General features: G+C 49.7%; 4 protein-coding genes across 7 annotated transcripts in view; 2 read left to right on the forward strand and 2 right to left on the reverse strand.

The window, feature by feature from the left end:
* Nucleotides 1-2,028: 2,028 nt before the first annotated feature.
* LOC140716274 (putative transcription factor ovo-like protein 3) lies at nucleotides 2,029-39,740 on the forward strand. The gene is made up of 4 exons (XM_073028884.1): nucleotides 2,029-2,127; nucleotides 5,067-5,209; nucleotides 31,987-32,170; nucleotides 39,451-39,740. Exons 1-4 carry the CDS (start codon nucleotides 2,034-2,036, stop codon nucleotides 39,738-39,740), a joined length of 711 nt encoding a protein of 236 aa, XP_072884985.1. The 5' UTR covers nucleotides 2,029-2,033.
* An 11,906-nt stretch (nucleotides 39,741-51,646) lies between these two features.
* On the reverse strand, nucleotides 51,647-73,195 carry polr2i (RNA polymerase II subunit I). Its single transcript, XM_073029363.1, has 6 exons — nucleotides 73,083-73,195; nucleotides 72,860-72,914; nucleotides 70,380-70,453; nucleotides 61,999-62,073; nucleotides 58,454-58,505; nucleotides 51,647-51,905 (listed from the first exon to the last, which is right to left on the reverse strand). Exons 1-6 carry the CDS (start codon nucleotides 73,154-73,156, stop codon nucleotides 51,843-51,845), a joined length of 393 nt encoding a protein of 130 aa, XP_072885464.1. The 5' UTR covers nucleotides 73,157-73,195; the 3' UTR covers nucleotides 51,647-51,842.
* A 10,698-nt stretch (nucleotides 73,196-83,893) lies between these two features.
* Nucleotides 83,894-115,151, forward strand: LOC140716548 (sphingolipid delta(4)-desaturase/C4-monooxygenase DES2-like). Of its 2 annotated transcripts, XM_073029365.1 has the most exons (4): nucleotides 83,954-84,086; nucleotides 109,648-109,752; nucleotides 112,748-113,490; nucleotides 114,941-115,151. In XM_073029365.1, exons 3-4 carry the CDS (start codon nucleotides 112,774-112,776, stop codon nucleotides 115,082-115,084), a joined length of 861 nt encoding a protein of 286 aa, XP_072885466.1. In that variant the 5' UTR covers nucleotides 83,954-84,086; nucleotides 109,648-109,752; nucleotides 112,748-112,773; the 3' UTR covers nucleotides 115,085-115,151. The 2 variants fall into 2 exon arrangements, with proteins under 2 accessions (XP_072885465.1, XP_072885466.1); XM_073029364.1 differs by lacking the exon at nucleotides 109,648-109,752 and having other exon boundaries at nucleotides 83,894-84,086.
* A 4,322-nt stretch (nucleotides 115,152-119,473) lies between these two features.
* The window catches only part of vaspb (vasodilator stimulated phosphoprotein b), a 120,038-nt gene continuing 96,611 nt past the window's right edge, over nucleotides 119,474-142,900 (reverse strand). For 2 of the 3 annotated variants that reach the window (XM_073029367.1, XM_073029368.1), the window contains exons 7-14: nucleotides 140,113-140,252; nucleotides 136,395-136,443; nucleotides 134,555-134,600; nucleotides 132,313-132,358; nucleotides 131,925-131,987; nucleotides 126,397-126,463; nucleotides 124,117-124,174; nucleotides 119,474-120,979 (exon numbers count right to left, since the gene is read on the reverse strand). In XM_073029367.1, the coding sequence (XP_072885468.1) occupies nucleotides 120,945-120,979; nucleotides 124,117-124,174; nucleotides 126,397-126,463; nucleotides 131,925-131,987; nucleotides 132,313-132,358; nucleotides 134,555-134,600; nucleotides 136,395-136,443; nucleotides 140,113-140,252 (504 nt within the window). In that variant the 3' untranslated portion in view covers nucleotides 119,474-120,944. The remainder of the gene's footprint in view (nucleotides 120,980-124,116; nucleotides 124,175-126,396; nucleotides 126,464-131,924; nucleotides 131,988-132,312; nucleotides 132,359-134,554; nucleotides 134,601-136,394; nucleotides 136,444-140,112; nucleotides 140,253-142,900) is intronic. The other variant, XM_073029369.1, reaches the window with a different exon arrangement.

Here is a 142,900-nt window from a genome sequence, read left to right on the forward strand (position 1 = left end):
CAGCAGATTCCAGCACGAGCCTTGCGTTTGCCAGCTACATTCATGCTGTACAAGTATCCACTCATCGAATCAACGGGGTGACAATCGTACAAGGAACTTCAACCTTCCCTGACAATTACCTCCACCTTTGGGTCCAGTGCTCAGCGCCATCTGTCTGCATGTGACTGCTCTCCCTCTCCCTCTCTGCTCCCGGAGGAAGGTCCCTGTGTTTGACCGGTCTCTCCCCCTCTCTGTTCCCGGAGACAGGTGTCCACTCATGACCGGTCTTCACTCTCCCTCTCACTCGCTGCTCCCGGAGGAAGGTCCCTGTGTTTGACCGGTCTCTCCCTCTCCCTCTCTGCTCCCGGAGGAAGGTGCCCGCTCGTGACCGGTCTTGTTCTCCCTCTCCCTCTCTGCTCCCGGAGGAAGGTCCCTGTGTTTGACCGGTCTCTCCCTCTCCCTCACCTCCCGGAGGAAGGTGCCCGCTCGTGACCGGTCTCACTCTCCCTCTCCCTCTCTGCTCCCGGAGGAAGGTCCCTGTGTTTGACCGGTCTCTCCCTCTCCCTCACCTCCCGGAGGAAGGTGCCCACTCGTGACCGGTCTCGTTCTCCCTCTCATTCGCTGCTCCCGGAGGAAGGTCCCTGTGTTTGATCGGTCTCTCCCTCTCACTCGCTGCTCCCAGAGGAAGGTGCCCGTTCGTGACCGGTCTCGTTCTCCCTCTCCCTCTCTGCTCCCGGAGGAAGGTCCCTGTGTTTGACCGGTCTCTCCCTCTCCCTCACCTCCCGGAGGAAGGTGCCCACTCGTGACTGGTCTCGTTCTCCCTCTCACTCGCTGCTCCCGGAGGAAGGTCCCTGTGTTTGACCGGTCTCTCCCTCTCCCTCACCTCCCGGAGGAAGGTGCCCACTCGTGACCGGTCTCGTTCTCCCTCTCACTCGCTGCTCCCGGAGGAAGGTCCCTGTGTTTGATCGGTCTCTCCCTCTCCCTCACCTCCCGGAGGAAGGTGCCCACTCATGACCGGTCTCGTTCTCCCTCTCACTCGCTGCTCCCAGAGGACGGTCCCTGTGTTTGATCGGTCTCTCCCTCTCCCTCACCTCCCGGAGGAAGGTGCCCACTCGTGACCGGTCTCGTTCTCCCTCTCACTCGCTGCTCCCAGAGGAAGGTCCCTGTGTTTGACCGGTCTCTCCCTCTCCCTCACCTCCCGGAGGAAGGTGCCCACTCGTGACCGGTCTCGTTCTCCCTCTCACTCGCTGCTCCCAGAGGACGGTCCCTGTGTCCCTCTTTCTCCGTTTCACTTGACGCTGCTGGAGTCTTGGGTCTTGGGCAAGGTTTCATCGATACGGTTTGTGGATTGGAGTCATCCATGTGTTTCTGGTACCTCTTTTAATTGCTATTGAGGGGCTCTGTGGCCTGCAGTGAGAGAACAACTCAGTGTTAAATTGAACTGAACTGAACTAAACTTTCCTAGATTATTTTGGTGACTCTGCGGTTTGATGTTTTATATTCGGGGTTTTCTGCTCATTTTATGCCGTTTGTTTTTTTTCCCTGTTGCAAGCTTGATGTCTTACTTAGAACGAGGTCCATGGTGTTTCTTTGTTTTGTGTCTGTCTGTGGAGAGATGAATCTCGGGGTTGATTACTGCGTGCATACTTTGATAATAAACGTACTTTGAATCTTTGAATCTTTAAATATAACCGTAATTTGTATGTCTATAGCAACTTTGGGATTTACATAAAGAGGATGGAGAAATTGCAATTGATCTCATTTGCAAAATCTCACACAATGTGCACATATACAAAAGAAAAGCTTTTGAAACTGTCTGAGCAAATTTAAATACATTCCATTCAAACATCTTTTTCTATCCACATTAACTGCGTTGGTTTCATTACGTAAATGAGCCCGCAGTTGGACTTAAATACAACTAACTCTGGAAGACAGTTTGAGAAAGGGCAGCTGTTTGGTGGGTGGACAGTGGGTGTTTGGGGTTTTCAGTTCCCCTGCTGTGATCTCGGCTGCAGCTTTTAACCTTGGAGTCGGCTGCCTCCCTTTTCAGAGCCATGCCCCGATCGTTTCTCATCAAAAAACGTGCGTGTGGTATTCGCAGCTGGGGTCACGTGTCAGATGACCAGCGAGGGGATTTCTACGTTCCAGGTAGGCTCTCTCTACAGTGCAATCCCAAACCTCCCCTGGTGCAGGGAGAGAGGGAGAGACAGAGAGGAACAAGTAGAGAGATTAAGGAGAAAGTGTGTGTGTGTGTGTGAGGGAGAGAGAGCTATTCTGAACACTATTTGCTTGCTTTAATTGTTTGCCCATCTTGTTTTTCCCTCTCTCTGCTCATTCGTCTCCTCTAATGGGTTCTTTTGGGTTTCTTTGTTTTGTGACTGCCTGTAGGGAGACAGATTTCAAGGTTGCACAAGGTATACGTGCCTTGATAATAAATGTACCTCTAACTTTGAACCTCGAGAGAGAGAACGGGAAAGAGGGAGTGAGAAAGAAAGGGAGGGGAAAGGGGAGAGAGAAGGAAAAGGGAGAGTGGGTGAAGAGGGGAGAGGAGACAGAGAGAGGGGGAAAGAGGGAGAGAGAAGGAAAGGGGGAGAGGAGAAAAAAGGGTGAAGAGGGGAGAGGAGAAAGGGGGGAAGGAAACAGAGGGGAAGGGAGAGAGAAGGAAAGAGAGATAATGGGAGAAGGAGAGAGAAAAAGAGAGAGAGATGGGGAGAAGTGAGAGAGAAGGAAAGAGAAAGAGAAAGATGGAGAGGGGAAAGAGGGAGAGGGGAGGGAAAAGAGAGAAACTGAGAGAGAAAAGTGGGAGAGAGAAGGAAAGAGAGGAAGATGGCGAGGGGAAAGAGGGAGAGGGGGGGAGAGGCTAAAGTGGGAGAGAGAAGTAAAAAGAGAGAAAGGTGGAAGAGAGAACAAGAGAGAGGGAGAGGCAGGAACGTTGAATAAGCAAGAATAATGGTAGAGGGGTTCACAAATGTTTTTATGCCATTAACTAAGGGGTCTGTGGACACCAGGTTCGGAACCCCTGATGGAGATACAGTAGGGTAAATGAAGTGAGACAGGGGAAGAAGCCCAGGAACGGGAGAGTGAGAGTGAAACAAGGAAAGGCGAGGATATAGAAAACTGAGGAAAGGAGCAATAAAAAGTGACAAGAGGGAGAGAAGGAGAGGAGAGGCTGATGTGCAGAGGTAGAAACGGAGAGTGCTGTGGAAATGGAGGGGTTATGTTCAGATTTATTTATGGTTTATTGTATATAATTTTATTTTTGAATAAAGTATATTTTGATTAATTTTAAAAAATCATTTAGTGAGTTATGTAGCGTGGCTTTTGAGCCACACTTCCCAGCAATCCCCCAGTTTAACCCTAGCCCAATCACGGGACAATTTACAATGAACAATTAACCTATCAACCGGCACGTCTTTGGTCTGTGGGAGGAAACCAGAGCACCCAGAGGAAACCCACGTGGTCACCATCCAGAGACAGAGAAGCAGTTTCAGCGACAGGTTACTATCGATGCAATGCTCCTCAGACAGGATGAAGAGGTCAATACTCCCCAATGCCATTAGGCTTTACAATTCAACCGCCAGGACTTAAGAACTTTTTAAAAGCTATTATTAATGCTTTTTGAGATAGTGATTTAGATGCATATCATATTTTTTTACTGAGTTAAGTATTGTATGTAATTAGTTTTACTACAACAAGTGTATGGGACATTGGAAAAAAGTTGAATTTCCCCATGGGGATGAATAAAGTATCTATCTATCTATCTATCTATCAGGGAGAACGTACACACTCCTTACAGGCAGCGGTGGGAATTGAACCTGGGTCGCTGGAACTGTAAAGCGTTGTACTTACCACTATGCTATGAGCTGTTAAACCGAAGGCTCTGTAACCCTGTTTGCTGAAACGGAAGGGTGCCGGGGCGAGTGCCAAATAACAGTCAGCTCTCACCAGAGTCACGCACTAACACTCTCTCCTCGACCTCCCTCAGGGGATCTCACAGCCGCTGCATTGCAGACGCGACAAGTCATTGCACAAAGCTTTAGAGCAGGCACAGAGGAAATTCACCAGGATTCCTGTGGAGTTAGATTGAGCGACCTAGGGCTTTTCTCTTTGGAGCAAAGGAAGATGAGAGGTGACTTGATAGAGGTGTACAAGATGATAAGAGGCAATGAAAGAGTGGACAGCCAGAGATATTTCCCAGAAAATGGCTAACAGGAGATGGCATAATTTAAAGGTGAATGGAGAGGGGGGGGATATCAGAGGCAGATACTTTTTACGTGGAGATTGGTGGGTGTGTTGGACGCCTGCTCAGGTTGGTGGTAGAGACAGATACATTAGCAATATTTCAGAGACAGGCACGCGGATGAAAGAAAAGTGGATGGCTATGGGGGAGGGAAGGGTTAGGTTGAAGGTTAAACAGACAGCACAACATTGTGGGCTGAAGGGCCTGTGCTGTGATGGAATGTTCTGTGTTGTAAAACTGATCACCCTCCTCTCCCTCATGATGGAACACAGACTTCAGGCAGTATGCAATCAGAACGAGGAGCACCTCCTTGAAACCTACCAAATGCCGAAAGTCCTCGATAGAGTGGATGTGGAGAGGATGTTTCCTACAGGGGGGGCAGACTAAGACCAGAGGACACAGCCTCAGAGTAGAGCAGTGTCCTTTTAGAACAGAGGTGAGGAGGACTTTCTTTAAACAGGGAGTGGTGAATCTGTGGAATTCATTGACACAGGCAGCTGTGGAGGCCAAGTCATTAGATGTATTTAAGGCAGAGACTGATAGCATGAAGGGATACGGGGAGAAGGCAGGAGATCGGGGCTGAGAGGGAAAAAGGATCAACCATGATGAAATGGCGGAGCAGACTCAGTGGGCTAAATGGCCTAATTCTGCTCCTATCTCTTATGGTCTTATATCAAAACCTACAAAAAACTTGTGGTCAATTTCAGCAGAGACCATATAACAAAACCAATACATACCTTAGCTATTACACAATGGTCAGAGGTACCTGCTACTGCTCCGAACACAAGAGCAACCTTTATCTACGTACCCAAGACGTTCAGTAAGTAGATGTTATTTCTTTCCACAGAATACTCATACGGACAAGCAATGCAACCTTCGTCTGAACAAAACGCAGCAACCAACCCAGAAGTGAGGTCACATGACCTGCACGCAAAGTTACTTGAGGGAGAACCTCATTTGGAAGGACAGTCTCTGAGTGGCAAAGCCAAGGTACATCTCTAACTGAGCTCCCTTTCTTTTATCCGAGAGGAATCTGGGAATGCAGATCCATAATCCCGTGAAAGTGGCGTCACGGGCAGATCAGGTCATAAGGAAACCTATTGGCACATTGGCCTTCATAAGTCAAAGTATTGAGTACAGGAGTTGGGATGTTATGTTGAAGTTGTATAAACGTTGGTGAGGCCTAATTGTGCACAGTTTTGGTCACCTACCTGGATTGGGAAGCATGCCTTAAGAGAATAGGTTGAGTGAACTCGGCCTTTTCTCCTTGGAGCGACGGACGATGAGAGGTGACCTGACAGAGTGTATAAGATGATGAGAGGCATCGATCGTGTGGATAGTCAAAGGCTTTTTCCCAGGGCTGAAATGGTTGCCACAAGTGAACACAGGTTTAAGGTGTTGGGGAGTAGGTACAGAGGAGATGTCAAGGGTAAGTTTTTTACTCAGAGAGTGGTGAGTGCGTGGAATGGGCTGCCGGCAACGGTGGTGGAGGCGGATACAATAGGGTCTTTTAAGAGACTTTTGGATAGGTACATGGAGCTTAGAAAAATAGAGGGCTAGAGGTAAGCCTAGTAATTTCTAAGGTAGGGACATGTTCGGCACAACTTTGAGGGCCGAAGGGCCTGTATTGTGCTGTAGGTTTTCTATGTTTCTATGTTACCCAAAATTTACAAGGATGTTCCTGGGACTTGAGAACTTGAGTTATAGGGGCCGGTTGATTAGGTTAGGACTTTAATTCCTGGGGCGTAGGAGAATGAGAAAAGATTTGATAGGGGTATACAAAATTAAGAGGGGTTTAAACAGGGTAAATACAAGTAGGCTTTTCCCACTGAGGCTGGGTGAGACTAGAACTGGAGGTCATGGGTCAACTGAATCAGAATCAAGTTTAATGTCACCGGCATAAGTCATGAAATTTGTTGTTTTGCAGCTGCAATACAATATAATGCATAATAATAAATACGTAAATAATGGCAAAAGTATAAAATATTTGAAAAAAGATATAGAGCTTTCCCAGCGTATATGACGCATAAATTCTTCTTGGGCTTCCAGCTGGGTACAGGTTGACTTTAACTGATGCTTCGATGACAATATCCGCCATCTCCAGTTATAATCCACACCCGTATCCAGCTGAAACCCGAGAAGAACTTATGGATTATATATATTGCTTTTAAAGTTAAATTAAATAGATAAAAAGAGAAAAAAATGTAGAGAGGTAGTGTTCATGGGTTCAATGTGCATTCAGAAATCTGATAGCAGAGGGGAAGAAGCTGTTCCTGAATCGTTGAGTGTGTGTCTTCGGGCTCCTGTACCTCCTCCCTGATAGTAACAATGAGAAGAGGGCATGTCCTGGGTGTTGGGGGTCCTTAATGATGGACGTCACCTTCCTGAGGCATTGCTCCTTGAAGACGTCCTGGATACGACAGAGGCCAGGGCCCATGATGGAGCTGACTGAGTTTACAAATCCCTGCAGCTTATTTCGATCCTGTGCAGTGCCGCTCCCCCCCCCCCCCATACCAAATGGTAATGCAGCCAGTTGGAATTCTCTCCTTAAATATTTCAAGGGATCGTGAGACGGAACATCGTATCTCTGAGGGTGGTGAGAGTATGGAACGGGCTGCCTGCAGAAGTGATGGATGTGGGTTTGATTTCAACATTTAAGGGAAATTTGGGTAGGTACACGGATGGGAGGGGTTTAAAGGTTCAAAGAATGTACATAGAATACAACTCTGGTATTCATCTTCTCCAGTTAGCCATGAAATACGAAAAAGGCCACGTAGGTCATTGAAAGAAAAGATGCCTACTCCCCCCCCCCCACATGATAAAGAAAAAGAAACAAAGCTTGCAAATCACAAACCCCCAGCCCTCCCTCGCACAAAAACTAACCGATTTCCCACAATGGCAGCTAGAACATCAAACCCCTAAACCATGACCCTCTGCCTCGCAAAACAGAACAGCGACAATAACATCGAACGCTCAACCCCCTCTCTCTCACATGCAAAAGCTAACAGACTCCCCACACGGAAAAACCACCAACACCAGACCCCAAATGGGGACGGAGACGTAACGTAAAGATTTTTACTCCTCATGCATGTGGAGGGTGTAAGAAATAAAATCAGTTCAATTCATTCAATTCAAATCCCCAACCCCGCCCCCCCCCCCCCACACCTGTGCAAAAACTAACATATCGCTCACCTGGAAAATGGCAAAAAGGACATGAAACCCCCCCCCCCCAAGCCCCCAATCAGCAACAAGAAAGAAAACACAGAGGACTGAAGGAGACCAACATGAACTACAGTCCACAACAATAATCACATCGGTCTCGGAATTTCAAAATCATCTTACATTAGCATGGAGGAGATCAGTCCAGGTGCAGGTTGATGGGACTAGCTCAGCACAGACTAGATGGGATGAATGGCCTGTTTCTGTGGTGTAGTGCTCTAAGACCCGATGACAGGTTTGAGTAACTGACTGTAACTGTGATGTAAAGTCAATTAGCTTTTGAGTAAATTTAATAAAGAATGTTTCAGCAGGGTGAGAGGGGTCAAGCAAGTTTTTCACTGTGACACTTACTTCTATTGACTGTAGTCGTATAGACAAGTGGAGAACTGGATGCAAATTCCATTTCAGGGTTTAAGAGAAGTTTGGATAGGTACATGGATGGGAGGGGTATGCAGGGCTGTGGCCCCGGTGCAGGTTAATAGTTTAAATGGTTCAGCACAGACCAGATGGGCCGAATGGCCTGTTTCTACACTGTCGTTTTCTATGGCTCTAGTACACGTACACACCGGTGCAATAAAAAACTTATTTACAGCAGCTGGTAAGCAGCATTCTCAAGACAAGCAACAAATCATACACACTTTTACAAGAAAGAACATGATTAGAACAAGAAATGTCCTATTTAGTGTAAATTGATCAAGGTTCCAGGTTCGTTTATCGTCAAAGTATGTATGCAGTAGACAATTCTGAGATTCAAGGTCATGACGTTGCCAGTGATAAGGGTTGGTACGAGAATCGAATGGTTGAATTGAAATCGTTGTTCTTGAACCTGGAGGGTGTGGGTCTTCAGGATCTCGGCCTGAAGCATCGACTGTTTATTCCCCTTCATCGACGCTGCCTGACCTGCTGAGTTCCTCCAGCAGTTTGTGTGAGAAGCTCTGGACTTCTAGCATCTGCAGAATCTCTCGTTGTTTCTGAACTACCTGCCCGATGGCCAGCATGGTGGGGATCGTTGGTGATGGGCGTTGCTTTCGTGGAGCAATGCCTCCTGATGGTGGGGAGGGAGGCGAGTCCACGACCCCCTACAGCTTCTCACGCTCCTGCGCATTCCAATGCCGTAACAGACCGCAATGCAACCGGTCAGGATACTTTCATCGGGAAAGGGCGGCACAGCCCGACACCAGTGACCCGGGTTCAATTCCTGCCGCTGCCTGTGAGGAGTTTGTACGTGACCGCGTGGGTTTCCTCCCACGGTCCAGCTGGTAGGTTAGTTTGACATTGTAAATTGTCCTGTGATTAGGCTAGAGTTAAATTGCACGACTGCTGGGTGGCGTGGCTCGAAAGGTCAGCAGGGCCGATTCAGGGTCAGAATCAGGTTTATTATCACCCGCAGGTGTTGTGAAATTTGTTAACTTAGCAGCAGCAGTTCAATGCAATACATAATACAGAAGGGAAAAAAATTAAATAAGTAAATCAACTACAATACACATACATTTGTATATTGAATATGTATATTGTAGTTGATTTACTTAAACGTCAGATTAAAAGTCATGCAAAAACAAGTGAGGTAGTGTTCAATGGTTCAATGTCCATTTAGGAATTGGATGGCAGAGGAGAAGCTGTTCCTGAATCGCTGAGTGTGTGTCTTCAGGCTTCTGTACCTCCTTCCCGATGGTAACAGTGAGAAAAGGGCATGCCCTGGGTGATGGGGGTCCTTAATAATGGACGCTGCCTCTCTGAGACACTGTTCGCTGACGATGTCCTGGGTACTTTGCAGGCTAGTACCCGAGATGGAGCTGACTAAATTTACAACCCTCTGCAGCTTCTTTCGCTCCTGTGCTGTAGCATCCCCCCATCCCTGTACCAAACAGTGATGCAGCCTGTCAGAATGCTCTCCACGGTACAACTATAGAAGTTTTTGAGTGTATTTGTTGACATGCCAAATCTCTTCAAACTCCTAATGAAGTATAGCTGCTCTCTTGCCTTCTTTATAACTGCATCGATATGTTGGGACCATAAGGTTAGGTCCTTAGAGATCTTGACACCCAGGAACTTGAAACTGCTCACTCTCTCCACTTCTGACCCCACTATGAGGACTGGTATGTGTTCCTTCGTCTTACCCTTCCTGAAGCCCACAATCAACTCTTTTGTCTTACTGACGTTGAGTGCCAGGTTGTTGCTGTGACACCACTCCACTAGTTGGCATATCTCACTCCTGTACACCCTCTCGTCTCCATCTGTGATTCTACCAACAATGGTTGTATTGTCAGCAAATTTGTAGATGGTATTTGAGCTGTGCCTAGCCACACAGTCATGGGTATAGAGAGAGTAGAGCAGTGGGCTAAGCACACACCCCTGAGGTGTGCCAGTGTTGATCATCAGCGAGGAGAAGGTATTATCACCAATCCAATTGCAGAGGGAGGTTCAATAAATAAATGAAATAAAAGATCTGTAGAAGCTTGTTAGTGTTCGGCGGCACGCATAAACTTATAAATGTCCAAAGTAAGCAAAGACTCTAGCTTGCCTTCTTTGTGATTGCATCTGTATGCTGGAGACACGACAGGTCAACCAATGCATTAAAGGTGCTGACATGGGCCAGTGGATCATGATTCAGGGCACTGCCCGTAGATGAGAGCCAGTGAAGGGTACTGACATGGGCCAGTGGGTCATGATTCAGGGCACTGCCCGTAGATGAGAGCCAGTGAAGGGTACTGACATGGGGCAATGGGTCATGATTCAGGGCACTGCCCGTAGATGAGAGCCAGTGAAGGGTACTGACATGGGCCAGTGGATCATGATTCAGGGCACTGCCCGTAGATGAGAGCCAGTGAAGGGTACTGACATGGGCCAGTGGGTCATGATTCAGGGCACTGCCCGTAGATGAGAGCCAGTGAAGGGTACTGACATGGGGCAATGGGTCATGATTCAGGGCACTGCCCGTAGATGAGAGCCAGTGAAGGGTACTGACATGGGCCAGTGGGTCATGTATCAGGGCACTGCCCGTAGATGAGAGCCAGTGAAGAGTACTGACATGGGCCAGTGGGTCATGATTCAGGGCACTGCCCGTAGATGAGAGCCAGTGAAGAGTACTGACATGGGCCAGTGGGTCATGATTCAGGGCACTGCCCTTAGATGAGAGTCAGTGAAGGGTACTGACATGGGCCAGTGGGTTGTGTATCAGGGCACTGCCCGTAGATGAGAGCCAGTGAAGGGTACTGACATGGGCCAGTGGGTCGTGTATCAGGGCACTGCCCGTAGATGAGAGCCAGTGAAGGGTACTGACATGGGCCAGTGGGTCGTGTATCAGGGCACTGCCCTTAGATGAGAGCCAGTGAAGGGTACTGACATGGGCCAGTGGGTCATGATTCAGGGCACTGCCCATAGATGAGAGCCAGTGAAGGGTACTGACATGGGCCAGTGGGTCTTGATTCAGAGCTCTGCCCGTAGATGAGAGCCAGTGAAGGGTACAGACATGGGGCAATGGGTCATGATTCAGGGCACTGCCCGTAGATGAGAGCCAGTGAAGGATACAGACATGGGCCAGTGGGTTGTGTATCAGGGCACTGCCCGTAGATGAGAGCCAGTGAAGGGTACTGACATGGGCCAGTGGGTTGTGTATCAGGGCAATGCCCGTAGATGAGAGCCAGTGAAGGGTACTGACATGGGTCAGTGGGTCGTGTATCAGGGCACTGCCCGTAGATGAGAGCCAGTGAAGGGTACTGACAAGGGCCAGTGGGTCGTGATTCAGGGCACTGCCTGTAGATGAGAGCCAGTGAAGGGTACTGACATGGGTCAGTGGGTCATGATTCAGGGCACTGCCCGTAGATGAGAGCCAGTGAAGGGTACTGACATGGGCCAGTGGGTCATGATTCAGGGCACTGCCCGTAGATGAGAGCCAGTGAAGTGTACTAACATGGGTCAGTGGGTCGTGTATCAGGGCACTGCCCGTAGATGAGAGCCAGTGAAGGGTACTGACATGGGCCAGTGGATCATGATTCAGGGCACTGCCCGTAGATGAGAGCCAGTGAAGGGTACTGACATGGGTCAGTGGGTCATGATTCAGGGCACTGCCCGTAGATGAGAGCCAGTGAAGGGTACTGACATGGGCCAGTGGGTCATGATTCAGGGCACTGCCCGTAGATGAGAGCCAGTGAAGGGTACTGACATGGGTCAGTGGGTTGTGTATCAGGGCACTGCCCGTAGATGAGAGCCAGTGAAGGGTACTGACATGGGCCAGTGGGTCATGTATCAGGGCACTGCCCGTAGATGAGAGCCAGTGAAGGGTACTGACATGGGCCAGTGGGTCATGATTCAGGGCACTGCCCGTAGATGAGAGCCAGTGAAGGGTACTGACATGGGCCAGTGGGTCATGATTCAGGGCACTGCCCTTAGATGAGAGTCAGTGAAGGGTACTGACATGGGCCAGTGGGTTGTGTATCAGGGCACTGCCCGTAGATGAGAGCCAGTGAAGGGTACTGACATGGGTCAGTGGGTTGTGTATCAGGGCACTGCCCGTAGATGAGAGCCAGTGAAGGGTACTGACATGGGCCAGTGGGTCATGTATCAGGGCACTGCCCGTAGATGAGAGCCAGTGAAGGGTACTGACATGGGCCAGTGGGTCATGATTCAGGGCACTGCCCGTAGATGAGAGCCAGTGAAGGGTACTGACATGGGCCAGTGGGTCATGATTCAGGGCACTGCCCGTAGATGAGAGCCAGTGAAGAGTACTGACATGGGCCAGTGGGTCATGTATCAGGGCACTGCCCGTAGATGACAGCCAGTGAAGGGTACTGACATGGGCCAGTGGGTCATGATTCAGGGCACTGCCCGTAGATGAGAGCCAGTGAAGGGTACTGACATGGGCCAGTGGGTTGTGTATCAGGGCACTGCCCGTAGATGAGAGCCAGTGAAGGGTACTGACATGGGCCAGTGGGTCATGATTCAGGGCACTGCCCGTAGATGAGAGCCAGTGAAGGGTACAGACATGGGCCAGTGGGTTGTGTATCAGGGCACTGCCCGTAGATGAGAGCCAGTGAAGGGTACTGACATGGGCCAGTGGGTTGTGTATCAGGGCACTGCCCGTAGATGAGAGCCAGTGAAGGGTACTGACATGGGCCAGTGGGTTGTGTATCAGGGCACTGCCCGTAGATGAGAGCCAGTGAAGGGTACTGACATGGGTCAGTGGGTCGTGTATCAGGGCACTGCCCGTAGATGAGAGCCAGTGAAGGGTACTGACATGGGCCAGTGGGTCATGATTCAGGGCACTGCCCGTAGATGAGAGCCAGTGAAGGGTACTGACATGGGCCAGTGGGTCATGATTCAGGGCACTGCCCGTAGATGAGAGCCAGTGAAGGGTACTGACATGGGGCAATGGGTCATGATTCAGGGCACTGCCCGTAGATGAGAGCCAGTGAAGGGTACTGACATGGGCCAGTGGATCATGATTCAGGGCACTGCCCGTAGATGAGAGCCAGTGAAGGGTACTGACATGGGCCAGTGGGTCATGATTCAGGGCACTGCCCGTAGATGAGAGCCAGTGAAGGGTACTGACATGGGGCAATGGGTCATGATTCAGGGCACTGCCCGTAGATGAGAGCCAGTGAAGGGTACTGACATGGGCCAGTGGGTCATGTATCAGGGCACTGCCCGTAGATGAGAGCCAGTGAAGAGTACTGACATGGGCCAGTGGGTCATGATTCAGGGCACTGCCCGTAGATGAGAGCCAGTGAAGAGTACTGACATGGGCCAGTGGGTCATGATTCAGGGCACTGCCCTTAGATGAGAGTCAGTGAAGGGTACTGACATGGGCCAGTGGGTTGTGTATCAGGGCACTGCCCGTAGATGAGAGCCAGTGAAGGGTACTGACATGGGCCAGTGGGTCGTGTATCAGGGCACTGCCCGTAGATGAGAGCCAGTGAAGGGTACTGACATGGGCCAGTGGGTCGTGTATCAGGGCACTGCCCTTAGATGAGAGCCAGTGAAGGGTACTGACATGGGCCAGTGGGTCATGATTCAGGGCACTGCCCATAGATGAGAGCCAGTGAAGGGTACTGACATGGGCCAGTGGGTCTTGATTCAGAGCTCTGCCCGTAGATGAGAGCCAGTGAAGGGTACAGACATGGGGCAAAGGGTCATGATTCAGGGCACTGCCCGTAGATGAGAGCCAGTGAAGGATACAGACATGGGCCAGTGGGTTGTGTATCAGGGCACTGCCCGTAGATGAGAGCCAGTGAAGGGTACTGACATGGGCCAGTGGGTTGTGTATCAGGGCAATGCCCGTAGATGAGAGCCAGTGAAGGGTACTGACATGGGCCAGTGGGTCGTGTATCAGGGCACTGCCCGTAGATGAGAGCCAGTGAAGGGTACTGACAAGGGCCAGTGGGTCGTGATTCAGGGCACTGCCTGTAGATGAGAGCCAGTGAAGGGTACTGACATGGGTCAGTGGGTCATGATTCAGGGCACTGCCCGTAGATGAGAGCCAGTGAAGGGTACTGACATGGGCCAGTGGGTCATGATTCAGGGCACTGCCCGTAGATGAGAGCCAGTGAAGTGTACTAACATGGGTCAGTGGGTCGTGTATCAGGGCACTGCCCGTAGATGAGAGCCAGTGAAGGGTACTGACATGGGCCAGTGGATCATGATTCAGGGCACTGCCCGTAGATGAGAGCCAGTGAAGGGTACTGACATGGGTCAGTGGGTCATGATTCAGGGCACTGCCCGTAGATGAGAGCCAGTGAAGGGTACTGACATGGGCCAGTGGGTCATGATTCAGGGCACTGCCCGTAGATGAGAGCCAGTGAAGGGTACTGACATGGGTCAGTGGGTTGTGTATCAGGGCACTGCCCGTAGATGAGAGCCAGTGAAGGGTACTGACATGGGCCAGTGGGTCATGTATCAGGGCACTGCCCGTAGATGAGAGCCAGTGAAGGGTACTGACATGGGCCAGTGGGTCATGATTCAGGGCACTGCCCGTAGATGAGAGCCAGTGAAGGGTACTGACATGGGCCAGTGGGTCATGATTCAGGGCACTGCCCTTAGATGAGAGTCAGTGAAGGGTACTGACATGGGCCAGTGGGTTGTGTATCAGGGCACTGCCCGTAGATGAGAGCCAGTGAAGGGTACTGACATGGGTCAGTGGGTTGTGTATCAGGGCACTGCCCGTAGATGAGAGCCAGTGAAGGGTACTGACATGGGCCAGTGGGTCATGTATCAGGGCACTGCCCGTAGATGAGAGCCAGTGAAGGGTACTGACATGGGCCAGTGGGTCATGATTCAGGGCACTGCCCGTAGATGAGAGCCAGTGAAGGGTACTGACATGGGCCAGTGGGTCATGATTCAGGGCACTGCCCGTAGATGAGAGCCAGTGAAGAGTACTGACATGGGCCAGTGGGTCATGTATCAGGGCACTGCCCGTAGATGACAGCCAGTGAAGGGTACTGACATGGGCCAGTGGGTCATGATTCAGGGCACTGCCCGTAGATGAGAGCCAGTGAAGGGTACTGACATGGGCCAGTGGGTTGTGTATCAGGGCACTGCCCGTAGATGAGAGCCAGTGAAGGGTACTGACATGGGCCAGTGGGTCATGATTCAGGGCACTGCCCGTAGATGAGAGCCAGTGAAGGGTACAGACATGGGCCAGTGGGTTGTGTATCAGGGCACTGCCCGTAGATGAGAGCCAGTGAAGGGTACTGACATGGGCCAGTGGGTTGTGTATCAGGGCACTGCCCGTAGATGAGAGCCAGTGAAGGGTACTGACATGGGCCAGTGGGTTGTGTATCAGGGCACTGCCCGTAGATGAGAGCCAGTGAAGGGTACTGACATGGGTCAGTGGGTCGTGTATCAGGGCACTGCCCGTAGATGAGAGCCAGTGAAGGGTACTGACATGGGCCAGTGGGTCATGATTCAGGGCACTGCCCGTAGATGAGAGCCAGTGAAGGGTACTGACATGGGCCAGTGGGTCATGATTCAGGGCACTGCCCGTAGATGAGAGCCAGTGAAGGGTACTGACATTGGCCAGTGGGTTGTGTATCAGGGCACTGCCCGTAGATGAGAGCCAGTGAAGGGTACTGACATGGGCCAGTGGGTCATGATTCAGGGCACTGCCCGTAGATGAGAGCCAGTGAAGGGTACTGACATTGGCCAGTGGGTCGTGTATCAGGGCACTGCCCGTAGATGAGAGCCAGTGAAGGGTACTGACATGGGCCAGTGGGTCATGATTCAGGGCACTGCCCGTAGATGAGAGCCAGTGAAGGGTACTGACATGGGCCAGTGGGTCATGATTCAGGGCACTGCCCATAGATGAGAGCCAGTGAAGGGTACTAACATGGGTCAGTGGGTCGTGTATCAGGGCACTGCCCGTAGATGAGAGCCAGTGATGGGTACTAACATGGGTCAGTGGGTCGTGTATCAGGGCACTGCCCGTAGATGACAGCCAGTGAAGGGTACTGACATGGGCCAGTGGGTCATGATTCAGGGCACTGCCCGTAGATGAGAGCCAGTGAAGGGTACTGACATGGGCCAGTGGGTCATGTATCAGGGCACTGCCCGTAGATGAGAGCCAGTGAAGGGTACTGACATGGGCCAGTGGATCATGATTCAGGGCACTGCCCGTAGATGAGAGCCAGTGAAGGGTACTGACATGGGCCAGTGGGTCATGATTCAGGGCACTGCCCGTAGATGAGAGCCAGTGAAGGGTACTGACATGGGGCAATGGGTCATGATTCAGGGCACTGCCCGTAGATGAGAGCCAGTGAAGGGTACTGACATGGGCCAGTGGGTCATGTATCAGGGCACTGCCCGTAGATGAGAGCCAGTGAAGAGTACTGACATGGGCCAGTGGGTCATGATTCAGGGCACTGCCCGTAGATGAGAGCCAGTGAAGAGTACTGACATGGGCCAGTGGGTCATGATTCAGGGCACTGCCCTTAGATGAGAGTCAGTGAAGGGTACTGACATGGGCCAGTGGGTTGTGTATCAGGGCACTGCCCGTAGATGAGAGCCAGTGAAGGGTACTGACATGGGCCAGTGGGTCGTGTATCAGGGCACTGCCCGTCGATGAGAGCCAGTGAAGGGTACTGACATGGGCCAGTGGGTCGTGTATCAGGGCACTGCCCTTAGATGAGAGCCAGTGAAGGGTACTGACATGGGCCAGTGGGTCATGATTCAGGGCACTGCCCATAGATGAGAGCCAGTGAAGGGTACTGACATGGGCCAGTGGGTCTTGATTCAGAGCTCTGCCCGTAGATGAGAGCCAGTGAAGGGTACAGACATGGGGCAATGGGTCATGATTCAGGGCACTGCCCGTAGATGAGAGCCAGTGAAGGATACAGACATGGGCCAGTGGGTTGTGTATCAGGGCACTGCCCGTAGATGAGAGCCAGTGAAGGGTACTGACATGGGCCAGTGGGTTGTGTATCAGGGCAATGCCCGTAGATGAGAGCCAGTGAAGGGTACTGACATGGGTCAGTGGGTCGTGTATCAGGGCACTGCCCGTAGATGAGAGCCAGTGAAGGGTACTGACAAGGGCCAGTGGGTCGTGATTCAGGGCACTGCCTGTAGATGAGAGCCAGTGAAGGGTACTGACATGGGTCAGTGGGTCATGATTCAGGGCACTGCCCGTAGATGAGAGCCAGTGAAGGGTACTGACATGGGCCAGTGGGTCATGATTCAGGGCACTGCCCGTAGATGAGAGCCAGTGAAGTGTACTAACATGGGTCAGTGGGTCGTGTATCAGGGCACTGCCCGTAGATGAGAGCCAGTGAAGGGTACTGACATGGGCCAGTGGGTCATGATTCAGGGCACTGCCCGTAGATGAGAGCCAGTGAAGGGTACTGACATGGGTCAGTGGGTTGTGTATCAGGGCACTGCCCGTAGATGAGAGCCAGTGAAGGGTACTGACATGGGCCAGTGGGTCATGTATCAGGGCACTGCCCGTAGATGAGAGCCAGTGAAGGGTACTGACATGGGCCAGTGGGTCATGATTCAGGGCACTGCCCGTAGATGAGAGCCAGTGAAGGGTACTGACATGGGCCAGTGGGTCATGATTCAGGGCACTGCCCTTAGATGAGAGTCAGTGAAGGGTACTGACATGGGCCAGTGGGTTGTGTATCAGGGCACTGCCCGTAGATGAGAGCCAGTGAAGGGTACTGACATGGGTCAGTGGGTTGTGTATCAGGGCACTGCCCGTAGATGAGAGCCAGTGAAGGGTACTGACATGGGCCAGTGGGTCATGTATCAGGGCACTGCCCGTAGATGAGAGCCAGTGAAGGGTACTGACATGGGCCAGTGGGTCATGATTCAGGGCACTGCCCGTAGATGAGAGCCAGTGAAGGGTACTGACATGGGCCAGTGGGTCATGATTCAGGGCACTGCCCGTAGATGAGAGCCAGTGAAGAGTACTGACATGGGCCAGTGGGTCATGTATCAGGGCACTGCCCGTAGATGACAGCCAGTGAAGGGTACTGACATGGGCCAGTGGGTCATGATTCAGGGCACTGCCCGTAGATGAGAGCCAGTGAAGGGTACTGACATGGGCCAGTGGGTTGTGTATCAGGGCACTGCCCGTAGATGAGAGCCAGTGAAGGGTACTGACATGGGCCAGTGGGTCATGATTCAGGGCACTGCCCGTAGATGAGAGCCAGTGAAGGGTACAGACATGGGCCAGTGGGTTGTGTATCAGGGCACTGCCCGTAGATGAGAGCCAGTGAAGGGTACTGACATGGGCCAGTGGGTTGTGTATCAGGGCACTGCCCGTAGATGAGAGCCAGTGAAGGGTACTGACATGGGCCAGTGGGTTGTGTATCAGGGCACTGCCCGTAGATGAGAGCCAGTGAAGGGTACTGACATGGGTCAGTGGGTCGTGTATCAGGGCACTGCCCGTAGATGAGAGCCAGTGAAGGGTACTGACATGGGCCAGTGGGTCATGATTCAGGGCACTGCCCGTAGATGAGAGCCAGTGAAGGGTACTGACATGGGCCAGTGGGTCATGATTCAGGGCACTGCCCGTAGATGAGAGCCAGTGAAGGGTACTGACATTGGCCAGTGGGTTGTGTATCAGGGCACTGCCCGTAGATGAGAGCCAGTGAAGGGTACTGACATGGGCCAGTGGGTCATGATTCAGGGCACTGCCCGTAGATGAGAGCCAGTGAAGGGTACTGACATTGGCCAGTGGGTCGTGTATCAGGGCACTGCCCGTAGATGAGAGCCAGTGAAGGGTACTGACATGGGCCAGTGGGTCATGATTCAGGGCACTGCCCGTAGATGAGAGCCAGTGAAGGGTACTGACATGGGCCAGTGGGTCATGATTCAGGGCACTGCCCATAGATGAGAGCCAGTGAAGGGTACTAACATGGGTCAGTGGGTCGTGTATCAGGGCACTGCCCGTAGATGAGAGCCAGTGATGGGTACTAACATGGGTCAGTGGGTCGTGTATCAGGGCACTGCCCGTAGATGACAGCCAGTGAAGGGTACTGACATGGGCCAGTGGGTCATGATTCAGGGCACTGCCCGTAGATGAGAGCCAGTGAAGGGTACTGACATGGGCCAGTGGGTCATGTATCAGGGCACTGCCCGTAGATGAGAGCCAGTGAAGGGTACTGACATGGGCCAGTGGATCATGATTCAGGGCACTGCCCGTAGATGAGAGCCAGTGAAGGGTACTGACATGGGCCAGTGGGTCATGATTCAGGGCACTGCCCGTAGATGAGAGCCAGTGAAGGGTACTGACATGGGGCAATGGGTCATGATTCAGGGCACTGCCCGTAGATGAGAGCCAGTGAAGGGTACTGACATGGGCCAGTGGGTCATGTATCAGGGCACTGCCCGTAGATGAGAGCCAGTGAAGAGTACTGACATGGGCCAGTGGGTCATGATTCAGGGCACTGCCCGTAGATGAGAGCCAGTGAAGAGTACTGACATGGGCCAGTGGGTCATGATTCAGGGCACTGCCCTTAGATGAGAGTCAGTGAAGGGTACTGACATGGGCCAGTGGGTTGTGTATCAGGGCACTGCCCGTAGATGAGAGCCAGTGAAGGGTACTGACATGGGCCAGTGGGTCGTGTATCAGGGCACTGCCCGTCGATGAGAGCCAGTGAAGGGTACTGACATGGGCCAGTGGGTCGTGTATCAGGGCACTGCCCTTAGATGAGAGCCAGTGAAGGGTACTGACATGGGCCAGTGGGTCATGATTCAGGGCACTGCCCATAGATGAGAGCCAGTGAAGGGTACTGACATGGGCCAGTGGGTCTTGATTCAGAGCTCTGCCCGTAGATGAGAGCCAGTGAAGGGTACAGACATGGGGCAATGGGTCATGATTCAGGGCACTGCCCGTAGATGAGAGCCAGTGAAGGGTACAGACATGGGCCAGTGGGTTGTGTATCAGGGCACTGCCCGTAGATGAGAGCCAGTGAAGGGTACTGACATGGGCCAGTGGGTTGTGTATCAGGGCACTGCCCGTAGATGAGAGCCAGTGAAGGGTACTGACATGGGCCAGTGGGTTGTGTATCAGGGCACTGCCCGTAGATGAGAGCCAGTGAAGGGTACTGACATGGGTCAGTGGGTCGTGTATCAGGGCACTGCCCGTAGATGAGAGCCAGTGAAGGGTACTGACATGGGCCAGTGGGTCATGATTCAGGGCACTGCCCGTAGATGAGAGCCAGTGAAGGGTACTGACATGGGCCAGTGGGTCATGATTCAGGGCACTGCCCGTAGATGAGAGCCAGTGAAGGGTACTGACATTGGCCAGTGGGTTGTGTATCAGGGCACTGCCCGTAGATGAGAGCCAGTGAAGGGTACTGACATGGGCCAGTGGGTCATGATTCAGGGCACTGCCCGTAGATGAGAGCCAGTGAAGGGTACTGACATTGGCCAGTGGGTCGTGTATCAGGGCACTGCCCGTAGATGAGAGCCAGTGAAGGGTACTGACATGGGCCAGTGGGTCATGATTCAGGGCACTGCCCGTAGATGAGAGCCAGTGAAGGGTACTGACATGGGCCAGTGGGTCATGATTCAGGGCACTGCCCATAGATGAGAGCCAGTGAAGGGTACTAACATGGGTCAGTGGGTCGTGTATCAGGGCACTGCCCGTAGATGAGAGCCAGTGATGGGTACTAACATGGGTCAGTGGGTCGTGTATCAGGGCACTGCCCGTAGATGACAGCCAGTGAAGGGTACTGACATGGGCCAGTGGGTCATGATTCAGGGCACTGCCCGTAGATGAGAGCCAGTGAAGGGTACTGACATGGGCCAGTGGGTCATGTATCAGGGCACTGCCCGTAGATGAGAGCCAGTGAAGGGTACTGACATGGGCCAGTGGATCATGATTCAGGGCACTGCCCGTAGATGAGAGCCAGTGAAGGGTACTGACATGGGCCAGTGGGTCATGATTCAGGGCACTGCCCGTAGATGAGAGCCAGTGAAGGGTACTGACATGGGGCAATGGGTCATGATTCAGGGCACTGCCCGTAGATGAGAGCCAGTGAAGGGTACTGACATGGGCCAGTGGGTCATGTATCAGGGCACTGCCCGTAGATGAGAGCCAGTGAAGAGTACTGACATGGGCCAGTGGGTCATGATTCAGGGCACTGCCCGTAGATGAGAGCCAGTGAAGAGTACTGACATGGGCCAGTGGGTCATGATTCAGGGCACTGCCCTTAGATGAGAGTCAGTGAAGGGTACTGACATGGGCCAGTGGGTTGTGTATCAGGGCACTGCCCGTAGATGAGAGCCAGTGAAGGGTACTGACATGGGCCAGTGGGTCGTGTATCAGGGCACTGCCCGTCGATGAGAGCCAGTGAAGGGTACTGACATGGGCCAGTGGGTCGTGTATCAGGGCACTGCCCTTAGATGAGAGCCAGTGAAGGGTACTGACATGGGCCAGTGGGTCATGATTCTGGGCACTGCCCATAGATGAGAGCCAGTGAAGGGTACTGACATGGGCCAGTGGGTCTTGATTCAGAGCTCTGCCCGTAGATGAGAGCCAGTGAAGGGTACAGACATGGGGCAATGGGTCATGATTCAGGGCACTGCCCGTAGATGAGAGCCAGTGAAGGATACAGACATGGGCCAGTGGGTTGTGTATCAGGGCACTGCCCGTAGATGAGAGCCAGTGAAGGGTACTGACATGGGCCAGTGGGTTGTGTATCAGGGCAATGCCCGTAGATGAGAGCCAGTGAAGGGTACTGACATGGGTCAGTGGGTCGTGTATCAGGGCACTGCCCGTAGATGAGAGCCAGTGAAGGGTACTGACAAGGGCCAGTGGGTCGTGATTCAGGGCACTGCCTGTAGATGAGAGCCAGTGAAGGGTACTGACATGGGTCAGTGGGTCATGATTCAGGGCACTGCCCGTAGATGAGAGCCAGTGAAGGGTACTGACATGGGCCAGTGGGTCATGATTCAGGGCACTGCCCGTAGATGAGAGCCAGTGAAGTGTACTAACATGGGTCAGTGGGTCGTGTATCAGGGCACTGCCCGTAGATGAGAGCCAGTGAAGGGTACTGACATGGGCCAGTGGATCATGATTCAGGGCACTGCCCGTAGATGAGAGCCAGTGAAGGGTACTGACATGGGTCAGTGGGTCATGATTCAGGGCACTGCCCGTAGATGAGAGCCAGTGAAGGGTACTGACATGGGCCAGTGGGTCATGATTCAGGGCACTGCCCGTAGATGAGAGCCAGTGAAGGGTACTGACATGGGTCAGTGGGTAGTGTATCAGGGCACTGCCCGTAGATGAGAGCCAGTGAAGGGTACTGACATGGGCCAGTGGGTCATGTATCAGGGCACTGCCCGTAGATGAGAGCCAGTGAAGGGTACTGACATGGGCCAGTGGGTCATGATTCAGGGCACTGCCAGTAGATGAGAGCCAGTGAAGGGTACTGACATGGGCCAGTGGGTCATGATTCAGGGCACTGCCCTTAGATGAGAGTCAGTGAAGGGTACTGACATGGGCCAGTGGGTTGTGTATCAGGGCACTGCCCGTAGATGAGAGCCAGTGAAGGGTACTGACAGGGGTCAGTGGGTTGTGTATCAGGGCACTGCCCGTAGATGAGAGCCAGTGAAGGGTACTGACATGGGCCAGTGGGTCATGTATCAGGGCACTGCCCGTAGATGAGAGCCAGTGAAGGGTACTGACATGGGCCAGTGGGTCATGATTCAGGGCACTGCCCGTAGATGAGAGCCAGTGAAGGGTACTGACATGGGCCAGTGGGTCATGATTCAGGGCACTGCCCGTAGATGAGAGCCAGTGAAGAGTACTGACATGGGCCAGTGGGTCATGTATCAGGGCACTGCCCGTAGATGACAGCCAGTGAAGGGTACTGACATGGGCCAGTGGGTCATGATTCAGGGCACTGCCCTTAGATGAGAGTCAGTGAAGGGTACTGACATGGGCCAGTGGGTTGTGTATCAGGGCACTGCCCGTAGATGAGAGCCAGTGAAGGGTACTGACATGGGCCAGTGGGTCATGATTCAGGGCACTGCCCGTAGATGAGAGCCAGTGAAGGGTACAGACATGGGCCAGTGGGTTGAGTATCAGGGCACTGCCCGTAGATGAGAGCCAGTGAAGGGTACTGACATGGGCCAGTGGGTTGTGTATCAGGGCACTGCCCGTAGATGAGAGCCAGTGAAGGGTACTGACATGGGCCAGTGGGTTGTGTATCAGGGCACTGCCCGTAGATGAGAGCCAGTGAAGGGTACTGACATGGGCCAGTGGGTCATGATTCAGGGCACTGCCCGTAGATGAGAGCCAGTGAAGGGTACTGACATGGGCCAGTGGGTCATGATTCAGGGCACTGCCCGTAGATGAGAGCCAGTGAAGGGTACTGACATTGGCCAGTGGGTTGTGTATCAGGGCACTGCCCGTAGATGAGAGCCAGTGAAGGGTACTGACATGGGCCAGTGGGTCATGATTCAGGGCACTGCCCGTAGATGAGAGCCAGTGAAGGGTACTGACATTGGCCAGTGGGTCGTGTATCAGGGCACTGCCCGTAGATGAGAGCCAGTGAAGGGTACTGACATGGGCCAGTGGGTCATGATTCAGGGCACTGCCCGTAGATGAGAGCCAGTGAAGGGTACTGACATGGGCCAGTGGGTCATGATTCAGGGCACTGCCCATAGATGAGAGCCAGTGAAGGGTACTAACATGGGTCAGTGGGTCGTGTATCAGGGCACTGCCCGTAGATGAGAGCCAGTGATGGGTACTAACATGGGTCAGTGGGTCGTGTATCAGGGCACTGCCCGTAGATGACAGCCAGTGAAGGGTACTGACATGGGCCAGTGGGTCATGATTCAGGGCACTGCCCGTAGATGAGAGCCAGTGAAGGGTACTGACATGGGCCAGTGGGTCATGTATCAGGGCACTGCCCGTAGATGAGAGCCAGTGAAGGGTACTGACACGGGCCAATGGGTTGTGATTCAGGGCAGTGCCCATAGATGAGAGCCAGTGAAGGGTACTGACATTGGCCAGTGGGTCGTGTATCAGGGCACTGCCCGTAGATGAGAGCCAGTGAAGGGTACTGACATGGGCCAGTGGGTCGTGATTCAGGGCACTGCCCGTAGATGAGAGCCAGTGAAGGGTACTGACATTGGCCAGTGGGTCGTGTATCAGGGCACTGCCCGTAGATGAGAGCCAGTGAAGGGTACTGACATGGGCCAGTGGGTCGTGATTCAGGGCACTGCCCGTAGATGAGAGCCAGTGAAGGGTACTGACATGGGCCAGTGGGTTGTGTATCAGGGCACTGCCCATAGATGAGAGCCAGTGAAGGGTACTGACATGGGTCAGTGGGTCATGTATCAGGGCACTGCCCGTAGATGAGAGCCAGTGAAGGGTACTGACATGGGTCAGTGGGTCTTGATTCAGGGCTCTGCCCGTAGATGAGAGCCAGTGAAGGGTACTGACAAGGGTCAGTGGGTCATGATTCAGGGCACTGCCCGTAGATGAGAGCCAGTGAAGGGTACTGACATGGGCCAGTGGGTTGTGTATCAGGGCACTGCCCGTAGATGAGAGCCAGTGAAGGGTACTGACATGGGCCAGTGGGTCATGATTCAGGGCACTGCCCGTAGATGAGAGCCAGTGAAGGGTACTGACATGGGCCAGTGGGTCATGATTCAGGGCACTGCCCGTAGATGAGAGCCAGTGAAGGGTACTGACATTGGCCAGTGGGTTGTGTATCAGGGCACTGCCCGTAGATGAGAGCCAGTGAAGGGTACTGACATGGGCCAGTGGGTCATGATTCAGGGCACTGCCCGTAGATGAGAGCCAGTGAAGGGTACTGACATTGGCCAGTGGGTCGTGTATCAGGGCACTGCCCGTAGATGAGAGCCAGTGAAGGGTACTGACATGGGCCAGTGGGTCATGATTCAGGGCACTGCCCGTAGATGAGAGCCAGTGAAGGGTACTGACATGGGCCAGTGGGTCATGATTCAGGGCACTGCCCATAGATGAGAGCCAGTGAAGGGTACTAACATGGGTCAGTGGGTCGTGTATCAGGGCACTGCCCGTAGATGAGAGCCAGTGATGGGTACTAACATGGGTCAGTGGGTCGTGTATCAGGGCACTGCCCGTAGATGACAGCCAGTGAAGGGTACTGACATGGGCCAGTGGGTCATGATTCAGGGCACTGCCCGTAGATGAGAGCCAGTGAAGGGTACTGACATGGGCCAGTGGGTCATGTATCAGGGCACTGCCCGTAGATGAGAGCCAGTGAAGGGTACTGACACGGGCCAATGGGTTGTGATTCAGGGCAGTGCCCATAGATGAGAGCCAGTGAAGGGTACTGACATTGGCCAGTGGGTCGTGTATCAGGGCACTGCCCGTAGATGAGAGCCAGTGAAGGGTACTGACATGGGCCAGTGGGTCGTGATTCAGGGCACTGCCCGTAGATGAGAGCCAGTGAAGGGTACTGACATTGGCCAGTGGGTCGTGTATCAGGGCACTGCCCGTAGATGAGAGCCAGTGAAGGGTACTGACATGGGCCAGTGGGTCGTGATTCAGGGCACTGCCCGTAGATGAGAGCCAGTGAAGGGTACTGACATGGGCCAGTGGGTTGTGTATCAGGGCACTGCCCATAGATGAGAGCCAGTGAAGGGTACTGACATGGGTCAGTGGGTCATGTATCAGGGCACTGCCCGTAGATGAGAGCCAGTGAAGGGTACTGACATGGGTCAGTGGGTCTTGATTCAGGGCTCTGCCCGTAGATGAGAGCCAGTGAAGGGTACTGACAAGGGTCAGTGGGTCATGATTCAGGGCACTGCCCGTAGATGAGAGCCAGTGAAGGGTACTGACATGGGCCAGTGGGTCATGATTCAGGGCACTGCCCGGAGATGAGAGCCAGTGAAGGGTACTGACAAGGGTCAGTGGGTCATGATTCAGGGCACTGCCCATAGATGAGAGCCAGTGAAGGGTACTGACATGGGCCAGTGGGTTGTGTATCAGGGCACTGCCCGTAGATGAGAGCCAGTGAAGGGTACTGACATTGGCCAGTGGGTCGTGTATCAGGGCACTGCCCGTAGATGAGAGCCAGTGAAGGGTACTGACATGGGTCAGTGGGTCATGATTCAGGGCACTGCCCGTAGATGACAGCCAGTGAGGGGTACTGACATGGGCCAGTGGGTCATGATTCAGGGCACTGCCCATAGATGAGAGCCAGTGAAGGGTACTGACATTGGCCAGTGGGTCGTGTATCAGGGCACTGCCCGTAGATGAGAGCCAGTGAAGGGTACTGACATGGGTCAGTGGGTCATGATTCAGGGCACTGCCCGTAGATGAGAGCCAGTGAAGGGTACTGACATGGGCCAGTGGGTTGTGATTCAGGGCACTGCCCGTAGATGAGAGCCAGTGAAGGGTACTGACATGGGTCAGTGGGTCATGATTCAGGGCACTGCCCGTAGATGACAGCCAGTGAGGGGTACTGACATGGGCCAGTGGGTCATGATTCAGGGCACTGCCCATAGATGAGATCCAGTGAAGGGTACTGACATTGGCCAGTGGGTCGTGTATCAGGGCACTGCCCGTAGATGAGAGCCAGTGAAGGGTACTGACATGGGTCAGTGGGTCATGATTCAGGGCACTGCCCGTAGATGAGAGCCAGTGAAGGGTACTGACATGGGCCAGTGGGTTGTGATTCAGGGCACTGCCCGTAGATGAGAGCCAGTGAAGGGTACTGACATGGGTCAGTGGGTCATGATTCAGGGCAGTGCCCGTAGATGAGAGCCAGTGAAGGGTACTGACATGGGCCAGTGGGTCGTGTATCAGGGCACTGCCCGTAGATGAGAGCCAGTGAAGGGTACTGACATGGGTCAGTGGGTCATGATTCAGGGCACTGCCCGTAGATGAGAGCCAGTGAAGGGTACTGACATTGGCCAGTGGGTCTTGTATCAGGGCACTGCCCGTAGATGAGAGCCAGTGAAGGGTACTGACATTGGCCAGTGGGTCGTGTATCAGGGCACTGCCCGTAGATGAGAGCCAGTGAAGGGTACTGACATGGGTCAGTGGGTCATGATTCAGGGCACTGCCCGTAGATGAGAGCCAGTGAAGGGTACTGACATGGGCCAGTGGGTTGTGATTCAGGGCACTGCCCGTAGATGAGAGCCAGTGAAGGGTACTGACATGGGTCAGTGGGTCATGATTCAGGGCAGTGCCCGTAGATGAGAGCCAGTGAAGGGTACTGACATGGGCCAGTGGGTCGTGTATCAGGGCACTGCCCGTAGATGAGAGCCAGTGAAGGGTACTGACATGGGCCAGTGGGTCGTGATTCAGGGCACTGCCCGTAGATGAGAGCCAGTGAAGGGTACTGACATGGGCCAGTGGGTTGTGTATCAGGGCACTGCCCATAGATGAGAGCCAGTGAAGGGTACTGACATGGGTCAGTGGGTCATGTATCAGGGCACTGCCCGTAGATGAGAGCCAGTGAAGGGTACTGACATGGGTCAGTGGGTCTTGATTCAGGGCTCTGCCCGTAGATGAGAGCCAGTGAAGGGTACTGACAAGGGTCAGTGGGTCATGATTCAGGGCACTGCCCGTAGATGAGAGCCAGTGAAGGGTACTGACATGGGCCAGTGGGTCATGATTCAGGGCACTGCCCGGAGATGAGAGCCAGTGAAGGGTACTGACAAGGGTCAGTGGGTCATGATTCAGGGCACTGCCCATAGATGAGAGCCAGTGAAGGGTACTGACATGGGCCAGTGGGTTGTGTATCAGGGCACTGCCCGTAGATGAGAGCCAGTGAAGGGTACTGACATTGGCCAGTGGGTCGTGTATCAGGGCACTGCACGTAGATGAGAGCCAGTGAAGGGTACTGACATGGGTCAGTGGGTCATGATTCAGGGCACTGCCCGTAGATGACAGCCAGTGAGGGGTACTGACATGGGCCAGTGGGTCATGATTCAGGGCACTGCCCATAGATGAGAGCCAGTGAAGGGTACTGACATTGGCCAGTGGGTCGTGTATCAGGGCACTGCCCGTAGATGAGAGCCAGTGAAGGGTACTGACATGGGTCAGTGGGTCATGATTCAGGGCACTGCCCGTAGATGAGAGCCAGTGAAGGGTACTGACATGGGCCAGTGGGTTGTGATTCAGGGCACTGCCCGTAGATGAGAGCCAGTGAAGGGTACTGACATGGGTCAGTGGGTCATGATTCAGGGCACTGCCCGTAGATGACAGCCAGTGAGGGGTACTGACATGGGCCAGTGGGTCATGATTCAGGGCACTGCCCATAGATGAGAGCCAGTGAAGGGTACTGACATTGGCCAGTGGGTCGTGTATCAGGGCACTGCCCGTAGATGAGAGCCAGTGAAGGGTACTGACATGGGTCAGTGGGTCATGATTCAGGGCACTGCCCGTAGATGAGAGCCAGTGAAGGGTACTGACATGGGCCAGTGGGTTGTGATTCAGGGCACTGCCCGTAGATGAGAGCCAGTGAAGGGTACTGACATGGGTCAGTGGGTCATGATTCAGGGCAGTGCCCGTAGATGAGAGCCAGTGAAGGGTACTGACATGGGCCAGTGGGTCGTGTATCAGGGCACTGCCCGTAGATGAGAGCCAGTGAAGGGTACTGACATGGGTCAGTGGGTCATGATTCAGGGCACTGCCCGTAGATGAGAGCCAGTGAAGGGTACTGACATTGGCCAGTGGGTCTTGTATCAGGGCACTGCCCGTAGATGAGAGCCAGTGAAGGGTACTGACATTGGCCAGTGGGTCGTGTATCAGGGCACTGCCCGTAGATGAGAGCCAGTGAAGGGTACTGACATGGGTCAGTGGGTCATGATTCAGGGCACTGCCCGTAGATGAGAGCCAGTGAAGGGTACTGACATGGGCCAGTGGGTTGTGATTCAGGGCACTGCCCGTAGATGAGAGCCAGTGAAGGGTACTGACATGGGTCAGTGGGTCATGATTCAGGGCAGTGCCCGTAGATGAGAGCCAGTGAAGGGTACTGACATGGGCCAGTGGGTCGTGTATCAGGGCACTGCCCGTAGATGAGAGCCAGTGAAGGGTACTGACATGGGTCAGTGGGTCATGATTCAGGGCACTGCCCGTAGATGAGAGCCAGTGAAGGGTACTGACATTGGCCAGTGGGTCTTGTATCAGGGCACTGCCCGTAGATGAGAGCCAGTGAAGGGTACTGACATTGGCCAGTGGGTCGTGTATCAGGGCACTGCCCGTAGATGAGAGCCAGTGAAGAGTACTGACATTGGCCAGTGGGTCGTGTATCAGGGCACTGCCCGTAGATGAGAGCCAGTGAAGGGTACTGACATGGGCCAATGGGTCATGATTCAGGGCACTGCCCGTAGATGAGAGCCAGTGAAGGGTACTGACATGGGCCAATGGGTCATGATTCAGGGCACTGCCCGTAGATGAGAGCCAGTGAAGGGTACTGACATGGGCCAGTGGGTCATGATTCAGGGCACTGCCCGTAGATGAGAGCCAGTGAAGGGTACTGACATGGGCCAGTGGGTCGTGTATCAGGGCACTGCCCGTAGATGAGAGCCAGTGAAGGGTACTGACATGGGCCAGTGGGTCATGATTCAGGGCACTGCCCGTAGATGAGAGCCAGTGAAGGGTACTGACATGGGCCAGTGGGTCATGATTCAGGGCACTGCCCGTAGATGAGAGCCAGTGAAGGGTACTGACATGGGCCAGTGGGTTGTGTATCAGGGCACTGCCCGTAGATGAGAGCCAGTGAAGGGAGGGGCAACAGCAGCGATTGAGATGGTGACAAGCAGAATGCAAAGCTGAATCCGAATCACTTTATTGCGAATATGTGAAGCAGACCAGAATTGATTGTGGTTCAGTGCCAAGCGTAGAACACAGGGCAATACCAGAAATGACAACACCATTTACAGGACAACAGCCAAGAGCAATCGACAATTAGTAGAACGGTCCCACGCGCAAACGTCAATGATCAAACTTAAATAAAAGTGAACATGTGAACAAACTCAACATTTATCAAAAGTCACAGTGGCACTGACTGAGGTTTTTAATATTCTGAAAGACCAGATCATTTTTTAAAATTTAAAATTGAGATACTGTGCAGAACAGCCGTTCCTGTCCTTCGAGCTGTGCCACATCTGAACCTCACCTCCACCTCCAACACTCCTGTACCAAACCCTTCCTCCCCACCCACAGTTCCCCTTGCACCATGCCCTAGGGCAGGGGTTCCCAAGCTGGGATCCGCAGGCCCCTCTGTTAATGGTAGGCATAAGGAAAAGTTGGGAACCCCTACTCTGGTCCCTTGGCACACCATCCCCTCCCTTCCCCACACCAGGCCCTTCTCCCCTGTAATCAAACATCAAGAAAAACCACAGGTGTTGGATATCCTAACTGGAATCTATGGTTTGAGATGATGAAACAACTGAAAATGTTCTCTGTTTCTCTCTTCCCCCACAGCCGCTGCCTGGCCTGACAAGTTTTTTCAATTCTCCCTTCTCCTTTCACCACAGGAGAGGTTAAGGTGAACAGCTTAGGGGAAGCTGATTAGAAACAGAGAGAGAAATGGGTTATAGTAATGTCAGGCCAGGTGATGTATAATCTACCCCAGGAGCTCCCAACCTGGGGACCATGAATCCATCAGTTAATGGTGGGGGTCCATGGCATGAAAAAGTTTGGGAACTCCTGATCAGATCCCATACAATGGCTAAATTTAAAACACAGGAGGTTCTGTTTGAAATCCGGAGCAGCGAACACAATTGCTGGGGCTGCTCAGCAGGTCAGGCAGCATCCATGTAGGGGAATGAACAGTCGGTGTTTCAGGCCGAGGCCCTTCGTCAGGACTGGAAAGGAAGAGGGCAAATTTCAAGAGCCCCCGATCTTCATTTCCTTTCCATTTCCCCAAATAGCATTGGTTATCAAAAGCTCATCTGTCTCACTGTGACCGTGTGGGTTTTACCTCAGAGGCTGTGATTTAACGATGACAATCAACCTCACCTTAACTTGAACTGGTGGTTGGTAAAAGTTATTGGATTAGTCTCGTACTGCAGAGTAAAGACAGATACAAGAACAGAAGCCTCCGTTAACCTCGTCCACCTCACCTCCTCGGCAGATTGAGACAGGTAGATCAGAACACAACACAGAACAGTACGGCACAGTTACAGGCCCTTCAGCCCACGATGTCGTGCTGACCCTTTAACCTACTCCAAGAGCAGTCTAATACAGCCCTCCAACACAGCTTCCATTTTCCCTTCATCCATCTCAGGGTCTCCTGAGCGTTCCTAATCTGTCAGCTTCTACCACCACTGCCCTCAGCAACACGTTCCACACACCCACCACTCTCAGCGTAAAAAAAACACTCACCTCTGACGTTCCTCTAATCATCTGAAAATCATCTTCTTTGTGCAACTCTTGCTTCGCCTAGCGGCCTAACGTAGGGGGTGATAACCTCCGGCCCGGCCAAACTTGAGAAATCTCGTTTGGGTGATGCTGCGCGATGTGTCCCCCGTTACAAATCGGTACCCTGAAATAACAAACAGTACACAATATGCAATTAAACGATTAAGCTTTAAAACTCTTAGTAGAGAAACGAAATAAAAGAAAAAAGGGGTCCAATCTTATTAAACAGTCAAACAGTGCAAAGTTGGAGCCCACTGATAAGCCGATCGGTTACCATCAACCTCCTCCGATCGTCGCTGTCCTTTGGACCCTCGCTCCAAGTCCACCCCATCCAGCGGTCTACCAAATCTCTCCATTCGCGTTTTCTCTCCTCATCTCTCTCTCTCTCTGGCAAAAGCCCCCAAAATTAACTCCTTCCAGATTCACAAGATAGGGCAACAAAATCCTGATTGGCTAACATGCATCCCACAGTCCTGTTATCTCCAGCCATAACCCAAACTGTGCTGCTACGGAGAAACCATTACCTCAGCAGTGAAACTTTACAGAGAAGCCATTACAGCGCGTTACATTCGCATTAGTAATTTCTGCACTGGGAAAAAGTTTCTGGCTGTCCACTTGAACTATCCCTTTTGTCATCTTGTTACCTCTGTCAAGTCACCTCTCGTTCTCCTGCCCTGAAAGAGGAAAGTCCTGAATGTTCTCGTGCTCCCCCTGATGACTAAATTCTTTTTTTAAGATGAAACCAGCCGGCGGCCAGGGCCACTTTGTCTGTTTCTGCTGCTGGAAGGTCTTTTCGTTGCAACGCATGCTGACCCGCCACCTGAAATCCCACAGCGCGGTGAAGAGGCACGTCTGTCGGTTCTGCGGGAAAGGATTCAACGACACGTTTGATCTGAAGAGGCACCTGAGGACGCACACAGGTGAGGCCTTACCCTGTGCTGAAGCTAGAGTTAGAACATAGAACACAGAAACCTACAGCACATCGCAGGCCCTTCGGCCCACAATGTTGTGCCGACCATGTAACCTACTCTAGAAACTGCCTAGAATTTCCCTAGCGCATAGCCCTCTATTTTTCTAAGCTCCATCTACCTAAGAGGCTCTTAAAGGACCCTGTTGTATCCGCCTCCAGCACCCTCACTGTGCATTCCACACACCCACCACTCTCTGTGTGGGAAAACTTACCTCTGACATCCCTTTTGTACCTACTTCCAAGCAGCTTCCAACTATGCCCCTTCACTTAACCATTTCAACCCTGGGAAAAAGCCTCTGGCTATCCACACAATCAATGCCCCTCATCATCTTATACACCTCATCCTCCGTCGCTCCAAGGAGAAAAGGCCGAGTTCACTCAATGCGGACAACATCCCTGTAAATCTCCCCTGCACTCACTGCATAGTATCCACATCCTACCTGTAGTGAGGCGACCAGGACCGAGCACAGCACTCACAGTTCATTCAGTGACGGGCAGCCTTGCCGCAACAAGCGGCCGTTGACCATTCCAGAGTCTCCTGAAGGTTGTGAACACGAGGAAGTCTACAGATGCTGGAAATCCAAAGCAACACACACAAAATGCTGGGGAGCTCGGCAGGCCGAGCCGCATCTATGGAGGGGAATGAAGAGTCGGTGTTTCTGGCCAAGACGCCAGAATAAAAAGGTGTTGGGGAGGGGGGGTGGGGAGGAGGCCGGCTGGAAGGTGACAGGTGAAGTCAGGTGGGTGGGAAAGGTCAAAGGCTGGAGAGGAAGGAATCCTTTCTTTTTCCATCTTTTTATTATCATTATTAATAACAACACAATAAAATTGATACATAGATAATGAGATTACACGCATACATATTTCAACTAACTATAAAAGATTACGAGAGCAATGATTACAGTATAAATGAGTATTCCCACATCATAAATGATACAATATACAAATAGACAAGGCAAACCTAAGTGTATCATAATATAAAATAAAAAAAGAAAAAGAAAAAAAAGAAAAAATCATTATGCAAAAAACTAATCTAAAAATCTAATAACTAATATAAGAGAAAAAAACAAAAAAAGAGAAAAAGAAAAAAGAAAAAGAAAAAAAAGAAAAAAAGGGGGCTGTTTATAATATCTCACAAAAATACAAAATCATCAGTGTTGTCAACTCCGATCCTCTTGACATATTTGCAATCAAAACTGGAAAATCAAATAGGCCTGGAACAAGGTCCTATTTCATCATATGAAAATATTGAATAAATGGTCTCCATATCTTTTCAAATTTAGTAGAAGTGTCAAATACACCACTTCTAATTTTTTCTAAATTTAAACATAACATAGTTTGAGAAAGCCAATGAAATACAGTAGGAGGATTAATTTCCTTCCAATTCAACAAAATAGATCTTCTAGCCATTAGTGTAAGAAATGCAGTCATTCGACAAGCGGAAGAAGATAAATGAAGTGAGTCCATCATTGGTAAACCAAAAATTGCGGTAATAGGATGGGGTTGTAAATCAATGTTCAATACCGCAGAGATAATATCAAAAATATCTTTCCAATATTTTTTCAAAAGCAGACACGACCAGAACATATGAGTTAGAGACGCTATTTCAGATTGACATCTATCACAAATAGGATTTATATAGGAATAAAAATGAGCCAATTTATCCTTGGACATATGAGCCCTGTGTACAACCTTAAACTGTATTAATGAATGTTTAGCACATATAGATGATGTATTAACTAATTGAAGAATTTTATCCCAATTCTCAATAGGAATAATAATGTTGAGCTCTCTTTCCCAATCATTTTTTGTCTTATAAAGGGGCTCTGAACGTATCTTCATAATTATATTATAAAGTTTTGATATAAGCCCTTTCTGAAAGGGGTTTAATTCAAACAAATTCTCCAAAATGCCTGAAGACACAAAGTTTGGAAAAGTAGGAAGTACAGTATTTAAAAAATTCCTAATCTGTAAATATCTAAAAAAATGAAATCTAGGCAAATTATATTTATTAGATAACTGCTCAAAAGACATAAAACAATTATCCAAAAATAAGTCAGAAAATCGTAGTATTCCTTTAGTCTTCCAAGCCAAAAAAGCTTGGTCTGTAATTGAAGGGTGGAAAAAACAATTGGATAGAATAGGAATATTTAAAACAAACTGAGTCAACCCAAAAAATTTCCGAAATTGAAACCATATACGTAAAGTATGTTTAACTATCAGGTTGTCAATTTGTTTCAGCAATTTAGAAAGAGCAAAAGGGAGAGAAGTCCCCAAAATAGAACCCAGTGCAAAACCTGGTACCGATTTAATTTCCAGGCTCACCCAATGAGGGCTAAAAGATCCATCCCAATCTTTCAACCAACATATCAAATATCTGATATTAACTGCCCAATAATAAAATCTAAAATTAGGCAATGCTAATCCACCTTCCTTCTTTGCCTTCTGTAAGTATATTTTACCTAACCTAGGATTTTTATTCTGCCAAATATATGAGGAAATTTTTGAATCAACATTAGTAAAAAAGGATTTTGGAATAAAAATTGGTAGCGCTTGAAAAATATATAAGAACTTAGGTAAAATAACCATCTTAATAGTGTTAATTCGACCTATCAGAGATAAAGATAATGGTGTCCACTTAGTAAACAAGCATTTAATCTGATCAATTAAGGGTACAAAATTAACCTTAAATAAGTCTTTGTGGTTTTTTGTGATTTTAATCCCTAAGTAAATAAAAGGATCATTAACTAATTTAAAAGGTAAGTTTCCATAAATTGGGACCTGTCTATTTAAAGGAAACAACTCACTCTTATTAAGATTTAACTTATACCCAGAAAAATCACTAAATTGAGCCAACAATGATAAAACTACAGGAATAGATTTCTCAGGATTGGAAATAAATAATAATAAATCATCTGCTTACAAAGATAACTTATGAATATCTGTCCCACGATTAATACCAAGAATATTCTGTGATTCTCTGATGGCAATTGCCAAAGGTTCTAAAGCAATATCAAATAATAATGGACTAAGAGGACAGCCTTGTCTAGTGCCCCGAAATAAACGAAAAAAGGGATATCTTTGATTATTAGTAAACGCCGAGGCTACTGGGGAATGATAAATCAGTTTAATCCAGGAAATGAATGTCGGGCTAAAATTAAACTTCTCCAACACATTAAATAAGTATGGGGAAGGAATCCGGTAAGAGAGGGGAGTGGACCATGGGAAAAAGCTAAGAGGAGGGACCCGGGGGAAGCAATAGGCAGGTGAGGAGAGGTAAGGGACCAGAGAGAGAAACAGAAGAAGGGAGGGTGATGGAAATTCTTTTTACTGGAAGGGGAAATCGATGTTCATGCCATCAGGTTGGAATATAAGGTGATGCTCCTCCACCCTGAGAGTGGCCTCATCTTGGCACAAGAGGAGACCGTGGACTGACATGTCGGAATGGAAATTAAAATGTTTGACCACCGGGAAGTTGATGACGGATATGGGAATGTGGAGCAATAAAGAAACCAGGTCGAGGATTCCCAATGGTCCTGGCTGCCTGAGCTGCTGACTTCCTCCAGCAGCTTGTGTGTGTTGTGATAGATCTGATGCAGGGTCATGAATCAAAACACCCACCAACCCCAGTATCTGTACTCGGGGTAATGGTTAGCGTAAAGCTTTCTGGCACCAACGATCACTAACTGGGGTTCAATTCCCACCTCTGTCTGTAAAGAGCTTGTACAATCTCCCCGTGGATGTGTGGGTTTCCTCCGGGTACTCTGGTTTCCTCTCACATTCCAAAAATACGGGTTTGGGTTTGCGAGCTGTGGCGATGCCTCCTTGACACCAGAAGTGTGGGAACACTTGTGGGCTGCCCCCAGCACACCCTCGGACTATGCTGGTCACTGACACAAACGACCCATCTCAATGTTCCAATGCACACGTGACAATTAAAGCTAATCTTTCTCTCCTTGTTGAACTGTTGAGTTCCTTCAGCAACTTGTGGGAGGGAAGCATTAGACTGATTTTGGAATGCAGTCCTGGGCAGAAGTCTTATGCACGGATATGCAGCATAGCTCGGGTGCCTAAGGTACTTGCACGCTACTATATTTGTCAGCGTGGAGCGGACAGCGAGTGTGTAAATCTGGCGGGAGCAAAGGATGTTGGGAATGGCGAGGGTGGAGCGCCGAGGGAGGGGTGTGGGACAGGTGGCAGAGAAGGAGTGCTGGGGGTGGAGTTGGTGCAGGAGCAGACACAACCAGCCCCGAGACACCAGGCAAGGTAAATTCATTCCAAACAATCAGTTTATTGATCATTACAGAATGTCTCTCTGGTGCTCCCCTCTCCCTTCCCCTTTTCCCAACCGTGATTCCCCTCTCCCTGCCCCCTTCCCACTCTCAGTCCACCATAGAGACCCAGATCAGAATCAGGTTTATCATCACTCACATCTGTCATGAAATTTGTTTTTTTTTTTTGTGGCAGCAGTACAGTGCAAAACATAAAATTACTACAGTACTGTGCAAACGTCCCAGGCACCCTGGCTATAGATATGTACCTAAGACTTTTGCACAGGACTGTAAGTTAGAGTCGGCACAACACGATGGGCCGAAGGGCCTGTACTGTGCTGTAATGTTCTGTGACCTGTGCAACCTGAAGTGGATTCAAAGGATTTCCTGGAATTCTTTGGAACAGGAGTTTATCCGCTCAGCAACTAGGACCCCGGCCGTTACCTGCCAGTAGCCACCATTACTGTTGAGGGAATATTATTGTACAAACTGTTACTGGTTCTCCAGGATTAGAAGAGTCTGCACATGGCAGAACGTTGTGAAATTCTTTATAAAAAATACTCCTATATTCATAGAACATGAAACGTTAGTTCAAAGTAAGTTCATTATCAGAGTACACATATAAATATCATGAACATGAGATGAAGAGTCCTTGAGAGTGATTCCATAGGTTGTGGGAAAAGTTCAGTGATGGGACGGGTGAAGTTACCCCCTCTGGTTTAAGAGCCTGATGAGGGGTAATAACTGTTCCTGAACCTGGTGGTGTGATTCCTGAGGCTCCTGTACTTTCTTCCTGATGGCAGCAGTGTGAAGAGAGCCTGGCCTGGGTGGCGGGGGTCCCTGATGATGGATGCTGCTTTCCCTGCGACAGCGTTTTATGTAGATGTGCCCAATGGTGGGGAGGTATTGTGACGGACTGGGCCGTATCCACTAACTTTTGTAGGATTTTCTATTCAAGAGCATTGGTATTTCCACACCAGGCTGTCAACATACTCTCCACCACACAGAAGCTTGTCACAGTATTAGATGTCATGCCAAATCTTTGCAAACGTCCATGGAAGTAGAGGTGCTGCTGTGGTTTCTTCATAATGGCACTTACGGGCTGGGCCCAGGACAGAATCTGGACAACATAGCACCGGCCCTTCGGCCCATAATGTTGTGCTCGCCTTTTAACCGACTCCAAGATCAATACAACCCTCCCTCCCAAATACCACTCTGTTGTTCACGAGCCCCCCTAAGAGTCTCTGGTGTAATACATCTGTCTCTGTCACCACCCCTGGCAGCTTGTTCCCTTCACCCAGCACTCGCTGGAAACACCTGCCTCTGACATCCCCCACCATACTTTCCCCCAATCACATTAAAATTATGCAACCTAGCCATTTCTGCGCTGGGAAAATGTCTCTGGCTGCCCACTTATCATCTTGTACACCTCTACCAAGCCACCCCTCATCCTCATTCACTCCTACCACACTCAACCTATCATGATATGCTCTCTAATCCAGGCAGCACCCTGGTAAATCTCCTCTGCACCCTCTCTAAAACATCAGCGTGGGACTTATGCCCCTTGTGTTGACCATTTCAGCCCTGGGGAAAAGGCCTGCTGTACCTCTGCTTCTTGTTGTGCATTCATGCTTTGATTGGTCAGGGCATGACAGGTTACGGGGGGGGGGGGGGGGGGAAGGCAGGAGTTTGGGACTGAGAGAGAACCTGGATCAGCGAATTTGCTGATGATACAAAGATTGGAGGTGTAGTGGACAGTGAGGAAGGTTTTCAAAGCTTGCAGAAGGATCTGGACCAGCTGGAAAAATGGGCTGATAAATGGCAGATGGAGTTTAATGCGGACAAGTATGAGGTATTGCACTTTGGAAGGACAAACCAAGGTAGAACATACAAGGTAAATGGTAGGACACTGAGGAGTGCAGTAGAACTGAGGGATCTAGGAATACAGATACAAAATTCCCTAAAAGTGGCGTCACAGGTAGATAGGGTAGTAAAGAGAGCTTTTGGTACATTGGCCTTTATAAATTGAAGTATTGAACATAAGAGTTGGAATGTTATGGTGAGGTTGTACAAGGCATTGGTGAGGCCGAATTTGGAGTATTGTGTGCAGTTTTGGTCACCAAATTACAGGAAGGATATTAATAAGGCTGAAAGAGTGCAGAGAAGGTTTACAAGGATGTTGCCGGGACTTGAGAAACTGAGTTACAGAGAAAGGTTGAATAGGTTAGGACTTTATTTCCTGGAGTGTAGAAGAATGAGGGGAGATTTGATAGAGGTATATAAAATTATGATGGGTATAGATAGAGTGAATGCAAGCAGGCTTTTTCCACTGAGGCTAGGGGAGAAAAAAACCAGAGGACATGGGTTAAGGGTGAAGGGGGAAAAGTTTAAAGGGAACATTGGGGGGGGGCTTCTTCACACAGAGAGTGGTGGGAGTGTGGAATGAGCTGCCAGATGAAGTGGTAAATGTGGGCTCACTTTTAACATTTAAGAAGAACTTGGACAGGTACATGGATGAGAGGTGTATGGAGGGATATGGGCCGGGTGCAGGTCAGTGGGACTAGGCAGAAAAATGGTTCAGCACAGCCAAGAAGGGCCGAAGGGCCTGTTTCTGTGCTGTAATGTTCTATGGTTCTATGGATCGGCCATGATGAAATGGTGGAGCAGATTCAATGAGCCAAACAGCCTAATTCCACGCCTGTATCTTATGGTCTCAACATCTTCCACACATCTAACAAGTTACCTCTCATCTTCCTTTGCTCCAAGGAGAAAAGCCCCAGCTGACTCAACCTTTCCTCGTAGGACATGCCCTCTAATCTAGGCAGCATGCTGGTAGATCTCCTCTGCACTCTGCCTGAAGCTCGCTATAACGAGGAGACCAAAATGCTTTCTATTTTTGTGTCGCACTTTTGCAGTTGGACTCAGAAGGTCCTCAACGCCCCACCGTTTGCTCCAACAGGTATCCGGCCGTACAAGTGTGACCGATGTGAGAAGGCTTTCACGCAGCGCTGCTCGCTGGAGTCACACCTGAAGAAGATTCACAACGTGCACCAGAGCTACGCCTACCGGGAACGCCGCTCCAAGATATTTGTATGCGAGGAGTGCGGCTTCACGGCGGCCCAGGGCGACACCTACTTCCTCCACCTCAGGGACTATCACCCCATGAATCCCGCGTTGTGCAGGTTCCTACGGAAACGCACGCCAGCCCAGAACAGAATTGGAATGCTGCTCTTCCCACACTACTTGTGAAAATTCACAGTCAAAGTGAAATTTATTATCAAAGTAAACTTTGTTATCAAACTACGCTGAGATTCATTTTCTTGCGGACTTTAATAGGAAAAATAAAGAAATATAATATTATTTATGAAAAACTATACATAAACAAAGACTGACAAACAGCCAATATCAGAGTTGTAGAACACTACAGCACAAAAACAGGCCCTTCAGCCCATCAAAACCCAATGACCTGTACCTGGACCATATTCCACCCCACCCATCCATGTACCTATCAAAATTTCTCTTACAATTTTAAACCAAACCCACATCCACCACTCCACTGGCAGTTCATTCCACACTGGCATCACCCTCTGAGTGAAGGCACTAGAGGCTTTTAAGAGGCGTTTTGACGGGCACACGAATATGAGGAAGATGGAGGGATATTGACATTGTTTTGGTGGAAGGGATTATTTTTTGGGGGCTTTTTCGATTTACCTTTTTAGCTGGTTTGGCACAACATTTTGGGCCGAATGGCCTCTTCTTGTGCTGTACTGTTCTATGTTCTAAGTTCCCCCTCAGGTTCCCCTTAAATATTTCACCTTTCACCCTTAACCCACGACCTCTAGTTGTGCTCTCACGTAACCTCAGTGGAAAAAGCCTTCTTGCATTTACCCTGTCTGTACCCCTCATGATTTTGTATGAAATCTCTTGTCATTCTCCTACACTCCAGGGAATAAAGTCAATCTTTCCCTATAACTGGGCTCCTCAAGTCCCAGCAACATCCTTGTACATTTTTTCTTTCAATCTTACTGATATTTTTACTCTAGGTAGGTGGCCAGAACTGCATGGAATGCTCCAAATTTTGGCCACACACATTTCCCTACACAACTTCAATAATTAAATCCATTAGACGATAAGACATAGGAGCAGAATGAGGCCATTCAGCCCATCAATTCTTCTCTGCCATTCCATCATGGCTGATTTATTATCCCGTTCAACACCATTCTTCCGCCTTCTATTTGTAAGCTTCCACGCCCTGACTAATCGACAACCTATCAACCTCTGCTTTAAATATATCCAATAGCCTGACCTCCGCCATCTGTGACAATGAATTCCACAGTTCCATTACCCTCTGCCTAAAGAAATTCTTCTCCATCTCTGTTTTAAATGGACATCCCTCTATTCTGAGGCCGTGCCCTCTGGTCGTAGACTCCCCCACTATAGGAAACATCCTCTCCACATCCACTCTATCTGTGTCCTCTGGTCCTAGACTCCCCCACTATAGGAAACATCCTCTCCACATCCACTCTATCTGTGCCCTCTGGTCCCAGACTCCCCCACTATAGGAAACATCCTCTCCACATCCACTCTATCTGTGTCTGGTCCTAGACTCCCCCACTATAGGAAACATTCTCTCCACATCCACTCTCTCTGTGTCCTCTGGTCCTAGTCTCCCCCACTATAGGAAACATTCTCTCCACATCCACTCTATCTGTGTCCTCTGGTCCTAGACTCCCCCACTATAGGAAACATCCTCTCCACATCCACTCTATCTGTGTCCTCTGGTCCTAGACTCCCCACTATAGGAAACATCCTCTCCACATCCACTCTATCTGTGTCTGGTCCTAGACTCCCCCACTATAGGAAACATCCTCTCCACATCCACTCTATCTGTGTCCTCTGGTCCTAGACTCCCCCACTATAGGAAACACCCTCTGCACGTCCACTCTATCTGTGTCCTCTGGTCCTAGACTCCCCCACTATAGGAAACACCCTCTACACGTCCACTCTATCTGTGTCCTCTGGTCCCAGACTCCCCCACTATAGGAAACATCCTCTCCACATCCACTCTATCTGTGTCTGGTCCTAGACTCCCCCACTATAGGAAACATCCTCTCCACATCCACTCTATCTGTGTCCTCTGGTCCGAGTCTCCCCCACAATAGGAAACATCCTCTCCACATCCACTCTATCTGTGTCCTCTGGTCCTAGACTCCCCCACTATAGGAAACATCCTCTCCACATCCACTCTATCTGTGTCCTCTGGTCCTAGACTCCCCCACTATAGGAAACATCCTCTCCATATCCACTCTGTCTGTGTCTGGTCCTAGACTCCCCCACTATGTAATTAGTTTTGCTACAACAAGTGTATGGGACATTGGAAAAAATGTTGAATTTCCCCATGGGGATGAATAAAGTATCTATCTATCTATCTATAGGAAACATCCTCTCCATATCCACTCTATCTGTGTCCTCTGGTCCGAGTCTCCCCCACAATAGGAAACATCCTCTCCACATCCACTCTATCTGTGTCCTCTGGTCCTGGACTCCCCCACTATAGGAAACATCCTCTCCACATCCACTCTATCTGTGTCCTCTGGTCCTAGACTCTCCCACTATAGGAAACATCCTCTCCACATCCACTCTATCTGTGTCCTCTGGTCCTAGACTCTCCCACTATAGGAAACATCCTCTCCACATCCACTCTATCTGTGTCCTCTGGTCCTAGACTCTCCCACTATAGGAAACATCCTCTCCACATCCACTCTATCTGTGTCCTCTGGTCCTAGACTCTCCCACTATAGGAAACATCCTCTCCACATCCACTCTATCTGTGTCCTCTGGTCCTAGACTCTCCCACTATAGGAAACATCCTCTCCACATCCACTCTATCTAGGCCTTTCAATATTCAATATATTTCATATATTTCCCCCCCCCCCCTTAATTCTGAACTCCACTGAGTACAGGCCCGGAGCCATAATACATTAACCCTTTCATTCCCAGAATCATTCTTATGAACCTCCTCCGGACCCTCTCCAAAGCCCTATTTTAAGTAAATTTTATTATCAAAGAACCATATACGACCCTGAGATTCATTTTTGTGGGAGTATTCAATAAACCTATTTAATAACCGTAACAAAATCAATGAAATCCCATCCAACTAGGGCGGTTGACCAGCGTGCAGAAGACAACAACTGTGCAAATACAAAAAGAAGAAATCAAAATAATAAATAAATAAACAACATATATCGGGAGCACGTGATGAAGAGTCCATAAGAGTGAGCCTATTGGTTGTGGGAACATTTCAACGACGGGGCAAATGAAGTTGAGTGAAGTTAAGAGGGTGTTTCCGTACCAGGCTGTGATGCAGCCAGTCAATATACTCTCCACTACACATCTATAGAAGTTAGTCAAAGTTTTAGATGTCCTGCTGAATCTCTGCAAACTCCTAAGGAAGTAGAGGCACTGTTGTACTTTCTTCACATTTGCACTTGTGTGCTGAGCCCCGGACAGATCCTTCAGAAAAATGGAGAGAAAGCAGGTACAGGGTTCTGAGTTGGATGATCAGCCATGATCATACTGAATGGCGGTGCAGGCTTGAAGGGCCGAATGGCCTACTCCTACACCTATTTTCTATGTTTCTATATCCAGAGCAACATACACAGAGTGGTGGAGGAACTCAGCAGGTCAGGCATAAACACACAACAGACCAATAAACACTCAACGTTTTGGGCCGAGACCCTTCATCAGGACTGGAGAGGAAGTGAGAAGAAGCCAGAATGAGAGGGTAGGGAGAGAGGAAGCAGGCAGCTGATAGTTGAACACACGCAAAATGGTGGAGGAGCTCAGCAGGTCAAGCAGCATCAGTAGAGGGTTATTCTCCAGTACTTTGTGTGAATTACCCTGGATGTCCAGCATTTGCAGAATCTCTTGTGTTTAAATGATAAAGGCAATAGTGGGCAGGTGAGGGGGAAGTGGGGCACGGGGTGGGGGGGAATGAAGTGAGAAGCTGGGAGGTGATTGGTGGAAGAGATAAAGGGCTGAAGAAGAAGGAATCTGATTGGAGAGGAGAGTGGACCATGGGAGAAAGGGAGGGGGGCATCAGGGGAGGTGATGGGCAGGTGAGGATTAAAAGGGGAGCCCGAATGGGGAATGGAAAAGGAAAGAAGTGTTGGGGGGTAGGGAATAAAATTACTGGAGGTTATAGAAATCTGGTTCATGCCACCAGGTTGGAGGCTACCCAGATGGGATACAAGGTGCTTGCTCCTCCAACAGATAGTTTTACAGTGTCAGAAGTGAACTGGCCTGAATTCGGGTCAGACAGACGTGAGGAACATGGCAACAGATGTCAGTGCAGCAAGTTCGTGTTGCCCACTATGGCCTCGATTCAACAGTTTTTGATGACAAGTGACGTAGGTACTGAGTCGGCCATCTGGCCCTTTGAGCCAGCCCCGCCATTCAATAAGATCATGGCTGATCCGGCCTAGCATAGAGGCACAGTTCTTAAAATCAAAATAAATTTTGAATTTTATTCATAATAAAATGAAAGTCAAAGTCAGCATGGTTTCTGTGAAGGGAAATCTTGCCTGATAAATCTGTTCAAGTTCTTCAAGGAAGTAACAAGCAGGGTGGACAAAGGAGAGGCAGTGGATGTCATTTACTTGGATTTTCAGAAGGCATTTGATAAGGTGCCACACATGAGGCTGTTAACAAGATAAAATTCTATGACGTTACAGGATAGACACTGGCATGGACAGAGCAATGGCTGACAGGCAGGAGGCAGCGAGTGGGAATAAAGGGGGCCTTTTCTGGTTGGCTGCCAGTGGCTAGAGGTGTTCCTCAGGGGTTAGTTTTGGGAACGCTACTTTTCACATTGTTTGTCAATGATTTAGATAATGGAATTGATAGCTTTGTGGCAAAGTTTGCGGTTGATACAAAGATCGGTGGAGGGGTAAGTAGTGCTGAGGAAGCAATATGATTGCAGCAGGACTTAGACAAATTGGAAGAACGGTCAAGAAGTGGTAGGTGGAATACAGTGCTGGGAAATGTATGATATGCATTTTGGTAAAGGGTACAATAGTGCAGACTATTATCTAAATGGGGAGAAGGTTCAAACATCAGAGGTGCAGAGGGACTTAGAAACCCTTGTGCAAGACTCCCAGAAGGCCTTCTCTCCCTGGAGCGAAGGAGGATGAGAGGTGACCTGATAGAGGTGTACAAGATGATGAGAGGCATTAATCGTGTGGATAGTCAGAGGCTTTTTCCCAGGGTTGAAATGGCTAACATGAGAGGGCACAGTTTTAAGGTACTTGGGAGTAGGTACAGAGGAGATGTCAGGGGTAAGTTTTTTACATAGAGAGTGGTGAGTGCATGGAATGGGCTGCCAGCAGCGGTGGTGGAGGCGGATACGATAGGGTCTTTTAAGAGACTGTTGGATAAGTACATGGGCTATGGGTAACCCTAGGTAATTTCTATAGTAAGGACATGTTTGGCACAGCTTTGTGGGCCGAAGGGCCTGTATTGTGCTGTAGGCTTTCTGTGTTTCTATGTTAATTCACAGGTTGGTAAAGAAGGCAAATGCAATCATGGTATTTATTTCAAGGGGAATAGAACATAAAGACAAGGAGATAATGCCGAGCTTTTATAAGACACTAGTCAGGCCGCACTTGGAGTATTGTCAATAGTTTTGGGCCCCATATCTCAGAAAGGATGTGTTGTCATTGGAGAGAGTCCAGAGGAGGTTCACAAGGATGATTCTGGGAATGAAGGGGTTAACATATGAGGAGTGTTTGGCAGCTTTGGGCCTGTACTCACTGGAATTTAGAAAAAAAATACGGGCGGGGGATCCCATTCAAACTTACTGAATGTTGAAAGGACTAGATAGGGTGGGTGTGGAGAGCACGTTTCCTCTGGTGCGGGTATCCAGAATGGGAGGGCACAGCCTCAAAATTGAGGGGCGACCTTTTAGAACAGAGGTAAGGAGGATTTTTTTTAGCCAGAGAGTAGTGAATCTGTGGAATGCTCTGCCTCAGACTGCGGTGGAGGCCAGGCCTGTGCGTATACTAAAGGCAGAAGCTGATCATTTCCTGATCGGTCAGGGCATCAAAGGAGAAGGCTGGTGTATGGGGTTGATTGCTATCCAGGATCAGCCATGATGGAATGGTGGAGCATATTCAATGGTCTGAATGGCCTAATTCTGCTCCTATGTCTTATGGTCTTATCTATTTAAAAATAAACCATGCAGCTGCCTTTTGTTCTTACATTAACAGACAATGCACTTATCTATTTTAAAACCAATAGCAACAATTGTCACTCCTGTGGTACATGACTACAATAACTGAGGGGCTTCCTCCCCCAATCCAGCCCCTCCCTGTCCAGTAGAAGAACCCAGCACCGATCTATCCCCATCGAGCCCATGCAATGGCAGGCCTGAGCTTCAGTGTGTCCCTCAGCCTGGAATGGACAGTCAGTAATGTTCCTCTCTGTGGACATCTTGACGTGCTGACAGGACAGACCGACAAGTTTCCGGGCAGACCACAGATGTTTATGTGTGTGCGCGTCCCTGGAAACAGTCCAGAGGCCCTGAAGAAGGGCCTCGGCCCGAACCAACGGCTCCATGGACGTCGCCTGACCTGCTGAGTTCCTCCAACGTTTTGTGTGTGTGTGTGTGTGTGTGGCTTTGAATCTCCAGCATCTGCAGAACCTTCCCGTGTAGATCAGAGCTCTCCGTCACGCAGCTGCTCAGGGTGAACCGTGACACAGGCCCTTCCTTGCATCTTTCTCCACATCCTCTTCCCAAACCTCAATGAGGTCAACGACTGTCTCGTCCAAGTTTCACTACAGTCTGCAATCAAAATGCCACTGGCAAAAGTTTGCTGAATCCATCAACTTTCTGAAAATTCACAAGAGGTCTACAAAATGTATATTTATTGCTTACTTATTATAATTCTTATTATTTATTTTTGTATTTGCATAGTTTGTTGTCTTTTGCACACTGGTTGTCTGCCCTGTTGGTGCAGTCCTTCACTGATTCACTTATGGTTATTTGGGTGACAGGGTGGAGATACGTCTCTACCAAAGGAGGTGAGAGGCACTCCTACCCTCTACTAACCCGTAGGTCACCCTTGGACAAGGTATAGCACCTGCTTAGCCCCCGATCAGGGTCAGGTGAAGCCATGGGGGCAGGTGGTGGATGGTCGTATGAGCAGCCGGTGCAGATCACAAGTCCTGGTTATGCGACCACTGACACCAGGCAGACAATCTCAGAAGAGTATTGATAATGGCTGGGGTCACCCGTCTTGTAAAGACACTGCCCAGAAGAAGGCAATGGCAGACCACTTCTGTAGAAAAATTTGCCAAGAACAATCACGGTCAAAGACCATGTTTGCCCATGTTGTATGACACGGCACACAATGATGATGTCATATGACACGGCACATAATGATGATGATGATGATGTTTATCATTATTGGGATTATTGAGTATGCCTGCAAGAAAATGAATCTCAGGCTGACATACATGTACCGTCATAATAAACAGACTTTGAACTTTGAAAAAGAAACATAAAGGGACAACAGTTTATATTTAAATAACGATTTTTTGAGGAAAAGTGCAGAAGAAAAATGAATAATAAAACTGGTGGAACACCTGGACAGGGCACAAATGAGATGCAAACACAAAGCATGAGGGAGCATGAACTGACATGCAAATCTACCAAAACACATTTGCAATTCACACCCTAACCACTTGTGTTTTGAAGTGTGTGTGTGTGTGTACTTCATGGAAATAAAGTGGTCAGGTTTCACACTCCTCCGCCACGACCAGACACTGGGGCAGAGGTGACTGAGCAGGTCAGGTCCCCCAGTGCCGCCTGGTCACCCGTCAAACAGTAAAGCACCACAGTGTAGGGTTCTTCTGCAACGGGACAGGGTGGGTGAGGAAGCCCCCTCAATTATTGCGGCTGAGTATCACCCCGGGAGGGGGGCATACGAGTGGCAGGAGTCCTTTCCCACTGTGGAGTGCATCAGGGGTGACCTTAGCATTGTCAAAGAGCCCTCCTATCCGTCTAACAATCTTTGACCCCTTACCATCAGGTGGGAGGTACTTCCCGCCTGTCACACCACTGGTGTTTAGGGCAGCAATGAGGGTCCTCCACCTCTGGTGGTGTTCAGGGCTTCCTCCATTGTGTCAGTAGCACCTCTCGGTTTTCACCACTGTCACACAAGTCTCAGGAATACTGTCGCACTCAGATGAAGGATTCTTCATTGCTGTTTCTGTAACAGTTTTGTTTGACCAGTCGGGGTTATTATTAAGGATGTGGCTTCGGGTTCTTGAGAGTTATGACAAGATAGATATAACAAGATCGGTCAAAGACAGCAAGGGTTTCTTAAAGGGAAATCTCGCCTGACTAATCTGTCTGAATTCTCTGAGGAAGTAACAGACAGTATAGAGAGTCAGTGGATGTTGTTTACTTGGATTTTCAGACCGTTGAGAAGATGCCACACAGGAGGCTGCTTAACAAACACCAAGTCCGTGATATTACAGGAAAGATAGTGTACAGACATTCATAAACTGGCTGGCTAGCAAGAGGCAAAGAGTGGGAATAAAAGCCCTGTCCTGGTTGGCTACCAGTGACTAGTGTACCGCTGGGATTGAGATTGTTCCTTTTTATGTTATATGTCAATGATTTGGATGATGGAATTGATGGCTTTGTTGCCAAGTTTGCGGACGATATGAAGATAGGTGGAGGGGCAGGTAGTGCTGAAGCAGGGAGGCTGCAAAAGGAACTAAGACAGATCAGAAAAGAAAGCCGATGCACTTTGATAGAAGGAATAAAGGCATAGATTATTTTCAAAACTGGGAGAAAATTCAGAAACCAGAGGTTGAAAGGGATTTGGGAGTCCTCGTGCAGGATTCCCCTAAAGGTTAACTTGCAGGTTGAGTCAGTGGCGAGGGAGGCAAATGTGATGTTGACATTTATTGAGAGAACTAGAATATAAAAGCAAAGATGTAATGCTGAGGTTTTATAAGGCATTGGTCAGATGCTGTTGGAACATTGTGAGCATTCTTGGGCCCCTTATCTAAGGATATGCTGGCACTGGAGAGGGTCCAGAAGAATGAACTTGGGCTTGATTGCTCTTGGCCTGTACTCAGTGGAGTTTAGAAGAATACTGGTGGACCTCATCGAATATTGAAAGGCCTAGACAGAATGTATGTGGAGAGACTGTTTCCTGTAGAGGTGGGGGCTTAGAACCAGAGGACATCCCTTGAGAACAGAGATGAGGAGGATTTTTTTTGGGCAGAGAGAGATGAATCTGTGGAATTCATTGCCAGAAATGATTGTGGAGGCCAAGCCATTGGGTATACTTAAAGTGGAGGTTGATAGGTTCTTGATTAGTAAGGGGGTCAAAGTTTATGGGGAGAAAGTCGGAGAATGGGTTGAGAGGGATAATAAATCAGCCATGATGGAATCATGAAGCAGACTCAATAGTCCCAATGGCCCAATCTGCTCCGGTGTCTTATGGTCTAAATTTTATTTGTCTGGTGGATTGCTACACCAGGGGTAATAGGACTATTGACCTACTGTATGCAAACGTAGAGGAGGCATATAGTGCATCCCCACTGCCTTCATTGGGGAAAGCTGATCACAACCTGGTTTTGTTACAGCCCAGATATAAATCAATTGTGATGAGGCATCCCACTACCACACGCTCTTTTAGGAAGTGGACTCCTGAAGCTGAACAGGCCCTGAGAGACTGCTTCGGTACTACTAACTGGGATGTACTGCAAGGGGGGCTCTGTGGGGGCGTTGAGGAGGTCACTGAATGCACAACGGACTATATTAACTTTTGTGTGGATGCCGTTGTCCCTGTCAGAACTGTTCACTGCTATCCCAATAATAAGCCCTGGATCACTAGTAACATCAAAGGCCTCCTAAACCAGAAGAAGAGGGCCTTTAAAGATGGTGATCGGTTGGAGCTTAAAAGAGTTCAGAAGGAACTCAGAGTACAGATAAGGGGGGCAAAGGAGCAGTATAGGAGGAAGCTAGAACAAAAGCTGCAGAAAAAAAGCATGAAGGAGGTGTGGGATAGGATGAAGATCATCACCGGATGCGGTGCAAAGCGGGGGGCAAACATAAGTGGAGATGTGGAGAAAGCGAACCAGCTGAACAACTTCTTCAACAGGTTCGACAGCACAATCTCATCCTCACCGCAGAAATCCACACCAGGCTTACTTCCCTCACAGGAGACCTTGCCCACGCCCAGGATTACGGCTGCACAGGTGGAAGGTCAACTGAGGAAGATCTGTACCAGCAAGGCGGCTGGACCGGATGGAGTTTCCTCACGATTACTGAGGGCCTGTGCGACTGAGCTGGGAGAACCACTACAGCGCATCTTCAACATGAGCCTGGAGCAGAGAAGAGTACCCAGACAGTGGAAAACATCCTGTATTGTCCCGGTACCGAAGAAACCACAACCAAAGGAGTTGAATGACTTCAGACCTGTTGCCTTGACGTCGCACGTGATGAAGACCATGGAGCGGCTGATAATACAGAATCTGAGGCCACAAACCAGGCACGCCCAGGATCCTCTTCAGTTTGCGTATAAGGAGAAGGTGGGAGTGGAAGATGCTATCACGCATTTGCTGCACAAATCACTCTCTCACCTAGATGGGGTCAGTTGTGCTATGAGGATTACATTCCTTGACTTCTCTAGTGCCTTTAACACCATCCAGCCCAAGATCTTAAGGCACAAACTAACGGAGATGGGAGTAGACTCTCACATGGTGGATTGGATAGTGGACTACTTGACAGATAGACCTCAGTATGTGCGGTTGGGAGACTGTAGGTCTGACACGGTGGTCAGCAGCACAGGAGCGCCGCAGGGAACCGTACTCTCTCCGGTCCTGTTCACCCTGTACACATCAGACTTCCAATATAACTCGGAGTCCTGCCATGTGCAGAAGTTCGCTGATGACACGGCCATAGTGGGGTGTGTCAGGAATGGACAGGAGGAGGAGTATAGGAAACTGATACAGGACTTTGTGATATGGTGCAATTCAAACTACCTGCGTCTCAATATCACCAAGACCAAGGAGATGGTGGTGGACTTTAGGAGATCTACGCCTCATATGGAGCCAGTGATCATTAATGGAGAATGTGTGGAGCAGGTTAAGACCTACAAGTATCTGGGAGTACAGTTAGACGAGAAGCTAGACTGGACTGCCAACACAGATGCCTTGTGCAGGAAGGCACAGAGTCGACTGTACTTCCTTAGAAGGTTGGCGTCATTCAATGTCTGTAGTGAGATGCTGAAGATGTTCTATAGGTCAGTTGTGGAGAGCGCCCTCTTCTTTGTGGTGGCGTGTTGGGGAGGAAGCATTAAGAAGAGGGACGCCTCACGTCTTAATAAGCTGGTAAGGAAGGCGGGCTCTGTCGTGGGCAAAGTACTGGAGAGTTTAACATCGGTAGATGAGCGAAGGGCGCTGAGTAGGCTACGGTCAATTATGGAAAACTCTGAACATCCTCTACATAGCACCATCCAGAGACAGAGAAGCAGTTTCAGCGACAGGTTACTATCGATGCAATGCTCCTCAGACAGGATGAAGAGGTCAATACTCCCCAATGCCATTAGGCTTTACAATTCAACCGCCAGGACTTAAGAACTTTTTAAAAGCTATTATTAATGCTTTTTGAGATAGTGATTTAGATGTATATCATTTTTTTTTACTGAGTTAAGTATTGTATGTAATTAGTTTTGCTACAACAAGTGTATGGGACATTGGAAAAAAAAGTTGAATTTCCCCATGGGGATGAATAAAGTATCTATCTATCTATCTATTCTTCCACCAACTTACTCAATGCAAAGTGTCTTGAATCTCTTTAGGTAACACCAAAGTGACAGAGGAGTTACTGGAATAAGTAGCCAAAACACAAACAGATACAGAGATGGGTAGGGAGAGGGTCCTAAAGGTGGGGGCCAAGGTGCCCATATGGGACACATCCCGTAGCTTTACAGAGAAGGTATTAGAGAAGGATAGAGAATATGGGTGAATCAAATCCAAGACAAAGTGATACAATTAAAATGGGGAGGATGCAGACCAGATCCTAATGGACCTCATCTGCAGTGAAACAAATCTCACAAAGACCCATACACCACTCCAACTTAAAAAAATTTATTGCAAGATTTACAAGATTAGAAAACTAGAAAACATGCTTTCAAAAAGGTAAACATTTTATCACAGCATTTCATTCAGTCATAACTTGCGCAGTCTCTGACGTGAGCTGCTGACAAATCCGGTGGACGCCACAGCTGGTACAGGAACAACAATGCGATACAGGGCACCGCTATGTCCTTACTCAGTCCATCGATGGCCGCAGTGTGGGGCTGTACACACGTAGTACAGTCTCATGGCGTCCTGCAGGGAGGGAAAGGGAGTATTAGGGACATCAAGCTCTCAATCCTTGCCACCAACCAGTCACAGGTACAACTGAACCTACCTGCACATCATTGGGACTGTGAACAGGGACCCGTGAGTGGAGCGTTTGACAGAGAGTACTCAATAAACGTATTCCTCACACACACACAAACATTGCCTTCTCGTTGTCGTAGCGATAGCTGTACATCCTTCATTGTCTTCCCTGGTATATTTTCACATAGCGGGTCCTGGACTGAGCTGCTGGGCTTGGGTTGGCTTTAGGGTGCCTTTTCCACCATACACGGCAGAATATTCCATCACTTCACTAATGGGATGTGTAAATATGTATATGCTGTTTGTATACCGTATTTAATGTAGACACTTCTGATTATTTTGTAATGTAATTGTAACTACATTGTGGGGTGCATCATATTCTGATTTGTGTGTAGTCTTGTGTTAACGCGGTGGTAATTAAAGATGGTACATCCTCGTGCCGAATAAAAAGCTCTTCACCCTCAGTGGGAGAGACAGAGAGATAAGGGCCACTGAGAGTTCGCACTGGGAAAAGAATACTATGGAGCTAATATTGTGTGTTCCGGTAGGTATCTTTCTGTAAATATTGGCAGTTTTCACTAATTTTTTAAAGTTTGATTTTTGACACACCTAATAAAACACCCTTGCACTAAAGTGCTAAGTGACGGCAGGCACTTTTGCTTTGGTCTCAACCCACGTATCTAACACAGCACTTTAACATGGACGTAATGGGGTATATATTATGAACATAATTCACACTCTCAGTCCTTGTCACTACCCAGACACAGGTATCACTTAATTTGCCCAAGGAAGAGGCACTTTCTCAAACGTAACATCACAAGGCTGTACCATCACCCTCAGGTCTGCCTGTGAGGAGTTTGTACGTTCTCCCCGTGACCGCGAAGGTTTCCTCCGGGTGCTCCGGTTTCCTCCCACAGTCTAAAGCTGTACCGGTCAGTAGGTTAATTGGTCATTGTAAATTGTCCTGTGATTAGGCTAGGGTTAAATCTGGGTTGCTGGGAGGTGTGGCTCAAAGGGCCAGAAGGACTTTCTCGTGCTTTATCTCAATAAATAAAATAATAATCTAGTTACAGAATATAGAACAATACACCACAGTACTGGCCCTTTGGCCCATGATATTGTGCAAACCCTTTAATGTACTTCAGGATGAATCTAACCCTTCCCTCCTACACAGTCCATAACCCTCCATTTTTCTTTCATCCATGTGCCTACCTAAGAGTTTTTACCACCACCACCTAGGGTGACAGGGTAGAGATACATCTCTACCAAAGGAAATGCCAGGCACTCCTGCAGGTCACCCTTGGGCAAGGTGTAGCACCTGCTTAGCCCCCGATCAGGGTCACGTGAATCCATGGGAGCAGGTGGTGGATGGTCGTACGAGCAGCCGGTGCAGATCACAAGTCCTGGTTATGTGACCACTGACACCAGGCAGACAATCTCTGAAGAGTATTGATAATGGCTGGGGTCACCAATGAAGGCAATGGCAAACCACGTCATGCTCTCTTCTCGCTGTTCTCCTGGAAGAAGGTAGGGGAGGGTCACCAGATTCAGGAACAGTTAGAACCCCTCAGCCATCAGGCTCTTGAACCAGAGGAGATAACTTCACTCGCCCATCACTGAAATGTTGCCACAACGTATGGACTCACTTTCAAGGACTCTTCATCTCATGTGCCTGATATTTGCTTATAATTGCTTATTATTTCTTATTTTTATTCTCTTTTTCTTTCTGTATTTGCAGCTTGTTGTCTTTTGCACATTGGTCTTTCATTGGTTCTATTGGATTTATTGAGTATGCCCACAGGAAAATGGATTTCGGGGATGCATATGGTAACATATAGGTACTTTGATAATAAATTTATTTCGAACCATCACAAAGGACTCTCTCCATCTAGGATACGCCCTCTTCTCCTTACTACCATTGGAGTCTGAGCATCCACACCCAATGTTTTTGGAACAGCCGCTTCCCCTCCGCCATCAGATTTCAGAATGGTCCATGAACACCAGCATACTATTCCTCTTTTGCAATACAGTGGATTCCAGTTAATCTGGCTATTTGTTAACTGGGGCAGCAGCTGATTTGGGCCAACTCTTAAAGAACAAAAACAAAGTAATAAGATAGCCAGGATTCCTTACGTTTACTTGGGACACTACGCTGCCTAATTGGGACAAGAGACAGTTACCGAAAGCTTCTAACTAGATTTCAGTCGTGTAGCTGTTAAACATGACACATGCTTAAAGCAAGTAGTTTCTAAATAGCAAACATAAGGAAATCTGCAGATGCTGGAAATTCAAGCAACACACACAAAATGCTGGTGGAACGCAGCAGGTCAGGCAGCATCTATAGGGAGAAGCGCTGTCGACGTTTCGGGCCGAGACCCTTCGTCAGGACTGACTGAAAGATAGTAAGAGATTTGAAAGTAGAGGGGGAAGGGGAAATGCGAAATGATAGGAGACCGGAGGGGGAGGGGTGAAGCTGAGAGCCGGAAAGGTGATTGGCAAAAGGGATACAGAGCTGGAGAAGAGAAAGGATCATGGGACAGGAGGCCTAGAAAGAAAGGGAGAGGGGTGCACCAGAGGGAGATGGAGAACAGGCAGAGTCATGGGTAGAGAGAAAAAAAAAAGGAGGGGGAAGAAAAGCACTAAATACATCAGGGATGGGGTAAGAAAGGGAGGAGGGGCATTAACAGAAGTTAGAGAAGTCAATGTTCATGCCATCAGGTTGGAGGCTACCCAGCTGGTATAGAAGGTGTTGTTCCTCCAACCTGAACTATGAAGAATTTGAAAGTAACAACAATCATCTTTAATGTTACCTTTGGTTCCCACCAGCCACTCAGTTCTCACCTGTGGCTCCAGTAGCTGTTTGCTTGCGACAGTGGCCACACCCTGCTATACCGCTGCGAGAGGTGGGCTAAACCAGGTGACAGCAGCTGGCAGCCTCATATCTCAGTGAAACGGGAACATGCCTGTCCTGGCAACGGGAACTTGGCTCCAGTAGAACATAAGAAACAGGAGCAGGAGTCGGCCATCTGGTCCGTCCAGCCTACTCCGCCATTTAATAAGAACATGGCTGATCTGGCCATGGACTCATCTCCACCTACCTGCCTTTTCTTCATAACCCTTAATTCCCCTACTATGCAAAAATCTATCCAAGCTTGTCTTAAATGTATTCATTAAGGTAGTCTCCACTGTTGCATTGGGCAAAGAATTCCACAGATTCACCACTTTCTGGGAAAAGCAGTTCCTCCTCAGAGATTGATAGGTTCTTGATTGGACATGGCATCAAAGGTTACGGGGAGAAACTGGGGTTAAGAAGGATAACAAAACTCCAGAGCAAAAGCTCCCAAGTTTGAACCTAGTCGCGCGCCCTCCCCCACCCACCTCCCGGCATGCTTTCCATCCGTGCCGGGTTGAGTGTCGAGCTAGCCACTCAGCCTCGTAAAAAATACAAGGGTTGAGTCAGGAATGTTCATATTGTGATCCGGTTAATCCGAAAGGAGACCAATCCTGACACCACGTGCCATACAAAAATGGCTAACTGTCTGGTGCGACACGCTATGAAATGACCATTGAAATACTAATCTTATCTTCCATTTTTCCTTCCAAAGTGGATGACCTCACATTTACCAACATTGTACTCCATCTGCCAGACTCTTGCCCACTCATTTTAACTTTCCTTATTGCTCTGCAGACTCTCCCTATCTTCTGCACAATTTGCTTTTTCACTCAATTTGGTGTCATTAGCAAACTTACACAGGGTTCCCTCTTCTGTTAATGTATATCGTGAATAATTACGGGTCCAGCACCGACCCTTGCAGCGCACCGCTCAACCAGAGAAACACCTATGTATCCCAACTCTCTGCTTTCTATTAGTTAACCAATCCCCTATCCATACTAAAACATCACCCCCAATCTGTGCATCCTTATCTTATGGACAAGTCTTTCATGTGGCACCTTATCGAACACCTTCTGGAAATCCAAGTAAATAACGTCCATCTGTTCCCCTCTATCCACTGGGCTCATTATATCCTCAAGGAACTCCAGTGAGTTTGTCAAACAGGACCTGCCTTTGCTGAATCCATGCTGCGGCATTCATTTCTTTCCAGAAGCCTCACTATTTCTTCTTTTAAAGAAGAAGGGTGTGTGATCTACAGTGAGGAAGGTGCTTTTGCAATGCTCTGTAGAGCTCGAAGAGAATGATGAGTCACAGAAGACGTCATGGTCATCCACCACATCCAAGGAAGACCTAGTTTGTACCACTGGACCCGGACTCCTGAGGTCGAGAGAGTGGAATGGACCCAGTGCAGCGGCTTTTCCGCTTTAAAACTTCTCCCGCACAGGCTTCCTGTCAATGTCGGATATGACGGCAACCACCAGGATTATTGGTGGTGCTCTAATTTGGCCTGTATTTAAATACATAATCTGTTACTCAGTTTGCCTTTGTTATACCTTTATTAACTATTCCATGAAACTTCAGCTAATTAAGGCACCAGCTTAACTGGACCAAAATATACTGGTCCTGATATAACCCAATTAACCGTAATCCACTGTATTTATATCATAACATAGCTATTTATGCCTTGCACTGTATTGCTGCCACAAAGCAATTAATTTCATGACCTATGTCACTGATAATAATGCTGTTTGTAACCCTGCAAACTAGGGAACAGCCTGGACCGCATATCTTAGTGACAGGCATCAGTCCTCACCAGTATACCCTTGACGTGAAGCCATGCAGCACAAGAGCACTGGTTGTTCTTTATGTTCTTAAAAAGGTATTAGTTGAATCAATGAGTTTGTAACAAGAGCAAATTTGTAGTTTCACTAACGTATAATTTGTACTTCTCTAACTTTTTATTTTTCACAATATGTGGTGTTACATTCCACCTACTGGTGGAAAAATGTTATGACAGCCCCGTAACAGTTTATCGTCTTTCATTTTTCATTGACTAAGTGTTACACAGGTATAACATTCTTGTCTTCTAACTGGCCCTTGTTTATCTTAGGAATTTACCTGATCTCGGTATAACAGTATCTTTTTCTGCAAAAATCACCATCTTGTCTTTGCCCTCATTTCTTTTCTTTAGTAACCCTGACCCTGCTGCTTTGTTTAAACTTTCAATGAATGATTGCAAAGCAACAAGTCTTCAACTCATTCTTGGACTGCTAAAAGAACCCACGGATTGAGAGTTCATCAGATCCAACTCCACTTTAACTGTTTCACTGGTGTGAGTGCCAGAGGAGGTCTGGGCTTTCAACCAAGCTCTATGCACACAGGTAGTCAGTATTACGTCTTCCTCTCTATACAAAACGCCATTAGAAATATTAGCGTGCATCAGACGATGAGGCATAGAGTGGAGAGACAGCAGCTTTTACCCAGGGTGGGGATGGCTAATACATTGGAAGGAAGTATGGAGGAGATGACAGAGTTCTGTTGACTACCTATTCCTCTCCATTGATGCTGCCTGACCTGCTGAGTTCTGTGTGTTGCTCTGGATTTCCAGCATCTGCAGTCTTACTTGTGTTTAGAGTTAGTAGTTTTTAAACAGAGGGATGGGTGTGTGGAACACACTGTCAGGGGTGGCGGGAGAGGCAGATACACCAGGGACATTTAAGAGACTCTTAGACAGGCACATGGACGAAAGAAAAATGGAGGGCAATGTGGAAGGGATGACCCAAGTCCTTAAGACTAACTTGCTGCCCATGGTTAGGGCAGCAATAAAGGTCCTCCATCTCTTTCTGTCCTTGGTCCCTCAAATGCAGAAGGATTCTTCATTGCTGTCTCCGTAACAGTTCTATTTAACCAGTCAGGGTTGTCGGCCCTGAGCTGAACCCCCGAACCTGGAGGACCAGTGGACATTCTTAGTCTGTCCTCTACCCTTTGACCTGTTTGGCATGGGTGACCCTACCAACAGCCAAAGCATAAACCCTGACTCCAGCCAATATATCACTCTGAATCACTGAGGCACGCAAGCCTCCATGTGGTCCTCTTGGAGGAAGACCATAAGACATTGGAGCAGAATGAGGCCATTCAGCCCATTGAGTCTGCTCTGCCATTCCATCATGGCTGATTTATTATCCCTCCCAACTTCATTCTCTCGCCTTCTCCCCATCTCCCTTCATGCCCTGACCCATCAGGAATCTATCAACCTTTGCCTTAAATATACACAATGGCCTCCACAGCAACGAATTCCACAGCTTCACCACTCTCTGGCTAAAGAAATTCCTTATATTGGCAATAAAGTGCTTCTGATTCTGATTGCAATAATCTGAATGCTTACATTCCATGACCGGCAAAGAGGAGCTTCACCAGTGAAAGAAAATCAGAAACTAAAAGATTGACTTCTATTCACAAAAGGATAAAATTCAGACTTATTCCCAAAGGAAACAGTGGAAATAAATAGTTGTTAGGTTATTAGTTGTATTAAGAATGGTATGTATGTGGTTTGACGATACCACGATAGCTGCATGATTAAGCTGTGTTGGACTTGTCATACCTCAGCCCTTGCGCTGTGTGATTGGAAAAATACTGCTTCCTTATGTCCGCACCTGCAAAAATGAGCAAAACACAGTTTCAGAATTTAATGATTGCACGTGACAGAAAGATTAACAGTATTCATTGTGGAATAAAGGAGGCAAAAAATGTAAACTATAGAACTTCACAGAGGTATAGGAACATCTAGAGAGGTATCAGCAACTGCTGTGCATTTTGCTTCGCGGAAACGTGGCTATCTTGGATGCAGCGCTGCAGTCCAAGGGTTTCACCAGTCACTGGAGTACGCTTTATGATTAACTCACCTTGGTGCACAGTCATGGCGGTTCTGTCTCAGTCCTGCTCATTGAGCAATCAAGTGTCATTCATTTTATTTGCCGAGGGTGTTTTCCGGTAGTGGTGTACATACATTCCTTCTGAGGCACTGGAGGAGCCGAGCACCGTGACCAGCAGTCACGAAACAAATTACTCCAATGCCTTTCTTGTCACTGCGGGAGACAACTACCACCAGCGTACCCCCTGTGGAACCAGAGGCGCCAACAGACTTGACCGCTGTTATAGAAACATCAAGGACACTTACCTGCCATCTCACAGCCACACTTTGGAAAGTCTGATCAACTGGCTGCATTTCTACCCCCAGCGAATAGGCAGAGACTAAAGACCACAGCACCAGAGTTGAGGATCAAAAGTGTATGGTCAAAAGAGGCAGAGGAGTGCTTACAGGACTGCTCTGAGTCGGTGGACTGGACAATATTCAAGGATTCATCTTCCAATCCGAATGAATACGTCACAGTTGTCATGGGTTTCATCAAGACCTGAGCACATACCTTCGAGAACACACCCCAAACAAAAGCAGTGGATCAACTAGGAGATTCGTACTCCATTGAGGGCTAGAGCTGAAGGAAAACCTTGCCTGACAAATCTGTTGGAATTCTTTGAAGAAATAACAAGCAGGATAGGCAAGGGAGAATCGGTTGATGTTGTGTACTTGGATTTTCAGAAGGCCTTTGACAAGGTGCCACACATGAGGCTGCTGAACAAGTTACAAGTATCACAGGAAAGATTCCAGCATGGATCAAGCAGTGGCTGATTGGCAGCAGAACAAGAGTGGGAATAAAGGGAGCCTTTTCTGGTTGGCTGCTAGTGACTAGTGGTGTTAAACAGGGGTCAGTATTGGGACCGATTCTTTCCATGTTAGGTGATGGAATTGAAGCCTTTGTTGTAGAGTTTGCAGACGGTAGGTGGAGGGGCAGGTACTTTTGAAGAAATAGAGAGGCTACAGAAGAACTTAAGACAGATTGTGGGGAGAATGGGCAAAGAAGCAGCAGATAGAATACAGTGTTGGGAAGTGTACGGTCATGCACTTTGGTAGAAGAAATAAAAATGTTGACTGTTTTCTAAATGGAGAGAAAACATAAAAATCTGAGGTGCAAAGGGACTTGGGAGTCCTTGTGCAGGATTCCCTAAAGGGTAATTTACAGGTCAAGTCTGTGGTTAGGAAGGCAAATGCAACATTAGCATTAATTTCAAGAGGACTAGAATATAAAGCAAGAATGTAATGATGAAACTTTATAAAGCATTGGTGAGGCCTCACTTAGAGTATCGTGAGCAATTTTGAGTCCCCTATTTTAGAAAGGGTGGGCTGAAGTGGAGAGGGTTCAAAAGAGGTTCACGAAAATGATTCCAGAATTGAATAGCTTGTCAAATGAAAAGCGTTTGATGGCTCTGGGCCTGTATTCACTAGTATTCAGAAGAATGAGAGGTGACTTCATTGAAACCTATCGAATGGTGAAAGGCCTGGATAGAGTGGATGTGGAGAGGATGTTTCCTATGGCGGGAGAGTCTAAAACCAGAGGATGCAGCCTCAGAATAGAGGGGCGTCCTTTTCGAACGGAGATGAGAAGGAATTTCTTAAGTCAGAGAGTGGTGAATCTGTGGAATTCTTTGCCACAGGCAGCTGGGCAGGCCAGGTCTTTATGTACATTTAAGTCAGAGGTTGATAAGATTCTTGATTGGTCAAGACATGAAGGCAGGAGATTGGGGTTGAGAGGAAAATTAGATCAGCCATGATGAAATGGTGGAGCAGACTCGATGGGCCAAATGGCCTAACTCTGCTCCTATATCTTATGGTCTTATCAATCACATTCAAGACCAGAACTGTACAAGTCCAGATACAACTTATGGCAAAAACAATTGCGGTTGAAGTTAGAGACAGGATCAGATGCACGTCAGCTGCGGCAGGGTTTGCAAACTATTACAACCTGACATGGTGAATGGCTGTGATGCTTCACTCTCAGATGAGCTCAGTGCCTGTTAGGCACACTTTAAAAGGGAGAATACAACCACACTCGTGCAGATCCCTGCAGCATCCGCTGTCCCTGTGATCTGTCTCAGAGGCCAGTGTCAGAACATCTTTCAAGAGGTTGAAGCCTTGCAAGGTGTCAGGCCCCAGTGATGTATCTGGGCAGAGCACTGAAGCCCTGTGCCAACCAGCTGGTGGGAGTGTTCAAGGACATCGTCAATCTCTTACAGTCAGAGGTTCCCAACCGCTTCAAAAGGTGACCCATCATACCAGTGCCCAAGAACAGGGTGAACTGCCGCAATACCATCGCCCAGTGACACTCACATCTACTGTGATGAAGTGTTATGAGATGTTGGTCGTGGCTACAATCAACTTCTGCCTAAGCAAGTACCTGAACCTCCTACAAAATGCCTGTTGCTACAATAGGTCTACAGCAGGTGTAATCTCACTGGCTCTACACTTGGCCATGGATCACCTGGACAACAGCAATCCCTACATCAGGCTGCTGTTCCCTGATTACAGCTCACTGGGCCGCTGTACCTCCGTCTGCAATTGGATCACTGACTTCCTCATTGGGAGACCACAGTCAGTGCAGGAAATGACACCTCTTCTTCATCAACACCAATTCACCTCCAGAAGGCTTGCTTAGCCTGCTGCTCTGCTCTCTCTACAACCATGACCGCGTGGCAAGACACAGCTCAAACGCCATCTATACACTTGCTGGTGGCACAATTGTTGGCAGGATTTCAGGTGGTGACAAGGAAAAAACACGGGTAAGATAGATCAGCCTTGTGATGTCGCAACAGCCTTGCACTCAACTTCAGTAAGACCAAAGAATTGACTGTGAACTTCAGGAAGGGGAAGTTGAGGGAACACACATCAGTCTTCTTTGAGGGTTCAGCAGTGGAAAGTGTGAATAGTTTCAAGTTTATGGGGAGGTCAACATCTCCAAAGATCCGTCTTGGGCCAAACACATTGATGCGATTACAAAGGAATTTGAGGAGAATTGGTATGTCATCAAAGCCACTCACAATTTCTACTGATATATTCTAACTGGTTGCCTCACCAACAGAGGTATTCAAGAGCTGCTTCAATAGGTACATGAAAGTGCTGGAAATAGAAGGATTACATAAAGATTAGCTACATTTGTCACATGGACGTCAAAAGATACAGTGAAACGCTCTCCCACTGTAGACAAAGATAAGACAGGACAGCAAGGCTAGAAGTTGTGGTGAAGTTCTACTTACTTTGGACAAGGATGGTCTTCTGTTCTGGGTAGCGTTGGATCCTGTGCCACGTCTGCTATTATTTGTGTAAGCTCACTGTTTGAGAAAAGAAAACATTCATGAACACAAGGCAAGGGGTTTTGATGAAACAAAAGAATTAATGCTTCTCGATGTGAAGACTGACAAAGTCAGCAAGTCCAGAGGTAGAAAGCTAGCAGGTGAAAAACCCCAGGTGGGTCTTGTCCGGAGACTGTGAGTCTGAGAGTCCAGGCCAGGGAGGGGGGGGGGGGTCCAGAGTCGGGGCTGTGAATCGGTGTGCCCGGGCCAGGGACTGGACGTCAGGATTGAGTCTGAGAGTGTGGCCCAGAGGGGGGGTCCAGAGTCGGGGCTGTGAATCGGTGTGCCCGGGCCAGGGACTGGACGTCAGGATTGAGTCTGAGAGTGTGGCCCAGAGGGGGTCCAGGCCAGGGAGGGGGGGTCCAGAGTCGGGGCTGTGAATCGGTGTGCCCGGGCCAGGGACTGGACGTCAGGATTGAGTCTGAGAGTGTGGCCCAGAGGGGGTCCAGGCCAGGGAGGGGGGGTCCAGAGTCGGGGCTGTGAATCGGTGTGCCCGGGCCAGGGACTGGACGTCAGGATTGAGTCTGAGAGTGTGGCCCAGAGGGGGGGTCCAGAGTCGGGGCTGTGAATCGGTGTGCCCGGGCCAGGGACTGGACGTCAGGATTGAGTCTGAGAGTGTGGCCCAGAGGGGGGGTCCAGAGTCGGGGCTGTGAATCGGTGTGCCCGGGCCAGGGACTGGACGTCAGGATTGAGTCTGAGAGTGTGGCCCAGAGGGGGTCCAGGCCAGGGAGGGGGGGTCCAGAGTCAGGACTGTGAATCGGTGTGCCTGGGGCAGGGACTGGAGGTCAGGAGCCCAACAACTGAGTCTGAGAGTGCGGCCCAGAGGGAGTCCAGGCCAGGGAGTGGGGGTCCAGAGTCAGGGCTGTGAATCGGTGTGCCTGGGGCAGGGACTGGAGGTCAGGAGCCCAACGACTGAGTCTGAGAGTGCGGCCCAGAGGGGGTCCAGGCCAGGGACTGAAGATCAGAGGCCCAATAACTGTGAGTCTAGACTATGGACTGGAGGTCTGTGGCCCAAGATCTGATAATCGCATGTCTGTGAGCTTGGGAGCCTGATGACTGAGACTCTGAGGCAGGGAATGGAAGTGGGAAGCACGATGACTGCGAGTCCAGGGCTAAGGCCTGGAGGTGGCCTAGTCTGGGGGTTGAAGCCTGTCTGTGTTTGTGGGAGGGTGGGAAAGGGATTTGTTGTTGCTTGTGCTGTTCTGCTGGGCATTGTGGGCACATTATGTTGGTGCCAGAACGTGTGGCAATGGTTGTGGACTTGATCCTGACACATGCCAGGTTCTGTTGGTTGTTAATGCAAACACCGCACTTCACTCGATGTTTTGACAGGCGCATGATAAATAAATCTGAACCTGAAACGAGTACTGGCAACAGACATTCGGCATGGCTGATCACAATCAATAATTAACATTAAAAAACAGAATCTACTGAACCCACTGCTATAGCAACCACTACTGTATCACGCTGTTCATAGTGGTGCTGCCACGTTCTCCACTCTTCATTCTGCTTTTCTCTGTTAATCCATTTGCGTCACTTTAGCATTTCTTCCCGTTGTTGAGCACTACAGCACAGAAAGGCGCTTTGGCCCATTTGCTCTGTGCTGAACTGTTACTCTGCTTAGTTCTATCAATCTGCACTGGGACCATAACCCTCTAAACCCCTCCCATCCATGTACCAATGCAAACTTCTCTTAAACTCTGAAACCAAATCCTCATCCACCACTTCGGCTGGCAACTTGTTCCACACTCTCACCACCCTCTGAGTTCCCCTTAAATATTTCACTTTTCACCATTAACCCATGTCCTCTAGTTCTAGTCTCACCCAACCAGAGTGGTGTTATGTACCCCGTAACTGGGTGTCTGACCAGCAGAGCAAGAAGAATCTGTTGAAGTCTGGTGTTACCAAACTAAAGGTGTTTATTAGTAAACTACACAATACAATATCAAAAATGCAAAAATACATATAAAACAAGTTAGCAGTAATAAACCTAAAAGTGTAGGAATAATAATAATCAATAATAAACAAGCTCTATCGATGTCTAGGGGTAAATGAATTGTCATAGGAGAGAGGGAGGGAGAGGGAGAGGGAGAGGGAGAGGGAGAGGGAGAGGGAGAGGGAGAGGGAGAGGGAGAGGGAGAGGGAGAGGGAGAGGGAGAGGGAGAGGGAGAGGGAGAGGGAGAGGGAGAGGGAGAGGGAGAGGGAGAGGAGAGAGAGAGAGAGAGAGAGAGAGAGAGAGAGAGCGAGAGAGAGAGCGAGAGGCAACAGCTACAGCTACAGCAGGCAAACCTTTTGTGGCTTTCTTAATCTGTCGTATCGTTGTGGCCATTCAGTTATGACCCCTCTGGTCTTCAGCTAGACTGTTCTTCTGTGGTGGACTCGTCACTCTGGCATGAGTGGACACACACACAAGTCCCCACCGGCCCTGCTGTAACACTGTGAGCTTTACTGACCGATCTCCTGGTTCGGTCTCCGAAGCCCCCACCTTTCTGTGGGTTCCCAACACTCAGTCAGTGTCCACTGGTGTGTCTGAAGGGTGTCTCTCCAGACCTGTCTTTTATCCCCACTCACGGGGTCTCAGCTATCCATCAACTCTGAATGACCGTGTCCATCAAATCAGGCCACTCCTGCTATCTCCTGAGGAATGTTAACGAGCAAAGTAAATTCCTTTGGTAAATAATCCAGGAAGAGTCAAAATACAGTAAATCAACAGTCTCTCTCCCCCTCTAATCTGTAGCAGATGTTCTTGCCTGGGCTTTATCTCTCTCTCTCATGAGCAGCATAGCAACAGCAATAGTTCGTAGTTCTCGGGGGGGGGGGGGGAATGGTTAACTCTGCACCCCATTGTCCATCAGGTCTGTTCATCACTCATAACAGTGGAAAATTCCTGCTTGTAATTTATCTATACCCCTCATAATTTTGCAAACCTCTATCAAATCTCTCCTCATTCACCTATGCTCCAGGGAATAAAGTCCTAACCTAGTCAACCTTTCCCTACAACTCAAGTCCTGTGAATTTTCTCTGCACTCTTCCAATCCTACTAATATATTTCTGGTATGTAAGTGACTAGAATTGCACACGACACTCCAAATTTGACCACATCAACATTTTAAACAACTTCAGCATAAAATCTCAACTCCTGGCCTCAATACTTTGATTTAGGAAGGTCAGTGTGGCGAGGTGGAGATACGTCTCTACCAACGGAGGTGTAAGACACTCCTTCCCTCCGCTAGCCTGCAGGTCACCCTTGGACAAGGTGTAGCACCAGCTTAGCCCCTGATCAGCCATGGGGGCAGGCGGTACTGCCACAGTAACAGTGAGTTCAGAGTTCAATCCCAGCATCCTTAGTAATGGGTCTAAAACAACTGCAATATATATGAGCAGCCAGTGCAGATCACACGCCCTGGTTACGCGACCACTGACTCCAGGCAGACAATCTCTGAAGGGTATTGATAATGGCTGGGGTGACCCGTCTTGTAAAGACACTGCCCAGAAGAAGGCAATGGGAAGAGCATGATCGCCCACGTCATATGACCTGACTCACAATGAACGAGTGTACTAAAAGCTTTATGTCCTTCGTTTTTGCCCTCAGGCTGCACCATTCTGTTTTGTGCTCATCACTGTAATTATCAGTAAAGTGCCAACTGTTTACTGTGCACATTACACAAGGAATTTCATTCCACCCTGGTGCATATGGCCAGCCACGGTAGCGTAGCAGTTAGCACAGTGCTATTATACCCCGGAGTTCAATTCTGTACGTTCTCCCGAGAACGGGTGGGTTTCCACCTACAGTCCACAATGCACCAGTTAGTAGGTTCCAGAAACAAAAGAGGAGGTTGTTGACTTCAGGAGGGCATGGAGCAACCACTCCCCGCTGAACATCGACTGCTCCTCGATGGAGATCGTTAAGAGCACCAAATTTCTTGGTGTTCACCTGGCAGAGAATCTCACCTGTTCCCTCAACACCAGCTCCATAGCCAAGAAAGCCCATCAGCATCTCTACTTTCTGCGAAGGCTGAGAAAAGTCCATCTCCCACCCCCCATCCTCACCACATTCTACAGAGGATGTATTGAGAGCATCCTGAGCAGCTGCATCACTGCCTGGTCCAGAAATTGCACCATCTCGGATCGCAAGACCCTGCAGCGGATAGTGAGGTCAGCTGAGAAGATCATCGGGGTCTCTCTTCCTGCCATCACGGACATTTACACTACACGCTGCATCCGCAAAGGAAACAGCATCATGAAGGACCCCACGCACCCCTCATACAAACTCTTCTCCCTCCTGCCGTCTGGGAAAAGGCTCTGAAGCATTCGGGCTCTCACAACCAGACAATGTAACACTTTCTTCCCCCAAGCTATCAGACTCCTCAGTACCCAGAGCCTGGACTGACACCTTACTGCCCTTCTGTCCTGTTTATTATTTATTGTAATGTCTGCACTGTTTTTGTGCACTTTATGCAGTCCTGTGTAGGTCTGTAGTCTAGTATAGCTTTCTCTGTATTGTTTTTTTACGTAGTTCAGTCTAGTTTTTGTACTGTGTCATGTAACACCATGGTCCTGAAAAAACGTTGTCTCATTTTCACTATGTACTGTATCAGCAGTCATGGTCGAAATGACAATAAAAGTGACTTGACTTAATGGGTAAATTGTCCTGTGACTAGTTTAGGATTTATTTATTTAGAGATACAGTGTGGAGTTGGCCCTCCTGGCCCTTCGAGCCACACTGCTCAGCAATCCCCGATTTAATCCTAGCCCAATCACAGGACAATTACCTCTGAATAAACACGACAATAAATAAACCTGAAATCCTAAATGTTAACATAGCTCTCTGCTGCCCTCTTGTGACAAACTCAGCACCTTTCCATCCTCAAACTGCATTTCAAGGGGTTTGTCAGAAGCAAAACAGTCAAAATGCTGGAGGAACTCAGCAGGTCAGGCAGCATCTAAGGAAATTCGATGTTTCAGGCCGAGATCCTTCATCAGGACAGGAAAAGAATAGGGAAGACACCAGAATAAAAAGGTGGGAGGACGGGAAGGAGGAGAGTGGAAGGTGATGGGTGAAGCCAGGTGGGTGGGAAAGGTAAAGGGCTGGAGAGGAAGGACTCTGATAGGAGAGGAGAGTGGACCGTGGGAGAAAGGGAGGGAGTAGGGGACTCAGTGGGAGGTGATAGGTAGGTGAGAAGAGGTAAGAGGCCACAGAGGGGAACAGAAGAAGAGGGGAGGGGGAGGGAAAAACAATTTTTTAAACCAGAAGGAACAATCGTTGTTCATACCATCGGGTTGGAAGCTACCCAGATGAAATACAAGTTGTTGCTCAATACAAGGTTCAGGCTTATTATCACAGTCTCTGATAATGTGTTGCTTTGCGACAGCAGTAAAGGGCCAAGACATAAAATTACTGCAGATGTACAGAGGAGAGCATTCTAACTGGCTGCACCACTGGGGGGGAGGGGGGGGGTTACTACACAGGTTTGAAATAAGTTGTAAACTCAGTCAGCTCCATCACGGGCACCAGCCTCCATAGTGTCCAGGACATCGTCAAGGAGTGATGCCTCAAAAAGGCGGCGTCCATCACTAAAGAACCCCGTCACCCAGGACATGCCCTCTTCTCATCGCTACCACCCGGGAGGAGGTACAGGAACCTGAAGGCACAGACTCGACGATTCGGGAACAACTTCTTACCCTCTGCCATCTGATTTTTGAATGGACATCGAACCAGTGAACACTACCTCACTACTTTTTTATTTCTATTTTTGCACTACTTATTTAATTATTTTATATATTCTTATTACTGTACTGTAATTCACAGATTTGTATTACAATGTACTCTTGTCACATAACAACAAAATTCACAACGTATGCCAGTGATATTAAACCTGATTCTGATTACAGAATAAATCAAACAAAAAAAAAGATGCAGTGCAAGTTAGCTAACAGCCTCTGCTGGTGTGGCCAAGTAATTTTTAATATTAGGATATCGCTGCAAATTAATGGAATGCTGGAAATGCACTAATTATTAGGTTACAGCAACAAGCACACACTTGACCACTCCTTTTGCGCTGATGGAGGAAGCAGAAAATCTCCGGATATTTGGACACATACCGTTGTCCGGTGAAACCAGCCATTAATCATGTTGAACTGCAGACAGATAAATGCACAACTTCTGTCCTGATCTTGCACGAGCCAGTAATCAGACCAACCTGACAACCTCCAACATCAGAGATCAGGCAACCAGTACAATTCAGAACGACACTGTGCAGTCTCTCTGAGGGATGCCAACCCTGACAAAATTTATCTTCCATTCGACAGGAGTTCGGGGACACCTTCGCTCACTGCTCCCACTCTGTGAGCTCTGCGGCTCTCCAACTCTTCGAGCAAGGAACTGATCGTGGACTTCAGGAAGGGCAAGTCGAGGGGTCACAAACCAGCCATCATCGAGCAGGGGTGGTGGTTCCTAACCTGGGGGCCACAGACCCCTCAATTAATGGTAGAGGTCCCCGGCATAAAAAGGTTGGGAACCCCTACCACAGAGGGATCAGAAGTGGAAAGGGTGAACAGTTGTCAACATCTCTAAAAATCTATCCTAGGCCCAACACTTTGATGTAATTATAAAGAAGGCACAACAGCAGTTACATTTCAATCGGAGTGCAAGGAGATTTGGTGAGTCAGCAAAGACTCTTGCAAATTTCTACAGATGTACTGTGGATAGCGTTCTAACTGGCTGCACCACTGTCTGGCATGGGGGAAGAGCGCCGCTGCACAGGATGGAAATAAGCTGCAGAGACTCAGACCATTAACCTCCCCAGCATCTCCATGGAGCGATGCCTCAAAAAGCCATCATGAAGGACCCCCCCCCCCCGGTCACTCAGTACACGCTCTCATCTCATTGCCATCAGGGAGGAGGTACAGGAGCCTGAAGACACACACTCAACGACTCAGGAACAGCTTCTTCCCCTCTGCCATCCGATTTCTGAATGAACATTGATCCCATGAATAGTTCCTCGGTATTTCTCCCCTCTCTTTTTCGTGCAACTTATTTTTCGTACACACTTACTGTAAATTATGTATTTTTATGCATCTTCCCCACTGTTCCCATCCACCCTCCACCTTCAGCCACTCTCCCTTGACTCCACGGTCCGACTTCCTCACCTGTGATCCCATCATCACCTTCAGCCAGCCTACATCGCTGTTCCCACACTCCACTCCTCGATTTGCCTATCACCCACCCATCCTCAGCTGGATCCAAACGACTGCTTGCCAGCCTGGCTCCGAAACCTTCCTTCCTCCGTTTTATACCTGCTACCTCCCGCCCATCGTTCAGTCCCAACAAAGGGACTCAATCTGAAATGTCGACTGTCCCCTTCCCTCCATGCATGCTGCCTGACCTGCTGAGTTCCTCCAGCAGGTTGTGTGTTGTCCCAGATTCTAGAATTTGCAGTCTATTGTTTTCCCAAGAAACCATAAGCACTCAACGTTAGCAAGACCAAGATACTGACCGTAGAATTCAGGAGAGGGAAACCAAAGGTCCATGGGCCAGTCCTCAACAGAGGATCGGAGTTTGGAAAGGGTCAGCAACTTTAACTTCCTGGGTGTTACTATTTCAGAGGACCTGTCCTGGGCCCCGCACGTAAATGCAATTGCCAAGAAAGCATGGCAGCACCTCTACTTCCTTTAGGGAACTGTGGAGATTCGGCACGACCTCTACAACCTTGACAAACTCCTATCGATGTGTAGTGGAGAGACTGGCTGCATCACGGCTTGGAATTGGAAAACCAATACCTTTGAACGGAGAATCCGACAAAAGGCAGCAGATTCGGCCCAGTACTTTACTGGTATAACACCCTTCAGCACATCTACACCACTACCCACGTCATGCTGTTTTCTCACTGCTGTCATCAGGTAGAAGGTACAAGAGCCTCAGGACCCACACCACCAGGTTCAAGACCAGTTACCACTCCCTCAACCATCAGGGCCTTGTGTAAACTCACTCGCCCCTCCATTGAGATGTTCCTATAACCAATGATCTCACTTTAAGGACTCTTTATCTCATTATTCATTGCTATTTATATTTGCATTTGCACAGTCTGTTGTCTTTGCCCTCTGGTTGACCTTTCAGCTATGCTGTTTACAGTCACTACTCTATAGATTTCCTGATCATGCCTGCGGGAAAATCAATCTCGGTGGTGACAAGTATGCGCTTCGACAATAAAACTGACTTTGAACTTAAGCCACAACGATGCACAGCTTAAACCCACACACAACAGACAAGCTCCAGCTTTACTTACTCAACTTCGTGCGTGATCTTATTGACGTAGATACAGCTGTTATCAGCCTCCTGCTGGTAGTCACAGTTCCGACACTGTAAATAAAACACAAATCATTTGACATCTCATCCACCCATTTCAATTCCACTGCCCGTTCCCATGCCGACATGCCAGTCCATGGGCTCCTCTACCACCACGATGAAGACACCCTCGGGTTGGAGAAGCAACACCTTGTATCCTGTCTGAGTCGCCTCCAACATGATGGCATGAGCGTCGATTTCTCAAATTTCCAGTAATTGCCCCCCTCTCTCCTCACCATTCTCCATTCCTCATTCCCTGTTTCATCATATCTCCTTACCAGCCATAACCTCCTTCTGATGCTCCTCCCACTTCTCTTTCTTCAATGCTCTTCTAACCTCTCCTATCAGATTCCCCCTTCTCTAGACCTGTATCTCTTTCACTAATTGACTTCACCCCTCCCCCTCTCCTAGTTTCACCTATCACCTACCACCTCGTACATCTTCCTCCCATCTCGTACATCACCTCCCACCTTTTCAACGACTCCTCATCCTTTTTTCCAGTCCTGAAGAGGGGTCTTGGCCTGAAACATCAACTGTATGCTCACTTCCATGGATGCTGCCCTGCTGAGCTCCTCCAGCACTTTGCGGGTGTTGCTCAGATTTTCATCATCTGCAGGTTTTGTGTTTATAAATCATTTGAGTAACATAAAACCCTCAGCTTTTTTGGAGGTGCGGTGCATGGATGGATTGGGAGGAGCACGTGTACCAAACCTCTTCAGCAGGCATCTCCATTTGCACACTAATGGGTGACCCCCTTTCAAGCAGCGGTTGGTGTAGTTGGTCGTTCAATGTTATTACAGAGCCAGCAACCCGGGTTCAATTCCCACCGTGTCTGTAAGGAGGCTGCACATTCTCCCCTTGTGACCGCGTGGGTTTCCTCTGGGCGGTCAATCCAGGGATGTACAGGTTGGTAGATTAATTGATCACATGGGTGTAACTGGGCGATAGATTTGCTGGCGATACAACTATTATTGGCAGAGTCTCAGATGCTGATGAGAGGGTGTAGAGCACCGAGATACACCAGTTAGCTGGGCGGTGTCACAGCAACAACTTGCACTCGACGTCAGTAAAACCGAAGAACTGATTGTGAACTTCAAACGGGTAAGACTCATGGGGGTGGTCAGAAGTGGAGAGAGTGAGCAATTTCAAGTTTCTGGGTGTCAACATCTCTGAGGATCTAACCTGGTCCCATCGTATCGATGCAGCTACAAAGAAGGCAAGAGAGCAACTATAATTCATTAGGAGTTTGAGGAGATTTGGTCTGTCACCTAAACACTTGCAAATTTCTACAGATGTACCGCGGAGAACGTTCTAACTGGCTGCATCACTGCCTGGTATTCAGTGGATGGTGGGGGGGAAGGGGTCTACTGCAGAGTTTCGAAATAAGCTGCAAAGAGTTGAGCATTTAATTAGCTCCATCCTGGGCACTAGCCTCCGTAGTATCCATGACATCTTCAAGAAGCGATGCCTCAAAAAGGTGGCATCCATCATTAAAGACCCCCATCAACCAGGATTTGCCTTGTTCTCAGGGAGGAGGTACAGGAGCCTGAAAGCACAGTGATTCAAAAACAGCTTCTTCCCTTCTGCCATCCAATTTCTGAATGGACATTGAACCCATGAACACTACCTCACTACTTTTCCATATCTATTTTTGCACTACTTATCTAATATATAAAATATAATTCAGTTTTTCTATTATTTCGTATTGCATTAAGTTAACAAATTTCACAAATTTGATATTAAACCAGATTCTGACATGGGCTCATTGGGGCAGTAGGGTTAACATAAGTTCTGAGAAGACAAACTTTGTACTGTGTCTGAAATTTTTAAGGAATGGATTATTAATTGTGCAAGGGTGAATTTCTAGCTAAAAATGCGGTGATGTGGGGCAGGGGGTCACTCGAACATTGCACAAAAGTGCCCATCATACAACTGGCCCAGGCACTTCAATTCATGACACAGACGCGCTTTGCAGAAACACACCCTGTTTACATGTAGTGTGGAATGACTGCGTGGAAGACTAGACTGCTGACTTAAACCCAGTCTAGCACTTGGCAACAGAGTCTGAAGGAAGATGCTGCCGAGAGGATTACCGGGGTCTCAGCAACACCACCAACACCCCCTCACCCAGTGTGACAGTTTATACAAAGACCCAAAGCATCCCACAATATCTTTGACCCACTACCATGAGGAGGGAGGTACTGGACTGCCAGACTGGGTAACAACTTCTTCCCCCAGGCTTCTGCCACCACGGAGGCCTGGTCACTGGGATAGCGAGCTGTTTACTGTTCATCCCGTGGAGAAACGCTGCTCCGGTTGGCTCTCTATATCCAGTCAGATGACAATAAACTTCAACCTGGTCCCATGATATCAGAATGACAGGGAGAGTTCCCTAACCCCGTCGTTCACGCTCGAACTCACCGCGTAAAGCAGGATTCTGTTCTCTTTGTCCTCTTTCGGGTACAACATGTTATTGCTAAAACCAAGAGAAAAAACAAGGTAATCGTTATTGATCAGAAAATGCCCAAATGGTCCCACACCCTCCACGCCATCACTCCGCCCTCTCCTGCACGCACAATCCCCGCTCCCATTCGTTCCTCACCCCTTTCCCCACGCGTTTCCAACCGGCCCCGGCCGCACTCACCACTCCTGACAGAAGCGGATCCCCACAAACCCGGGGCCGCCGTGACCCGCTTCGAAATCCATCGCCGCCGCCATTGCCGCATGCGCAGCCCGGCTCGGTCCCGACAGGCGACGGGTGCCGGACGGCGGCGGCGAACGCAACGCGAACCCGGCCCGGGACCGACTTCAAAACCAACCTGCGGCTCATGGCTGGCAAGTGTCAAAATCCGGGGGCACAAGGAACGTTGAAAGCTCAGAGTAAATCTATCATAAAGTACCTGTATATTCACAGATGCTGCACTCAGATTAATTTCATTTCAGATAAAATCGAAATATAGCAACATTTTTTGAAAAGTTAAACATAAACAAAAGCTAATAAGCCAACACACCAAAGATTGTGCTGGGGGCAGCCCGTAAGAGACGCCAGACACTCCGACACTCTGGTGTCACAGTGAGGGGTGTGGGGTGTGTCGGTGTCACAGTGTGGGGTGTGTCGGTGTAACAGTGAGGGGTGAGGGGTGTGTCAGTGTCACAGTGAGGGGTGTGGGGTGTGTCGGTGATACAGTGAGGGGTGAGGGGTGTGGGGTGTGTCAGTGTCACAGTGAGGGGTGAGGGGTGTGTCAGTGTCACAGTGAGGGGTTTGGGGTGTGTCGGTGTCACAGTGAGGGGGGTGTGGGGGGTGTCGGTGTCACAGTGAGGGGTGTGGGGTGTGTCGGTGTCACAGTGAGGGGGTGTGGGGGGTGTCGGTGTCACAGTGAGGGGGTGTGGGGTGTGTCGGTGTCACAGTGAGGGGTGAGGGGTGTGTCAGTGTCACAGTGAGGGGTGAGGGGTGTGTCGGTGTCACAGTGAGGGGGTGTGGGGGGGTGTCGGTGTCACAGTGAGGGGTGAGGGGTGTGTCAGTGTCACAGTGAGGGGTGAGGGGTGTGTCGGTGTCACAGTGAGGGGGTGTGGGGGGTGTCGGTGTCACAGTGAGGGGTGTGGGGTGTGTCGGTGTCACAGTGAGGGGTGAGGGGTGTGTCGGTGTCACAGTGAGGGGTGTGGGGTGTGTCAGTGTCACAGTGAGGGGTGAGGGGTGTGTCGGTGTCACAGTGAGGGGCGTGGGGTGTGTCAGTGTTACAGTGAGGGGTGTGGGGTGTGTCAGTGTCACAGTGAGGGGTGAGGGGTGTGTCGGTGATACAGTGAGGGGTGTGGGGTGTGTCAGTGTTACAGTGAGGGGTGTGGGGTGTGTCAGTGTCACGGTGAGGGGTGTGGGGTGTGTCGGTGTCACAGTGAGGGGGTGAGGGGTGTGTCGGTGTCACAGTGAGGGGTGAGGGGTGTGTCAGTGTCACAGTGAGGGTGAGGGGTGTGTCGGTGTCACAGTGAGGGGTGAGGGGAGTGTCAGTGTCACAGTGAGGGTGAGGGGTGTGTCGGTGACACAGTGAGGGGAGTGGGATGTGTCAGTGTCACAGTGAGGGGTGTGGGGAGTGTCAGTGTCACAGTGAGGGGCGTGGGGTGTGTCGGTGTCACAGTGAGGGGTGTGGGGTGTGTCGGTGTCACGGTGAGGGGTGAGGGGTGTGTCAGTGTCACAGTGAGGGGTGTGTCGGTGTCACAGTGAGGGGTGTGTTGGTGTCACAGTGACGGGTGTGTCGGTGTTACGGTGATGAGTGAGGGGTGTGTCGGTGTCACAGTGAGGGGTGTGGGGTGTGTCGGTGTCACGGTGAGGGGTGAGGGGTGTGTCGGTGATACAGTGAGGGGTGTGGGGTGTGTCAGTGTTACAGTGAGGGGTGTGGGGTGTGTCAGTGTCACGGTGAGGGGTGTGGGGTGTGTCGGTGTCACAGTGAGGGGGTGAGGGGTGTGTCGGTGTCACAGTGAGGGGTGAGGGGTGTGTCAGTGTCACAGTGAGGGTGAGGGGTGTGTCGGTGACACAGTGAGGGGAGTGGGATGTGTCAGTGTCACAGTGAGGGGTGTGTCGGTGTCACAGTGAGGGGTGTGTTGGTGTCACAGTGACGGGTGTGTCGGTGTTACGGTGATGAGTGAGGGGTGTGTCGGTGTCACAGTGAGGGGTGTGGGGTGTGTCGGTGTCACGGTGAGGGGTGAGGGGTGTGTCTGTGTCACAGTGAGGGGAGTGGGATGTGTCGGTGTCACAGTGAGGGGTGTGGGGTGTGTCACGGTGAGGGGTGAGGGGTGTGTCGGTGTCACAGTGAGGGGTGTGGGGTGTGTCAGTGTCACAGTGAGGGGTGAGGGGTGTGTCGGTGTCACAGTGAGGGGTGTGGGGTGTGTTGGTGTCACAGTGAGGGGTGAGGGGTGTGTCAGTGCCACAGTGAAGGGTGAGGGGTGTGTCAGTGTCACAGTGAGGGGTGTGGGGGTGTGTCGGTGTCACAGTGAGGGGGTGTGGGGGGTGTCAGTGTTACAGTGAGGGGTGTGGGGTGTGTCAGTGTCACAGTGAGGGGTGAGGGGTGTGTCGGTGATACAGTGAGGGGTGTGGGGTGTGTCGGTGTCACAGTGAGGGGTGTGGGGTGTGTCAGTGTCACAGTGAGGGGTGTGGAGTGTGTCGGTGTCACAGTGAGGGGTGTGTCAGTGTCACAGTGAGGGGTGTGGGGTGTGTCGGTGTCACAGTGAGGGGTGTGGGGTGTGTCAGTGTCACAGTGTGGGGTGTGGGGTGTGTCGGTGTCACAGTGAGGGGTGTGAGGTCTGTCGGTGTCACAGTGAGGGGTGAGGGGTGTGTCAGTGTCACAGTGAGGGGTGTGTGGTGAGTCGGTGTCACAGTGAGGGGTGTGGGGTGTGTCGGTGTCACAGTGAGGGGTGTGGGGTGTGTCAGTGATACAGTGAGAGGTGAGGGATGTGTCGGTGTCACAGTGAGGGGTGTGGGGTGTGTCAGTGTCACAGTGAGGGGTGAGGGGTGTGTCGGTGTCACAGTGAGGGGAGTGGGGTGTGTCACTGTCACAGTGAGGGGAGTGGGGTGTGTCAGTGTCACAGTGAGGGGTGTGGGGTGTGTCGGTGTCTCAGTGAGGGGTGAGGGGTGTGTCGGTGTTACAGTGAGGGGTGAGGGGTGTATCAGTGTCACAGTGAGGGGTGTGTCAGTGTCACAGTGTGGGGTGTGTTGGTGTCACAATGAGGGGTGAGGGGTGAGGGGTGTGTCAGTGTCACAGTGAGGGGTGAGGGGTGTGTCGGTGTTACAGTGAGGGGTGAGGGGTGTATCAGTGTCACAGTGAGGGGTGAGGGGTGGGTCAGTGTCACAGTGAGGGGTGTGGGGTGTGTCAGTCACAGTGAGGGGTGTGGGGTGTGTTGGTGTCACAGTGAGGGGAGTGGGGTGTGTCAGTGTCACAGTGAGGGGTGTGGGGTGTGGGGTGTGTTGGTGTCACAGTGAGGGGTGAGGGGTGTGTCGATGTCACAGTGAGGGGTGTGGGGTGTGTCGGTATCACAGTGAGGGGTGTGGGGTGTGTCAGTGTCACAGTGAGGGGAGTGGGATGTGTCGGTGTCACAGTGAGGGGTGAGGGGTGTATCAGTGTCACAGTGAGGGGTGTGGGGTGTGTCGGTGTCACAGTGAGGGGAGTGGGGTGTGTCAGTGTCACAGTGAGGGGTGAGGGGTGTGTTGGTGTCACAGTGAGGGGTGTGGGGTGTGTCGGTGTCACAGTGAGGGGTGTGGTGTGTCAGTGTCACAGTGAGGGGTGAGGGGTGTGTCAGTGTCACAGTGAGGGGTGAGGGGTGTGGGGTGTGTTGGTGTCACAGTGAGGGGAGTGGGGTGTGTCAGTGTCACAGTGAGGGGTGTGGGGTGTGTCAGTCACAGTGAGGGGTGTGTCAGTGTAACTGAGGGGTGTGGGTGTGTCAGTGTCACAGTGAGGGGTGTGGGGGTGTGTCGGTGTCACGGTGAGGGGTGAGGGGTGTGTCGGTGTCACAGTGAGGGGTGTGGGGTGTGTCACAGTGAGGGGTGCGGGGTGTGTCGGTGTCTCAGTGAGGGGTGAGGGGTGTATCAGTGTCACAGTGAGGGGTGTGGGGTGTGTTGGTGTCACAGTGAGGGGTGAGGGGTGGGTCAGTGTCACAGTGAGGGGTGTGGGGTGTGTCGGTGTCACAGTGAGGGGTGTGGGGTGTGTCACAGTGAGGGGTGCGGGGTGTGTCGGTGTCTCAGTGAGGGGTGAGGGGTGTATCAGTGTCACAGTGAGGGGTGTGGGGTGTGTTGGTGTCACAGTGAGGGGTGAGGGGTGGGTCAGTGTCACAGTGAGGGGTGTGGGGCGTGTCAGTGTCACGGTGAAGGGTGAGGGTTTTCAATGTTACAATGTGTGTCGGTGTTACAGTGTGTCAGAACAGATGTATGAAGGCAAATCAATTCCTCTGTTTCCCTCTCCACCAACAGTTTGATCACACTGCTGACTCCCTCCCACAATGCCTCTGTCCTGGTGTGCGCTTGCTTGACCAATCTGCTGAACACCATCAAAAATAAAAACTCCCTTCAATGTCACAGCTTGTGAAAGTTGCCAACAAAATATCCTTTCCTTCCTCTTTGGGACTTTGCTCCTGAACAGCCTCACCCACCGTGGTTCACTTTTGAAAGCTCTCTGCTCCCCAGACCTGCTGGACTGGCCCGATTCACCACAAGCTGGAGCCTGCTGTGTGCGACTCAGCTGACGTACAACAGGAGCACTTTCCTTTCAATAGCTGATTACTGAAAGGTATGGGACTCTGGGGAGAGGGTAATTAGTTGGGTGTGACAGCGAGTGTGTGATAATGCTTCAAGGAATAGCAACAATCGGAGACAGGAGCTGCATATCTGTTGTCATTCCAGAAGAGATGGTGGTTGTATGTTACTCCCATTCTCCCAGCACATTTCACCTGCTCCTGATGGTCGGGTTGATGCAGTATATTATTTCATGAAAATCTGCTGGAAAATGCTGGGATGTTTCAGGTAATCAGGCTCCTGAACCAGTGTGGATAACTTCACTCACCCCAACACTGAACTGATTCAACACATCAGGCTCCTGAACCAGTGTGGATAACTTCACTCACCCCAACTCTGAACTGATTCCACACATCAGGCTCCGGAACCAGTGTGGATAACTTCACTCACCCCAACACTGAACTGATTCAACACATCAGGCTCCTGAACCAGTGTGGATAACTTCACTCACCCCAACACTGAACTGATTCCACACGTCAGGTTCCTGAACCAGTATGGATAACTTCACTCACCCCAACTCTGAACTGATTCAACACATCAGGCTCCTGAACCAGTGTGGATAACTTCACTCACCCCAACACTGAACTGATTCCACACGTCAGGCTCCTGAACCAGTGTGGATAACTTCACTCACCCCAACTCTGAACTGATTCAACACATCAGGCTCCTGAACCAGTGTGGATAACTTCACTCACCCCAACTCTGAACTGATTCAACACATCAGGCTCCTGAACCAGTGTGGATAACTTCACTCACCCCAACACTGAACTGATTCAACACATCAGGCTCCTGAACCAGTGTGGATAACTTCACTCACCTCAACACTGAACTGATTCCACACATCAGGCTCCTGAACCAGTGTGGATAACTTCACTCACCCCAACTCTGAACTGATTCCACACATCAGGCTCCTGAACCAGTGTGGGTAACTTCACTCACCCCAACACTGAACTGATTCAACACATCAGGCTCCGGAACCAGTGTGGATAACTTCACTCACCCCAACACTGAACTGATTCCACACATCAGGCTCCTGAACCAGTGTGGATAACTTCACTCACCCCAACTCTGAACTGATTCCACACATCAGGCTCCTGAACCAGTGTGGATAACTTCACTCACCCCAACTCTGAACTGATTCCACAACCTATGGACTCACTTTCAAGGACTGGACAACTCATACTCTCAGTATTTATTTACTTGTTAAATTTTCATTTGGATTGCATGTGTTAGTTTGGACACTGTGTTTGTAAGTCCTTGGGTGAAGCTTTTCATTGAATCGACTGTATCTCTCTAATCAACTGCGAATGCCTGCAAGAAAATGAATCTCACACACAAAATGCTGGTGGAATGCAGCAGGCCAGGCAGCATCTATAGGAAGAAACACAACTTCTTCCTGGAGATGCTGCCTCACATGATGCGTTCCACCAGCATATTGTGTGTGTTGCTTGAGTTTCCAGCATCTGCAGATTTCCTCGTAGCTGGTGACATGTATGTGCTCGCATGATAAGATTACTCGGAGGAAATGTGAGTTCTGCCACAGTAACAAGATTGGGGCTAGAAACCCCATCCCGTAAAAGCCCAGAGCTGCTGAAGCAGCGACGGGGGCACCGAAGACCTCCTCCCTGGGAGAGGAAGGATCTTCGAAGATGGGCCACGCCTGGGACGGTTTGAAAGACTGGCCCAGGACGGAGGACTCTTTCGAGCTGCTGTCTGCGTCCCATGCCCAGCTCGGGTGATGGGCATCGGTGAGTAAGTACAACAACAAGGAAGTGATCCTGGCGTTCCCCATCTCACTGCGTTGCTCAGTGCAGCCAACTAGAATGCGTTTGGATTTTCAGTTTCAATTACTCTCTACGACATATCGGGTCCACAAGACCGTAAGTCCAAAGGACATAGGAGTAGAATGAGGCCATTTGGCCCATCGAGTCTGTTCTGTCCATCATGATCTATTATTTTGTCTCTCAAACCCATTCTCCTGCCTTCTCCCCTTAACCTTTGACACCCTTACTAACCAAGAACTTGTTGGCCTCTGCACCCAATGAGCTGGTCTCCACAACCGTACGGATCCTCAGATTCACCCGCTGGCTACAGAAATTCCTCATTCGCCCTCATGTTATCAAACATTCCTGCACCTTATTTTCATTCCATTGCCACTGAACTGTGCTGGGGGGGGGGGGGTATTTACAGCGGCCAGGTAACATGGGGCGTGGGAGTAATCTGGGCCACTCTGGAGCAACCTGTACGGTAGAAACTCCAACATTACCCTGTGTGCCACGTCCTGTCCCCACAGCTCCTGTCGAGCAGCAAGTACAGAACCCAGAAATGGGAGATTATGCAGATGCTGAAATCTTAAGCAACACAGACACAGACACATGCACACAGAGAAAAAGAGAGAGACACACATACATACAGAGAGAGAGAGCGAGACAGAGACACACACACAAATAGAAAAAGAGAGAGACACACATATAGAGAGAGAGACACACACACACACACACACACAATGCTGGAGGAACTCAGCAGATTAGGCAGCATCTATGGATGGGAATAAACCGTCAATGTTTTGGGTCTCAGAATACGAAGGTGTGGGGGGGGGGAAGGCTGGTGAGTAGGTGGAACCAGGTGAGGGAGAAGGTAAGTGGGTCAGGGAGGAGGGATGAAGTAAGAAGCTGGGAGGTGACTGGTGGAAAAGGTAAAAAGGGCTGAAGAAGAAGGAATCTGATAGGAGAGGAAAGTGGGCCATGGGAGAAAGGACAGCAACCAGAGGGAGTTGATAGGCGGGCAAGGAAATGAGAAGGGGTCAGAATGGGGAATGGAGTAAGAGAGAAGGTTGGGAGGGGTGGACAGAAATTACCAGAACTTGGAGAAATCGATGTTGGTGCCATCAGGTTGAAGATAATGTGCACACAATAAGAAGCATTTCTCCCCCTCTCACTGGGGCTTGAGTTTGGCATCGTCGTGGCTGTAGTGGAGGCCACGGACCATGCAAGGAATTTCTTGGATGTAAAAGATTCACCAAGAGGTTGCCTGGTTTGGAAAATATTAGCTATAGAGAGAGATTGGGCAGACTTGAATTAGTATCCTCTGGAGCTAATTCAGGAAATGTGTAGTTGACGTTTGGGTTGAGTAGTTCTCCAAACTTGGTAATTTACTTGGAAACATTTCATCACCATGTGAGGAGACATCGTCAGTACACAACGATCCGGTCTCCTCGTATGGTGACGAGACGTTCTGGAGGAGGCCGAGTGGACACGGCACCTCTGACTGATGATTGCTGCAAACGTCTCGGCCTTACCTTGTGCCCAGGTGTGCAGGCCTCCTCTGTCATTGAGGATGGGGGTAGTTGTGAAGCCCCCTCCTCCGGTTTGTCCACCACCGTTCATGGCTGGATGTGGCAGGACTACAGAGCTTAGATCTGACCCATGGGTTGTGGAATCTGTCTATTACTCGCTGCTTATGGTGTTCGGCATGCAAATATTGTGGCTTCACCAGGGAGACGCCTCACATCGAGGTACGTCTGGTGTTGTTCTCGGCTTGCCCTCCTGCACTCTTCATTGAACCAGGGTCGCTCCCCTGGCCTGTGGTAATGTTAGAGTGGAATGATATGCCGGGCCATGATTACAGTTTATAGTTGAGTGCCTCGTAGATGCCCAGTCTCGGGCTGCTAGATCTGTTCGAAGCCTGTCCTATTTAGCATGGCGGTAGTGTCACACAACGCAGTGGAGGGCTTCTTCGATGTGGAGACGGGATTTAGTCTCCACACGTACTGTGCGGTGGTCACCTCTACCAAGGCTGTCATGGACAGATGCTTTGTGGCAGGCAGGTCAAGTGTGTTCTTCCCTCTTGTTGGTTCCCTCACCTGCTGTAGTCCCAGTCTAGTAGCTCTGTCCAGTAGGACCCGACCAGCTCAGTCTGCGGTGGTACACTGAAGTCCCCCACCCAGAGTAGATTGGCAAATGTGTGTGTGTGTGTGTGTGTGTGTGTGTGTGTGTGTGTGTGTGTGTGTGTGTGTGTGTGTGTGTGTGTGTGTGTATAGACTCTGGGTATCGAGGAGTCTGATGGCTTGGGGGGAAAAGCTGTTGCATAGTCTGGTCGTGAGAGCCTGAATGCTTCGGAGCCTTTTCCCAGACGGCAGGAGGGAAAAGAGTTTGTATGGGGTCCTTCATAATGCTGTTAGCTTTGCGGATGCAGCGTGTGGTGTGAATGTCCGTAATGATCTTCTCGGCTGACCTCACCATCCGCTGCAGGGTCTTGTGATCTGAGATGGTACAATTTCCGAACCAGGCAGTGATGCAGCTGCTCAGGATACTCTCAATACAACCCCTGTAGAATGTGATGAGGATGGGGTCCTCTGCCACGGAGCAGCCCCCGATGAACCGTGACATGGGTCCTTGGGTCGTCGGCCCCCCACCCACCAAGAGGTGAACAAACTTCTCATCCCCACTGCAATCATCGCAAAAGTTCAACGGTTGAAGGTAAATTTATTATCACAGAATGCTTATGTGGCATGTCACCTCGAGAGTCATTTTCTCACAGGCATTCTCAGGAATACCTAGATTGTACGGGCATACAGTGAGGGTGTCACCGCGATGGTCCCTCTCACCGCCAACAGGCGTGTGTTGGTGACACCTGACAACAGGAAATTGGACAGTGAGCCGCCCCACTGTGTCCATCGAGTTCTGCAGAACGACCCACGGTGACTTGTGGTCCAAGGTGTTGGTCCGGAAGAACTTTTCCACAAAGGAAAGGTAGTGCAGCAGTGCCCAGCTGACTGGGACGGTGTGAGGCAACGGGGCCAGGTACAGCTCCGGCACCTAGTGGTACCTGGTTCTCACGTGTGAGGGCTTGAGGCAAGCCATGCACGAAGGTGGTCATCGGGTTCGTTCTTGCCCCAGGGTCTTGCGCGTCGTGACCTCTCCGTCCCGCTCCAACCGGGATCTCACATAAGCCTGAAGACTGCCCGGCTGATCCCCAGAGCTGGGGGAACGGGGCACCGGCCACACCTGCGCCAGGTACGGCCGCCATGAGAGCACCTCACACCTGCCCACCAGGATCTTCCGAGCTGTGGAGGGGGAGCGTTCTCCCCCACGGTCCCAGTTTCTGGTTTGCCTTCCCAGTCCGCTTCCTGACGCGCGCCTCGGCCCCTCCGAACCAGATCCCCAGCACCTTCCCCTAATTGGACCTGACGGTGAAGAGGGACGTTCGGGCCATTTGCTGAAGAGCGCGGCCTTGCTCATGATCCGGTTAACCGCGGCCCCTGCTGCCCACTCGCGGATGCCGATTAATCTGCGAACTGACCTCGGAGCTGAGCAGAAGACGGTGATATCCCCGTGTGCTGGGAGATGCTCGCCATTGAGAGGAACAGAACGGAGATAGACAAGAATGTCGGATTTCAGAGGGCACAGGTTTAAAGTGAGGGTGCAGAGTTTAAAGGGATGCGCGCTGTGCAGGGGTTCCCAACTTTTCTTATGCCATGGACCCCAGGTTGGGAAGCACTGGGCTGGAACTCAGCGGGTCAGGCCAAACAGAAAGCTGGGGTGGGGGGGGGGGGGAGGGCCAGAAGGTGACGGGTGAAGCCAGGCGGGTGGGAGAGGTCGAGGGCTGGAGGGGAAGGAACCTGATAGGAGAGGAGAGTGAACCAGAGGAGAAAGGGAAGGAGGTGCGAGGCAGGTGCGGAGAGGTAAGGGGCCAGAGGGAGGAATAGGAGAAGAGGGGAGGGCCCTCCTCCTCCTTCCCTTTCTCCTCTAGTCCACTCTCCTCTCCTGTCAGATTCCTTCCTCTCCAGCCCTTTACCTTTCCCACCCACCTGGCTTCACCTCTCACCTTCCAGCTATCCTCCTTCCCCCACCCCTCACCTTTTTATTCTGGCATCTTCCCCACCTTTTCCACTCCTTTTGAGGGGTCTCGTCCCGCAACGCTGTGTATTCCTCTCTCCGTAGATGCTGACCGACCCGCTGAGTTCATCTTGTATGTCTTCCAGCAGCGGCAGAGTTCCGCGTATTTATATTTGACAGAAACGCACATTGAAAAATTCGGCGACATTAACACTTTCAAACAGTTTCTCATCCGATTTTAATACTTTATATCATTCAGGTTTTAAACAATTTCAAACCCATGTAGACAGTGAGGTCGCGCCCTGTGAAACAGGGAGGAGTTTTGAGTCAGAGATGACGACTACAGTCAGGTAGCTCTATTAAATTACAGGAGGTGCCGTCCCAATCTCGCCATTAAGTGAAAGACGACATCGGATATGAATTAAGTTGCGCGACGCTCTGATTTACACGGCAGAAATGGGTAACAAGGCGTTAAGTGCGGATTTTGAGTGGGTTTACACGGAGCAGCCGCACACGAATAGGAGAAAGGAAATTCTAGGTAACTTCCGCGGCGAAACTTTCTCAAACTTCACCTTTCTCTTGTACAAATTCAACTTTGCTACGCTGCTTAACATTCCTAGGGGCGTATTATTTCCCGAAGGTCTTTATCACGTGTTTGCAAATCTGAACTTTCCCCGCGCATTGATAGTGCTGCTTGAGAACGTTTTGACTTTAAAAACGTTCACTGGTTTGAAAATAAAAGCCGCGCATGAAACACGCGCAGGTTGTCCGATCCTACGGAGGATCAGGAAAGCGAGTCCATTGAGCCAGCAGATAGCGTGCAATGCCGCCTTCACGACGCTAGGGGGCGTGCGTTTAACCAGAAGATGCGGTGCTGGAGTGCTCGCCAGTGGCCATGGTCAACTGTCCAGTTAAAGTGTGAGGGAAATCTTCACAAAACTGTTCCCACAACCAACTGTCAAGGACTCCTGATATTTATTGTTTCTTTATTTCTTCTTTGTGTATTTGCACAATTTGCTGTCTTCTGTACTCTGGTTGAACGCCCAAACTGGGCGCCCACAACGCACTAACCCTAACCTCGTACCTGGCATGTGGGAGAGAAGCGGAGCGCCCGGAGTAAGCGGGGATCGAACCCCGAATGGAGATCACTGGCTCTAAAGGGATCGCGCTAATCGCCCACTACCGTGCCCCTTGGGGAGGTGAAACCGGTTTTGTGTGTGTGGTGATTGGTGAATGGGCAGAAAGTACCCCTCTGTCAAACCTGACTGGGAGGTGGAATACTTCACTACACCCTGGCCACCTGCCAGAGGGAGGTGGTTTCTGCTGTGCAGCCCGGGAAGGCAGGAGGCAGGAGCCTTTCCCCTCCTATCCACATTTGACCTGAACGAATAGTTCAGCACCACAGATCGCCAGACCATTTACATTCACATCATTTATTATCATATTGTAATTTGCCCTTTACTGTGCCTGTTGTCTTGTTTATTAATTATTGTACTGTCTTGCACTGTTTTGTGCACTTTTTGTAGTCCCGTGTAGGTCTGAAGTCTAGTGTCGTTTTGTGTTGTTTCATGTAGTTTAGTGTAGTTTTGTGTCGTTTCACGTAGTCTAGTGTAGTTTTGTGTCGTTTCGGGTAGTCTAGTGTAGTTTTGTGTTGTTTCATGTAGTCTAGTGTAGTTTTGTGTTGTTTCACGTAGTCTAGTGTAGTTTTGTGTTGTTTCACGTAGTCTAGTGTCGTTTCACATAGTCTAGTGTAGTTTTGTGTTGTTTCATGTAGCACCATGGTCCTGGAGGAACGTTGTTTCGCTTTTACTGTGTTTTTCTGTGTTTTTACGGTGTTTTTTGTTTTTACCAGCAGCTTATGGTCGAAATGACAATAAAAGTGACTTGACAGGGTGGGCCATATTCTCGGCTCTTGCCCTGAAGGATTGTGGGGAATCCTCTGAGGGGAAAGAACTTGTCACTGCATTCCCAACTTCAGGAACCCCAATGATATGGAAATAGGTCCCTCAGCCCAACTCAGCTATGCTGCTCAAGATATTGATTTATTTATTTACTGGCATACAGCACAGATTAGGCCCTTCTGCCCATTTGAGCCCCACCGCCCAGTAATCCCTCCATTTTAACCGTAGCCCAATCATGGGACAATTTACAATGGCCAATCAACCTACCAACCGGAACATCGCTGAACTGTGGGAAGAATCTAAGGCACCTGGGGCAGGCACGGGGAGAACGTACAAAGCCCATACAGATGGCGTATCTGTCCAAATTAGTTCCGTTTGTCTACAATTGGCCCATATCCCTCTAGACCTTCCGATCCACGTACCTTAATCGCTTTAAATGTTGTAATTGTATGCACATCTGTCACATCATATCGGGTGGGCGCAGTGGAGATACGTCTCTACCAAATGAGGTGTAAGGCGCTCCTTCCCTCCGCTAGCCTGCAGGTCACCCTTGGGCAAGGTGTAGCACCTGCTTAGCCCCCGATCAGGGTCACGTGAAGCCATGGGAGTAGGTGGTGGATGGTCGTACGAGCAGCTGGTGCAGATCACAGGTCCTGGTTATGTGACCACTGACGCCAGGCAGACAATCTCTGAAGAGTATTGATAATGGCTGGGGTCACCCATCTTGTAAAGACACTGCCCAGAAGAAGGCAATGGCAAACCACTTCTGTAGAAAAATTTGCCAAGAACAATCATGGACCATGATCACCTGTGTCATATGACAGCACATCGGGTAAATGGAGCTCGTCAGCCCGGGAAGGCAGTCCATCTAAGAGAGGGAAAACTCTGATTTCAAACATCCGCTGCCTTGCGGCCATTCCCACTCATGGGAAAGACATGTAAACCCTGAGGACAAATCCGGAGCTGGGGTCCCTAAGGCAGTCCGACGTTGCCTTCAACCTCGCTCTGGCAACTCCTGCGATGTCACCAGTGCCAAGCTGTATCGGCCCTTGCCCTTCCCTTGGACAACATCGGTGGTGTGGAGAGGGGAGACTTGCTGCTTGGGTAACTGCCGGTCTCCCATACAACCTTGCCCAGGCCTGCGCCCTGGAGAAGACTTCCCAGGCGCAGATCCATAGTCTCGCGTGACTAATGGATGCCACCAATAATGACGTCATATAACACAACACATAATGATGATGACCACTTCCTCCGGCAATATGTTCCATGTACCCGCCCCAGTCTGTGTGAACAATTTCTCTTTTAAATCTTTCGCCTTAAGCCTATGCCCTCCAGCTTTTGAGTCCATTCCCCTAGGGAAAAGACTGTGACTGTCCATCTAACCTGTGTCCCTCATGGTTTTATAAACCCCTGGAAGGTCACCCCTCAGCCTTCTACACTCCAGGGGAAAGAGTTCCCATTTCTCCAGTCTCTCCTCGTAACTCAAGCCCTGCAGCCTGGAAATACCCTTGTGAATCTTCCCTGCGCCAGGTCCAGCTTGCGATACTCTTCCTGTAGCCGGGAGACCAGAACAGTGCACAACCCTCAGAGCGTGTCGTCTCCTGAAACTTGCTGGAATTGGGATAGTCTTCCATGGCTCTTACTTTGACAAATGTTCACAGTTGCAATCAAAGCAGACACCAACAGAATCAACAAACTCATTCGTAAGGCCAGTGATATTGTAGGGGTGGAACTGGACTCTCTGACGGTGGTGTCTGAAAAGAGGATGCTGTCCAAGTTGCATGCCATCTTGGACAATGTCTCTCATCCACTCCATAATGTACTGGTTAGGCAGAGGAGTATGTTCAGCCAGAGACTCATTCCACCGAGATGTAACACTGAGTGTCATAGGAAGTCATTCCTACCTGTGGCCATCAAACTTTACAACTCCTCCCTCAGACTGTCAGACACCCTGAGCCAATAAGCTGGTCCTGGACTTATTTCCACGGAGTAATTTACTTATTATTTAATTATTATTAGTTTTATATTGCTATATTTCTTCACTATTCTTGGTTGGTGCGGCTGTAACGAAATCCAGTTTCCCTCGGGATCAATAAAGTATGTCTGTCTGTCTGTCAAAGGAAAGATGTGTTTTTACAGAGACGCAGAAGAGATGGACTGGAGAATATTAGTTATGAGGAGAGATTGGACAAACTTGGAGTAGTTTTCTCTGGATTATCAGAGCGTGAGTTCAGACATGACAGAAGTATATAATAGATGCTCATTGAAACCAAATCAAATATGGACATGGAGATGATGTTTCCAATGCAACACACACAGAAGGGTGGAGGAACTCAGCAGGTCAGGCAGCATCTATGGACACCCATGTTTCGGCCAAGACCCTTCTTCAAGTCCTTCCTCAGGTCTCAGTCCAAAATGTCGGCTATTAGATGCTGCTTGACCTGCTGAGTTCCTCCAGCACTTTGTTGTTTTGTATTTCCAGCATCTGCAGACTTCCTCATGTTCAGGACGTCTCGGACCAGAGGGCACAGCCTCAGAATAGAAAGATGTCCCTTGAGACAGAGGAGAATCTGTGGAACTCATTGCCACAGACGGTTGTGGAGGTCAAGTCATCCGGTATATTAAAGTGGAGGTTGATAGGTTCTTGATTAGTCAGGGCGTCAATGGTTACGAGGAGGTGGCAGGAGAATGGGATCGAGAGGGATAAATTGGCCATGATGGAATGGCAGAGCAGATTCGATGGGCCAAATGGCCTAATTCTGCTTCTATGCCTTATGCTGATAAAACTATGAGAGGCTACAGGGTAAGCAGCCAGAGACTTTTTCCCAGAATAGAAATATCAGATACTAGAAAGCATAGTTTTAAGGTGGGAAGGGGAAAGTTTGAAACAGGATTTGTATTCTTTAATGCGGAGGGTGTGGGTGACTGGAACAGGCTACTGGGGAAATGGTGGAAGCAGAAACAATAGTTATGTTTAAGGGGCATATAGACCGACGTATGAACAGGCAGGAAGTGGAGAGATACAGACCATGTGGTGGCGTTTAAAGTAGAATTATGGACAACACAGATACTGTGTGCTGAAGGACGTTCCTGTCTTGTCTTGTCCATACTGGACCAACTGCCGCCACCAGGCTATAAATGTGCAGGGGCAGTGTGTGGTTAAGCGCCTTGCTCAATGACACACACACTGCCTCGGCTGGGGCTCGAACTCACGATCTTCGGATCGCCAGCCCAAAGCCTTAACCACTTGGCCACACGCCACCATCCTGCGCTGCAGACACAAGATGGTGCGGGAACACGTTATTAGTTTGCTGGATGGCGATAATGGTGTTTTGCTAGTTAGTTAAGGATCAACTCAATGGGGAATTGAAGCATTGAATCAGTTTCCAGTTGGTTAACGTTGTGACTGTAAATACAGTCACCGGAGAAACACAGCCGGTACGTATTAAAAGTCTTTACTCAGGATGCACATGGGCTGACAGCCATTGGAGTCACGGGAGAGACCCAACATTACAGCACATTTTACATGGTAAAGAACAAAGGTTATAGGGCAATGTCTATAGTTACAATGCTCTCATAATGTTTCTTTTGAGTTGCATGTCATTTACCAGATTCCTGGGTCTTCCCACAATGAGTGTTAATTACTATGGTCTCAGAGCCATGCAATGGGATGTCGATTACATTCATGCCAAAGCAGTCGTATCAGGTCAATTGGGTGTATCCTGGTTTGCAATTTACTCTAAGGCTACATCCACACTACGCTGGATAAATCTGTAACCAAAGCTTTTTCTCTTCATTTTTACCCTCCGTCCACACTAAAACGGCGTTTTCGTCCCTCAAAACTGGAGCTTTTCAGAAACGCTTTCCAGGGTGTGTAATTTTGAAAATGCCGCTCAGGCAGATCAGTGTGGACGGGGTAACCGGAGAAATCTGAAAACGCTGTCAGACGGCTGCGCGCCATTTCATTGTTTTCTTGAACGTAACCCCCCACACAATCTAACAATTTCAGAACAGATGGCAATGAGACTGAAGCCAGAAGAGTTAGAAATATACTCACCAAATACTTTGACCCATAACTTACTGAATAAATCAGTATACTCACTTTGCCCTGTTTTCTGTCCTTGCTTGTATGAAGGTGGTTTACCTATTTATGCAAGTACTTCTCTGACAATAGATGTCTAACAGCCTAATGTAACATTGAATGGAAATACAAGATAACACTGATGCAGACATGTTTTATACATTTAACAAGGTGCTTTATTAATGCAACAGAGTTAGTCAGTTTTTCAATGTTTGTCGTCAGCCGGGTCATACAGTCCCTGAACCATGGACAGTCGGTTGCCTCCATACTCTCTGGTATTTGTTTTTTTTTTGGTTTTAACTCCTCCTGCGCGAGAGCCAACAGCTGCCCATCGTTTAAGTTTTTCTAGTCTGTAACTGAACAAACACGCACCGTCTTTCACAGCGAGATTCGACACCAAACATGTCGCTTGTTTTCGGTAGATGTGTCCTGCGTATACGCAGTAGGAGGAGATTCGCCAAAATATCCATTTCAATGTGGACAGAGATATTTTTTAAAACGCATAGTGTGGACGCCTGTTGTTTTTACATGAAACCGACGTTTTCAAAATTATCCGGCTTAGTGTGGACATAGCCTAAGTGTATTCCTACAATGGGGTGTTGATTGCATTCATGCACATGCAGACATCACAGTCAATTGGGTGTTATCTGGTCTGCAACATACTCTAAAATGCAGCTTCGGGAGGACCATTGCTCCGAGCTGCATTTTAACTTCAATCTACAATCAACATTCACATCTGAAGGCTGGTTGTTGTTGGAATTGTTGAAAATGTACTGCCAAAGGGTTTCAGCCAGAAAACGTCGACTGTACTTTTTCCTATAGATGCTGCCTGGCCTGCTGAGTTCCTCCAGCATTTTGTGTGTTTTGCTTGGATTTCCAGCATCTGCTGATTTTCTCTTGCTTGCTGGTGACATTAATACTTTCTATATTGCATCTGTGCCTTGGAGAAGCAGTGCTGAAGGTTGCAACATCAGATCAGTCTCCCTCTCCCTCTACTGTATGTATATATTAGTTAAATTAAATAAGTAAAGTAAAAACAGAAATTAAGAAGTAGTGAGGTTGTGTTCATGGGTTCAATGTCCATTCAGAAATCTGATAGCAAAGGGAAAGAAGCTGTTCCTGAATCATTGAGTGTGTGCCTTCAGGCTCCTGTAGCTCATCTCTGATGGCAGCAATGAGAAGAGGGCATGTCCGGGTGATGGGGGTCCTTAATGATGGACGCTGCCTTTTTGAGGCATCGCTCCTTGAAGATGCCCTGGATACAATGGAGGCCGGTGCTAGTTACTTGTCAGCTTGTAATTAGTCTGGGGTTTATCATCTGGGCACAGATTCATGGTGCCCTGGAGTGTATTTAAAGAGGCATTGCTCACCCCTCGGTACCTTGGTTGTCTTGACCCCTGCCTAGTGAAGTTCTGGCCGAGTTATCCAAGATATTGTAAGTTCGACTGTCTTGCTTTGTCTCTTTTGTTTATAAAATTTCCAGTTCTGTTTAACCCTTCCGAGTCTCTGTGTGATCCTGTATTTGGGTCCGAAGATGCAGCGAGACAGGTAGAGTGGAAAAAATTGTCTTGTCCACTGTTCATACAGATCAATTCATTACACAGGGCATTGGAAAAACAGTAACAATGCAGTTTTAACTTTATATCTCGCGAACATTGAAACATACAGTGAAATGCACCATTTGCAATTGTGAAATGTCCGTGGTAAAGATGGCAAATGTGATGTTAGCATTGATTTCGAGAGGACTAGAATATAGAAGTAAGGATGTAATGTTGAGGCTTTATAAAGCACTGGTGAGGCCTCACTTGGAGTATTGTGAGCAGTTTTAAGCCCCTAATCTTAAAAAGGATGAGCTGACATTGGAGAGGGTTCAGAGGAGGTTCACGAAAATGATCCTGTGATTGAAAGGCTTGTCATATGAGGAGTGTTTAATGGCTCTGGCCCTCTACTCACTGGAATTCAGAAGAATGAGGGGTGACCTCAGTGAAACCTATCAAATATTGAAAGGCCTTGATAGGGTGCATTTGGAGAGGATGTTTCCTGTGGTGGGGGAGTCTAAGGCCAGAGGATACAGCCTCAGAACAGAGGGGTGTCCTTTTAGAACGGAGATGAAGAGGAATTTCTTTACCCACTCCCTGGAATTCGTTGCCACAGGCGGCTGTGGAGGCCAAGTTGTTGGGTATATTTCAGGCAAAGGCAGATAGATTCTTGATTGGTCAGGGAGAAGGCAGGAGATTGGGGCTGAGAGGGGAAATGGATCAGCCATGATGAGATGGTGGAGCAGACTCGATGGGCCAATTCTGCTCCAATATCTTATGGTCTTAAGGCTTTGTGTCAACGACCAACATAGCCCGAGGATTGCACTGGGAACAGCTGGCTAGTTTCGCCATGTTTCTGGTACCAACATAGCGTGCATACACCCCATTTACCTGATACACCGTAGGGCTTCGGAATGAGGAAGCCAGAGCATCTGGAGGAAACGCACAGGGTCACGGGGCAAACGCACAGTGGCGGTAATTCAACCCCCATCACTGACGCTGTGAAACATGATGCTACGCCTCTGTGCAGGTAGCATTGTGCTGAATCCAGAGCCACTTTAAGCTGCATCCGGGGACCAGCATGTGAGTGTCATCACAAAGAAGGCAACATAGCACCTGTACTTTCTTAGAAGTTTGCACTGGTTCGGCACAAACTTTGACAAACTTCTACAAATGCACAGTGGAGAGTATCCTAACTGGTCGCATCACGGCCTGGTATGGAAGCGGCAATGCCCAGGAACGGAAAAGACTACAGAAAGTGGTGGATACGGCCCTGTCCATCACGGGCAAAGCACATTTTCAAGGAGCGCTGCCACAAGAAAGCAGCATCCATCATCAAGGACTCCACCATCCAGGCCATTCCCCCTTCTCACCGCTTCCTCTGGGCATGGGATACAAAGGGAGAACGTGCAAACTCCACATGGAAAGAAGTACGAGGGAGCTTTAAAAATCTGTAAGGGTTTATGGAAGGCGTTCCCAGAACTTGGAGCACAAGGGGGAAGAGCCACTTTGAAGTGGGCGAGAGGACAAAAATGAAGGAAGTACACTGGTTTTACTGTGACGGAGAACTGGCGGCTTGGTAGCGTAACGCTTGGCAGTGTCAGCCATCATAAGATCGGGGTTCAACTCCCCCCGCTGTCTGTAAGGAGTTTGCACGTTCTCCCCGTGGCAGTGTGTGTTTCCTCCGGGTGCTCTGGTTTCCTCCCACAGTACGGGTTAGGGGTAGTGAGTGGTGGGCATGCTGTGTTAACAGCAGAAATGCGCTGATACTTGCGGCTGCCCCCAGCACGTACGAACTGTGTTGGTTGTTGATACAAATGACACAGCTCACTGTATGTGTTGATGGAGGGAGTTTACCAAGGCTGAGTCAGAGCTGAGTGAATGGAGGCTTGTCACTATGAGGCAATACTGCACGACTGAGGAAGTTCCAAAAATCTCTCCTGCAGGTGCTTTAGCTAACCACACCCTCCTGCACTAGGCAGGAGGCAGATCATCCTCGGGAGGTGTGAAAAAGTGTTTTTAGGTTTTCGAGCTGGGCGTACAGATTTACCTCCTGCTCTTCCAGTTCTGGGGTTTTGTTCTAACAAAGTCAAAACAAATGTCAAGGGGGTAGAGTTGATTAAAGCTTCATTCTGCTGTCCCCCGTGCTTCACAGACCAATGAATTCTAAGTGTTGTAGATCATAACAGCACACACACAGTCCATCTAGTCCATGCTGAATAGTTTCTCTGTGTAATTCCATCTATACACATCTGGACCAAAGCCTTTTATACCACTGACATCCCCCTATACTTTCCCCAAATTACCTTCAAATTTGCCCTTTCCTATGTGATCTGTGATAAAGGCGTGGGCTGTCTTCTCTATCTGTGCCTCTCTGTCAGGTCATCTCTTATCCCACTTTGCTCCAATGAGAAAATCCCAAGCTTGCTCAACCTCCCCTCTTAAGACGTTCTTTAAACCAGGCAGCATCCTGGTAAATCTCCCCTCTGCCCTCTCTAAAGCTTCCACATTCTCCCTATACTGAGCTGACCAGAACTGAACGCAATACTAATCGGGGTTTTATAGAGCTGCAACATTACCTCATGGCTCTTGAACTCAATTCAGTCCCACCCCCCACCCCGAGGAACAGAATGAAGGTCAACACGCTGTACAACTTCTCAACCACCTTTTGCACCGCAACTTTGGCCAGAACCTTCGGACTCCACACAGACAGCACCCGAAGTCAGAATCAAACCCGATTCTCGGGTGGTGTGAGACAGTGGCTCCACCTTCTGCACCATGTGCTTCCCTGAACATCTTCCTGGTTGCCTTCCCCCAGGATGCCTTGTGGCGAGGGAACACTGCGATGTGACCAGAGCTGCCTGTCTCCACCACCAATGCAATTCAGCAGAACATTCCCTACAGTGTAAGGAGGCCATTTGGCAAGTCACATCCGTGCTAACCCTCAATGTTCAAAGTGAATTTATTATCAAAGTCCCAGCACCCAGGATATGCTCCTGTCTCACTGCCACCATCTGATAGAAGGTACAGGAGCCTCAGGACCCAGACCACCAGGTTCAGGAGCAGTTCCACCATTGGGCCGTTGAACCAAAGGGGATAACTTCACTCACCCCATCACTGAAATGTTCTCACAACCTATGGACTCATTTTCAAGGGCTCTTCATCTGATGTTTTTGATATTTATTGCTATTTATTTATATTATTCTTTTTTTCTTTTTGCATTTGTGCAAATTGTTGTCTTTTGTACGCTAGTTGAACACCCAAGTTGGTGCAGTCTTTCACTGATTCTGTTATGATTTCTATACTATAGATTTATTGAGGATGCCCACAGGAAAATGAATCTCAGGGTTGTATATGGTGACAAATATGTACTTTGGTAATAAATTTACTCTGAACTTTATACAGTATATTTCCATACACTACCTCGGGGTTAATTTTTTGCAGGAATTCACAGTAGAACAAAGAAATACATCATGTGAAAAAAAACTATACTGAACTGAGGCTGATAAATGTCCAATGTGAAAAAGAGGACAAATAATAAATAATTCTGAGAACCTGAGTTGTCCAGTCCTTGAAAGTGAGTCCATAGGTTGTGGAATCAGTTCAGTGTTGGGGTGAGTGAAGTTATCCACACTGGTTCAGGAGCCTGATGTGTGGAATCAGTTCAGTGTTGGGGTGAGTGAAGTTATCCACACTGGTTCAGGAGCCTGATGTGTGGAATCAGTTCAGTGTTGAGGTGAGTGAAGTTATCCACACTGGTTCAGGAGCCTGATGTGTGGAATCAGTTCAGAGTTGGGGTGAGTGAAGTTATCCACACTGGTTCAGGAGCCTGATGTGTGGAATCAGTTCAGAGTTGGGGTGAGTGAAGTTATCCACACTGGTTCAGGAGCCTGATGTGTTGAATCAGTTCAGAGTTGGGGTGAGTGAAGTTATCCACACTGGTTCAGGAGCCTGATGTGTGGAATCAGTTCAGTGTTGGGGTGAGTGAAGTTATCCACACTGGTTCCGGAGACTGATGTGTGGAATCAGTTCAGTGTTGAGGTGAGTGAAGTTATCCACACTGGTTCAGGAGCCTGATGTGTGGAATCAGTTCAGAGTTGGGGTGAGTGAAGTTACCCACACTGGTTCGGAGCCTGATGTGTGGGAATCAGTTCAGAGTTGAGGTGAGTGAAGTTATCCACACTGGTTTCAGGAGCCTGATGTGTGGAATCATTTCAGTTGGTTGAGGTGAGTGAAGTTATCCACACTGGTTCAGGAGCCTGATGTGTGGAATCAGTTCAGAGTTGGGTTGAGTGAAGTTATCCACACTGGTTCAGGAGCCTGATGTGTGGAATCTGTTCAGTGTTGAGGTGAGTGAAGTTATCCACACTGGTTCAGGAGCCTGATGTGTGGAATCAGTTCAGAGTTGGGGTGAGTGAAGTTATCCACACTGGTTCAGGAGCCTGATGTGTGGAATCAGTTCAGAGTTGGGGTGAGTGAAGTTATCCACACTGGTTCAGGAGCCTGATGTGTGGAATCAGTTCAGAGTTGGGGTGAGTGAAGTTATCCACACTGGTTCAGGAGCCTGATGTGTAGAATCAGTTCAGTATTGGGTGAGTGAAGTTATCCACACTGGTTCAGGAGCCTGATGTGTGGAATCAGTTCAGAGTTGGGGTGAGTGAAGTTATCCACACTGGTTCAGGAGCCTGATGTGTGGAATCAGTTCAGAGTTGGGGTGAGTGAAGTTATCCACACTGGTTCAGGAGCCTGATGTGTGGAATCAGTTCAGTGTTGGGGTGAGTGAAGTTATCCACACTGGTTCAGGAGCCTGATGTGTTGAATCAGTTCAGTGTTGGGGTGAGTGAAGTTATCCACACTGGTTCAGGAGCCTGATGTGTTGAATCAGTTCAGTGTTGGGGTGGGGAAGTTATCCACACTGGTTCAGGACCCTGATGTGTGGAATCAGTTCAGTGTTGGGGTGAGTGAAGTTATCCACACTGGTTCAGGAGCCTGATGTGTGGAATCAGTTCAGTGTTGGGGTGAGTGAAGTTATCCACACTGGTTCAGGAGCCTGATGTGTGGAATCAGTTCAGTGTTGGGGTGAGTGAAGTTATCCACACTGGTTCAGGAGCCTGATGTGTAGAATCAGTTCAGTATTGGGGTGAGTGAAGTTATCCACACTGGTTCAGGAGCCTGATGTGTGGAATCAGTTCAGAGTTGGGGTGAGTGAAGTTATCCACATTGGTTCAGGAGCCTGATGTGTGGAATCAGTTCAGAGTTGGGGTGAGTGAAGTTATCCACACTGGTTCAGGAGCCTGATGTGTGGAATCAGTTCAGAGTTGGGGTGAGTGAAGTTATCCACACTGGTTCAGGAGCCTGATGTGTGGAATCAGTTCAGAGTTGGGGTGAGTGAAGTTACCCACACTGTTCAGGAGCCTGATGTGTGGAATCAGTTCAGAGTTGAGGTGAGTGAAGTTATCCACACTGGTTCAGGAGCCTGATGTGTTGAATCAGTTCAGAGTTGAGGTGAGTGAAGTTATCCACACTGGTTCAGGAGCCTGATGTGTTGGATCAGTTCAGTGTTGGGGTGAGTGAAGTTATCCACACTGGTTCCGGAGACTGATGTGTGGAATCAGTTCAGTGTTGAGGTGAGTGAAGTTATCCACACTGGTTCAGGAGCCTGATGTGTGGAATCAGTTCAGAGTTGGGGTGAGTGAAGTTATCCACACTGGTTCAGGAGCCTGATGTGTTGGATCAGTTCAGTGTTGGGGTGAGTGAAGTTATCCACACTGGTTCCGGAGACTGATGTGTGGAATCAGTTCAGTGTTGAGGTGAGTGAAGTTATCCACACTGGTTCAGGAGCCTGATGTGTGGAATCAGTTCAGAGTTGGGGTGAGTGAAGTTATCCACACTGGTTCAGGAGCCTGATGTGTGGAATCTGTTCAGTGTTGAGGTGAGTGAAGTATCCACACTGGTTCAGGAGCCTGATGTGTGGAATCAGTTCAGAGTTGGGGTGAGTGAAGTTATCCACACTGGTTCAGGAGCCTGATGTGTGGAATCAGTTCAGAGTTGGGGTGAGTGAAGTTATCCACACTGGTTCAGGAGCCTGATGTGTGGAATCAGTTCAGAGTTGGGGTGAGTGAAGTTATCCACACTGGTTCAGGAGCCTGATGTGTAGAATCAGTTCAGTATTGGGGTGAGTGAAGTTATCCACACTGGTTCAGGAGCCTGATGTGTGGAATCAGTTCAGAGTTGGGGTGAGTGAAGTTATCCACATTGGTTCAGGAGCCTGATGTGTGGAATCAGTTCAGAGTTGGGGTGAGTGAAGTTATCCACACTGGTTCAGGAGCCTGATGTGTGGAATCAGTTCAGTGTTGGGGTGAGTGAAGTTATCCACACTGGTTCAGGAGCCTGATGTGTTGAATCAGTTCAGTGTTGGGGTGGGTGAAGTTATCCACACTGGTTCAGGAGCCTGATGTGTTGAATCAGTTCAGTGTTGGGGTGGGTGAAGTTATCCACACTGGTTCAGGACCCTGATGTTGTGGAATCAGTTCAGTGTTGGGGTGAGTGAAGTTATCCACACTGGTTCAGGAGCCTGATGTGTGGAATCAGTTCAGTGTTGGGGTGAGTGAAGTTATCCACACTGGTTCAGGAGCCTGATGTGTGGAATCAGTTCAGTGTTGGGGTGAGTGAAGTTATCCACACTGGTTCAGGAGCCTGATGTGTAGAATCAGTTCAGTATTGGGGTGAGTGAAGTTATCCACACTGGTTCAGGAGCCTGATGTGTGGAATCAGTTTCAGAGTTGGGGTGAGTGAAGTTATCCACATTGGTTCAGGAGCCTGATGTGTGGAATCAGTTCAGAGTTGGGGTGAGTGAAGTTATCCACACTGGTTCAGGAGCCTGATGTGTGGAATCAGTTCAGAGTTGGGGTGAGTGAAGTTATCCACACTGGTTCAGGAGCCTGATGTGTGGAATCAGTTCAGAGTTGGGGTAAGTGAAGTTATCCACACTGGCTGGCTGAGGGGTAATAACTGTTCCTGAAGCTGGTGGTGTGGGTCCTGAGGCTCCTGTACCTTCTTCCCAATGGCAGTAGTGAGAAGAGAGCGTGGCCTGGGTGCTGGGGATCCCTGATGAAGGATGGTGCTTTCTTGTAGCAGTACTGCTTGTCAATTTGTTCTCTGTGTGCTGTTTTCTTGTGGGATGACAAAAAAGCAAGTGTGTTTAAAAAAAAGGTTTCCTATCCCAAAACCTTCCCCACCTGCTCCTTTCAAGCATAGAAAATATTTCCTCTCCAATGCCTGACCTGTGAATGCACCCCTCTGCCACCACTCAACCCCCATCTCATATCTTGGCATCTTGCTGGATGAAAAACTTTCTGTCCCAATTACAGTTTTAAAAACTTGGCAAAGGTGCCTTTTGGCAGAAAGGGAAGTATGTTTGTAGTTGTTTTATAAAAGCATCTCTCACTGTGGGGAGGAGCGAAGCCTGTGAGTTAATCTCTGTGGTATTTCATTACTGAGATCCCACAACAAAAAGTCACCTGATCCTATCAGGTACAGTACTCAATGGGTGCGGTTACCAGGAAACTTGAATCTGGGACTGAGAGAGCTTCTGATGAAATGTTTCCTCTGTTTTTTTTCTTTATGTATTTGACCGATGGAGATAATTCCGAAGATGCCTAGCTCAGGTGGTTGACAACTAGTCAGCTGTTTGATAAGTGTGTGAAGGCCAAATGATGACGTCTCCTCATATGGTGATAAGTCATTTGCAAATGGATCGCCAAGATCAGAGTATCTGGCTGAGTTTTCCACTATTTTCTGGTCTCTTTAGAATTCGCTAACCCTCACTGGTGGATTCCACGAGGTTCAAAGCTCAAGTAAATTTATTATCGAAGTACTAGGCCTGCGTTGGTCAGGGGCAACCATGAACACTGCGTCTCAGGTGCCTACATGATACTCAAGCCAGGGCAGTACGATGTGGAGAGCACGCTGTTGCCCCTCTCCACACAGCTGACGAATCCAAAGGAACGGCAGAGACTGGCCCCAACAGCGTTGCAGGAGTTACCAATCAGCATTGAGCTCTTTGTCTTAGGGACTCCAGCTCCGGATTTGTCCCTCGGCGATTCTCCCGAGCCCTTCCCCGTCAGTGGGTGCAGCCACAAGGCAGCAGAGGTGTGAGATTGGAGATTTCCTTCTCCTGGATGAGCTGCCGAGCACGGCTGACGACCCCCATCTGCCCGAAGCAACTGGTTTTAAGGCGCCTATAACACGCCTTTGCCCCTCCTCCTCTCAGTAGAAACTGTTCCGCCGGGCTTAGTAGCCAAACCACGCATGAAGGCCAGGAGCTGGACTTGGTTGTCAGATGCAGGCCATTGGGAGCATTTAATAGGTGGTGGGAGCTTGTCCCACTACCACCCCCGGCTACAACAACCTTAAGAACCTGTCACTATATTACACCACCCTGAGATTCATTTTCTTGCAGGCATTCTCATTAGAACAAAGAATACAAAAGAATCAATAAAAACAATAGTCTATAAATGTCTCACGTTCCTACTTCCGCCATTGGTCCCCCTATTGTCTGTTGTCATGGGACCAATGACCTCACAGCCCATTGAAGAAACACGCAGATCCTCTGCTTTCTAACTGGATGATGCATGTTTCTTTTAATCCAACAGGATTTGTTTCTGTAATGCCCTGGTTAAGATTTGCTATGCTGTAGGTATTTCATTTTAGCAATTTTCTGCAAAAGGAGTGTGTTGCTGGTAGAATGTTTTGGTTTTGGCTGAAGATAAGAAGCCCTGCTGTCCGGCTTAGGAACGTGGTGTCGGCCGCATCAGGGTGGCGCGATCTGGAGAAGGTTTTAGAGAGAGTGGGGCAGAGAGGGTTTTGTATCAGACTGTTTTGGGTCTTTCGGTGGGAACTGTGGAGCAGGACAGCCGGGAAGATGCCTCTGGAAGGACAGTCCCCGTTGTAAGAAGTGCTTTGTGCAGATGAATGGCTCCTGGGTGGGGAGGAGAGAGAGGTTTGAAAATGTGGCGGGTGTTTCTATGCAGAATAAGGGATACGCCCCCGAATACCCAGTTTTCTGACGGTTATGTGCACATTGGATTGGTTTAACCTTTTCCTAAATAACTGTTTGATAAAGCTGAAATTGGTAAATATACCTCCTTTATAATTTTATGCTGGTGTACAATCTGTCATTTCTTGCCGACCATTAATTGAGTGTGGGCAGTATTTACACACTGTTCGCTCAAATCAATGTTTCTTTAATTGGAACTTCACGACGTTCCTGTTCAGTTGAACCCCAGATCATACCGGCCCTGGACGTATATTGCTTATGAAAGGTGACCTTCTCACAGCAGAGCTAGCTACCAAGCATACGAGCCTGGTGAGGAGTTATGTTTCCATTTCCTAATATTTTGATAACCAGTAAACACATGAAGATACAAAAGCTTGAAAAAACTCGCTACCTTTCTATCCCGGTATTATCAGACTCTTGAAAGGACACCTTTACGTTAAACAGCGGACTCTTAATCTCCCAATGTACCTCATCATGGCCCTTGTACCTTGCCTACCTGAGACACACTGGTTAGTGAAACGAACTATTAGCGTAGGATACTGGTGAGCATTGGTTTGATGTTGGGGGTGTTTGCCGAGCCTGGCAATCAGCTTGCAGACATTTCGTTACCAGTCGAGGTGACATCCTCAGTGCGCAGTTGCTGGTCTTTCACTCTGGAGCGTTCATGTTTAACAGGCTGCTTGCCTTGGTCCTGATTGGCTACCGATGTGAATTCAAAGTTGACCTTTGAATTCCATTGGCTTTGATGGTGCCAGTTTCAATATGTTTGTTTAGAAGCGTGGTTCTCTTCTGATAACTCCGCAAACAAGTCACTGAGTCAGGATGTGAGACTAATAAACCGATATACATTTAAAGATCCCTTTTGATTTTTGGATGTAATGAAGAGGAAGGGGGCAGGACTAGGAGTTTGCTCTTCGACTCTCAAGTCAGTTTAGTCATCATCATTATGTGCCATGTCTTATGACATCATCATTATGTGCCATGTCATATGACAGGGATGATCATGGTCTCTCCATGACTATGATTGTTCTTGGCCATTTTTTCCACTGAAGTGGTTTGCCATTGCCTTCTTCTGGGCAGTGTCTTTACAAGACAGGTGACCACCCAGCCATTATCAATACTCTTCAGTGATTGTCTGCCTGGCGTCAATAGTCACATAACCAGGACTTGTGATCTGCAGAAATTCTCTGACGTCTCAGCAATTGTTGGGTGCATAAAGGGAGGATGGGAGGATGAATACAGAGCCCTGATGGAGGACTTTGTCAAATGGTGCGAGCTGAATCATCTGCAGCTCAACGTCAGTAAGACGAATGAGGTGGTGATGGGCTTTAGGAAGACAAAGCTCGCACTGCTCCCTGCTACTATTGATGGTGAGGATGTGGACGTGGTGATGACCTGCAAGTACCTGGGGGTGCACCTGAATGACAGACTTGAGTGGAGCACCAACACAGAAGGGCCAGAGTCGCCTTCACTCCTTGAGGAGACTGAGGTCCTTTGGAGTACGCAGGCCTCTCCTTCACGTTCCACCAGTCTGTTGTCACCAGTTCAATCCTCTATGCGGTGGTGTGCTGGGGCAATGGCAGCAACATGCGGGTGCAAGACGCTTAATAAACTGATTAGAAAGGCTGGCTCTGTTATGGGAGTCAAACTGGACCCACTGGAGGCTCTGGTAGAACAAAGGGCCCTTCGGAAAATACTGGCAATTCGGACAATGTTTCTCGCCCTCTGCATTCCACCTTGGTTGAACAGAGGAGCACTTTTAGTAATAGACTGAGACAACTGTGCTGTTCCGGAGAGTAATTCTTACCTTCAGCTATTAGGCTCTATAATGAGTCAACCTATAACCGGGGAAGTGATGACCCCCCCCCCGTTTGAAGTAACATTTTTTATTCTTTCTTACTTCTCTTCCAATATTTGTATATCTGTGCACTTGTAATGCTACTGTGACGGTAATTTGTTTTGGGTTCAATAAAGTATCTATTTATCTATCAATCACGTGGCCCTGATTAGGAGGGGTGGGGGGGACAGATAAGCAGGTGCTACACTTTGCTCAAGGGTGACCTGCAGACTACCAGAGGAATGAGCGCCTTACACTCCCTTTGGTAGAGATATATCTCCACCCTGACACCCCTAGTTTAGTAAGACGTCCATTGGACATGGTGACCTAATCTTATCCTTAATACTGCTGCGCTCTAACTTTCTACAAAGCATTCCTTGAGGACTGAAAGGTTGTTAGAATGAGTCTGATTATATTAAATGACTCCACCTCTCCAGGCCCCCCGGGGCAGAGAGTTCCAAAGATTCACCAAATTCCTTCTCATAGTCTTAATTGGGTAGTCCACCTACTGTGAAACCACATGGAAGGCAAATGCGATGTTAGCCTTCATTTCAAGACAAAAGCAGGAAAGCAATGCCAGGGACCACTCAGACCACGTTTGGGGAGAGCTGCTTTGAGCCCCTGTATGTGTTGACATCGGAGGGGGCCAAGAGGAGAATGAAAGGAGGAACACTTGGGTCTAGACTCGCTGGAGTTTAGAAGAACAAGGTGCGGGGAATCTTGTGGAAAGCTACCGAATGTTGAAAGTCTTAGAAAGAGGACGTCCTTTTAGAACAGACATGACTAGGAATTCTTTAGTGGTGAATTTGTGGAATTCATTGCCACAGACAGACGTGGAAGCCAAGTCATTTGGTATATTTAAAGTAGAGATTGACAGGTTCTCGATTAGTCAGAGTGCCAAAGCTAACAGGCAGAAGACAGGAGAATGGGGTTGAGAGGGATGATAAATCAGCCAGGATGGGATGGCAGAGCTGAACTGAAGGACCCGAAATGGCCTAATTCTGCTCCATCTTATTCTCTTAAAAAAAACCCAGGGATTTAAGATATTCTCCCCTCTAGGAGAAACAGTGAGATCACCTCTTGCTCTTCTAAATTCCAGTGACCAAGGGAGTTCAAAGTACATTGCTCTGTCTAATGGAGCGAGTGCACTGCTTTAAGAAGGTGACTCACCTTCACGCTCCTGAGCAATTAGGGGATGGGCAAGAACAGACTAGTTTCGTAAGAAACTGGAGAGAACATTGAGAAAAGTACCGTGCAGAATGGAGCAGTGAGCTGAACTGGCCCAACCCCCAACTCGGGCCCTGACACCCTGACTTTTTCTTTCTGGCCTGGTGCCTAAACTGTCAGCCAAACATTGCGTTCAGTCACCTCGACAGGCTCTGGGGCCTGGGCCCGTCCTTTCCAGTTCAGCCTAGCACTTAAATCATCGTCCAAACATTGGGTTCAGTCACCTCGACAGGCTCTGGGGCCTGGGCCCGTCCTTTCCAGTTCGGCCTAGCACTTAAATCATCGTCCAAACATTGGGTTCAGTCACCTCGACAGGCTCTGGGGCCTGGGCCCGTCCTTTCCAGTTCAGCCTAGCACTTAAATCATCGTCCAAATATTGGGTTCAGTCGCCTTGATACGTCTTGGGGCCTGGGCCTGTCCTTTCCAGTTCGACCGAGCACTTAAATCATCGTCCAAACATTGGGTTCAGTCGCCTTGATACGTCTTGGGGCCTGGGCCTGTCCTTTCCAGTTCAGCCTAGCACTTAAATCATCGTCCAAACATTGGGTTTAGTCATTGGCCCCACTGCCCGTTACCTGACCTTCCGACCACAATCGCCCACGTCATACAAAAGGCACATAATGATTATGATTATGTAAGGGCCACAATGAGGAAGAATACAAGGACCTAAAGTTCATCTTCATTGTAAGGAAAGTCCATTCAAGAGTCTGATAATAACAGGATAGAAGCTGCCCTTCAGCCTGGTGGCACCGTTTATTTTTGCTTTCAATGGTTTTCAGACATTGCTAATTGAATTAATTTGCCCAACTTTTTTTTTTAATGGCATAATGTGGCTTCTTACATCGCCAGGTAGATTTCCAACTTGTAAAAATTCTGGAACAGTCCTGGCTTGTTTTATCTGCTAACTGCGAAGTGGAGTGGAGTGCACAGTCACGTGAACGCTTTAAAGCGTTCGGTAGATCAGGGTTCATTAAAACCGCTGTCTTGTAAGGAGTTTGTACGTTCTCCCCGTGACTGCGCTGGTTTCCTCCGCGTGCTCCGGCTTCCTCCCACAGTCCAAGGGCGTAGGTTTAAGCCATACATGAGAGTAGTTGGACGCGAGGCCTCGTTGGGCTGGAACGGCCTGTCACCGCGCTGTGTCTCTATCTGGTATTGGTCTGTGGCGTAAAAAAAAGTTTGGGAACCCGCGCTCTAAATAAATAAACAAATGAAGGATCAGAAGCTGATCTGATGGGCCGAACGGCCCAGTTCAGCTCCTACGCCTGGCTTTACAGTCGGGGTTCAATTCCCGCCACTGTCTGTACGCTCTCCCCGTGACTGCTGTTTCCTCCGGGTGCTCCGGTTTCCCTCCCACGGTCTGATGACCTAGGGGTTAGGGTTAGTAAGTTGTGGGCACGCTGTGTTGATGGTGGCAGTGAGCTGACCCTCACAGGCTGTGTCCAGCACATCTCGGACCGTGTTGATCATTACCCACAAACTACACATTTCACTGTAAGATTCTGTGTACCTTTGATAAGTAAAAATAATCAGTCTTGAGGACCAATTCCTAACGTGGGTGAACTATATACATTGTTGGATGGCAGGACAGGGTCTCGGCGTCTGGGTTAATTGTCCAGCGAACAGCTCCGGTGGTGATTTCTGCTTTACGTACTTGGCGAGTTTTATCTTCTGTTTGGGAAACAAGCTACAAGTCATTGCTCTTGCCTCCTGGCTTAAAATATCAGCGGGTAAACCTGTCTGACTGGTTTGGGAGAGTGTGCGTGTGAGCATGTCTGTATCCCCTATCTTCCCTCTCCACAGGCCAGACACAGTCTGTGATGGCATAAAACATCGACTTCTCTGACTTCCAGCAATTCCTCCCTCCCCTGTCTCTCAGTTTCCATCCTCTATCCTTGCTTCTCTCTTGCCCCTTCTCATCTATCCATCACCTCCCTCTTGTCCCATTGTCCACTGCCCTCTCCAGTCAGATTCCTCCTCCTGCAGTGCGGCCTGCTCTACGCTGGTGAAACTCGTAAACCGGGGGGACTGCCTTGTCAGGGACTACTGGTCCATTTGCCAAAAGCAGAATTTCCTGGCGGCCAACCGCTTTAATCATCATCACCATTCCTGCTCCGACGTGCCCGACCACGGCCTCCTCTTTTGCCACATTGAGACCACTCTCGGGGTAAGGTGGAGCAACATCTCACAACAGTCAACGTTTCAGGCTGTCGGGACCGGAAAGGAAGCGGGCAGAGGCCAGGAAGGAGTAGAAGTTTGATAGGTGACAGGCCAGATGAGGTGAGGGGGACGGTAGGGAGGGGAGATGAAGTGGGAAGCTAGGAGGTGGATGGCTGCAGAGGCAAAGGGCTGAAGGTTGATGAATCTGATAGGAGAGGAGAGTGGACCATGGGAGAAGATGGAGGAGGGGAGCCAGAGGGAGTTGAAGGGCAGGTGAGGACAAGAACCCTGTATTTAAAAAGAATTGTTGAAGGTCAAAGGTGCAGCTGGAAATGCTACTGCAGGGCTTGGGTGGTGGGGTGGAGATGCACCTCCTCAAAGGAGGTGTAAGACACTCCTTCCCTCTGCTAGCCCACAGGTTACCCTCGGGGTTAGCCCACCTCCCCACACCACCCCCACTGATCAGGGTCACGTGAACCCATGGGAGCAGGTGGTGGATGGTCGTTACGAGCAGCCGGTGCAGATCACAAGTCCTGGTTATGTGACCACTGACGCCAGGCAGACAATCTCTGAAGAGTATTGATAATGGCCGGGGGAGTCACCCGTCTGGGTAAAGACACTGTCCAGAAGGCGGCAATGGCAAACCACTCCTGCCAAGAAGAAACCATGGTCATGGGAAGACCATGATCGCCAACGTCATACGACATGGCACATAATGAACGAATGGACTGGTAGGGTTACTGACAGCTCCTACACTCAGAATCGGCCATTCAGCCCATCTACTCCATGTTCAGTTGAAACTCCTCCCATTTTCATCATCGGGGGTTCCCAACCTGGCGTCCACGGGCCCCTCGGTTAATCGTTAAAAAAGGTTGGCAACCCCTGATCTAAAATCCATCAGGATAACGCACCCTACCCTTTAATGCCTCTGTCTAGGGGGAAGATGGGAGGTGACTCGATGGAGGTTGTACAAGATGATAAGGGGCAGAAAGGGCAAGGGCGCAGAGGTTAGCATGACGCCCTTACAGCTCAGGGTCTTCCGGAGTCATCGTAAGGAGTTTAAACGTTCTCCCCATGACCATGTGGGTTTCCTCCGGGTGCTCCAGTTTCCTCCCACAGTCCCGGTTAGTAGGTTAATCGGTCATTGTAAATTGTCCCATGATTAGGTGAGGGTTAAATCAGGGGATTACTGGGACGAGCGGCCATCGGGCTGGAAGAGCCTATTCCACGTCGTATCTCGAAATAAAACTGAACGAGATCATAAGTTCTGTAAAATTGGTGAGGGTCGACAGGGACTTGGACGGATTTCCTTGGCCTCCTGAGGAAGTGGAGGCTTTCCGATCGGTGCTGAGGACGTCAGCAATGGCTTGCTTTTCCTCACAGGGGCTTTGTAGTGATTGGCAAAGACCGAGTTTGTGATCTCTCTCCAGTGCTTTAGGTGCGTGTTGTACAGATATCTCTGCTTCACGTACAGGGAGCGCAGATCACTGCCAGGTGTTTGGTAACTGATGTGATGTACTAACTTGGATAATTCCCCCATAACAATATATATTTATCTTGCATCTCTAACACTGCACAATATCCTCTGGCATTCACAATTACCACATAAATTAAAACTTGAGGTTTAGACGTGGAAGATTTTATCTGGACAAAAGTTTGCTAAACAGGTTTTAAGGAATACCTTTATATGTTGAGGGAGTGGTTAGTGTGACGTTACTACAGCTCGGAGTACAGAGTTCAAATCTGGCGTCATTTATAAGGAGTCTTTGTACGCCCTCCCCGTGGAATATGTGAATTTTCCCCTGGTTCTCGATTTTCTCCCACAGTCCAAAAACGTACTGGGTAGGTTAATTAGTCATTATAGATTGTCCTGCGATTAGGTTAGGGTTTAAATGAGGGTTGTCAGGGGTTGCTGGAGCTGGAACGGCTAGGGCCAACTCCGCAGCGTCTCTATATAAAACAAATTCTGTTCTCAGGTGACCAGTGTTTGTACATCCTATGACAGTGTTGAAGGTGGTGGGAAATTTCAAAAAAAACTCTCGTGAGGCTCCCCAAAATATGACTGGTAGTTCCCACCGACCAGGACCTTGTCCTGCGTACTGAGAGTTGGGCTGAGGGGAGTGTGGGGGGTCAGATTTCATATCATCGGCAAATGTCATGAAATTTGTTTAGCGGCGGCAGTAATAATAAAAACTGTAATTTACAGTGAGTGTAAAAAAAGTTAAAATAAATAAATAGTGCAAAAAGTGAAAACAAAAAAGTAGTGAGGAAGTGTTCATGGGTTCAATGTCCATTCAGAAATCGGATGGCAGAGGGGAAGAAGCTGTTCCTGAATCGTTGAGTGTGTGTCTTCAGGCTTCTGTACCTCCTCCCTGATGGTAGCAATGAGAAGAGGGCATGTCCTGGGTGATGGGGGTCCTTTTTGAGGCATTGTTCCTTGAAGATGTCCTGGCTACTGGGGAGGCTGGTGCCCGTGATGGAGCTGACTGAATTGGGCAGCACCAGAATCAGGTTTAATATCACTGACGTTTGTCAGGAAATTTGCGGCGGTAGCACAGTGCAAGACATAAAAACTCAAGTTACGTAAAATAAATAATAGTGAAAAAGACAAATACTGAAACAGGGCAACACACACAAAATGTTGGAGGAACTCAGCAGGTCAGGCAGCGTCTACAGAGGGGAATGAACAGTCGATGTTTCAGGCCAACACCGTTTACTTGGACCTAATGAAGGGTCTCGGCTCAAAAAGTCAACTGTTTATTCCTTTCCATGGATGCTGCCTGACCTGCTGAGTTCCTCCAGCATTTTGTGGGTGTTGCTCTGGATTTCCAGCATCTGCAGAATCTCTTGTGTTCATGGATCTGTTTTGAAACCTGATGGTGTAGGGCAAGAAGCTGTTCCTAAATCACTGGGTGTGGGTCCTCAGGCTCCTGTACCTCCCTCCCCGATGTTAGTAGTGTGAAATGGAAATGTTCCAGATGGCAAGGGTCTTTAATGATGGATGTCATCTTCTTGACTGGTGGCGGGGTGGAGATATGTCTCTACCAAAGGAGGTGTAAGACATTCTTTCACTCTGCTAGCCTGCAGGTCACCCTTGGGCAAGGTGTAGCACCTCCTTAGCCCCCGATCAGGGTCACGGGAAGCCATGGGAGCAGGTGGTGGATGGTCGTATGAGCAGCCGGTGCAGATCACAAGTCCTGGTTATGTGACCACTGACACCAGGCAGACAATCTCTGAAGAGTATTGATAATGGCCGGGGTCACCCGTCTTGTAAAGACACTGCCCAGAAGAAGGCAATGGTAAACCACTTCTGTGGGAAAGTTTTCCGAGAACGATCACGGCCATGGAAAGACCATGATCACCCACGTCATTGGACATGGCACACGACGACGATGATGATGATCTTCTTGGGGCACTGCCCGTGAAGGTGTCCACAATGCGGGGGAGAATTGTGCCTGTGATGGAGCTGACCGAGTCTCTACCCTTCTGCAACCTCTCACAACCCTGTGCATTGGAGCATCCATGCTGGGCAACCAGTCAGAACGCTCTCCACTATACACCTGCAGAAATTTGCAAGAGTCATAGGAAGGCACAACTCATAAACAGGCCCTTCGGCCCATCTAGTCCATGCCGAAGTGCACCAGGACCATAACCCTCCATACTCCTACCATCCTTGTACCTATCCAAACTTCTCTTAAACATTGAAATTGAGCTCACATGCACCACTTGTGCTGGCAGCTCGTTCCACGTTCTCGTGTTTCTCTTAAACATTTTACCTTTCACCATTAACCCATGACCTCTGGTTGTAGTGCCACTGAAAAAGCCTGCTTGCATTTACCCCTCGTGATTTTGTATGCCTCTATCAAATCTCCTCTCAGTCTTCTATGTTCCAGGGAATAAAGTTCTTACCTATTCAATCTTTCCTTATAACTCTAGGTTTCCAGATCCTTGTACTCTTTCAATCTTTCCTGTAGGTAGGTGACCAAAACTGCACACAATACTCCAAATTAGGCCTCACCAATGTCTCATACAACTTCAACAGAACCTCCCATCTTCCATACTCAATACTTTGAATTATGAAGGCCAAGGTGCCAAAAGCTTTCTTTACAACCCAATCTACCTGTGATGCCATTTTTAGTGAGTTATGGACCCGTATTCCCAGATTGCACCACTATTCACGGTGTAAGACCAACCCTGGCTGGTCTTGGATGACATACCAAAAACAACAGTGGGGGTAGATGAGAAAGGCCTTTCGGTCCATTATATGTTTAATGCAAGCCCATTCTCTTGTCTGTTGCAGTGAAGGAGTGGAGGATGGTTTGGAGATCTCAGCCTCCTGGTACACATGTGGGTTCGTGCTGACTACAATTTGATGGCTGAGCTTGGCTTGTGTTTGACTCTCGAGGTGAGGTGATGAGAGGGGAAAGGCTTCCCGCTTATCTTCCACGCCGACGGGGAGCAGGGAGGACTGAGAAGGGGGTTAGGGCATTCAGTGAATTCTGTCTGCACTCTAGTTGGGCCCGTGAGAGGTACCACATGGAACGGGACAGCGAGGCACCTTGAAGTTGTTTGGGATTCCAAGGAAAGGCAGAAACCTGGTGCAGGGGATCAGAAACGTCACTAAACCTCACGAGCAGACGCCACTCACATCTCTAGTGACCTGGGATCAGTCCTGACCTCTGCTGCTCTTACGTTCACCCTATGATCTTGTGCCAAAAGCATGTGGGTTGCTGGGCTAATAATTACTGCCTGTGATAGGGAGTATCTTGGGGGGGGTGGGGTGGGGGGAAGAGAAATTAATGAGAATCTGGGGAGGGTTAGCACAGGTCGGTGGGCCAAAGGGCCTGTGTCTCGATTGCTGCTCCAGATGCCCATGCAAACCTGAGACATCAAGGACGCGATGGCTGTCCACAACAGCTGCCGGTGTTGACCTCAGTACCCAAGGTTTAGGTAGAGAGGTTGTCTCCTGCTGAGGAAATTTTGTAAGAACAATCGTGGTGATGGAAAGGCTACGAATGGCCACGCCATACGACACAGCACGTAATGACGACGATGATGGTGGTACTGCTGGAGGTCTCCAATAAAATATATTCACTTGGAAAAGCAAGGGGAGGTTTAAAGCCACGCGCAGTACTTTGAATATAGTTTCACTTGTACAATTGATTTTAAACACCTCTACAAGATCACCTTTCAATCATCTATGCTCTAGTGAATACAATCGTAGCCTGCCCAACCTCTGTCCCTCAAACTCAGGTGACATCCTCAGAAATCTCTCCTGCAATGTAGAGTTCAAAGTAAATTTATTATCAACAGACTACACACTACTGTGAGATTCATTTTCTTGCAGGCATTTACAGGGGAAAAGCAAAATAGAATTTGTGAAGAACTATGCAGTAACAAACACCCATCGTACAAAAGAAGTCAAGCTGTTCACATTTGTGGGTTTGACCCAGACTGTGTTGGTCGTTGACACATTTCACTGCATGTTTCAGTGCACATGTGACAAATAAAGCTATTCTCTTGCAACACACACAAAATGCTAACTCAGCAGGCCAGGCAGCATCTACGGAAAACAGTACAGTCCACATTTCGGGCCGAGACCTTTCGGTAGGACAATTTTTCCCACAGGAGCTGCCTGACCTGCTGAGCTCCTCCAGCATTGTGTGTGTGTGTGTGTGTGTGTGCGTGTTGCTCGGATTTCCAGCATCTGCAGATTTTCTCGTTTGGGAAAGCTAATCTGTTACCTCATGTAATAACACTGAGAAAAGACCATGAGGTATTCTGGGATGGGGGTCCCATGATCTGGCAGATAAGGTCCAGCTGCCGAAAGGAGTGCTCATTCTGCCGCAGTGGGCCGCTCCCAGCAGGCCCTGTGGATGAGGGATGGTGTGTGGGGCTCTACTGGCCCAACTTCCCACGATGGAGGGGCTTGGCTGGTATTCAAGACCGCATTTGGAATATTGTGAGGGAAAGATGTGCTGGCACTGTGGAGAGGTCCGGAGGAGGTTCGTAAGAATTATCCTTGAAAGGCTTAACACATGGAGAGTGTTTGAAGCCTTTGGGCCTGTACTCGCTGGAGTTCAGAGGGATGACTATCGGCCCAGAAGCAGCAAACACTCTCCATATCAGTACCTAACGAATACTAAAAGTTCTGGATCAAGTGGATATGGAGCAGATGTTGCTAATAGTGGGAGAGTCTAGGATCAGAGGGGACAGCCTCAGAATAAAGGGACATCCCCTTAGAACTGAGATGAGGAGGAATTTCTCCAGCCAGAAGATGGTGAATCTGAGGAACGTGTTGGCACAGAGGGCTGTGGAGGCCAAGTCACTGGTGTATTTAAGGCAGAGATTGATAGGTTCTCCATTGGTGAGGGATTTAAGGTTTACTGGGAAAAGGCAGGAAAATGGGGGTGAGGGAAGAAAAGATCAGGCATCGTTGAATTGCAGAGCAGAATCGATGGGTTCACTGGGAGTACCGTGAGCAGTTTTGGGCCCCTTACCTTAAAAAAAAGGATGTGATGTCATTGGAGTCTATAGGAGGATAATGAAACTGATTCCGGAAATGAAAGGGTTATAATATGAAGCGTGCTTGTTGGCTCTGGGCCTGTACTCGCTGGAATTTAGAAGAGTGGTGGGGGGGGGGGGGGGGGAAGGAGGCGGGGATGAAGCCTATCGAATATTGAAAGACCTCGATAGAGTGGATGTGGAGAGGATGTTTCCTATAGTGGGGGAGTCTAGGACCAGAGGACACAGACAGAGTGGATGTGGAGAGGATGTTTCCTATAGTGGGGGAGTCTAGGACCAGAGGACACAGATAGAGTGGATGTGGAGAGGATGTTTCCTATAGTGGGGGAGTCTAGGACCAGTGGACACAGATAGAGTGGATGTGGAGAGGATGTTTCCTATAGTGGGGGAGTCTAGGACCAGTGGACACAGATAGAGTGGATGTGGAGAGGATGTTTCCTATAGTGGGGGAGTCTAGGACCAGAGGATACAGATAGAGTGGATGTGGAGAGGAAGTTTCCTATAGTGGGGGAGTCTAGGACCAGTGGACACAGATAGAGTGGATGTGGAGAGGAAGTTTCCCATGGTGGGGGAGTCTAAGACCAGAGGACACAGCCTCAGAATAAAGGACATTCATTTAGAACGGAGATAAGGGGGGTTTCTTTAGGCAGAGGGTGAAGAACCTGTGGAATTTGTTGTCACAGGCGGCTGTGGAGGCCAAATATTTAAGGCAGAGGTTGATAGATTCTTGATTGGTCCGGGCATGAAGGAATACGGGGAGAAGGCAGGAGACTGGGGCTGAGCGGGACCATGATGAAATGGCCTAACAGCATGTGGAAATTTGAGAAGTTATGACTCTTGCTGAGGCCTGACTGTCGCTCTCTTGCTTCCTACAGCCAAGCACCCGGAGATTAAGTCTCTGATGGGCCCAGATCCCCACCTGAAGTGGATAGTCACGGTGATGGTGCTCTTTCAGATTGCCTCCTGTTACCTGGTGAGGGACTTGCCCTGGAAGTGGCTGCTGTTCTGGGCGTACGTGCTGGGGGGCAGCGTCAACCACTCCCTGACCCTGGCCATCCACGACATCTCCCACAACGTGGCCTTCGGCAACAAGGATGCCAAGTGGAACCGCTGGTTCGCCATCTTCGCCAACCTGCCCATCGGCATGCCCTACTCCGCCTCCTTCAAGAAGTACCACATAGACCACCACCGGTACCTGGGGGGAGAGGGACTCGACGTCGACGTGCCCACCGACTTCGAGGCCTGCTTCTTCCGCACCCCGGCCCGCAAGGTCCTCTGGCTGATCGTTCAGCCGCTGCTCTACATCCTGAGGCCCCTCTACGTCAACCCCAAGCCCGTCACCCAGATGGAGGTGGTCAACGCCATCATCCAGCTGAGTTACGACCTGGTCATCTACCAGATCTGGGGCCTGAAGCCGGTGTTCTACATGCTGGCCAGCTCTATGCTCGGGATGGGCCTGCACCCCATCTCCGGGCATTTCATCGCCGAACACTACATGTTCCTGAAGGGATACGAGACCTACTCCTACTACGGACCCCTCAACTGGATAACCTTCAACGTGGGTTACCACATGGAGCACCACGACTTCCCCAGTATTCCCGGCAGCAAACTGCCCCAGGTAACTGTCCGCCTCAAGGAATCCTTCCCCTCCACGCACCTCTGCTCCTTTTTAGACCCATCGAGCCTGCTCCCTCCCAAACTCACTCTCCTGTCTTCTTACTAATAAAGACTGTGTCAACCTTCGCTTTAAATACACCCAATGACTTGCTTTCCACAGCCACCAGTGGCAATGAATTCCACAGAGTCACCACCATCTGGCTAAAGAAATTCCTCCTCGTCTCTGTTCTGAAGGGGCGTCCTTGTATTCTGAGGCTGTGCCCTCTGGTCCTAGACTTCCCCACCATCCCCTCCATATCTAGGATACATCACGGTAACCCTTCCGGTCCAATATGCCCCTGCTGCCCAGTTACATGCACAAGACCTCCTAACCTGTACCCCTTTGGGATGTGGGAGGAAACCCACATGGTTATAGGGAGAACATACAAACTCCTTACAGACCGCGGCAGAAATGAACCTGGGTTGCAGGCGCTGTAATGGCGTAAAACTGAACACTAAGGTACCACACCACTCCAAAATCTTTGTCCCTGGGGCTGGGAAGGATCTGTAAATGGGGACGTTGTTTTCAGTATGGGTGGTCACTACTATCGCACGGATTAAGCTTCCTTCTGATGGCCGTGCATCAGGAATTCTCTGCCCCAGTTAGGGACCCGGGCTCGAGCTTGACCTTGGGTGCTCTGCAGAGGCAAGTGAACAGTCGGCGCTTAGGCTGCAGGAATCTAGTGTGAAAAATAAAGGGGGGGGGGGGTTAGGAGAAGGGTGGGACAGGTGGGTCCAGGTGAGGAGAGGCTGATCGACAGCTGGAGTCACGCAGGAGGGAGGCGTGGAGATAGTGACGGGCTGGGATTTGAAAGGTAGAGGTGACACGTGTTTCTTCTGGGTGCTCCGGTTTCCTCCCACGGTCCAAAGCAGTACCGGTTAAGTAGGTTAATTGGTCATTTTGGAAATTGTCCTGCGACTAGGCTAGGGTTAAATCTGGGGCAGCGAGCTGGTGTGGTCCGTTGGGAGGGCCTGTTCTGAACGGAATCTCAATAAATTAATAAATACGAAGGAGAATGGAAGACAAAAAGCCCAATAAATTGCTAAACAATCCTATAAAACACAACGAACAAGAAACTCAAAACATGCGGTCTGTACACCAACGGTATCTACACCAAGTGACAGCCTGTGAGAGGGGGGCGGTGGGCAGATGGGAACAGTGGAGGGAGAGGATCGGAGATCTTGTGGGGGAGAGCAAACGCCCTGGGAAGAAGGGGACGTGTGAGAGCCTGGGGTAGGTCAGGGGGACAGAGGAGGGAGGTTCGATGTTCACGCTGTATAGACCACCCGGGGGGGGGGGGGGGGTGGAATTCAAGGCATCGTTCCTCTAGACTGCGTCGGGCCTCACCTCTGTAGTGGACGCAAAATCGTGCGCTCTCCCGTCGGTAACCCCAAATCCCATCCCGTTTCAGGTGAAGAAGATGGCCCCGGAGTTTTACGAGAACCTGCCCCAGCACAATTCTTGGTTGAGAGTCTTGTGGGACTTCATATTCTGCGACGACCTGGGGCCTTTCTCCCGCGTCAAGCGGAACTGCAAGCTGGTGAAGGATGAGTGAAGCCCGCTCGCTGCTGAATGCACAGTCTTCCCCTGTAAAGCCTCAATAAAACCGCTTTGGTAACCTGCGACTGGTCACCGCTTTCTGTAGAGCAGGGGCAGCCCCACCCCACAGCACATCACCACACCTGTACTTTGTGTGCAAAACTAGGGAGAGGGGAATGTTTACCTTGAGTCTTTCTGCCAGGAATACCTGCAGATAGGGTACGGTACCGGTGGGGACGGGTCCGTCGCTGTGTGACACCGGGGTACGGTACCGGCGGGGACGGGTCCGTCGCTGTGTGACACCGGGGTACGGTACTGGTGGGGACGGGTCTGTCACTGTGTGACACCGGGGTACGGTACCGGCGGGGACGGGTCCGTCGCTGTGTGACACCGGGGTACTGGTACCGGCGGGGACGGGTCTGTCACTGTGTGACACCGGGGTACGGTACCGGCGGGGACGGGTCCGTCGCTGTGTGACACCGGGGTACGGTACCGGTGGGGACGGGTCTGTCACTGTATAACACCGGGGTACGGTACCGGTGGGGACGGGTCCATCACTGTGTGACACCGGGGTACGGTACCGGTGGGGACAGGTCTGTCACTGTATAACACCGGGGTTCTGTTCCTCTGGGAATAATGGCAGAGTTCTGCCCTCACCTCTTGCCCGGATAAGCTGGGCAGCATCTATAAATGGCTCCATCGTCCCTCGAGCCTTCATCCCCTCAGCAAGCGCACACTAAAGCAGCGGTGAAGGATTTTGCCTCCACAATCTCTAGTTCACACCTTCATGTGCCTGTCTGAGACCCTCGATATTGTTTATCTCTTCACTGCCCCCCCCCCCCAGTGTATTCCACCATCTCAGAACCGTGTGGAAAAATACTCGTTCTGCATTCCAGTTCTGAGCTTGCCCTCGAGAGAGAGAGAGTGGGAGTGAGTGAGAGAGAAAGAGAGAGAGAGGGAGCTAGTGAGAGAGAGGGAGTGAGAGAGTGAGTGAGAGAGGGTGAGTGAGAGTGAGTGAGTGAGCGAGAGAGAGGGAGTGAGTGAGTGAGAGAGAGTGAGTGAGAGAGAGAGGGAGTGAGTGAGAGAGAGAGTGAGTGAGAGTGAGTGAGCAAGAGAGAGAGTGAGAGAGAGTGGGAGTGAGAGAGAGAGGGAGTGAGTGAGAGAGAGAGAGGGAGTGATAGAGAGAGAGGAAGTGAGAGAGAGAGAGAGAGGGAGTGAGAGACTGAGTGAGAGAGATAGAGTGAGTGAGAGTGAGTGAGCAAGAGAGAGAGGAGTGAGAGAGAGAGAGAGTGGGAATGAGTGAGAGAGAGGGACTGAGTAAGCCAGTGAGTGTGCGTGCGTGAGACAGATAGCTATAATACTTGATTTTGCTGAACGTATTGCTATGGAAAGAATTTGACTCATTCCCTTGATATTCAAATGACATTGGGACCTCACGGTCAATATTTTAGATTACCAGTGAGACAAAACTCAACTGGACATTAAATTCTGTGCTTACAAGACCGGGACAGTGACTAGATATTTACAGAACAGAGTACAGCTCAGGTCCCTCTGCACGCTAGAAATCAAATGTCCATCTAAACGAATCCCTTCTGCCTACACAATGTTCATTTCCTGCAGATTCATTAGCCTACCCTGACTGCCTCTTATGGATTTGCCTCCACACCATCCCAACCACCACTCCCTGTGATAAAAATTACTTGCCCCTCACATCTCCTTTAAATCTAGCCCCTCTCTCCTTAAATGCATGCCCTTTTGAAACCGATATTTCAACCTCGGGGAAACAGATTCTCTCTGTGTGCTCTGTCTACATGTCTCTTAATCTATCGGATCTCCCCTTGGTCTCTGCCACTCCAGAGGAAAAACCAGGTTTGCCCAACATCTTGCTTTTGCACATGCCCTCTTAACCGGGCAGCATCCTGGTAAACCTCTTCTGCACCCTCTCCAAAGTCTCGACATCCTTCTGGTGGGGACGACCAGAATTGAATGCAATATTCCAGATGCGGCCTACACAACTTCTTGACTCTTGAATTCAGTTCCTTGACTGATAACACAAGAACACCAATTGCTTTCAGAATCAGAGATTTATTATTACTGATGCATCTCATGAAATCTGTTGTTTTGCATCAGCAGTACATACAAAATAACACAAGTTACAATAAGAAATATAAAAAAGATAAATACATAGTACAAAAAGAGAGTAAAAGTGAGGGTGGTGTTACAGGTCTGTTCGGAAATCCGATGGCAGAGGGGAAGAAGCTGTTCCTGAAATGTTGAGTGTGTGCCTTCAGGCTCCTTGATGGTGGTAATGAGAAGAGGGTATTTTCTAGGTGGTGAAGGTCCTTAATGCCTTCTCTATCAACCTGCGAGCCTCTCACCTCAAAGCCTGTTGGTAAGTCAGTACTACGATTGGATCTGTTGGTGTTCTGATCCTTCCAGGAGTCAGGAATGAGGAACAGTCTTAATTCCAAGATTTCGGTTTATTTTAGAGTACAAACAAACAGGCACATACAAAGCAAACCAAATAAAGTACCGCGGAACGATGCCAGGAGGTGAATGGATGTGAAGACAAAGGAATAAAGAGAAGAAGCCAAGGTGGTGTCCCTGAAGAATCCCACACTTGTACAGATAAGCTAGTTAATAGGCTACATAAACAACTACATCACGTGGGTCATGTGCTAATACTTAGCCAATGAAAAGTGAGAAAGGTGATAAACCGTTAGTTTAGCTGCTAAACTGCTTTCTGCCAGTGAGTGGGAGTGAACCACGACATACTGTGAAAAATACACAAGTTTGTTAACAAAAAACAGTGATTTCCAGCAGCATGATGGAATCCTCACCACTTGCCTGGTGAGAGTAGCACCAGGAACGTGAATCCACCCAGGCCGCGACAACCAGAACCCAAAGCCCTTTCCTCCCACAACTGGTGCAGTGTGTACAGGCCACAAACCCTCAACTAAAGGGATAAGTTCAAAGCATGCATACAATACACAACCTTGCAGGCAGCCACAAAGAAACACCGCAGAAACCGTCTGAAGAACGACACCCACACAACGATATCATCAGCCGTGCGGAAAAGAGAATCAATCTCACAACAAGAAGCAAACGGGTGACGCACTTAGCATCGAACCGCAGAATCCCTCGAAGTGAGTCCACAGCCGTGAGCCATCGAAAGCAAGAGAAGCGGGTCCAGGAGCCGATGGGCGAGTCATCAAGTTCGGTGCTGTGTCGACGGCCGCGGGCCACAGCCGCACGTCCAGATCCGCACCAAAGCGAACTGGAACAAATGGGTGGATGGGCACGGGGCATTACTACGTGCCTTCTCGCAAGGTTCGGGGGCCGCGTAAAGCCGAGCAGGGTCAGTCGCTCACTCACCGAGACCGTGGCTGTTCTCCCGTCACCGCACCCTCGCACCACCCTGCTCATTTCCAACTCCACCAGGGCAGCAAGGAGTGAGCATAACACCACTACAGTTCAATCCCCACCACTGCCTGTACGTCTTCCCGATGGCCGCGGGGGACCGGGAAAAGGTTAGGAAGTTGGATGCTTGTGGATAAATCTCCGGGCTGCATTGGTCACGATGAGAATCGGAAGGAAACGACGCTTTTCACTGTACATTTTCGAGGTACACGTGACCATTAAAGCTGACCTCCTAAAACTGCGGACTGCTCGGGCCACAGACAGTTCTGGGGGGTGGGAATGCTATCGTCGTCAGGAGACTGCCTCCCGCCTCCCACCGAGAGCATTCCCAAACTCACGACTTCCCACCCTCCAGAAGGAAGAAGGTGGGGGGGGGGGGGGCACCATCGCCTGCAGGTTCCCCCTCCAAGTCACAGGTCATCCTGACCTGAAGGTGTTCTTTCTGCCACAGGTCACCCACCTGCGGGAGCACCTTCACAGTAAGGGCTGCAGCGGTTCGAGGCGCCTCGAGGGTTAATGCTGGGCGCAGAAGCTGCATGCAAACTGAAAGAAAAACCCCCCTTGGCAACACAGTCTGCCTTACTCGAGAAAAACCCTGCTGACAGTAAAAGGACGGAGAATGGCCGCCAGGGAGCGTGGCGCTTTACAGCGCCAGCAGTCCTGGTTAAACGACTGCCACCATCGTTAAGGAGTTTCCTCAGTTTCCTCCCACCCTCCAAAGGCATGCGGGGTCGCGTTAGTGAGTTGTGGGCGTGCTACGTTGGTTTTGGACCGGAAGTGTGGGGTCACCTACGGGCTGCCCTCCTCAGACTGCGTAGGTCGCCGGCACAAAATGATGTGTGCTTCGATGCTCATGCCATAAAGCCATACGGCACAGGCCCTTCTACCCATCTAGTCCGTGCTAGCCCCGAGCCATCGACCTGCAGCCGAACCAATGAGACAAATCCTGGAATACTGGAATGAATTCAAACAGAGCCACCTCGGATCAAACCAAAAGCAGTTGTATTTAATATAAAGGCATCCAGTGTTTACACTTTATAGAAAATAATATAAAAAAAACACAAGCCAAAATGGACAACCTACAGATAGAGCATCCCAGTTCAAGTCGGCAATCACGTACACGTACGAAGCTAACTAGAATCCCTCCCAATCCCAATGTGATAAGCCCGATCCTTGTTTCTCCTCACCCTACCCCCTTCCCAAACCCACGTGAGACTTCAGGCTAGACTCTCAGCAGACGGAAATGAATCTGTCCCTCGGCCCCAGAAAGGTGCATAAACAGTTGGGGAGGAGACTCACTACTCCCAGGGTCAGTTTTGGCTATGACTGTTCAACAAAGAGGCTTTACTTTGATCTCAGGAGGCCTGGTCCCTGAAGGAGAACCCTTCACTGCCACACGCGAGCACGATGTCTCCCACTCCCCCGCCCCGGTATCGCAGCTAATTGAAATGGGAAAGTTGGCAGAGCCAGTGGCGACTGGAGAGCCTCATTTTATTGCTCCTGGGCTGTAACGCTCCCCCGTCCAGTTACAGACACACATCCACCGTGATCTATGTATCTGCATTTGCCCGGCGCCTACTTAAACAGGGCTTGCATTATGGGACACCGCCACCCCCTCCCGAGACATTGTTCACTCGAAGGAGTATCGAGTACTGAAGACCCCAGACCCAAGGGGGTGGGAGGGGGTTGGGGGATTGGGGCAGCTCAGGGCTCCTACTTACACCCAGCGGTTCACTCTCTCGGTGTTGGGGAGGGGCGCGGTGGGCGAGGAACAGGGGAAGGGAGGGAACAGACGATGACGACCTCAACAGGCCTCGAGCGAAGCCTAGCCATCCTTGACCGCGGCAGATTTCAGAGAGGGAGACACTCAGTATCAGAGCCACACAATTAAGCCGAGGCGGATTCTCCGGATGGAAACACGATCTGGACAGCTCCATTTTACACATTTGGCCACACCAGCATTTCAGTTTGGGCACATCCCCGGAACACTGACCAGTAAACGAATACTGGTCGAACACTCAATATACAAAGGACTGCGGCCACTTTTAAAATCCACCCCTTACAACTAACAATCATAACGTCTCCCCACTTGTCTGTCTCAGTCGATCACAAAACCGGGAAATAAAATTACATTGGGAAGTTTCTACAGCCGGAAAGCTAATGAACAGTCAACAAAAACCCTCACCACTATTTTAATATGAGGAAAGTCATACATACCTTGAGTGATAATCAAGAAATCCAAAAATAAAAGGCAGAATTAATAAAGAAGGCACAAATGAAACAAACAGAAAGTCATTGTTGAAACTGGGTAGAGGTGCGCTTATCATTCCCCATCCAAACTATTTTTTTTTCCTTTTCGAGATTTGAAAAATAAGTCTTTTGTGCTCCTTGGCCACGGCGGGCTCATGTCTGGCTGCTGGCGGGTCCGACGCTCGCTGCTACTGACGCGAAAACTCTTACGAAGTCAGGCGGCGCACCTCTTGCCGAACAGCTGGAAGGCAGGCAACAGTAGAAAGGCGTTAAGGAAAGTAGCAACAGCAGGCCACTCTGCCCATCACCTTCGTGCTGGCAGAGGAAAGGAGGCGCCCCCCCCCCCCCCCCCGGTCTAAACGCCAACTCTGCAGCAGGCCGCGGCCTTACGCGGCCCTGCTCTTTAAGTCTACTCCCAGTACTGTGTACATACGGCGAGGGCCTCTGCCTCCCCTTTGGGTGGGGGGGGGGGGGGTCCACCAGCCTCTGGAGAGGGGAAAGATTTCTCCCAATCACAGAATCTAAATCTCTGAGGTGAAACGTTAACTCTGTTTCACCTGATAGGAGATCATCAGACACAGCAGCAGAATTTGGCAATCCTCACGTCAAGCTAGCTCCACCATTCCGTCATGGCTGATTTATTATCCCTCTCAACCCCATTCTCCTGCCCTCTCCCTCTCAACCCCATTCTCCTGCCCTCTCCCTCTCAACCCCATTCTCCTGCCCTCTCCCTCTCAACCCCATTCTCCTGTCCTCTCCCTCTCAACCCCATTCTCCTGTCCTCTCCCTCTCAACCCCATTCTCCTGCCCTCTCCCTCTCAACCCCATTCTCCTGCCTTCTCCCCATAACCATTGGCGCCCTTGCTAATCAAGAATCTATCGACCTCCACTTTAAATATACACAGTGACTTAGCCTCCACATCTGTCCGCGACAAAGAATTCCACAGATACACCGCTCTGGCTAAAGGAATTCCTCCTCATCTCTGGTCTCAACGGATGTGCCCTCTGGTCCCGAACTTTCCCAGTGACAGGAAGCAGCTTCTCCACATCCCCTCTATCGAGGCCTTTCAACATCCGATAGGTTGCAATGAGATTGCCTCCCCGCCAACTCATTCTTTTAAGCTCCAGTGAGCACAGGCCCAGAGCCATTAATCGCCGCTCATGCATTAACTCTTTTATTCCTGGGATCACTCATGGACTTCCTGTTACAGATGCTGCCTGTCCTGTTGAGTATTTCTAAGTTTTAGTTTTAATATTTGATCTCTGCTACTCTAATGGAATTAATTGCTTTCTCGTCTCCCCTCAATGCTCCAAAGATGCTTACTCGACCATAAGATGTGGTGGCATCCGTCGGTCTCGAGAGACCATGGATCTGCGCCTGGAGTTTCCAGGACGCAGGCCTGGACAGGGTTGTATGGGAGACCGGCAGTTGCCCAAGCTGCAGGCCTTCCCCTCTCCACGCCACCGATGTTGTCCAAGGGACGGGCACTAGGACCCAAGCAGCTTGGCACTGGTGACGTCGCGGAGCAATGTGTGGTTAAGTGCCTTGCTCAAGGACACAAACATGCTGCCTCAGCTGAGGCTCGAACCCAGTGACCTTCAGGTTACTAGTCTGATGCCTTGCCCACTAGGCCACGCGCCAACACGTCGACCATAAGATATAGGAGCAGAAATAGGCCTTTTGACCCATTGAATCTGCTCCACCATTTCATCATGGCGGATCCAAGTTTCCTCTCAGCCCCAATCTCCTGCCTTCTCCCCGTATCCCTTCATACTCTGACCAATCAAGAATCTATAAACCTCTGCCTTAAATATACAAAAAGTCTTAGCCTCCACAGCTGCCTGTGGCAACGAATTCCACAGTTTCACTATTCTCTGGCTAAAGAAAATTCTCTTCATCTCCGTTCTATATGGACACCCCTCTATTCTGAGGCTGTGCCCTCTGGTCCTGGACTCCCTCGCCATAGGAAACATCCTCTCAGTCAAGGCCTTTCAACATTCAATAGGTTTCAATGTGATTCCCTCTCATTCTTCTGAATTCCAGTGAGTATAGGCCCAGAGCCATCAAACGCTCCTCATATGATAAGCCTTTCAATCCTAGAATCCTCCTCGTGAACCTCCTTTGAATCCTCTCCAATGTCAGGCACATCCTTTCTTAGATAAAGGACCCAAAACTGCTCACAGTACTCCAAGTGACGACTCACCAGTGCTTTATAAAGTCTCAACATTATATTCCTGCTTTTAGATTCTAGTCCTCTTGAATTGAATGCCGTCAGGTCACCCCTCAGTCCCCTGTGCTCCAAGGGGTAAGGTCCTAGCCTGCCCAATCTCTCCCTGTAACTAAAGCTTTCAACAACTAGCAACAATTTCATAAATCCTTCCTGTGTAATGATGCCCGGATAATGGAAATTGGACACAATACTCCAAGTACAACCTCTTCAATTTTGTCTTCTACAAAATGTAACATAACGTCCAAAGCCTGACTGATGAAAGCCAGCGTGCCCAATACCTTCTTTGCTGCCCTGCCTAGCCGGTGACGCCACTCAGCCTCACCAACGAATAGCTTCTTGATTAGTGAGGGTTACGGTTACCTCTCGTTCCTAATAAAGTGGCCACTGACTGTATGTTTGTGGCACTTCTGCTACTGTAGCCCATCCCCTTCAAGGCTCGACATGTTGTGCATTCAGAGATGCTCTTCTGCACACCACTGTTAAAAGCGTGGTTATTTCAGTTCCTGTCAGCTTGAACCAGTCCTGGCCGTTCTCCTCATTAACAGGGCGTTTTCACCCTCAGAAATGCCACTCACTGGATGCTTTTTGTTTTCCACACCATCCTCCGTAAACTCGAGAGGCTGTTGTGTGTGAAAATCCCAGGAGATCAGCAGTTTCTGAGATACTCAAACCACCCCATCTGGCACCAGCAATCATTCTGCAGTGGAAGTCACCCACATCCCATTTCTTCCCTCAGTCTGATGTTTGGTCTGAACAACCACTGAACCTCTCGACCGTGTCTCACACGCAAAATGCTGGAGGAACTCAGCAGGCCAGGCAGCATCCATGGAAAATAAAAGCACTGTTGACGTTTCGGGCTGAGACCCTTCTTGCAGATTTTCTCTTGACCGTATCTGCATGCTTTTATGCATTGAGTCGCCGCCACAATTGGCTGATTTGATATCTGAACGGATGAGGTGCACAGCTGTACCTAATAAAGTGGCCACTGAGAGTCAATCAGCCATGATTGAATGGTGCGATAGTCTCAATGGGCCGAACAGCCTAATTCTGCTCCTATCCCTTATGGCCTACAGCAAAGCAATCTGATTCCATCAGGGCACACTGCCCCTGGCACATTACTGCATTAGAGCGCCAAGGAGACCCCTACCTTCAATTATCTCGTCTTTGACTTTCTGCAGTTCCTTCTTCACTTCCTCCAGCAGCTCCTGGAGAGGAAACACAGTGGGGAACAAAAGAGGATTAAATCCCTGGAGTGCAGGAAAATGAAAGGACGTCTTCCAGAGGGATACAAAAATTATGAAGGGCATTGATAGGGTAAATACAAGCAGGCCTTTTCCCTTCAGAATGGCTGAGACCGGAACCAGAGGTCATAGGTTAAGGTTGAAAGGTGAAATATTTAAGGGGAACCTGAGGGGGAAGTTATTCATTCGGGGGGTGGGGAGAGTGTGGAACGAGCTGCTGATAGAAGTGGTGGACGTGGGTTCAACATTGAAGAGAGATTTGGTTAAGCACCTGGACGGGTATGGAAGGCTACGGTCCCGGTGCAGGTCGATGGGACTAGGCCGAACAGCAGTTCGGCACGATCTAGATGGGCCGAAGGGCCTGTTTCTGTGTGGTAGTGCTCTTTTGGAAGTCAGCGGTGAAGGGGAGGAGGGCAAGAGGGGAGGCGAAGGGGCTATGAGGGAAATGGGAGTCCGGCATTTTCCGAATCCTGGTCTCTGAGGAACTGCAGTAACCATGGCAACGTGGTAGTGTAGTGGTTAGCGCCACACTTTACAGCGCCACTCATCACCAAACAGAGTTCCGCTCCTGCCGCTGTCTGTAAGGAGTTTGTACGGTCGTACAGTGGGTTTCCTCCGGGTGCTCCGGTTTCCTCCCACATTCCAAAGACGTACGGGTTGGGTTAGTGAGTCATGGGCACGCTGTGTTGGTGGCGGAAGTGTGGCCACTCTTGGGGGCTGCGCCAAGTACAATCCCCGGACTGTTATCATCGGATATAAACGCTGCATTTCACTGCATCTCTCAAGGTACGTGTGACAAATTAAACCAGTCTTTAATTAGCGCAGAGCAAGTTCCCACAATGATACTGAACCGGTCACAATAGGCTGGGATGTTGGCTCAAAGTATTGCGGATCCCACATTACAGAACAGACTTGATGGGCCAAATGGCCTAATTCTACTCCTATGTCTTATAGCTTATGGAAAACAAGTGGAAAATATGCAGGCAATTTAATGTCTTCAAAATCAGAATCAGGTCTATTATCACCAACATATATCATGAAATATGCTTTGTGCGGCAGCGGGTTCCTTAAATTTGTTATAGCCGAGTTGTAGCTTCCACTACCCTTTAAATGCTCTCAATGACGTGAACCTTACAATCAATAGCCTCTGACAACCAAGTCCAGCTCCTGGCTTTCCCGTGTGGCTTAACGACTAAGCCCAGTGGAACAGTTTCTAGTGACAGGAGAAGGGGCAAAGGTGGGTTACTGGCTCTTTAAGGCCAGCTGTTTCAGGCACCAGCCGTGGTTGGCAACTCCTCTAATCTCAAACCTCCGCTGACTGTGGCTCTATCCACTCACGGGGAAGGTTTCGGGGGGCAAACCCCAAGGGAAAAATCTGGAGCTGGAGTCCCCAGGGCAGTCCTACACTGACTGGCAACTGCTGTGACGCTGCTGGTGTCAAACTGTATCGGTCTTTGCTGTTTCTTCGGATTCATCGGCTGCGTGGCCGGGGCAGCCTGTTACCGGGCAACAGCTTGCTCTCCACATTGTATTGTCCTGGCTTGCTCACAGCTAGGACACAAAACCCACGGTCGACTCCGACTAACAGGGGGCCTCACTGGGGCAGCGGTACATCATAGGACATAAAATTATTAAGTCGCAAGAAGAATATTTAACAAAAATTAAATGAACAGTGCAAAACGGGGTGCAAAATCGAGACGTGGTGTTCCTGAACGACTGAGAAATCTGACGGCGGAGGGGAAGAAGCTGTTCCTAAAATGTCTTGCTGAGAAGAGAATTTCTCTGTCGGTGTGGGTCAGCCGGGCCTGGTCACAGGCAGGAGCCTGCAGCCTTGTAGATGAGCAAGACCCAGCGAGGAACAGCCCCAGGGGAGACAAGACAGAGGCTTCCATGGGCAACGTAACATGACCACAACTTAGTTGCCCTAACCCCTATGCCTCTGGAATGCAGGAGAAAACGAAAGATCTGGGGGGCCGCTGGCACTGTAAAACGTTACACTAACCGCTGCACTACCACACTGCCACCAGAAGCATGGTGACACTTGCCGACTGACTGTGACATCCTCAGACTGTGCTGGTTGCTGACGGAAGTGACATGTTGCACTGTAGGCTTCGATGTACATGTGAGAAATATAAGACTAATCTTTAAGCGGGGAAGTGGGTGGAAAGCAGCGAGGGGAACTTCACCTGCTTCATCCGATCGGCATCGCCATCTTCTGAGCTCGCTTCGTTAGCGCTATGGGTGGGCTTCACTCTGGAGAGTGAGAGAGAGAGAAAAAATATACATCTGCAAACACAAAAGTATGATCCAGGGTGTCACGGAGATGCGGAGGGAAATGGCGCGAGAGGCACACGAGCAACAGGCACAGCAGCAAACTCAAAACTGAGCAGAGGCGATGGTTGCCACGGCAACCTAGCCAATATGGCCTCGGCCTTCCCTCAGCCAAGGCAGGGACTGGACTTACGGTCGAGAACTGGGTCCAAATTTCAGAGGCTAGGAGAACAATGGTTGGGGGGGGGATTCTTGGGTATGAAGGGAATTGAGCTTACCTGAGGAAATTGGTGCTGAGGTGAATAGTCAGCTGTGATCCTATTGAAAGGAGGGGCAGTGGCCCCAGTCCTCCCTGTGTCTCTCACATTACTAGTCCAAGGGAGCCCCAGGAGGCAGACTCTGCTTTAACACAATCGATCGAGGGACAGTTCGATGGCGTTTGCCACTGGTGCCAGTGGGAGAACTGATGAAATTAGCAGACACACACTCTGCCTCCTTGGTTAACTGGAGGCATAAACAGGGGGAAGGGACCCCACTCGCTCTAAGCTTTCCTCTCTCCTTACCACCCCTCTGGTTCTCCTCCTCCTTCCCTTCCTCCCATGGTTCATTCTCCTCTCCTATCCGCTTCCTTCTTCTTCAGCCCTTTATCTCTCCCGACCATCACCTCCCAGCTTCTCACTTCATCCCCCTGCACTCCCTCACCTCCCCCCTTACCTGGTCCAACCTATCATCTGCCAGCTTCTTTCTTCATCCCCTCTCCCCCCTCACCTGGACTCATCTATCACCTGCCAGCGAGGAGGCGTTTTCCACCTTTCACAGTCTTCCTCAGGCCTCAACTCGCTTCCACCCCACCTGGTCTCACCTATCACCTATGTCAGCTTCTATTCCTCCCCGCCTTCACCCCCCCCCCTTCCTTTCCGGTCTGAAGGACTGTTGACTGTTTATTCCTCGACCTGCTGGGTTCCTCCAGAGCTTTGTTCGGTGCGATTATGCTTTGGGAAGGGGTTGGTGAGTTTGGGACACCGATGATGACAATCGCAATGGAGACGTTGGTGGTTCACTGCCCCATTCGTTATCCCGAACCAGGTCCTGGACAATCAAGTACCTCCAGGGTGGGGTCAACATTGTAATGTCAGAAAGAGAGCCACCAATGGATGCACAGCAAGATCCCACAACAGCAGCAACGACCAGACCTCCAGTGAAGCTAACCAAGCAATAAGCTCTGGCCTCCATTTTTTGGACGTAAAAATAGCAAGCTGGTTCCCATCTACAGGAGAAAGCGGGGGAAGGCTTGGCTTAACATCCTGGCCGAGTGGCACCTCTTCCACCAGGGGCTTGAACCCTCGACCTTCTGAACCAGGCCCAGGAGCGTAAACTGCCGGGCCCCACGAGCAGGTGGAGCCCGAGGGCAGACCAAAGCCAAAGCTGTTTGCGCAGAAGCTTTCCAGCAGTGAGAGACACACAACCAAGGGTGAAATGCCACGAGGGGCGGGGCGGGGCGAGGCCCACTTCAGCAACAGGCTAGCACGCCTGCTTGATGGCCTGTGACTGAGAAATGCACTGCGGCCTTCTTGCCAACAGTAAGCTGCCTGATCTGGACAGTGAGTTCCCCCACCCCGCCTGATCTGGACAGTGAGTTCCCTCCACCCCGCCTGATCTGGACAGTGAGTTCCCCCCACCCCGCCTGATCTGGACAGTGATTTTCTCCCCCCCCCCCCCGCCTGATCTGGACAGTGAGTTCCCCCACCCCGCCTGATCTGGACAGTGATTTTCTCCCCCCCCCCCCGCCTGATCTGGACAGTGAGTTCCCCCACCCCGCCTGATCTGGACAGTGATTTTCTCCCCCCCCCCCCGCCTGATCTGGACAGTGATTTTCTCCCCCCCCCCCCGCCTGATCTGGACAGTGAGTTCCCCCACCCCGCCTGATCTGGACAGTGATTTTCTCCCCCCCCCCCCGCCTGATCTGGACAGTGATTTTCTCCCCCCCCCCCCCGCCTGATCTGGACAGTGATTTTCTCCCCCCCCCCCGCCTGATCTGGACAGTGATTTTCTCCCCCCCCCCCCGCCTGATCTGGACAGTGATTTTCTCCCCCCCCCCCCCCGCCTGATCTGGACAGTGATTTTCTCCCCCCCCCCCCCGCCTGATCTGGACAGTGAGTTCCCCCACCCCGCCTGATCTGGACAGTGATTTTCTCCCCCCCGCCCCAACTGCGCACAGCCCTGGACAATGATGCCAAATCATGTCATCCCTCCTGCCTGCACCTGGTCCATATCCCCCTGTTGCATTTATCTTCATGTATCTTATCTAACGCAGGAGTTCCCAACCTTTTCTATGGCGTTAAGCAAAAGGGTCCGTGGTTCCCGGGACGGGAATGTGACTAATCTGCTTCTATTACCACACCTGGCAACGCATGTCAAGCATCCACCATTCTCCATGCAAAAATGCTTCCCGTAAAACTTTTCCGCTCTTTCGGTAAAGCTCTGCCCTCTACTATCCGAAGTTTCCACCCTGGGAAAAATGGAGTCTGGCTGTCGGAATTTCCTAAACCTCTATCAGGTCTCACCCAACCTCCAACGCGCCACAGAAAACAACAAGAGATGCTGGAACTACTGAACGACAGACAGAGCAGGCCAGGCGGCATCTATGGAGGGAATAAACAGCCGACGTTTCACCCAGACCAGGTGGTGTACGTCCCAGGGTTCTGAACGAGGTGGTCAAAGAGATTGCAGAGGTAATGATCTTTCACCTTTCATGGGTTCTTGATTAGTCAGATCTTTGGAAATTCACTAGATTCGAGAATGGTCCCGGAGGATTGCAAATATCACTCCACTCTTTAAAAAGGGAGGAGGGCAGAAGATGGGAAATTAAAGGCCTGACTTCAGTGGTTGGGAAGACGTTGGGAGTCAATTATTAAGGATGAGGTCTCGGGGTACATGAAGAATAGGCCAAAGTCAGCATGGTTTCCTCAAGGGAAAATCTTTCCTGACAAATCTGTTAGAATTCTTTGAGGAAATAGCAGAGAGGATGGACAAAGGAGAGTCAGTGGGTGTTGCTTCAGGCCCTTGACAAGGTGCTGCACGTGAGGCTGCTTAACAAGAGCCCATGGTATGACAGGAAAGGTACTCTCACATGATAGAAGACTGGCTGATTGGTAGGAGGCAGCGAGTGGGAATAAAGGTGACCTCTTCTGGTTGGCTGCCAGTGACTAGTGATGTTCTGCAGGGGTTGGTGTTGGGGCCTCTTTTCACATTGTGTGTGAATGATCTGGATGACAGATTGGTGGCTCTGTGGCCAAGTCTGAGGAAGATACAAAGAGAGGTGGTGGGGCGAGTGGTGCTGAGGAAGCAGGGAATCCGCAGAAGGATTTAAGACAGATTAGGAGAATGGGCAAAGAAGTGGCAGATGGAATACAGTGTTGGGAAGTGTATGATCATGCACTTTTGGTAGACAAAATGAAAGTGTAGACTATTTTCTAAATGGGGAGAAAATTCAAAAATCAGGGGTGTAAAGGCATTTGGGAGTCCTTGTGCAGGTTGAGGCAAATGCAATATTAATATTTATTTTGAGATGACTAGAGTATAAAGTCAAGGATGTAATGCTGAGGCTTTATATGGCACTGGTCAGACTGCACTTGGAGTACTGGTGCCCCCCACCCCCCTTTACAAAGGTAGGGCATTCCTATGAAACATTTCTTAAGCCGAAATGGTGTAAAACGAAGAACCATTAATTTATACGTGAAGATTTTTGTAAAAGCGAAAATCCTCTTTGTAATACAAAAACAGGTTACTAATGTAGGTCTTTTGTAAAAGCGAAGTGGCGTAAAGCGGACATTTGTAAAGAGGCGGACACCTGTACTGTGAGCAGTGTCGTGCTCCTTAGGTAAGAAAAGATGCACTGGCATTGGAGAGAACCCACAGGAAGTTGGTGAGAATGATCCTGGGAATGAAAGGGACTCTTCATGGCCCCAGGCCTGTACTCACCGGAGTTTAGAAGAATAAGGGGGTCGGGGATCTCATATCGAACATTGAAAGGTCTGGATGGAGATGTGGAGAGGATGTTTCTGATGGTGGGAGAATCTAGGATCAAAGGACACAGCCTCACAATAGAGGAACGTCCATTTAGAATGGAGATGAGGAGGAATTTCTTTAGGTAGAAGGTGGTTAATTTATCATAGTCATTGGGTATTTAAGGCAGGGGTTGATGGGTTCTTGATTAGTGAGGGCATTAGTGGTTACGGGGAGAAGGCAGGAGATTGGGGTTGAGAGGGTTAATAAATCTGCCATGATGAAATGGAAGTGCAGACTCAATGGGCCGAATGGGTCTCAGCCCAAAACGTCGACTGTTTATTCATTTCAGTATTTGTCGCTGCCCGACCTGCCGAGTTCCCCCAGCGTTCGTGTGTGAGTCTCGCTGGTGTCTGCAATCCCACACACCCCTCCGTTTTTCTGTCATCCACGGGACGTGTTCTGTCTCAAGTGCCCATGACATATCCCCCTCAACCGCCACCCCTGGCAGGTCGCGCCTCGCACCCACCGCTCCTTACCTCTGATACCCCCTACCCACCACATCACAAGGTGATGCTTCACAAACACAATAAAGTCTGCTGACGCTGGGGATCCTGAGCAACACACACAAAATGCTGGAGGAACCCAGCAGGTCTGGCAGTGTCGACGGAAATGAATAGATAGTCGAAATTTCAGGCCGAGAACCTTCTTAGGGTCTCGGCCCAAAACATCACCTGTTTATTTATTTCCAAAGACGCTGCCTGAACTGCTGAGTTCCTCCAGCATTTTGCGTGAGTTGCACAAGTTTATTCAACCTCTTCTTAGAACTCACACCCTCTAATCCAGGCAGCATCCTGGTAAACCTCTTCTGCGCCCTCTCCACACGAGGCGACCCTCTGCTGCCCACGATGAATGGAGATATCGTCAGCTACCATCACTTGCACTGGGCGCAGGCCGTTCAGCCCACTGTGTCTCATCCAACCCTCCAGCTCGCGGGTGGCAGCCTCGCTATTAAACTCCCCCCCTGCTTCGAATGTGATAAGGGATTCTGCCCTGAGTACCCGACCCCCACCACCTCGAGGAGAAAAGTTCTAGACGCCTACCACCCTCCAGGTGAAACTATTTCTCTTCTTCTCATCTCGAAGTCAGGGGCCCCCACCGTTTTTTACGCCATGGACCAATATCATTAAGCAAGGAGTCCACCAACCCCTGGTTGGGGACCCCTGCTCTAAACCTTCTACAAATCATGTCATTATGTCCAAAGCTGGCCATCCAGAGGGGGAGCACATTAACCTGTCTGAAAATGGGTGAAGAAATGGGTTAGAGGGCCTGTCAGTGGTTTCCCAAGTGGTTAACCCTTGGTTGAAATGCTCCCGCGATGCTCCTACACACAGCGTCAGCCAGAGACAGGGATTTGCACCCTTTAAATGCCGAGTACCTATGGGAAACCGAGCTCGGGGAGCCTCCGGACGAGTCTGTGGTCTTCGCAGTGGAGTTAGTTCTGAAGGTCGAGATAAAAATGGTCAAACAAGAGGGTGAATGGTGAAAAACTGAACGTCATTATTAAGATGGGGCTGGAGTGGGGAGGAGGAGGGGTGGGGAGGAGGAGGGGTGGGGTGGCGCAGGTGGGTGAAGGTGAGGGGTTGGGGGTGAGAGCAGAGTGGGGTGTTGAGGGGGGCATGAGGGGGAGAGGGGGAAGGGAGGGGCAGAGTGGGGAGGGAGGGGAGAGTGGGGAGGGAGGGGGAGAGTGGAGGAAGGGAGGGGGAGAGTGGGGAGGGAGGGGAGTGAGGTCCTTGGCATGAACCCAACGTGACTTTCCCACTCACCTAGGCATTGTGGAGGCGTTTCGCTCCCACGGTCTCTTTACCGACTCTGAAATGGATACAACGGGAGACGGTGTTACGAAACATCTTTCTCAGGCAAAAAAAAACCCGCATCTAGTTTACATAAATTAGTAGTTCTGACAGCAGATGAAGAAAATCGTAGAAAGATCAGCTATCGGGGAAGAGCAAGCTTAAACAGAACAGAGAGGGGGCATGGCCACTCCCTTCAACTACCCGAGAAACTCCCAAAGGATTTTCTTTACTCAGACACCCTCCATCCTTGTGAACACAAACTCCCGGGCCTCGAATTAAAGAAAGACACTGTTCTGAGCCGGGTGACGGGGTGGGGATACGTCTCTACCAAAGGAGGTGTGAGGTGCTCCTTCCCTCCACTAGCCTGCAGGTCACCCTTGGGCAAGGTGTAGCATCTGCTTAGCCCCCGATCAGGGTCATGGGAATCCATGGGGGCAGGTGGTGGACGGTCGTACGAGCAGCCGGTGCAGATCACAAGCCCTGGTTATGTGACCACTGTCACCAGGCAGACAATCTCTGAAGAGTATTGATAATGGCTGGGGTCACCCGTCTTGTAAAGACACTGCCCGGAAGAAGGCAATGGCAAACCACTTCTGTAGAAAAATTTGCCAAAAACAATCATGGTCATGGAAAGACCATGATCGCCCACGTCATACAACACAGCTCATAACAACGATGTCATACAACACGGCTCATAACAACGATGTCATACAACACGGCTCATAATGATGATGTCGTACAACACAGCTCACAATGATGATGCTGGCTGTTCTGAGCAAGAGCCTGTTGGAAGAGGCTGAAGCCCGAAGGACAGAGGTGCTGCAACTGGACGGCCCTGGACAGAGTGACGTGGGTAGAGGTGCCGCCTCAGGGTGCCGGTGATCCTGATCCCTGACCTCAGCTGCTGTCTGTGTGGAGTTTGCACGTCGCTCAGGATCCCACCCACATCCCAAAGACGCGCAGAATGAGGAGGTTAAAAGCAGAAAGAAGTATAAAAGTCAGGATGTACTGCCGAGGCTTTGTAAGGCGTTGGTCAAACTGCACTTGGAGTTTCGGGGCCCTCGTCTACGAAAAGATGCTCTGGCATTGGAGAGGCTCACGAGGTTGATCCCGCAAATGAAACAGGAGTGTTTGATAGCTCTGGGCCCGTACTCGTCGGAGTTTAGAAGAATGGGGGGGGGGGGGGGAGGGAGGGAGGGGATTCTCACTGAAATCTATCGAACATTGAAAGGCCCAGATAGAGTGGACATGGAAAGGATGTTTTCTATAGTGGGAGGATCTAGACCCAGAGAGCACAGCCTCAGAATACAAGAATGTCCCTTTAGAACAGAAATGAGGAGGAATTTCTTCAGCCAGTGGGCGGTGAATCTGTGGAATTCATTGCCATAGACGCTGTGGAGGCCAAGGCATTGGGTTTATTGAAAACAGAGGTAGATAGGTTCTTGATTAGTCAGGGCATCAAAGGTTATAGGCAGGAGAGTGGGGTTGAGAGGGATAATAAATCAACCACGATGGAATGGTGGAGCTCTTGATGAGCTGAGTGGCCTAATTCTGTTCCTCAGTCTTATGGTCTTAACTGGCCACCTGTAGAGAAGGGGTTGCCAGCCTGAGGTCCACAGACACCTCGGTTCATGGCATAAAAAAGGCTGGGAGCCCGTCCTCTTCAGTATGAGTAAGTGGTAGAATTGATGGGAATAAAGGGTTTTTTTTTTAAAAAACAAGGAAAATCCATGGGAATTGGATATCTGTGAACATGGTAGGCCGGATAGCCTCCTTCTTGAGTCTCTGATTACTCCTCACCGTGTCAAAAAAAACCACCCCCACTTCAGCTCCTGACCAATGAGCGAGCGTGCAGAAGCCTGGCCCACAAAAACTGTCCTGGTAGTTTGAAGCCTTTCAGTCCTGGTGGTTTGGGGAGGGGAGGGGGGGGGTGTGAATACAGAGATATGAACTCTGCCATGGATGGTCCCAAGCCCAGCTGCAACACGAGGAGGCTGGCAACGCCGTCAGTAAAATCCTACAGCTACTGAAACACCAATAGAAGTTCCAAAGGTCTCATCCCTCAGAGAGGGAGGATCTACACCTGGGGGCAACATGAAACACAGGAGCAGGACAGGGGACTCTGGGTTGGGGAATGGCGGTGAAAGAGTTGGGGGTGGAGATGTTGGTAGAAGAACCATTAAAGGATTCGGCACAGTCGAACAGTGCTTACCAGTGCTCTGGAGAGTAGGCGCCTTAGTCACTGGGTTTGCATCTTGCTAAAGAAAGAAAAACAATTGAATTAAACACTGAATTCTTCCACCTGCAAGATAACAGAAACTGCACTGTCGCGGATCGCAAGACCCTGCAGCGGATAGTGAGGTCAGCTGAGAAGATCATCAGGGTCTCCCTTCCCGCCATTACGGACATTTACACTACACACTGCATCCACAAAGGAAACAGCATTATGAAGGACCCCGTGCACCCCTCATACAAACTCTTCTCCCTCCTGCCGTCTGGGAAAAGGCTCCAAAGCATTCGGGCTCTCACGGCCAGACTATGTAACAGTTTCTTCCCCCAAGCCATCAGACTCCTCAATACCCAGAGCCTGGACTGACACCTCACTGCCCTATTGTCCTGTTTATTATTTATTGTAATGCCTGCACTGTTTTGTGCACTTTGTGTCTGTAGTCTAATGTAGTTTGTCTGCAGAAAGTCGTAATCTCAGTCAGCTCCATCATGAGCACCAGTCTCTATAGTATCCAGGACATCTTCAAGAAGGCAGCGGTCATCATTCAGGACCCCCCGTCACCCAGGACATGCCCTCTTCTCATTGCTACCATCAGGGAGGAGGTACAGGAGCCCGAAGACACTCACTGAACGATTCAGGAACAGCTTCTTCCCCTCTGCCATCCGATTTCTGAACGGACACTGAACCCATGAACGCCACCTCACTACCTTTGCGTTTAGTGTTTCTATACTTACTGTAATTCACAGTGTTTTTTCGATTATCATGTATTGCCTTGTACTGCTGCCACAGAGTCAAAAAACTTCACAACACATGCCGGTGATATTACATCTGTTTCTGACATATATGAGTTGAAGACTTTTGCACAGTACTGTACCTTGTCCAGAGCACTCAATACAAGGTCAATCCCTCATCTGTCACATTCCAAACAACATTGACTCAAATTATTAAGCTTCGCTTCACACAAGCATTCAGCCCATTTCACAAAGTCTTCCATCCAATAACAGCATGTAGAACGCTGGAGGAACTGAGCGGTTCAAGCAGCAAATGTGGAGGGAAATACACAGCCGGTGTTTCTAGGTCAAGACCCTCCTTCCCGCATTTGCGGAATGTCAACCATCCACTTCCCTACAAAGCAGGCGTTCCCAACCATTTTTATGCCATCGGCCAATAACATTAAGCAGGGGATCTATAGACCCTAGATTGGAAATTCCTGCTTCAAAGAGACTGTGTTCCTCCAGATTCCGGCATCGGCAGTCTCTCGTGTCTCCTCCTTCCCGCATTTGGATGTCTCTTTGGTCATCCAGTCAGCAGGATCTCTCTGCAGGACTGGCAAACTCAAGGCTGTTGCAGTCAGTAACCACCAGGGGGCAGGCATGTCACACAGCTCCCCCAACACCACCTCAGGGAACCATGCAGAATTACTGGTTACTAATTAAGTTATTGATCTGAAATCTTCACAATTTCCCCCTCCACGGATGCTGCCCGGCCTGCCAAGCATTCCCACAGATTTTAATTACAGATTTTTAATATCTACGGTACTTTGCTTGGATCAAGGCCATCAGAACGGAATCAAGACTCTGATACTCTCTGGCAAGGAACCCTAGCTGCGAGCTGGGACGGATTCAAAGGGTTGAATGGTCTCCAGCTCAGACCAAGGAAGTTCTGACCAAGGAACGCTGCCCGTGTGCCAGAGGGCCGATGAATTGGGCGCATGGTGTAGGTAGGGCACAATCCAACAATGCTCCCGCCAGTCCACCACTAGCTGACCCCCACAGACAGGTCGTACCAGGTCTACGCCAGGCTGGCACGCTCTCCAACTTACACTTGGTTCTTCGTCCTTCTTTGGGGGTGGTTTGTCGGTCACTTTCCTCCTGCGTAGGAAAGGGAACAGGAATGAGCAGAGGCTGAATAAGACCCCCCTCCCCCAGTCTCTCTCCCACCCCCACCTGAAAGGTTGACTCGTGGACCTTCCTACAACGCTAGGACGAGACTGACATCTCCTGGAGTTAACGGCTCAGCGGCGGCAACACTTCTGGACTGCGGGAGTCTGAGGGACGGTAATGCGCTGGAGTGAAGGGTGACTCTTTACCGTTAATACCACAGGCCCAACAGGAGCGTCACGGTAGCGGAGTGGTTAGCACAATACCCTACAGTTCCAACAACCCCGAGTTCAGCTCCCGTCGCAGCCTGTACGTTCTCCCCGTGACCGCGTGGGTTTCCTCCGGGTGCTCCGGCTGGTGACTGTCCCATGATTAGGCTAGGGTTAAATCGGGGGATTGCCGGGGAGCTCGGCTCGAAGGGCCGGCAGGGCCTGTTCCCTGACGCATCTCAGTGATCTCCGCTTCTCTTCCCTCTCCCATCAGGCGGAACGTGTGGACACAGCTCAGCACCTCACGGAAACCAGCCTCCCCTCCATGGGCTCCGTCTACACTCTCGGCATGATAATATACCCCACCCACCCCAGACATTCCCCCTTCTTGTGGGCAGACCTTCGGCGGATTCCCTAGTGGATTCTTGACCTCACAATCTACCTCTTTACGATTTGCCCTGTACTGCCTGCCTGCACTGCACTCTCTCTGTAACTGCAACACTCTATTCTGCACTCTGATATTGTCGCAATGAAATAATCCCTACGGCCGATACGTGAGGCAGGTTGTTGACTGTACCTCTTAATAAGTTATAACCTTCAAGAGGACCATAACCTTGTGCATGAATCACAAAAGGTTGGTTTGCAGGCTATCAAGGCAGCAAATGGGATGTTGGCCTTCATTGCTAGAGGGATTGAATTTAAGAGCAGGGAGGTTATGCTGCAACTGTACAGGGTACTGGTGAGGTCGTACCTGGAGTACTGTGTGACGTTCTGATCTCTTTACTCGAGGAAGAATATACTGGCTTTGGAGGCAGTGCAGAAGAGGTTCACCAGGTTGATTCCAGAGATGAGGGGGTTAGACTATGAGGGGAGATTGAGTCTCCTGGGACTGTACTCGCTGAAATTCAGAAGAATGAGAGGAGATCTCATAGAAACATTAAAAATTATGAAAGGGATAGATAAGATAGAGGCTGGAAAGTTGTTTCCACTGGTAGGGGAGACATAGCCTCAAAATTTGGGGGAGTAGATTAGGACGAAGATGATGAGGAACTGCTTTTCCCAGAGGGTGGTGAATCTGTGGAATTCTCTGCCCAATGAAGCAGTGGAGGCTATCTCAGTGAATATATTTAAGACAAGGTTGGATAGATTTTTGCATAGTAGGGGAATTAAGGGTTATGGGGGAAAGACAGGTAGGTGGAGATGAGTCCATGGCCAGATCAGCCATGATCTTATTGAATGGCGGGGCAGGCTCGATGGGCCAGATGACCGACTCCTGTTCCTATTTGTTATGTTCTTATGTTCTTCATCTTGTTGTTGGGTTTGGAGGCTTGTGTGCCTCAATGACCCGGAGAGCGATGTTGGCTGGAGTCAGGGCTTCATGCTTTGGCTCTTGGTAGGGTCACCCATGCCAAACAGGTCAAAGGGTAGAGGTCAGACTAAGAGGGGTCCACCAGTCCTCCGGGTTCGGGGGTTCAGCTCAGGGCCAACAACCCTGACTGGTCAAACAAAACTGTTACAGAAACAGCAATGAAGAATCTTTCTACATCTGAGTGTGACGGTATTCCTGAGTCTCCACCCGGGACTTGTGTGACTGACAGTAGTGAAAACCGAGAGGAAGCTACTGACACGATGAAGCAAACCGTGAACACCGACAGAGATGGAGGATCTTCATTGCTGCCCTAAATACCAGCAGTGTAATGGGCAGTGGGTAAGTAAGTCATCAATTTAGGTGGATGGATTTGTGGATGACACAAAGATTGGTGGAATTGTGTACAATGTAGAGAGCTGGCAAAATCTACAGCCGGATTTACATCAATGACAGTTATGGGTGGAGAAATATCTAAGTAAGTGTTGCACTTTGGGATGTCTAACGCAAGAGAAAAGCATACACTTGATGTGGGTGGCGAGGTGGAGATACGTCTTTCCCAAGGGAGGTGTAAGGTGCTCCTTCCCTCTGCCACACTGCAGGTCACCCCTGGGCAAGGTGTGGCACCTGTTTAACCCCCGATCAGGGTCACACGAAGCCATGGGAGCAGGATGGTCAGTGCAAATCACAAGACCTGGTTATGCGACCACTGATGCCAGGCAGACAATCTCTGAAGAGTATTGATAATGGCTGGGGTCACCCGTCTTGTAAAGACACTGCCCAGAAGAAGGCAACGGCAAACCACTTCTGTAGAAAGATTTGCCAAAAGAGCAATCATGGTCAAAGACCTAATAAATGAACGATACAGTTGATGACCCTGTGAAAGGAGCGTTTGATGGTTTTGGGGTTGAACTCACTGGAGCTTTTAAGGATGGGGGTGGGGGAGGATCTCATTGAATCGTATCAGATATGGCAGGGCTTGACAGAGTAGAGGTAGAGAGGATGAGAACAGAGATGAGCAGAAATATCTTTCGTCAAAGGGTTGTGAATCTGTGGAATTCGCAGGTCATCCGCAGGTCGCTGTGGAGGCCAAGTCACTGGGTATATTTAAACTGGAGGTGTCAAAGGTTACGGGGAGAGGCAGGAATAAGGGATTGAGAAGGAAAATAAATCAGCCATGATGGAATTGTAGAACAGACTGGATGGGCCGAATGGCCTAATTCTGTTCTTATGGGTCTTAAGGGCAGGAACCTTAACAACAGTAATGTACAGAGGGATCTTGGACTCCACGCCCACAGTCCCCACAAGTAGATGGGAGGGTAGAGGCAGCTTGTGTCTTGCTTCATTGGTCAGGACATTGAGCATAGGAGTGAGAAAGTTGCGTTGCAGCTGTACAGCAGTTTGGTTAGGCCTAACCTGTGTCCATTTGTGGTCACCCATTACAAGGAGGGGTGGAGGCTTTGGAAAGGGTGCAGAAGACGTTCATCAGGATGCTGCCTGGTTTGGAGAGTAGGGGAGAGAAGATGGACAAATTTTGGCTGTTTTCTCTGGAGTGAGGGTTCAAAGATTCCATTTACTATCAGAGAATGTATACAATATATAACCTGAAATTCTTACTCTACCGAGATAGCTACAGAACAGGACTGGGTTATTTGAGGGGTGCCTGGACTGGGCTGGTGGGTGCAGCTAGGACCGTGGTGTTAGACTGACACACGAGTGTGGGGAACGGATCGTGTGCAGGCAGAGCAGATTTAGTTCAAATTTGCAACGCGTTGGGCATGTGAATGATAGGCCGAATGGCCTGTGACTGTGTTGTACTGTCCTACGTTCGCCCCGTGACCTCATGGGCTTCCCCTGGATAGTCCGATCTCCTCTCCTATCCCAAAACCTTGCAGGTCGGAGAGTTAATTTTCACTGTAACGTAGAGATGTGGAGTTGGTAAGAATGTGCGGAGAATGTGTTAAGGGGAATTTTGAAGGGGGGGAGTGGGTTTGTTCAGTGAGCTAGTACAGGCTTGATGGGTCGAAAGGGAGTACGGGAAGGCCAGCTACCGTAACGCAAACCCCACAGGAAGAGTGCCCTCACCTTCGAGCGAGCATGGCACTCATCTCCTGCATGAGGCCTCCTCCTCCTCCTCCGCCTCCGCCTCCTCCGCCTCCTCCTCCTCCTCCTCCCCCTCCTCCTCCACCGATCTTGGGGCTCGAGCTACCAGCGTTCTCCTCGGGCTGCCGGAGAGAGGCACACACACCGTTATCCACCGGTCAGTGCCCAGGGCTCACCCAGAGGCACCCGCTCTGCCCCGAGAAACCACAGTAATCAGACCCCCACACCACCACTCTCCGCATTCCCTGCTGCTCCGGGGAAGTACCCAACACTCCCGAGGACCCAGCCCACCTGGAACATTCCCCCCCCCTCCTATCAGGTAGAAAATAAAAAGATTTGAGAGTAGGTTCCACTAAACTTGAGGACAGCTTCTAACCTGCTGTTGTCAGTACTTGATTCCTCATATGTTAAACAGTGACCTCCTGATCTCACACCGACCTCGCTGTGGTCAATGCCCTTGTCCACCTGCTCTGTAATTTCTAACTCTGTCTGTTTCCTTTAGGCCTCTACGGATAGATCAGTCCTGGACAGCAGGGGGGAAATCTGTCTCTACCACAGTAGGTGCAAGGTGCTCCTTCTCTCTGCTATCCTGCAGGTCACCCCTGGGCATGAGTGTGTGATGGGACAGTGTAGAGGGAGCTTCACTCTGTATCTAACCCATGCTGTCCCTGTCCTGGGAGTGTGTGATGGGACAGTGTAGAGGGAGATTCACTCTGTATCTAACCCGTGCTGTCCCTGTCCTGGGAGTGTGTGATGGGACAGTGTAGAGGGAGCTTCACTCTGTATCTAACCCGTGCTGTCCCTGTCCTGGGAGTGTGTGATGGGACAGTGTAGAGGGAGCTTCACTCTGTATCTAACCCGTGCTGTCCCTGTCCTGGGAGTGTGTGATGGGACAGTGTAGAGGGAGCTTCACTCTGTATCTAACCCGTGCTGTCCCTGTCCTGGGAGTGTGTGATGGGACAGTGTAGAGGGAGCTTCACTCTGTATCTAACCCGTGCTGTCCCTGTCCTGGGAGTGTGTGATGGGACAGTGTAGAGGGAGCTTCACTCTGTATCTAACCCGTGCTGTCCCTGTCCTGGGAGTGTGTGATGGGACAGTGTAGAGGGAGCTTCACTCTGTATCTAACCCGTGCTGTCCCTGTCCTGGGAGTGTATGATGGGACAGTGTAGAGGGAGCTTCACTCTGTATCTAACCCGTGCTGTCCCTGTCCTGGGAGTGTGTGATGGGACAGTGTAGAGGGAGCTTCACTCTGTATCTAACCCGTGCTGTCCCTGTCCTGGGAGTGTGTGATGGGACAGTGTAGAGGGAGCTTCACTCTGTATCTAACCCGTGCTGTCCCTGTCCTGGGAGTCTGTGATGGGACAGTGTAGAGGGAGCTTCACTCTGTATCTAACCCGTGCTGTCCCTGTCCTGGGAGTCTGTGATGGGACAGTGTAGAGGGAGCTTCACTCTGTATCTAACCCGTGCTGTCCCTGTCCTGGGAGTGTGTGATGGGACAGTGTAGAGGGAGATTCACTCTGTATCTAACCCGTGCTGTCCCTGTCCTGGGAGTGTGTGATGGGACAGCGTGGAGGGAGCTTCACTCTGTATCTGACCCGTGCTGTCCCTGTCCTGGGAGTGTGTGATGGGACAGCGTGGAGGGAGCTTCACTCTGTGTCTGACCCGTGCTGTCCCTGTCCTGGGAGTGTGTGATGGGACAGTGTAGAGGGAGCTTCACTCTGTATCTGACCCGTGCTGTCCCTGTCCTGGGAGTGTGTGATGGGACAGTGTAGAGGGAGCTTCACTCTGTATCTGACCCGTGCTGTCCCTGTCCTGGGAGTGTGTGATGGGACAGTGTAGAGGGAGCTTCACTCTGTATCTGACCCGTGCTGTCCCTGTCCTGGGAGTGTGTGATGGGACAGTGTAGAGGGAGCTTCACTCTGTATCTGACCCGTGCTGTCCCTGTCCTGGGAGTGTGTGATGGGACAGTGTAGAGGGAGCTTCACTCTGTGTCTGACCCGTGCTGTCCCTGTCCTGGGAGTGTGTGATGGGACAGTGTAGAGGGAGCTTCACTCTGTGTCTGACCCGTGCTGTCCCTGTCCTGGGAGTGTGTGATGGGACAGTGTAGAGGGAGCTTCACTCTGTGTCTAACCCGTGCTGTCCCTGTCCTGGGAGTGTGTGATGGGACAGTGTAGAGGGAGCTTCACTCTGTGTCTAACCCGTGCTGTCCCTGTCCTGGGAGTGTGTGATGGGACAGTGTAGAGGGAGCTTCACTCTGTATCTAACCCGTGCTGACCCTGTCCTGGGAGTGTGTGATGGGACAGTGTAGAGGGAGCTTCACTCTGTATCTAACCCGTGCTGACCCTGTCCTGGGAGTGTGCGATGGGACAGTGTAAAGGGAGCTTCACTCTGTATCTAACCCGTGCTGTCTCTGTCCTGGGAGTGTGTGATGGGACAGTGTAGAGGGAGCTTCACTCTGTATCTAACCCGTGCTGTCCCTGTCCTGGGAGTGTGTGATGGGACAGTGTAGAGGGAGCTTCACTCTGTATCTAACCCGTGCTGTCCCTGTCCTGGGAGTGTGTGATGGGACAGTGTAGAGGGAGCTTCACTCTGTATCTAACCCGTGCTGTCCCTGTCCTGGGAGTGTGTGATGGGACAGTGTCGAGGGAGCTTCACTCTGTATCTAACCCGTGCTGTCCCTGTCCTGGGAGTGTGTGATGGGACAGTGTCGAGGGAGCTTCACTCTGTATCTAACCCGTGCTGTCCCTGTCCTGGGAGTGTGTGATGGGAC

This window comes from Hemitrygon akajei, chromosome 25, assembly GCF_048418815.1.
Source record: "Hemitrygon akajei chromosome 25, sHemAka1.3, whole genome shotgun sequence".
In the NCBI taxonomy this organism is placed as follows: Eukaryota; Metazoa; Chordata; class Chondrichthyes; order Myliobatiformes; family Dasyatidae; genus Hemitrygon; species Hemitrygon akajei.

Coding starts and splice junctions, on each gene's coding strand:
- LOC140716274 (XM_073028884.1), top strand. CDS start 2,034: ATGCCCCGATCGTTTCTCATCAAAAAACGTGCGTGTGGTATTCGCAGC. Junction 2,128..5,066: donor AGGGGATTTCTACGTTCCAG/GTAGGCTCTCTC, acceptor TTCTTTCCACAG/AATACTCATACGGACAAGCA. Junction 5,210..31,986: donor CTCTGAGTGGCAAAGCCAAG/GTACATCTCTAA, acceptor TCTTTTTTTAAG/ATGAAACCAGCCGGCGGCCA.
- polr2i (XM_073029363.1), bottom strand. CDS start 73,156: ATGGCGGCGGCGATGGATTTCGAAGCGGGTCACGGCGGCCCCGGGTTT. Junction 72,915..73,082: donor ATCCGCTTCTGTCAGGAGTG/GTGAGTGCGGCC, acceptor TCTTGGTTTTAG/CAATAACATGTTGTACCCGA. Junction 62,074..70,379: donor AAGATCACGCACGAAGTTGA/GTAAGTAAAGCT, acceptor TTTCTCAAACAG/TGAGCTTACACAAATAATAG.
- LOC140716548 (XM_073029364.1), top strand. CDS start 84,005: ATGGGTAACAAGGCGTTAAGTGCGGATTTTGAGTGGGTTTACACGGAG. Junction 84,087..112,747: donor TAGGAGAAAGGAAATTCTAG/GTAACTTCCGCG, acceptor TGCTTCCTACAG/CCAAGCACCCGGAGATTAAG. Junction 113,491..114,940: donor CCGGCAGCAAACTGCCCCAG/GTAACTGTCCGC, acceptor ATCCCGTTTCAG/GTGAAGAAGATGGCCCCGGA.